The sequence below is a fragment of the Lampetra fluviatilis genome, chromosome 2, assembly GCF_964198595.1.
Source record: "Lampetra fluviatilis chromosome 2, kcLamFluv1.1, whole genome shotgun sequence".
In the NCBI taxonomy this organism is placed as follows: Eukaryota; Metazoa; Chordata; class Hyperoartia; order Petromyzontiformes; family Petromyzontidae; genus Lampetra; species Lampetra fluviatilis.
In genome coordinates this window covers 17,094,148-17,238,326 of record NC_136276.1, presented here as the reverse complement: position 1 = coordinate 17,238,326, position 144,179 = coordinate 17,094,148, and the positions used below count along the sequence as shown (strand labels likewise).

At 42.2% G+C, this 144,179-nt stretch overlaps 1 protein-coding gene across 4 annotated transcripts; it reads right to left on the bottom strand.

Annotated features, from left to right (window-relative positions):
* Positions 1-53,563: 53,563 nt before the first annotated feature.
* Positions 53,564-134,877, bottom strand: LOC144943680 (rho GTPase-activating protein 15-like). Of its 4 annotated transcripts, none has more exons than XM_078871404.1 (18): positions 134,534-134,877; positions 127,542-128,141; positions 92,983-93,225; positions 86,869-87,009; positions 82,109-82,186; positions 80,601-81,065; positions 77,717-77,797; positions 76,137-76,198; positions 73,487-73,574; positions 69,653-69,754; positions 68,836-68,937; positions 67,083-67,230; positions 66,443-66,562; positions 66,202-66,300; positions 62,748-62,825; positions 61,516-61,650; positions 58,972-59,077; positions 53,564-58,752 (listed from the first exon to the last, which is right to left on the bottom strand). In XM_078871404.1, the coding sequence occupies exons 2-18, from the start codon at positions 128,013-128,015 to the stop codon at positions 58,578-58,580; spliced, it is 2,697 nt and encodes an 898-aa protein (XP_078727530.1). In that variant the 5' UTR covers positions 128,016-128,141; positions 134,534-134,877; the 3' UTR covers positions 53,564-58,577. The 4 variants fall into 4 exon arrangements, with proteins under 4 accessions (XP_078727530.1, XP_078727540.1, XP_078727559.1 ...); XM_078871414.1 differs by having other exon boundaries at positions 66,443-66,559; XM_078871433.1 differs by lacking the exon at positions 127,542-128,141.
* Between the last annotated feature and the right edge of the window lie 9,302 nt (positions 134,878-144,179).

Below are 144,179 nucleotides of genomic sequence, written 5' to 3'. Positions count from 1 at the left end.
ATGCACTAACTATAACCATAATGCACTAACTGTAACCCTAATACACTCACCCTAACCCAAATGTACAAACCCTAACTAAAATACACGAACACTAACCCTAATGTACTAATCCGAATGCACAAACTCAAATGTACTAACCAAAATGCACTAACCCTCAGTGATTTTTTTCAACAATAAATTTGTCAACATAAGCAACTCGCAAATTTCCAAAGCCATTTATTATTTGAGCATTGGTTGTCACCTCCTTAGAATTCATGCTGTTTTATATACAGTGCATATATTATTCACGTGGTGCTTATGTATATATTAAAAGACCACCCATCTCGAGTATTCCTGAACATTTTACGTGAAGACACTTCACTCCCTTGTGCATCCAGTGTCTCCCCTAGACCTAATTAATAATTATTGTGGCTGCTTTTTTTTAAAATTTAATCCACCTTACTTAATCCTTTGCCTTAATGGTTAATTCAGATGCTAAAAGTTTGATATCACAAAGTAGGCTTCCGCTGGTTTTTCTTGTAGTGCTTATGTGAGATGGGCAACTCATTCAATGCAAATATTCTTAACGGAAGGGGAATAATAGTGTTCAACTAAATGTACGACTGCAGAAATGATCTACCAGCATGGGAACAAAAAAAAATCACAATTAGATGAGCAAGATGTAAAATAATGTACTTAGTGGTTTGTATTTACGTCAAACATTAGCATATTGTTTAATCATCAGCCATGTTATATAAATTGCTGGATGAAGGCCGCCTCATTCCGTCGCCATCACTCCCGTTCCTCCGATGCCCTGATCCATCTCACCCTCGAACTTAAACTTCTCAAGGTCCCATCTCTGTAATGTTGCCTCTCAGGTGCTTTTCCTTTCCTCCACCAGTCTTGCCTACTTTCATATTTAGATTGTTGTACTTCCCCTGCACCTCTGATAAGCATGGTTGGCTGCGTATGGTGTAAAATAAGTTCAACATACATCATCCATCTGTTGCACACTCGAAATGAAGGACGTGGGCAGGTGCTCCAAATCGAGGGCAAACACATTTATTGTGGTCAATCTGTAAGATGCAACGGCACGTGTGTCACACACGGCAATCCTCAACCGAGTCGCCATTAACCACGTGACTGGTGTACAAGTCCGGTTAATCAATAACCCTGCCAGCCACCCATAGGCCCAACTCAGTTATCGCATGCTGGTGTACACACGTGCATTGATGTACTGCACACCACACTTTACTCCCTTGCTGCACGAGGATACAATTAAAATAGTGGGCCATTCCGAATGTGCCACACATCTCGAGAGATATGTTCTGCCAGGAAGCCTCCTTATTTGTCTTTATTGTTCATATTTTGTTTACAGTTTGTGTTTGTTCTCGTATTTCGCAGCTTGAGCCAATCTTGGTTTTCTTAGCATACTGTTCAGCTTTTGTTAAATTTTCTTTGTCAGTGTCTATGTTTTTTTATTCAAATGAATGAATCGGTAATGAGTATGGATTGAACGCTTTCTTGTTCAAGAACATGTTGCATGTTGTTTTCGTGATCAAACGCAGTTTTGCAAAAGCACTGATCCTGATTTTTTTTTCACCTCCTTGTAAATCTGAGCCCAATCTTCAATCATCTCACATACTGCTTGCTATACAGCAATCCCTCGCCAAACCACGGGGGTTAGGTTCCTGAAAACCACCGTCGTTGGCAAAATCCGTGGTTGGCGATAGATTGCTATAACTCGGTAGACTTTGAGCTGGATTCATGCCTTGGTCATTTGCCCGAAATGTCCTTTCTTGGCGATTCTTGTATTCCCCCCCCCCATTGGTGGTGACAGAGACAGTGGAAAACGTTTTTGACGAAAGATATGACACAACGAGAATGTCGCCAGCATGCGATACAGACCCGTTGTGTTTGCCTATAAAAGTGGACGGATATCAGTAACTCATATTTGTCCGTGGGACCAATAGGGGTGGTCTGCAGGAACTTCTATTATCTGCTCCCCTATTCTAATTATCCACAATTATCCGCAGATAAGCGGAGTAAATTCGTGCATAACATTGCAGATGATAGCATTTACGATGTTCACCCCCCCCCGCCCCCATATTTCCGCAGATATGAAGGCTTTTTACTGTCAAAGCAAGGATGGAAGGATATTTATTCCATTAATGACATCAACATGTGTACTTTTTTCCAATATCAGTCTTCAATATGTTCCTAACGACATGAGCAAGCACTGCCTATTAAACTAACGTCTACCCAGTGGTTCCTTAATATGCGCATACGTACATTTCTCGAGCACTGCCCGTTCACAATCGAACCTGCTTCGCGAGAGCCAACAAGAGAGACTCCCTTGGGTGTCTGGGGCGAGCTTTGTACTCAAGAAATTCTACAAAGACGCTCGTGACGTGCACACGATGCAGTCGAGAGCCACGCCGTGCGTACACGCGCGCTCACTCGCGGCTTCTATTCATCACCTTGAAAATATAACATCACCTTAAATTATGAATCAAGAGACGTGCTATGATGTTCATCGGTAAGCGAAACCTCTTACGTTTCAATGATCTCTGTTAAAGCATGCACACAAGGGCAGCGACTGGGTGCACGTGGTATACGTCAGCTGCCCCCACCGCTCCCCTGCTGTAGTATTTTGTCTCATTGATGTGCTTTAGTTCAGCCCTCCAAGGCCCCTTGTACACATATTAGAACAGAGCCGTGTGTGATGGATGCGCAGGGGTTCTGCAGGGCCGTGGTAAACAGATTTGTCTGCTTCTTACGGAGATCCCATATCTTGGCTACGGCACCCTTATTACCATTCGTAGGATAGATTCACTGTTGGTTGAAGTTGAAGTGGTTGTGCTGTAGTTTATTTTACATATTCTTTGGGTCTTTCGGTAAAGCCACGTAGATAGAAAAAAATACAAAATAATAATTATTATTTTTCTATCTACGTGGCTTTACCGAAAGACCCAAAGAATATGAATTCCTGCAGTCACGAAAGCTTTAAGTCAAGTTTATTTTACATTTACGTAACATTTGTCATTCATACACATGTATTACAACCTTCGTGCATTAGTGTGTGGTTTAACATTATATTGCCATTAGGTTAACATCATCATTAGTCATGATCCATCCCCTGCTGGATGAAGACTTTCCTGTGACTTTACCATCACTCAGCAAGGCGACAATCTATCTCGTTCCTGCACGTGAGCTGATCACATTGATGGTATCAACCTGCTTCTTGATTAATGCACTAAACCAATGATTACATTTATTTTGTCTCACTTACTGTAGAGATGTAGAACATCGGTTGCACAAGTTACGAAATATTTGCTAAATTTAGGAACAAATGTACAGAAATCCATTTAACAATGCATTTCAGACAGATGCATATTAATTATTACGTGGCTGAGAGTATTGTTTTGCCTTGTGACGACGGTGCTTTTAAAAGAAGATGTTGAAAAAAACTGCTGTACTGTCATTTCACCTTGTGAATAATGTCAGGAATAATCCTTGTCAAAAAGTATATGTTCTTCACACTCACACAGTTGTCTCAATGATTATAGAATATATTGCACATTATTGACCACATTCTTCTTCATTTGTATGGCTGATGTAGATGCAGAGCAACAACTACCATTTCACATTTAGGTGGTCAAGCCAGATAACATTGATTACATTAACAGATGTCATTACATCACTATTCCCTTATTAAATTAATAAGGGATTACACAAAAGATAAAACTCTTAAATAGTGGAGAGTAACTTTAGCCACGTGCACCGACTAAGCTAAGTGACCGGCATCGTTATCAATGATTACACTGGTCAACAGACTTTTTCTGGCATAAAGTATTCCAACGGTTTAAGGTAATTTTGGGGGGTCACATCAGGTTTTTGAGATATAAAATATTGCATTTTCAATAAAAACTGCAGAAGAAAAATATTAAATAATTGTGGATATCTACATAACATGATATTATAAACACACTATCCTAAAAATACAGCACCATATTTTAACACTAAAGCAGTCACTGACTCGCAACAACTTGCAATCATAAGTGACAGAGTTAATTTCTGGTAAAATCAATGAAAATGGGGTATGCCGATAGCATAAAAATGAGATGTGATAGAGCAAATCTGAGATCAGATTTGGAATCAGCACCCTGAAATTAGTGTAAAACAGCTGCAAAAGTCCAGGCCAGAATTTTTTTTTGTTGACCAGTGTTATCAACCACGTGATAATGGAGACCTACTCAGGGCAATGTTGGCCCCTTGGCACCCCTTCCCCAGAAGACTTCGCAGTCATCCAAGCAGCCCCCGCAGTCCCTCCCAAACCAACGCCGGTGCCCTCCCGATGCCCCTCTGTGCTTTGACGAGTGGCTATGCCAGCAGGCGTGGGCACAACAATTCAATTGCACGTGTAAGTAAGACCATAGTCGCACGTACAAAATATAACAAAAACATACGACGTAAAATCCAAGTCGCCCTCGCCATAACTTCCTGCGCTCGCATTTGCAGCAACGTCACGAGAGTGCATGATGGCTTTTGCTGGATGTCTTCCCATACACTTTACCTTGATTGTCGCGGTTTCTAGGCTTGGCTGTGTCTCAACTTGTATCTGTGTGTGTGTGTCTGTTCACTCGCAATGCGTATTTGTGTTGATGTATATAAATATATAAAACTCACATCTATGAATATGAATGGTAATGGAAGTTCTACCTGCATCCCTCTTCGGAGAACGGTTTAAATTTGCATGTCCTCATAAGAAGTGGGGTTGTAAAAACACTATCACGCATCCCAGGTTTACACCCATGGGGCCCAGGAGTTCGTTCCCTTCCCCACTTTATTCCTTCCTAGGCACACGACACTCGCCTGGCAACTCACGCCCCATATTTTATGCTGGCTGAATGGACTACCATTATTAAGCATGCACCGGTTTGCTCAGACTTTGTCAAAGAAATATCTGTTGAACATTAGTATCAATATTTAACGCAGAACACAATTTTAAATCCCCCGTACTTGGGTTGATACACAGTATATGGCAAAGGGCCGGCTAGTGCGCATTTTGAGAACATTTTGACTGGGTGCCTTGTCCACCCACATTCAATGTTTCACATAGCCACTGAAATTCACAAGTAAACATGCACTGTAGTTTATAGCCATGGATGACAAAAAAGTGTCCTGCAATGTGTCAGACCAAATGTCTGCCCCATTTCTAATGCAGAGATAGAGGGCAATGGAAATTGGAAATGATGAAATACTTAGCTTGGCTAGGCATCCCAATAGGTCTAGTTTTCCCAAGTGCACATGATTACAGTTTTACTGAATTAGAATTACACAATAACACCTACCATATGCCATAGCAGATCAAATTCTGAAACAAAAGCAGAAAACAAATTATTTCATAAATTGCCTGAGTGTACGTGTAATACGATTATGGTGCATGTAAGAAAAGCTGGCTTATGACGCAGAAAATTGCGCGAGTAATTCTTTCTAAACTTCCATAATATCGAGATAAAATAAACATTTACTTTTCTTTCTTCAATGAAGTTGAGCTTTAAATGAGCCCAGTAAACTTCAGAGGCACCACTAAAATAAATCAGTGAAGGTTATATCGAAATTAAACACATGTACTTGCATTACGTTTGACGAATACATTTTTTATATATATTTTTTTAAAAAGACTTTATTCTGCGCAAGTGAGACAAGATCAACATTGTACTCGGTCAATGGTAAAATAATTCCGATCGCAGCAAACACCCACATTTTCTTCACGGGACATTTGGCTCATGGGGATAACCAGTGGCGTCTGTTTGCACACAACACGCAATTATAAGCACCTGTGCATAATGAAATTAGATATGGCAAATAAAGTGGTAGACTATAACCGGCCTTTCCCCCCCTCTTGCACACAAAACCCGTCTTCCATACAGCCCTCCCTTCGGCCTCTGCCCTAACCAACATCATGCGCATTACGTTACGCACAATTGCTTTATGCGCTGGCGAGGTAATGGGATGATTGATGTGGCTGGTAACGAGCTGCAGGTGTGCCCACACAAACAGCTGGTCAAGCAGACCAAGCCATAACACCCGTATGCTGGACAGGCTTTGAATGTTTGGTAAGTCAGCTTTGTGGCACTGCTCAAACAGACCGAGCCAAGACTTCTCTTTTAAATGGTTTGAGTTTGTGCGTGTGTGTGTGTGTTTGTCCTTGTGTTTGTCCTTGTGTGATAGTCAGTTGGGTGGAGCGGTAGCGTCCTGTGGAGTGGTAGTGTAGCGGTTAGCCCATTGTGCCACGGACCTGGTGTCCTGAGTCTAATTTCCACTAAATGGCCAACATCATTGACCACCATCTGAACCAGTCCTAGGCCTCTCCTGGGTTAACTGAACGTTGAATGAGCACCTGGTGTAATGTGTAAACATCAGTAAGTGTGTGCTTCCGGCTACACCACTCCCTCACGTGCCTTTATCGGTGTTCTTCCAACAGAATTTCCTCCAATCTGTATGGCTGCAGTGGGTCCATCTTCTTTTGTTATTTAATAAGTCGTGGGCAGAGTAGTCGGTGCATTGTGTTATGAACCCAGCGAACTTAGTTTGATTTCTGGCCACAGCTAACATCAGTTAATGGCGGCACTTGCCCTGGATAACCCTTAGGTTGACTCAGCCTTAATTGACTACTCCATGTGGTATCTGTCTAGCAGCTGGGCATGGTGCTGGCCACGTGGCCCCCTGCTCCCCCTCCATGTGCCCTGTCAGCCTGAATAGGTGCTCGCCAACAGCGCTTGTCCCAAGAGTCCGTGTGGCTACACTGGAAATCTCTGTCTTATTTGTGCGCACGCATGCACCTAAATGTGTGTTCTTATGTGAAAAGTATTTTTGTATGAAAAACAAATGCATACGGAGTTGAGTGGATCTAACTTAAAATTATTACTGGAGCCATCTTTATTTTTCTAAATGTTCTAAGAGATGAATGTGTTTGTAAAAGGTAAATGGCATTTTGTAATTGCCACGGATTTGCTTTCCGTCCTCGTCGAGAGTCGTCATGTGCTTCTCATTCTCAAGCTGCTCGGTTCATTTTTTGCGGTGGCGCTCATGCCAGATCCGTGTCGTGTTGCCCAACAACTTAAATTGCTCTGCCGAGCCTGACACTGGCGGTCTTTGAAAAAAAAAACATTGAAAGTGACCCACGGTATTTGCATCCCCAGGACACCCTGAACGTTTTTTTTGTTGTAATTAAATTACCTTCAGATGCCAAATGTGTTTATACATCATTGGCGAGTGACTCTACAGCATCCCCTTTTCTTTTTGAATGAAACAACTGTGTTTTCTAGACTCATTTTTTCAGTTATGAAGACCATCAGGAGTTCTATTTTTCTGGCCACAAAAGCAGTTTATAACTCGTTGTCTTCGAAAGATAAATACAACGAATGAAGTGGAGTGCCGGTGTGACAAGTCATATTTCACCGGGGAAGTGAAAACGTTGAACGTGTACCAGACGCGCTAAACATTGCTCAAGGAAAAAAAATAACAACCAAAGTGTTTGTTTAATCATCACATCATCACAAGTGATGTATTATCATGGGTGCAGTGTGAACTGAAGCATTGTCTTTGAAACTGGTTGGCCTACACCAGAGACAGACTTGTTATGGCCTCGTCTCACCGGTGTTAAACCAGAGAACGCCAAAAGGCAGACCGTTACAAATACAATGCAAGTATCAGAACACAGGCATGCAACTCTCCTTGAATCTTTGTACACTTTTCAGATTGCTCCATTTTGGATACTGGCAAAACGGTCCCATAGATACAAACATGTTGTTTGTTGCGTATGTGTCCATAGCCACAGCATATCTTTAAAAGTTTGCATATAGAAAAAATCCAGTGTACTAAAGGAAAAAAAAAACACATTGCCATGCAGGGCTACTCAAAAACCTAGCAAGGCGGGCTATTTAAATGTGTAAACAGTTTCTGATTTATTGGATAAACAGACCAAATTTGCAGCAGATGCACTTCTACAGCAGGGGTGTAAATCTTAATGTTCTCCAACCACAAATGTGCACCAAAGCACTTTTAGTCATTTGGGTTTATTGGCATCAGTTTAAGATACACACCCCTTTTTGATTAAAATATAATGTAATTGACTCCATTTTACCAAATGTATTATAGTGTATTGCTCTTTGTCTTATAAATGTGAGTTTTTGTCAAGTGTTTTACTGCTGTTATCGCATGCTACATGTGTGTAATATTTTAATGTCGTTTTTTTTTGCCCTGAGTCACAATCATCATCAGCAGCCGTTGACATATCCCAGGGGTCGGCAACCTCCTGGCTCCTTGAGTACTGCTCTGTGACGTTCGTTTATTCAGCACCGTCTCGTATTCACGTGCATTGCGGCTCTTGAAATGTTGAGGGGGGGAGGGGGTTCATACCGAATTCGAAAAAAATGGCTCATCTTGTTATTTTGGTTGCCGGCTCATGGTCCTTCCACTACTGAAATTAAGCCTCCCCAAGTCTTTGCCATCCCTGACAGTCCAGCCCTACCAATCTATCTTGCTTCTGCATTCAAACTCAAATCATTCATCCATCTCTGCATTGGTCATCCTCTCAGGCACATGGCTTCTCGTGACTGACATTCCTTAGTTTGCTTTGACCATCAGCCATTATTCTTTCAAGTCCACTCGCTTTCATGAGCAGTCAACATGATGTCTCTAATTTTCATTTTTTTTTATCAAGGTCTCGACTTTCTGGCACTCCATATAAATATAAATACACACAGGCATGCACCTCTCCACGCTTCTTTTCACACTTTTCAGATTGCTCCATATTCTCTGTCAGTGTCAATGTGTCTAATCCGTTTGTAAAAATAATAATATGCTGTACACTGATTGAAAACTCGTACAGCATATACTGTACTACGTACATTTAAAGTTGCATATATAATGTGAAATGTTTAATTTTAACAGAGAATAAATATGCATTCTGAATTCAATCCTCTGTGTGTGTGGTCATTTGTTTAGCCGTACGTACACAGCATATGAACCGACTGCAATATACTATATTTAACGTGCCACGTAATCTAAATATATGCAGACCGAACGTACTGAACGCGCGCGCATGTGTGTGTACAGGATCAGTGATCAATGTAAACTAAAGCAAGTCTCTGAAAGCTCTTGAATACTCCCCGTCCATGCAGTAATGCTGAGCTATCAAGTTGGGAGATGCACCATTGCATGACAATGCCCAGAGGGGGTCCATGGGATTGGCCAGTCTTCATGCGAGAGACAGTTCAACAGACTTTAGCCTGTGGAACTGCATTTCATTCATTTTAACAACTGGGAAAATAGAGAACTGTAAAGTTCCTAGGGCGTTCCGCAGTGCTCTTGCGATCCTAAAAATGCGCGTGATTTGCTCGCGACGGTGAAAAATGCTTCCGAATGTGCGATTCTCACATCAAGTCTCACTGTGGCAGGGCCGATACTGTTCACACCGCGTGGATGTGGCTAAGGAAATGCAACGGGGCGATAAAGATTGGTTCTGTATGTCACGCTCAGACCTGATCGCAACATAGAATGGGAATAGAAGGCGTAGCAAGACAATATGTGTGCGTGTATCCGTGCGGAGGAAACAGCAGTTCAGCAGTTTGCGCACAGCATTTGCCAGCCCCCGGTGACCAGTGTTCGATACCAAGCCACGGATGGCATGAGTTGCTAGTGGTATCAGCAACTGCTGTGTGCCTCCCACTATAGTCGACTCAATCTCAAGAGAGTTCATAATGCGGTGTGAAAAAGAAACGCTCAAGAGACAAGAGGCAGCTTTGCATGGTGCTGGCCACATCATCCTTTGCCACGCACTCTCTCGACCTTAACATTGTAAGGTATTCGCTAACAAAACGTGACTTAACAAGCCAACATCATTACATGTGTATATGTGGATTCTAGTTAATACGTACTAGTTAAGTTGGAAAAAAAGTTACGATTAGCAGATTATTAAAATTATAAGTTCAGCCCACTGCTTTGATTAAGTTACCACGATTAATAATGACCTTGTTTCAAATATTTGTTGCACTTAAGCTCATACTAATTTAGAAGATTTTAATATATACTGTAGTTTGAGCATACGTATATTTATAGTTTGTATGGGACATTAAAGCTGTTTTTGGTTGTACTTTAAACGACCACGTGACTTCATTATTGGAGCACTTGGCTGTGCCATATGCCAAGGTGATGCTCCCGTGCCCATTCTGCCGTAATTTTGCACAAATTAAGTTCTGTAATAATTACTCTTTGGTTTTTTCGGTGAAGTCACGTAGGTATCAAATAAATCAAATCACGACGTTCCGGGCGCAACACAAGCGTCCGTCATCAGGTGGGACAACAACATCAAGAAACAATTGCTGAAGTGGGCAAAAGGGGCTGCTGCAACAAGGGGCCATATAGGCAAGAGAAGGGGGGGAGGAGCCAGGGAGGAGAGACGGGGAGGGTGGGGGTGTGGGGTAGGGGGAGTGGAGACTACAAGTAAGACGCAAGCACGGCAGAAAATGCTGGGGTGGGGAGGGGAAGTAGGTGGGGTGGGGAGGGTGTAGTGGGCGGGGCTGGGAGTGGGAGGGTTAGGAAACTGGAGATGCGGATATGAAGGCAGGCCAAAAGCAGTTATGGTTTTACCTGGTTAATAACATTCTTCCAATGATTGCTCAATCTGTATCCATCTTCCCGGTTGAAGTTATGTCTATTTTTATATATCTGGATGGCTTCATGAACATACCTTTGATAGTAGCCCGAAGGTTTGCAGAGCACCTTGGTCTCGGAAAAAACAATATCATGAGAGCCCACAGCGTTATAGCAATGGTCAGCCTGTATTATTGCCCGTGCCATGCTGGCAAAATATGTAATGAATCTCAGTCCGCTCTACCTGAATTAACTTTAGGACATGCAATCATGTCATTACCATGCAAATAAATCATACGGCACAGCACAACCGTAGAAATGTACGGATTAATGGTACCTATTTTAATGACCCCCCTCCCACCCGATATGGATGATGGGCTGAGTTGACCCACGGTTTGAAATTGCGACTTTCTGTTTTGTAAGTGGAATGAATGTGGACTGACATCGTCGATATCTTCTCAGTCAAATATTTCAACTTCCCTCTATCTGCTGCAAGTAAGGCCGTTAAGCCAAGACATCAACCTACCTATATGCGGATGGTTAAAATGAAGTATTAATAATAGTGGTGATGGTAAAGATCCGTGTTTCTGTTATTGTTGTTGATCTTCGTTAGACAGGAGCAGGTTGTCCCGGCTTCACCACGCACCATGGTCCCCTACGCACTCTGCATGCTCTGTTGGCGGGGTAGCTGCTCCACATCCATGGGCTGTGGTGGCGTGGCCCAGCCGTCGCTTGCCACGGGAGGTTCACGGTTCGATTTCGGCGGCCGCCATGACTAATCATGCGAGTGCATTAAACCGCAAAAAGACGCGCCGTTCTGCTTCAGGGGTGGACGTTAAAGATCCCGCGACGTCATTCGCAAGAGTGTGTGCCGGGATCGCAGTCCAAATTTGTTAAATTCGAAGAAAAATAACCGCAAATTGCTCAATTGGCCCGATTGGGATTATATGTAACAATCATCAACCCCTGATGGGAAAATTTGACAGGAGCCTCCTAAAGAAGAGTCACGGGGATCAAGTAAGGTTTCCTGGGGTGAACACGAATAATATTGTCAATATAAACTCGTCCACGGAATGAAACAGCTGGGGTGGCTGTGCGTGTGTGAGTTGCGAGCAGGGATGGAAGGGACCAGGAGGAGGAGACCAGGTGGATAGGATAGGGTGGAGCGGACTTGGTTAAGCGGACTACGTGGAGTGGACTGGGTTGAATGGACTCAGTTGAGTTGACAGGGTGGTGCGAACTGGGTGGAGTTGATGGGGTGGAGCAGACTGGATGGAGCGGGCAGGGTGGACCGGACTGGGTGGAGTTGATGGGGTGGAGCGGACTGGGTGGAGCGGACAGAGTGGAGCGAACTGGGTGGAGTTAATGGGGTGGAGAGGACGAGGTGGAGCAGACAGGGTGGAGAGGCCGAGGTGGAGCGGACTTGGTGGCGCGGACTGGGTTGAATGGACTCGGTTGAGCGGACAGGTTGGAGCGGACTAGGTGGATGGAGCCGGGTGGAGCAGACTAGGTGGAGCGAACTGTGTGGAGCGGCCTGAGTGGAGGGGACTGGGTGGTGGTGACGTTCTGAAGCAGCGAGGTGCAAACATCATCCATGCTGCGCCGCGTGAGATAGCGGCAGGCCCCGGCTGTTACGGTAATTATACGTGTCAGCACTAAGCCGATTTGACAGGTTACAATAGGCAGCGTGTCTCCCTCCGGCCGGTAATGTTCGGGGGATTATGTCGCTGGTAAATAATTCAACCGGTCAAACGGGCCTTTCCATTAATGTATTTATGCCCACGTGGAGATTTTCACCCTCGGCAGAGTAGAGCTACGGGGTTTTGACATGTGGGCAACATTATAAATGCATCATCAAGAAAGAGCCATTAAGTTGACCATCAATGCGCAGATCTGCTCTACTCGGTTGAACTTGACATGGGGTCCCCACAGCGTGCATGGATGACTCCTGCATATATCGTCAGGCAACCCGGTGCCATTTGCTTAATGGGACACACCCTGACACCCTGCTGAGGAGATGGAGGGAAGATGACGACGATTCAGAGTTTGCGTTGTTTAAACAAATACATCTGTGAAAAAAATGTTCCTTCTTAAGACATTGCAGTCGGCTCTAGTTATTGGTGCGAAGATCGAGACAAAGTTCTTTATACCTTTTTTTCTAGAAAAATAATATCTCAAACTTAATGCGGCCCTTTTAAAAGTTTGTGGTAGCCTACAACCAGTTGCTCAGTGCTGCTCTGTTTAGGATTTTTCAACCTGCATTTTGTGTATTGTATCTTACAAAAAATCTACAGTTCAAACATTCCAAATAATATTTTGGTTATTAATTTCAAATGAGTATCCAGAGTAAACGTGCCTCAATATGTGGTATTCAATACATTTTTGTTGATCATAAGGTAAAACGTGTTTACACTTCTTAGACTTGAGTCCTTGCAATTCACAAAGCTATGTTGGTAAAACAAACACCAATGCCAATTTTGTTTTACCGTCTTCCATAAAAATACACAACTGTGACTTTTTAAACGCCACGATACGTAAAGCATTGCAAGCACTGCATTAAACTTACCACACCAAAGAACATGAACCCCTTTCAATTAGTATTTAGCTCCCTCTACTGTAAACATGTCAAATTGCACATCATTAAAACACGATCCACCGTACACTACAACTACATCGTTTTGCAAGATTGAGATCATGAAAAGTCGCAGGCTGAATTGATGCCACTTACAACAAACAAACAATGAAGGCAGCAGTGGATATTTCAAAGCATTACACAATGACACGGAGCAGCTGCTAGCTTTTGCGGTCTATTATTCTTTCCCAGCTGTGCCAAACTTCACCTTATTTTTCTCTCTGTCAGTTCCTCCTGCATGCTGTTCACTCCGGATATTCACGTTTTCACGTGCGCCACCTTGGAAGGGTTCCACTAAATTTCCCTCACAGACCCCACTACAAAGGGACCACATCAAAACTCAGCTGATTTCCTTTCAGCCCCCCAAAAAGCAGCTGGGAGATCACACTGAGCAGTACGGAAAACTTCTGCTGCCAATAGCGCAACACGTCCGACCGTGATGGGGAGGAGATTAAAATAGACCTGACATTCTGCTCAGTTACACATACTTGAAACAATTCGTATACAGCAATTATATATGCATTTTTTTAAATGGCAAAAAAACATCTATAATAAAAAGAATGCTCACAAAATAAATTGTAAATTGTAGGGTTAAATATTGAATCGATTTTCATTTTTAATTTGGTGTACGAGTACACGCTCGCAACGCTAAAGAGCAGATGCAGCAAACACATCGATTTCTGATGGTACCAAGTGATGAAGGAGATATGTACGGTGTACTTACCCTCAATAAAAAATATATCATTGCTATTGTGAATTTTAATCATTCTGAATTCACGCAGATATGCAGGCATTGATGTTCTTAAAACATGCTAGTCACATGAATTCAAATTCAATACACAAAACATACTTATTCCTGGCAGGGCATTATCATAACTCATTATTATAATGATTGCTGAAGGCACATTTCTTAATTGGACCAAACAAATAGGATGAATTAAATAAGCCACTGCATATTGTGCATGTCTCCAATTGGTATTAGGGGCACTTAAGCCTGTCAGGTCACTGCCCTTACATTGACTCTGTGCCAAATGCCAGTTTGCTAAAACTTAATCCTTTCACATATGATCGCTTTTAATATGGTATGAGATGAAATTTTGACAGGGCTCCATATGGTTTGCAAACTTGTTTTGTGCATTGTACCACTGCCTTGTCAATTCATCTCAATGGGGAGCTTTTGCTTTCTGAGTCTGAAGCCTTGGGCTTATGTACACTTTTCTCCACAAGCAAGGCGTGTGGGAATTAACAAAGACCATACAAGAAGACAGCTGCACCACAGAGCAAAAGTGCAATGTTATGCAAACTGCTGAAAACGTTTTCATATTAGCTTCACGGTCAATCGAACAAACAGGTGCAAGCAGTTGTTTTATGAAGACACAAATCCGCCAATCTGAGAACGGCAATCAATAGAAACATCTAGCATTGAAATGTCGATAGCATTAGAATAAATACACACGTCTTACCATGGCAAATTAAGCTGCGTGTACACCACAGCAACTGTCACAAGTTCCGCTGCAACAGCAGGCCACAAACAGATGCAGGTATGTGTCTGTGGTTGGAGGAAAGTTACATCACACCATGGGTTGAGGATCCACCAGGGGAAGAAGGGGTGTTTGGGTAAAGAGAGACAGAGGCCTCGCATTGATTGCTTTCTGCGAAAGCGATCAAATCAGTCGAATGAAGCACAGCAACTGGACGCAAACCATAGTTTGCAGTGCATCAGTACCACTGTCATGGAGGACGTAAACTCAAGCACCGAAGTAACAACTGAGGTGGAACCAACAACAGGAGTGGAACTCACCCAGCCTCCGAGACCTGCAATCGAGAGGAGACTACCAGGGCACAGACCGTATGTGAAGTGGCCTGGCGCCAGTGACAAGAAGTTGTGGGAAACAGTGAATACTGACCTTACCTTGACCCTCGAGAAACTTCGAGGCACAGTGGAGAAGAAGTTGGAGAGGATGGGGGACATCATCTATGAGTACGGGGCAGAAAGCTTTGGAGTGCAAGAGGCAAAAGGCGGGAGAAAGGTTCCAACCCCACCAGTTTCCAGGAGGCAACAAGAAATCAAGCGCCTCGTTCAAGAAAGGAGACAGCTTAAGAAACAGTGGAAGAAAGCATCGGAAGTGGAAAAGGAGGGCATAGAGGCACTTCAGGCTGACATCAAAACCCGGTTGGCATCCCTCCGTAGAGCAGAGAACCTACGGAAGCGCAGAAGGAAGAAAGAACAAACTAGAACTCGATTCTATAAAGATCCCTTCAAGTTCCTTAAAAGTCTCTTCACCAAGGAAAAAAGTGGAGTTCTAAAAACAACAAAGAAAAACCTAGAAGAGCACCTGAGAGCAACAAACTTTGACTCAAAGCGACATGAACATCTGGCCATCCCATCAGATATCCCACCCATTGAACCCCCGGAACATCATATTGAGACCAGCCCTCCGACATGGAAAGAGGTGGAAAACACAGTTCGAAGGGCAAGAACAGCATCAGCCCCGGGGCCAAATGGAGTCCCGTACAAAGTGTATAAGAACGCACCAGACGTCCTGAGGTTCCTCTGGAGGCTTATGAGAACAGCTTGGCAAAAGAAGATAATACCCAAAGTGTGGCGTAGGGCAGGTGGGGTCCTGATCCCTAAGGAGAAGGATGCAGTGAACATCAGCCAATTCCGCCCAATCTCCTTACTGAATGTCGAGGGTAAAATCTTCTTTAGGATCATTGCCCAGAGGATGGCCGAGTACCTGCAAAGGAATGCGTACGTCGATACATCTGTACAGAAGGCAAGAATATCAGGGTTCTCTGGCTGCTTGGAACATTCCAGCATGATCTGGCACCAGATCCAAATGGCCAAGGTGGAGAAAAGGGACCTCCATGTAGTCTTCCTCGACCTCGCCAATGCATTTGGCTCTGTGCCCCATGAACTCCTGTGGTCTGCCTTCAGATTTTTCCACATACCGGACACCATCACAACCCTGGTGAAGTCGTACTTTCAGGATCTGCAGTTCTGCTTCACCACCTCAGAGTTCACCACCTCATGGCAATGCCTGAATGTAGGTATAATGGCGGGATGTACCATTTCTCCATTGGCATTCATAATGGCAATGGAGGTTATCATCAGATCCTCAAAATGGGTTGCTGGTGGACAGCGAGTCGACTCTGGTTTTCGCCTCCCTCCACTCAGAGCCTACATGGACGACATTACAACATTGACCACCACTGTCCCATGCACCAGGAGACTGCTCAGAAAACTCGAGGAGAACATCAGCTGGGCCCGTATGAAGATTAAACCATCCAAGTCACGCAGCATCTCGATTGTGAAGGGAGTACTCTGTGACCTGAAATTCTTCATCGGAGATGACCAAATCCCAACAGTGTCTGAGCAGCCGGTAAAAAGCCTTGGAAGGTGGTATGATGCAAGCCTGAAGGACAAAGACCAGGTGCAACAGCTGCGCAAAGACATCAGTAGTAGCCTACATTCCATCGACAACACCGAGCTACCTGGAAAGTTAAAGGCCTGGTGTCTGCAGTTTGGTCTCCTACCCCGGGTGTTGTGGCCCCTAGCAGTGTATGAGGTTCCAATCTCAACAGTGGAGAAGATGGAAAGAGGAGCCATGAGCTACTTAAAGAAGTGGCTCGGAGTTCCACGATGCCTTACCACCATAGGCCTCTATGGAGATGGTGTCCTCAAGCTGCCCCTCACCAGTCTAACCGAGGAATTCAAGTGTGCAAAAACCAGGCTCCAGATGACACTGAATGAATCTCGAGACCCAGTGGTGAGCAACAACGCGCCGACCTTGGCAACTGGGCGCAAATGGAGGCCAGGAAAAGCAGTCCAGGAGGCAACAGCAGCCCTCAGACATGCTGACATTGTGGGTCATGTTCAGCAAGGGAGAGGAGGCCTTGGGCTAACTAGCCGTGCTGCTTGGAGTAAGGCCACTGCACCAGAGCGGAGGAAGATGGTAGTGCAGGAAGTACGCCATCAGGAGGAGGCTGCAAGGTGGGCCAAGGCAGTCTCTCTTGCCAAACAAGGACAGTGGACTCGATGGGACAGTGTGGAGAAGAGGAAGATCAGCTGGAAGGATCTGTGGGCCATGGAAGCGAGGCGGTTGAGCTTTTCCATCAGAGCAACATATGACATCCTTCCAACACCAGTTAATCTTCACCAATGGTATGGTGAAGATCCGGACTGTGCCCTCTGTTCCATGCCAGCCAACCTCAGGCACATTCTCACAGGGTGTAAAACAAGCCTCACCCAAGGACGCTACACTTGGCGTCACAACCAAGTCCTTAAAAACCTTGCGTCCGCCCTGGAGGACAAGCGAGCTGCCACCAACTCCCTACCACCCCCAGCAGCATCACACCCCTTACGGACGACCTTTGTCCGCGAAGGGGCTAAACCACCGAAGAGCGGCTCTACACCAATAGAGCGAGACCAGCTGCGCTTGGCCCGCGACTGGAAAATGCTAGCTGACATTGGCCGGCAACTTGTGTTTCCTCCGGAGATCGCAACCACCACCCTAAGACCTGACATGGTGCTCTGGTCCCGTTCGCTCAAGAAGGTTTTCATCATTGAGCTCACAGTACCCTGGGAGGACTCAGTAGATGAGGCTTATGAGCGAAAACATCTGCGCTATGCCGATCTAGCTGCCGAAGCACGGCATCATGGGTGGAACACAGAAGTCCGACCAGTGGAGGTGGGCTGCAGAGGTTTTGTGGCAACATCTACAACCAGACTGCTTAGAGACCTGGGAATTAAGGGCCAGAGCCAGCGTTCGGCAATCAGAGCTGTATCGGAGGCGGCAGAAGGCAGCAGTCAGTGGCTCTGGATGAAGAGGAAAGACCCCAGCTGGGCCCCAAAGTGAGAGGGCCAGGAGGTATGCAGTCAACAATACTTGACTCAGGGAGGAGGACGCCCCTGCCATGCATAGTCCCATGGGATGCTGGCTATCAACAACAAGGCAACTCCTATGACTAATTGGGAATGGGACGCAAGCGTAGGATTGATCACCCTGTCGCTGGCCGCCTTTGGGGAGGGTGTATAGTATGAAAGGCCGAAACACCCTAGGAACCAAAGGGTCACTACTGACGATGCGCTCCCCAAATTTCACCAGGCTCACTGTTCATGAACTCTTGGAAGTGCTTGCACAAAGGATACTAACATCTCATCCTGTGTTCTTTGGAATATGCGTTGTGTGTATTCTATTTTGAACAGTACACAGTGGCTGTATTGTTAAATATAAAATAGCCCAGATCTGTGACTCTGTCATTGTGGATTAACGCGGCACGGATTGCTTGAAGTGCGTCACGTGACCGCGAGCAAGCAGCCAACCAGAGCTGCGCCCCTCCCAATCATGTACGCCCCCGGATTGGTTGAAGTGCGTCACGTGACCGCGAGCAAGCAGCCGGGTGAGTGAGACGGAGGAGACGGCTGAGTGAGAGTGAGGCAGAGCCGTGCTCTGTCCACTGCTGTCCTGAGGCAGAGCCGTGCTCTGTCCACTGCTGCCCTGAGGCAGAGCCGTACTCTCTCCACTGCTGCCCTGAGGCAGAGCCGTGCTCTGTCCACTGCTGCCCTGAGGGAGCCAGACGCGCTTTCTCCACTGCTGCCCTGAGGGAGAGCCGTGCTCTGTCCACTGCTGCCCTGAGGGAGAGCCGCGCTGTCTCCACTGCTGCCCTGAGGGAGCCAGACGCGCTCTCTCCACTGCTGCCCTGAGGCAGAGCCTTGCTCGGTCCGCTGCTGCCCTGAGGGAGACGGGTGAGTGACAGTGATGCAGAGCCGTGCTCCGTCCACTGCTGCCCTGAGGGACCCCCGTGCTCTCCACTGCTGGCCTGAGGGAGAGCCGCGCTATCTCTACTGCTGCCGTGAGGGAGCCAGACGCACTCTCTCCACTTCTGGCCAGAGGGAGAGTCGTGCTCTGTCCATTACATTAGTACTCGAGTTTTTTGTGTGCTTAAATCCACTGCTGGATGAAGGCTCACCGCACAATCCTAAGGATTTACTTGACCAGGCCATAGGCGCCCCCCAACAACCTAGTTGTTAAATAGCTTCCCAGCCCAAACTAGATATATTATGATAGCCCTTTGCACAGGCTCATAACAACAAAGACGTTGGTAATGCACCAGTTGTGGTGAACCACTCATTGCATTTACGTTACTCAAGTAACTACAATATAGTGCTTCACAGTTTACACAATCTTAAGAAAGTTAAGAGATTCAATGGGGGACACATCACAATAACTCATGGCACGGGTATTAATAAACTCATTTGCAAAACTGTTTTTATTTTTATTTTACCAGTTAAGGCCCGCTGAGCTATATAGCTCTTTATCAGAAGCGACCTGGCCACAAATGATAGCTCAACGAAGTGGCTTATTACGTGGAAATGTATAAGCAGCTAAATACTCTAAACGGATGTTTCTAAATATAGAGGGGAAAAAACTGGAGCACCAAGAAAAAAATCTACGCGACCACGGAGATAACATGCAAACTCCAAATATACAGGCGCCAGGGTCGGGTCCACGACCTCCTGCATATCAGGCGAGGTCGTAGAGCATCGCTTGACTTGTTGATTGTTGATTGCACAAACAATCGTTTTCATATAAATGTACGATAGCTTTGAGACTGGCGACAAATAAGTGACAACTGAGTGACTTGCGAGTGATCCAACAAATTAATTGCTTAGTGCCATTGCTTTCACTCTCTATGAGCCAGGCTTAAAGAAAGCACCCCAAAGCTGCCCACTGCTAGACAAGAGGCTAGCGGTAGCCAAAGCAATGTTGGTCTGGGGTACTGTGTCCACAGAGAACACAAAGGCACTTTGCATGAAACGAGAGTTTGAAAGTATAAGTGATGCAGGTGACAGCGAAGAGCACATTATTGAGTGGAAATACATCCGCTTTTCCTTACCAAATGAAAGTGTTTTCAATCGGTAACTCCGATATGCTCCACACGTGCATGCCCTTAAGTTTCATCCTGCCACGATTTCTATCTAATTTATGACTTCCTGAGACTCGGGAGCCCAACATTCTGTTCACTGCACACCCCATGCCCCTGCCCAGCTTGCATCTAGCCAAAGTTTGTGAACCATTATACAAAAATATAATTTAGGATGGGGGATTGGGGAGCAGTGATGGAATATGGACTCTTAAGAGCCCTGAAAGTCATTAATTTAACTATTTTCTACTTTTATATCAGAGGTTCTCCCCAATCTTCCTCTAGAGCTCGCATAGACCAAGAGCCAGACATGATCCACAGGAGATGTGCTTTGTCCCAGCAATTGCTTCCAAGCCATGAAGTATGCACCCCCTGTGCTTTTCTAATTGATCAAGACTGCACTCAGAGGAAGTGTTCCAGGATGGAACACTAGCAACTTTTTAATTATAAAATTATTGATGCAATTAGTAAAAGTTCCATTTGCACACACAGGCAGGAGTGCATGAATTATTTTACACATGGTATGGCGTCGTTTTGATAGTCTCATTAAAACAGGCTCCGGGCAATTGTTGGGAATCGCAGTGGGGACAAGTGACAATTAATACACTATACTTAATTCAAATATTTAAACATTTTAATTATTTAATGTGGCTTATTACATCTTCTACCGATCTTACTGGGTCACATGTCTGTTTGCTCAGACCTTGAAAAGTTAACATCTCAAAAAGTGCCGTAAAAATATTGAGCTGCAGATTATTATTGTTTTTAAAATATTGTAACCTCAAATTAGAGATAATATATCGCAATAAATAAAAAATCTTAGCATGAAATACGTGTCATTGAAAGCTCTCTAAATAAAGGACTTTATCAACGTTTACATTGTAAATCATTTGGCTGGAAACTAAATACTCCAGTTGCTAAACAACTTTAATGGTTTTGCCTTTAAATGCATGCCAATAATTTAGGCGCCTGGTCAGGGGAGGCAGCAATGAGTGCTGTCCTTTCCCGCACCTTCGATTTGCACGGTTGGTTACGTAGGGTGCGAAAGAAGTTCAACATGTGTACGCAAGCCGCATGCCATCCTAATTGTTGCCATTGTACCTCGGTGGACCTCGGTGGGGAGCAGGTGAGGCCTGAGCAGTCGTTGCCAACTTGTCGTGTGCAGGCCACTGATCAGAGTGGACACTTGCAAAACGCTGCTGCCCCAAGCGTACTTTTAAGTCAACTCCATGCTTCAAACACATATTGGCAGGTTATTTTTTTTCTATTGCCACTCTCGAGCCGTCCGTGGAAATTCCACATTGCAAAGGCAGATAAGTCTGTCTATTGGAACACTACAATTTGCCTCTTACAGTGTGATACTTATTTTATCTTGTATTAAGGGATGATGAGCCGAGTTGACTCCCAACTGAAATATTCACTCACAATCTTTGGCTTGTAGGTCATGTGCTCTGTCACAGCCCCACTTCACCATATGAGGATCCTCATCATCAGCCATGTCTATCAAACTGCTGGGTGAAAGCCTTTCCAATAACAATTATAATAATGTATTGCCATTCCTCAAGGATCTACAATAACACGATCCATCTCAATGTTGCAGATGAACCGATGCTGTTCAATCCTTGATCTCTGTCTAGCACGAATTATCTCTTTTCGGTGCACATTTTGTTATCACTTTCAGCCCTTCTGTAATATACCCACTCCGGACGATATCGTATTGTCTTGTCTTTATTCGTTCTTTTCCCCGTTCACAGCTCTCTCTCACACTGGGTTCCTTTTCCCGTTACTCCTGTTACTCCCTTCCGAGCGTGGCGTTCGCTCGCTTTCCTCGCCCCCTCACACCACTGGCTAACGGCGTTCGGGAGACAGCCTCCGGCTTGCCACGTGGCCGCTGGTGTGCCGGAGGCACAAGACGTAGTCTCTCCTTCAAGCTCTTCACACTGACCCCGAACTGTGTCTCTCCACCCCTTATGTCACCTGGCTCATGTGATGCCACGCAGCCAATCATAAGCCTCTCCCCTGGAACCTTCTCGATGTTGCTATACAGCCCCAGGGCTACGCCCTTGGCTCGACGTCCCATTGGCTGCGGGCTGAGGCCGGCAGAGCCTATCACCATCGCCCAGTTACCCCCGGGTGCATCCTCATATTACACTTCCATCAACCTTTGACCCTTCCAGTGATGTATCTGCCCAAGCCCACTTCACTTTTTTAGACCTTACATATGGCACCTCTGATTTGCGTCTGTGTCTTTATCTAGTGCGACTCCAAGCATACATCTTTATCCACACTTCTATGCAAACTTTTCAACGTTGGGTCCATTACATTCATCAGTTGTCCCCGTTACTGTTCCATAGATAATAATTGGTAATATGCACAGATTGAAACGTTTCTCTGCAGGCATAATGGAATGTTGGTTTCATTACCAAATTCACTTTTCAATAAACATTCGATACTCTCTGTCAGCTTTGCGTGGATTCTGGCGGTCGCCTGATGCGGCTCGTTGTCATTGCCGGCGTAACGTCGAACTCGAATTCTAAATGTGGATTTACTCTCCAACACACCGGTGTGCTGAACTGGTTACTACTTGGCATGCCATGTTTACGTGACAGACCTTACAAATTGGTTGTGTCAGGATGGTGGCGGGTTTAATGACACATTTATATTTACGCGATCTAACCTAAAAAAAAAACCTCTCGTATGGAAAATAAGACAACATGAAGGTGATTGAATAAGAACAAACAATGGGAGAATGCAGACACGAGAAAGCTGATTGCTTAACCACAAATTGTAGCTCTTATAAAGCAAGATAGAACTACAGCACATGATAGGAACAGAATCGTAAAACTAGTGAAACGATTTAATGTATATATGTGTAGAGGAGTAGTGGGATGACGTGATGTGATGACGTCATGTCATCGAGGCGGCGGGGTATTTAAGGGTGACCCCGGGACGAGGGCGGGGTCGCCATGGGGAGAGTGAAGATGGGAACGAGAGCCGCCGCCGAAGAAGGGCTAGTGATGTAGAGGCCTCACCTCGTCGCCGGGCGGTGATGGGTGATCCCCCGCCCGGGGCAGACGAGGGGGTAGGCATAAGGGAAGCCGTACCAGGGTGTAGATAGCTGAGGGATGTCCGCGTAAAGGAAAGAGTTCTGACGTCTGTAAGCATGGAGTATAGAGAGTGTAAACAGAGTGTATAAGAGTGTGAATAAACGGCAAGCAGCCCTATATAAGAATCCTCGTCTCTGTCTTCCTCTACAAGTCTCCTGGGTGTCAAGAGTTACTACACAACACATGTATAGTATAGCGAAACACAGTGCAGTATACACCCAGGTTATACCACAAGAGGAAAGGATCAAATGAGGAAGCTCCAGATGTCACACACGAAGAAGTAACCACTGTTCTTCACAATATGAAAAAAAATGAAACGTCCCTGAACCAGACGAAATATCTTTGTATGCAGTAATTTAAGCGGGGCCAGCATCAGGATAATATGACCCAAATAATACTCTAGTCCAATATCCATCACAATACTTTAATTGAACACAGCATGTTTATGAGTTGAGGATGGATAAATGTGTGAATTTGGAAATTCTGTAAACAATCTGATATTAACCATATTTTGGGATGCATTTTTTGTAAGCATAGCCATAGGTTCTTAACTTTACACTTGGTTTTCAAGCGTAAAAAAAGTATAATGTTACTAAATACATGAGTTTGATGAAACAAAGTAGTTGTACATATACATGCCCGTGCTTAATTTGTGTTTCAACGAGTTACCTTTAAAAAAATAAAATCTGGCCATGTCCCGCACCCCCAAAAAGGTCACTTCGCACCCTCAGGGGGTGCGTGCACCCCAGGTTAATAACCACTAGACTCTAGTGGCAAACCTTACTCATAAAATATGATGGAGAGAAGCATGTAGTTTAGCATATAAGATTCTGACGGAAACCAATAGGTTTATAAATACATCCCCAAGATAATCAAAACCATGATATAGCTTCGATCCCTTCTACCATAGTTAATAATAGTATTTACATGTGTTTGGAAGCTAATAGGTTAGTCAGTATTCAAATGAGTTTGTGAAAAATACAATGTTCAAATTATACGTATTTTGGACCGATATATGATTTTTTCTCTCTCAAATCAATGTTGCAATCAAATGAATAAACGATACCTATTTGAACAAAAAAGTGATTTTGAAATCCGGTAACTGGCATGTGTAGTGTACTAATTCAGATACACTAGTAGAAGGGACTCACTCTCTTGTTTATTCTGACCTTCACAGCCATAGGGGATAACTAAATACAGCCAACATGCTTCCAGACCCACAGCTCGAAGAGGCGAATACCATGACGACAGCAGCATGACGAGTTCCACTCCAGATGGCAGCAGCCCCGACTGTGAGTCGGAGCTCGCCTTTTATCCTCCCCAGTGTGGCCAGGCTCTGCCCTCGGCCACATACCCTTCTCTTCTGGATCCCCCAGACGGCTCTGGGCCTTGCCCACGTGTCCCACTGGTTAGACCGGGCTGCTCCCTATAATCCCGTTCTACCAGTCCCCAGCACTACGCGCTCCAGTGACTTATTTATGCCACTACACATGTACTGCATGTATTCCCTTTAGTAATTCACTATGTATACAAGACCGAGTTTTGTGTATGTGGAATGGCCTAGATGAGTATTCATAAGACTCTCATGTGTCCACACTTGTGCATTAGGACTCATGACTGGCTGCAGTGCACACTGCTTTAAAAAAAGGCTGTAGTTCCCACATTATCCAACTGCAAGCAATGTTCTGTCATATATATTTATCAATGCATCAATTCAAATAAATTAGTATGCCCACGATGCTTTCATATAATTCTGATAGCTCATTACAAGAATTGTTTGCTTCGAATTGCAAATGGTGTCGTTTATTAATTTGGCCCCTTTAAGCCCTCTGTCGGCACTTGAGAATTAACAATACCCCTGCATATCTTTAAGAATGAGTGGATTCTTGATTTGCTTTTACCCTCAATAATGACAAACGAATTGCGATTGCGTAGAGAATCGTTACTTCGATGGTGGAGTGCAGTTCCATCTATCGTTGGATGAACAGAGGCGATGTCAAATAAACTTGCTGAACGTTCTAACCCCTTTTAATGAGAATTACAATGGGGTTTAAGAGGCAATGTGCTGGCTTCTCGGGCAAATATGAATCTCAGGATATGGCTGCAGTTGAATCAAACACTTCCATCAACAAAAGAAGTTCAAACTCACACATGTGCTTATTTATGCAAGTGGAGTGTTGTTATAGTGACAGTGTAGCAAAACACAATCCTGGCCCCTTCACCAATAGAGAGGAAATTTAAGTTGAAAACCACAGAGAGCAGAGCTGACAAAAATATACATCTGGCGCCTTTTAAAAATAGTTGTTTCTGGCAGCGCCAGTGGTGTCTTCAACATAAAGCTGTCATAACAGCTGAGGTCAAGGCACACCTAGCATTTTACATCAATTTTTACCTTTTAATGTTGTATTCGTTTTCTTTGGATGGAAAAAAATATCCTAGAAAAGTAAGACAACTGGCAGCGTTCTCAACATAACAAATGGCAATAAAAGTATCTTACATTGCCTGAAAATCTAAACCATCAGCGTCTCTAACCTTTTATAATGCATTTTTTGGTTTACTTTGCAGAACACAGGCCACCCAAAAAGTTTGAAATATTTGTAAGTGGGCTTTATCCAACAAAAATAACATCCACGTTGTGTTAAATATATAAAATATTGTAAGTTACATTACGGCATTTTCAATACAGCGCTGTATTGTTTTTTGTTAATAAAATTTCGATGCCTTTTTGTGATGAGCTTAGCCATGGCCACTGAACAAAGTTTGTTCCCCTTTTCCAGTACTGTGATTAGCATGGAATTTCGCATACTATGTTAGTGGAATACATTTAAAGAATGAGTGGATTCTTGATTTGCTTTACCCTCAACAATGCTGTTTAACGTGAACAATCTTAAACAGACTGCCTCGAAACCCCCACTTCATGCACACATAGTTTATATGAGATGCTACGATGTTTCAATGATTGAATCAGCATCATTGGCAGCAGCGGCGGCAGCCATAGTCTATCCAGTGCTGTATTAATGCCTCTCCACACCATTGGCATCCCCACACAGTCCCACGGTGCCACAATCCGTGGCGCTGCTCTCTAGTTCACAGGCGCTGCAACTCGGGTGGAACGATTAATCGGTTCTGAATCGAGATCGATTAATCGATTTCAAATCGAAATCGCTATTTGAAACAATGCGATTAGCAAATCGCAAAGGCTGCAATTTTTTTTTAATTATAACTTTATTTATTTTACTTAACAATCATTCTATCTTCGTGATTTGATCCCATCTGTGAAGGATGTGATCCCTGACATGCAATACCCTGGTGTCTACAAACTAAGCTGTGTCTGCGGCAGCAGTTACATTGGGGAAACTAAGCGACATGTCTCGGACCGTGTTCGTGAACATAAGGCAGATCTGAAACACGGTAGGACCTATACATCAGCCGTGGCTGATAATTATTTTAACCCAGTCGGCACACATGAAATTGTTTTTGTCAAGACGAAGATACTCTGCAAACCCACTGGCCATCAGCAAAGATTCGTTCATGAAGCCATCTCCACACCATCACCACACCATCAGATCTATAAACACGGACACAATTTCAACCGAGAAGATTGGTACAAACTGAGCAATCACTGGAAGGACGTTATTAGCCAGTTTAGGTCGTAACTGGCTGTGATGTTTTTATTCTACCTACCTATGTTAGCAGTTATTTTCGACTCTCTGAGTTACATTCACTAACACAGCCAACCTTTAGGTGTGTAAGTAAATGGCGGCTTGCCACTAAGGTCGTCCTAGCCCTCGCCGAGCTTACATTTACAAGCAAATTTATATCTCCTACTCGCTCCTCAAATATCTAATACTCACTCATCAAAGTGGCGATGAACTGCATTAGCTGCCCCGCCCATCTCTAAACCTTTATAAACAGCCTGCCTCAGCAGATTTACCCGTCTTTTTCATCTGAAGACGATTGCTTGTGTTGCGATCGAAACGTCATGATTTTGATTTTATTATTTTTTCTATCTACGTGGCTTTACCGAAAGACTCAAAGAATAATCGTTCTATGTTTGATTGTTCTATTTCAATTAAAACATTTTAATAAATACATGTTGGAAACAATTCATATCTTTTAAGTTCATATTTTGATGGTATTGTGGTAATGCTCCATCACATGTTTTAAATCTATTACACAGTGAATACTGAACTGAAGCTTGACTTTAATTTTTTATCACAAATCAAATCGCAATATAATCTAGGATTGAAGCTTTCGTGACTGCAGAAATTATACTCATTGTTTTTTTTGGTAAAGTCACGTATGTAGAAATAAAGTAATATTTAAATAAATATAATTTAATTAAAATAAATCACGACGTTTCGAACGCAACACAAGTGCTCATCATCAGGTGGAAATGGGGTGAAACATATAGCGAGGGAACACACAGGGGGACACCACGTACACAGCACATAGATAACAGCAAACTGCACGTAAGCAAATGCAACAAGAAAATGGGAGACGAGAAACTCAACAGACCTTAGAAACATATTATGATGCCAACCAGTCGGCCAACAACACAGTTAGACACTAACCTGATTGACCACGCATTTCAAAAGACTGCTAAATCTCTCGTGTTCATCATCTGGGCTGAACATGCTAACGTAAAACAGAGGACAATGACTCGTGAACAGACACGAGGTACATACACAGAGAAGACGCACAGGGAAAGATATTTTTGGGCAGCCCAGAGGGACAACCAGAGCAACACCACACCAAGAGACATACACACATGCAGAGGCACACACAGAAAGACGCCTGGATGAATAACGTACGGGGACTTATATTGGGTGTAGCGGTGGGGGGAGGGGCGAAGCGAAAGCAACAAAACATGAGGGAGAACATGGTAAAACGGAAACGACGACATAGTAAACAAAATCGAAGCAAAATCGCAACACGTAGAGATACATACGCAGAGGAGAAAACCAAAACAAGGAAATATGTTTTGGACAGAATTGTAAGGACAACCTCCCCGTAGAGGTAGAATGATCTAGGATTAAAGTTTTCGTGACTGCAGAAATTATACTCATTGTTTTTTTCGGTAAAGTCACGTATGTAGAAATAGAATAAAATTTAAATATCGCAATATGTCAGAAAAATCTCAATCACATATTTTCTCCAAATCGTTCAGCTCTAGCTCCAACTACACCAGGGCCCACGTGCCGAAAGGGGGTCTTGGTGTTGTGGTTCTATGACGAGGAGGGTGTGGGGATAATATGAACAGGTGTACCATTTAATTCATTATACCATGGCGTGTGGTAACCACACTTACACAACTGGCCACAAACTGTCTCTCTGCTACACATGACTGACCTCATAACTGCATGTCCACGGTGCACATCCTCTTCCTCGTGTTTTCTCCCTTCGACTGTCATTCGATCACCAGCCTCATCCATCAGGCAGCATCCGTTCGAGTGATGTCTTCAGCCTGTGTGTGTGTCTCCGAGTGTTTACAAGTGTGTATTTGTTTGCTTGATTTTGTGAATGCAGTATATAAATGCAGTACACATGAAAACATTTCGTTCCAGTCATGTACTGTACATATTTAGTCTTAAATACGTCTTCTCCTCATGCTCTAAGGATGCGTAAAGCCCATGTTTTTGTACAGCATCTTGAGATGCATTCATATTCTACGCTTTACAAATCCAAATTGTGTTTCAATTAACGATACAAAAAATGTCCTATGCAGTATGGGCAAAAGAGGGTACATTGTACTTCCTGGCTCAGTTTAAACAGTTGTTGCTCGATCATGAGGCCCATTATGTTGCGACAAAAAATAATCTCCCTTAGAATACACACTCGGATCACCACGTCTGTATTTTTTCTCCGAGTCACACTTCCTTCAATGGGATACATTAAAACAGTAGCACTATCGTTCCAGTAGTTCTACCTTTCATTCATAATTCTGTAGAAAAGTTGACCGCCACAATATAGGCCACATTAGGATTGAGCGATCTTTTGCTTATACATATGTAGAGGAGTACCGCGAGTACCCAACGAGGGACGAGCATGGGAAGGGGGGCAAGCCAAGGGGGGAGTGGCAGAAGGTTGAGGCATGAGGGGAGGTCGAGAGAGACGTCTGCTAAAGGGAGAGCATGGTGGAAGGGAGGAGCCTGGGCAGAGGGGATGAAAGGGGACCTTGAGAGAAGGGAGGGGGTAGAAGAGAGAGAAAGAGCCGGAGTGAAGACGTCCCGAGCCAGCCGAGATAGGGGTCTACGTGTGGAGACGTAGGGGTAGCCTTGAGAGAGAGTTGGGAAAGGGGTAAGGGACGGATTGTAGCGAGCACCCGCCATGGGGCTAAGTGTGGTGTGAGGGAGCGTGAATAGAGTGGAGAAGTGCGAGTAAATAAACGACAATCAGCCCTGAGTAACAACCCTCGTCTCCGTCTGGTTCTACAATACTCCCTGGTGTTAAGAGTCTGTCAAAGTCGTCCCCTCGACACCCCCGGAGCCGGGGACCTCGGAGATGTGGGCCTCTGAGCTGCCGCTGCTGGCGCAGGAGGCGGCTGAAAGTGCTTTTCGGCCGCCACCACTAGAGGCCCACCAGGAGGTCTTCGGCCAGCTCGGGTAACTTGGCCAGCTGCTCGCATCGGCCACGCAGCTGGTCGCCCGGATGTCCATGGCGGGGCTCCAGCAGGACGCGGCCACCAGCTAGTTGGAGTGGCGGGTTCCCACTGCTTTTCCCGCGGCTGCACGGGTTTCCGCTATTTTTTCGACATCAGCAATTCTCCTTCCAGGCCGGTGCTTCCCACAAATGACGTCACGGATGCGACGCAGCACTTTGGCGCCATTTCTGCTGCCGATTGTCTACCGCCGACCACTGCACCAGCGCTGCTCGCGCCGGGCCTGCGCAGCGATTATTTTAAATATTGCTGCCTGCCCACCATCCGCCAATTCACCATGGCTGGAGGGGATTTGATGGCCTTTCAGAGTCGCTTCGAGGCGGCCTATCCTTCAGTGGGATGATCGACCGGGGAGGCGCTAAGGGCCCTGCCCACGACCTTAGATGACGACTGCCTGGCCGCATTCAATGCCATCCCGCCAGCTTTCTCAAGCGTGCACTCAAATGGCTGTGATTTTCGAGCCGCCATCTAGCGCGTGACGTAAGTTCCTGCTGCGGAGGCGGGGGGAGGCCGAGACACCTCTCGCCTTCCGCAGTTCACTGTTGGTGCTCGGTCGGGCGGCCTACCCCAAGATGGATGGGGCGGCGCTCGACTCCCTGACATTGGAGCGGCTTCTCTCGCTGGCACGGGAGTTGAGCGTCGTCCTGGCCATTGCGGAGGAGGCCGACCTATCTTCCCTCAAGGCCATCCAATGCATTCAGGCCCACCTCGGCCTAAGCTAGTGGCCTGCCGTCATGGCGTATGTGGCGGATCACGTGGAACCGACGGACTTTGCTTCGCTCGACAACAACCAGGCGTTCGCCTCCTTCACGCGCGGGAGGGGGGCTGCAGGACATTGACCAGGGGAACAGTGGCATGTGGGGCCCCCCCTGTGCAGTGGTTCTCGCCCACTGCTTGTTTCAAGTGCGGTCAGTGGGGTCACATCGCCAGGGGCTGCCGCAATGTTGTCGGAGCCTCTGCCTGGCCTGCATCATCCGCCACCTCAAGGTCGTCTTCTTTCGAGGGCCCACAGGCGAGTCGGTACACATCACACACTCGGCCGCTCCTTGCACCTCATGCATCTAGGGCTCATCCAAATCACACCGTCGACACTGCCCATGATAGGATGCATGCGCAGCGGACGAGGACAATGGCCAAATGGCCTAGGGGCATCTGACAATGGGATGTGCTAGCACACCGCGTTGTTGCGGCTGCGGTCGGGTCGGCTGCGGTAATTGGCCACATTCAGGGGGTCGAAGTACACATTTTGGTGGACACAGGCGTGTCGGCCACCATAATATCGGAGGATATTTTCAACCTCTTTGCACCTAAATGTACTCGTTTGAGCCTCGTAGAGGGTGCTTGCGTCACTGTAAATGGAGACAGACTTGGCATTATGGGCCAGATGATGGCCTCTTAAGGTTGGGGACACGGAACTAAGGGGGATAGTATTGGTTTTTAAAACGGTGGCCATGCCGTGTCTCCTGGGCACCGACTTTTTGGGCAGAATGCCCCTTAAAATCCTGATTGACCAGAGATATATAGAGATGCCATCAGGGCACCGCTTGAGATTTTTGGACTCCCCCACATAGTTGGCTTGTGGCCGCCAGTGTCCAGGCGTTACCGCGAGGCTCGGTGCGAATTCCGCCGGGCGCGCAGATGATGGTACCCTTATGCCTGCGGAAGCCCCTCGTTTTGTCAGTTCTCAAGGAAGGGATCTTGTTGATGCTCTCTAATTCTCTGGTGTGGAATCCATCCCTGATTGGGGCCCTGACTGTTGTTGCCACGGATCGGGAGCCCTTTCTGCAAGTTTTGAACACGGGTTCGGTGCATACGGTCATCCAGCTGGTCCTGTCCTGGAGCACGCATCCCCGGCTCATACTGAGGGGGACACCACGGCTGTTGCGGGAGCTGTTGCTGGCAGAGTGGAGGATTGCGGTTCGGCCAGCGCATGGATTGATGGGCTGTGTGTGGAGAACACAGATTTATTCCTGGAGGAGAGGGGTCGCCTCGAACACTTTTAAACGAATTCGCCGACATTTTTAGCAAAAGCAAATTTGATATTGGCCGTACTTCCTTGATTAATTACCACATTGACACGGGTAATTTGGCTCCAATTCGGCAACATGCTCACAGACTGAGCCCCAACGAAAAGGTCCATGGCCGTCTTGTCATTGATGAAATGCTTGCGGCTGATATAATCTCACCCTCTAACAGTCCGTGGGGAGCTCCCATCATTTTAGTAAAGAAATGCGATGACAGTCTCTGTTTTTGCGTTTATTTTAGTAAATTTTACAATTTCTGTCACAGATGGACGACTCGCTAGACGCTCTCTCGGGTGCGCGGTTCTTTTCAACTCTGGACTTGTAGTTGGGGTTCTGGCAGCTGCCATTGGATGAGGCTTCCAAGCCCAAAACTGCTTTCCCCACACCGCAAGGCCTTTTCCATTTTAACTGCCTCCCGATGGGTCTCCATTCCGCCCCGGCCACCTTTCAGCACCTTATGGAGATGGTTTTAGCGGGTCTTCAATGGGACTCATGCCTCATATACTTGGATGATGTCATCGTTTTCAGCCGGACGTTTGAGGAACACCTAAAATGGTTGCGGTCGGTTTTCATAAAGGTGCGGGCCGCTAACCTCAAATTTAAGCCACAAAAGTGCCATTTATTGCAATCCCCGGTTAGATATTTGGATCACGTCGTGAGCGCATTAGGGGTGGCTACTGATCCCGACAAAACTACTGCATGCGTGTATGGCCGACCCCTAAGTCTGTGGCTGAGGTTCGCAGTTTTGTCGGGTTTTCTTCCTACTACCGCCGATTCGTCCGCGACTTCACAAAAATTATGAAGCCACTCCATGCGCTGACCGACAAGGTACAAACATTTTATTAGGGTGCTGAAGAGGAAGCAGCGTTTATCGCAATCAAGGACTCTCTCGCTAACGCCCCCCCATTGGGGTACCCCTATTTTAGCTTGCCCTTTGTCCTGGACATGGATGCCAATGACATGGGGATTGGGGACGTTTTGTCCCAGAGGGTCAACGGCGTCGAAAGGGTTGTGGCTTACGGCAGCCGCGTATTGTCCCCCGCAGAGCAACATTACTGCATCATGCGTAGGGAGCTGCTGGCTATTGTCCCTTTTATGCAGCTGTGCAGGCCTTACTTGTATGTTGTCCGCACGGACCATGCCGCCTTGATTGATCAACCGTCGGGTCAGCTGTCCCACTGGCTCAAAGTATTGCAGAAATATTCTTTCGAGGTCATTCATAGGAAGAGCGCGCAGCACAGCCACGCTGACGCCTTTTCGCGGTTGCCGCGGGTGCGCATGCACATTGGGCATCAGTCGCTGCAGGCCCACTGCTGTAAATGCCCCCTATTTGGTGGCAGTGGCCAAAGCAACGCCCCCCAATGGGGCGCCGTTGCTGGCAGACTATGGGCTGGGCCTTACGCCCGATGAATTGTCCCGCCTGCAGATAGAGGACGCCTCTCTGCTTAAGCTGCAACACCGCGTTAAACCAGTTGACCAAAGAGCCTCTCTAGCGGGGGCCCTGATGGTGACCCTTCAGTGTGGCCTCCTCATGAGGTGGGACGCCCAATCCCAGAGGTATTGTGTCGTTGTCCCCATGGCCCTCCGAGGGAGGCTTACCCGGGTTGTTCACGAAAAGTGATGCACTTGGGGTTTTGGAAGACGTTGCTCACTATTAAACGAGACTACTATTGGCCAGGTATGTAGGATGACATGGCACTGTTTGTCAAAGGTTTCCAGGATTGTGCCTGCCGGAACCCACTGGTTCAGCAGGATCTGCCCCCGCTGCAATCCATCCAGGTTACACGGGTCAACGAGCTGGTGGCCCTCGACATCCTGGGCCCATTTCCGGTTTCAAAAAGGGGCCATACATATCTCCTGGTAGGGGTTGAGTACCTCACCCATTGGGCTATGGCGTGGCCCTTGCCAGATCAGTCGGCTGGGTCCATAGCCGATGCCTTTGTGCATGGCTATGTGTTGGACAAGGGGGCCCCCGAGCAATTCTTGACTGACCAGGGCCGAAATTTTCCCTCTAGGTTGCTCAAGGAGTTCTGCCATCTCCTGAGCACAAGGAAAATTAGGACGTTGCCCTACCACCCTCAAACTGATGGGATGGTAGTGCATTTGCATCACACCCTTGTCCGGAAAGGGATCCGCGGTGCCTACCCCCATGTGGGTGACACTTGACAGGTTGCTGGAGGCACACGAGGCTGCGGCAAGTAATTCAGCCAGCCGGCAAGCTGAAAATAAGAGGTTGACGGTGCACCGGGGGTCTGGAACTCCGTGGAGGGTTGGTGATAAAACCTAGCTGCATTGCCTGCAGGTGCCCCTGGGGACATCCCGTAAGTTATATTGGCCGTGGCAGGGTTTCGTGGAGGTTGTAGAGGTCCGGAGACCGCAGTGCGTGTGCATCCAATTCGGTCGGCGCCGTTGGATTGTTCACCCCTCTCGGTTGAAGAGGTATATGCCTTGTTCCGTTGATTCATCCCCAATCCCGGAGCGGCGGGTGTCTGATGTGTCCGACGAACCGGGTCGTGGGTGTCGAGAGGTGGTGCTTCAGGGTGCTTATCCTCCACCCACAGGATCACAGCACCTAGTTCCCGAGGAACCGCCTGCGCCCCTGCCAGGGGGAGAGCAGTCTCGAAGGACCGCATTGCCACCGCTCGATCAGGCTCCGACTCGAGGGAACGGACCAGCCTCAAGGACAAGGTCCTGGAGCGAGTTGTTCCGTTGAGCGCCCTTCCTGAACCCAACCACTCAACGTGGCATTGTTTGCGCAGGCAGAGGGGGCAGAAGAGAGAGGAAGAGCTGGAGTGAAGACGTCCCGGGCCGGCCCAGATAGGGGGACTACGTGTGGAGACGTAGGGGTAGCCTCGAGAGAGAGTTGGGAAAGGGGTAAGGGATGGGGTGTAGCGAGCACCCACCACGGGGCTAAGTGTGGGGTGAGGGAGCGTGAATAGAGTGGAGAAGTGCCAGTAAATAAACAGCAAGCAGCCCTGAATAACAACCCTCGTCTCTGTCTGGTTCTACAATCCTCCCTGGTGTCAAGAGTCCTATTCTACACATATAACCTCCCTCTTAACGACGGTAATTGGTTCCACGAAACCGGTCGTTAAGTAATTTGGTCATTAAGGGAGTATAGAAAATACATGTCAAATGCTTAATTCGTTCCGATACCATCGAAAGTTACCCTTTTCACCCAAAAATTTACCTTATAATATTTATACAATGGATATGAATACATAAAGTTACCAACAACATTATAAACACATAATGTTAAAACAAACATGGTTAATCAATACATAAATGAATATTTACTGTTCCTACAACAGCCCGTCGCTAACAGGGGAATGGTCAGTAAGCGAACACATTGGGCTCTATGGAGGCCCGTCGTTAAGCGATAGTCGTTAACAGGGGTAGTCGTTAAGAGGGGTTCTCCTCTACACTATACACTACACTATACACTGCTATACACTACACTATACACTACTATACACTACACGACTAGACACTACACTATACACTACATATCGGGCTCTATGGAGGTCCGTCGTGAAGCGATTAGTCGTTAACAGGGGTGGTCGTTAAGAGGGGTTCTACTCTATACACTACACTACTATACACTACACTACACACTACTATACACTACTATACACGACACTATACACTACTATACACTACACTATACACTACACACTTGGCTCTATGGAGGTCCGTCGTTAAGACATTAGTCGTTAACAGGGGTCGTCGTTAGGAGGGGTTCTACTTGATGTGACATGCCACAGAAATGAAATACCACACTTCGAGATTTTGGCCAAAACCCAACTCATCTTTCCATCAATATAATGCATGACCAAGATATTGAATGTTTAAAACGTGTTATGTCGCCTACACAGCTGTAGCCATGATATATGAAGAATGTCCATTGCCCATGACGTCGCCAATTGTATATTATTTATTTTGATGCGACTGCTGCCAATGCAGCAGCATCACCAAGTAATGCATTGCCACGGTAGCTGTGTGTGTTGTTCTACATTGAAGCTGCAAAGTTATGGGCAAAAAAAATTGCTTGTGATTCTCCAGCAATTATAATGCACCAGAAGACGCGCAGGCCACAGGTGTGAAACAATATATACAAAGTCGGTGACCCTCTCTTGCATGAACTTAAACAAAATAAACAAAATTAAACTTCTAGATTTGAAGCTTTCGTGACTGCAAGGATTCATACTCTTAGGTTTTTTCGGTAAAGTCACGTAGGTAAAAATTTAAATTAATAAAAGTAAAATAAAAAATCACGACGTTTCGGAGGCAACACAAGCTTCCGTCTTCAGGTGGAACCGTCACAGCACGATTGCTGTATCAAGTAAAGAGAAATTCCAAGAGACCTGACCTTGTATATATACTGGTTGAGGGGGGGAGGAGCCAGGGTAGGCCCCTGGATCGGAGTTTTTTATTATGGTAAGGTTGGTGCGGCTGAGGCTGCTGCTAGGACTGAGCCTTTGTTATGTAGACTGGTTGAGCTGGGAGGTGCCAGAGTTGTTAAGGTGCGGCTGCTGCTAATGGGACTCAGCCTTTGTTATGTAGATGGTAGAAGCAGAAAAGCAGGTCAGGGAGAAACAGCCCCTTGCTATGTTGCTGGGTGGGTACAACTTAAAGCAAGAAACCAGTGTGCGAAAAAAGAAGCTAAATATGATTAAACAAAACTGGCTGTCTATCAGTAAACTGTATGGTAACTAACAGTACGGTAACTGACTTGACAGGCACTATTCTTTAGTTACCGTACAGTTTACTGATAGACAGACAGTTTTGTTTTATCATGTTTAGCTTCTTTTTTCACACACTGCTTTAAGTTTTACCCACCCAGCAACATAGCAAGGGGCTGTTTCTTCCTGACCTGCTTTTCTGTTTCTACCATCTACATAACAAAGGCTCAGTCCCATTAGCAGCAGCCGCACTTTAACAACTCTGGCACCTCCCAGCTCAACCAGTCTACATAACAAAGGCTCAGTCCTAGCAGCAGCCTCAGCCGCACCAACCTTACCATAGTAATAAAAAACTCCGATCCAGGGGCCTACCCTGGCTCCTCCCCCCCTCAACCAGTATATATACAAGGTCGGGTCTCTTGGAATTTCTCTTTACTTGATACAGCAATCGTGCTGTGACGGTACCACCTGAAGACGGAAGCTTGTGTTGCCTCCGAAACGTCGTGATTATTTATTTTACTTTCATAAATTTTATGTTTTACCTACGTGACTTTACCGAAAAAATTAAACTTCACAAACCATCGCGCCGGACGTGCCCCATTAAACTAGTTCTCGCGAGGTGCAATGCATTTGTTTAAATTAGCACAATATACGGTTGTTATACGTTTATAAAATATATATTTATAAAATACAAAGTGTATTATATTCGCTGTCCGGACAAATTGCGGCACACAGTTGGGCGCATTTGTGTGAGGTGAAAAAAAAATTCTCAGTGTTTGTGGTGGAATATTTATCCCACGGAAACGCACGCGAGCCAGCGACTGCCACACACACGGGCGAAGTGACATGCCGCGGAGCCAGCAATTACCGAGCAAGGGTGCTTTGGAATCGCCCGGTCTGCTTTTAACGCCAATTATGGAGATGGCATTAACGGAACACTTGAGGCCCCATCAAGATAGCGCTTTACCGACAGCAAAAAAAACGGCCGCGAGTTTTTTCCCCCACTACTTTTTCTGTTCCCCCCTCCTCCTGTGTAATTAGCCAACGCGATCGCTGACCTTTCACGCTCTGATTGGCTGATGAGCCCAAGTTGGACTCTCCCGCGCATATTAAACACCCTTGGCCCATGCGCTTGCATTTTAAGGCAGTGTGGTTATCTTTGCTAAGAGCTTTCAGGAATGCAAATTTTTTAAAAACTATTTTTTTTGTTTCAAACAACCAGCATCACTTGCTCCCAAAACAGCCTCCCTCTGCCTTTTAATTAATCTTCACAGTCGTTGACTTTTCGCCTCCGAAAACAAGCCAGCAGTCAGGAATAGCAGCTGTTCGACATTAATTGCAAATGCTCCAAGACTTGCGCAATCGGATGCACGGCACAGTCGGGGTTTTTTTTTGGCATTCATTTGTGCTCTTTTTGTTCGGTGCTTCACAGAAGATGTGCAAAAATGCTTTCAAAATAAGTATTAAAATAAAATAATAACGTGGTAAAACAGAATTAAGTGGCATTTCTGTTATTTATTTACATTGTATTTGTATGCTCCCCCTAGTGGAGAAGTGGCAATTATAAAGAATTTCAAAAAAGATTTTGTTTTAATGTCCTTACCAAAAGTCACAACAAATAGCTTAAAAAGACTGTCAGTGATGTTTTGAAATATATAAATAAAACACTTTGAATTCCTTAGACGTTTGATAGGACGATTAATTGAATGAAATCAACAATTTAGTATTTAATAGTTAATTTTTTTATACTAACAGATACGCTGTCACTGCAAACTCTCCAGCTTTTCATTTGCATGAAAGCTGTCTGTCAAATCTATGATCTTAACAGCCATAAGTATCATTACAGTTTTACTTTATTAGTCATAGATTAGTTGTTTTCTAATTACATTATAATTGTTTATTTGCAATGAGCCTCTCTCAACTCATACCAAAACAGCATTCCTCCAGACTCGGTAAAAGCTGTCAGCTTAATGTAATTTTACAAAACGTGATTTTCAACTATCAGGGCTGGACTAGGCCAAATGAAATAAAAAACAATATTGAATATGACGAATCATCGATGCAATCATGGGTGACTGAGCTAAGACTATCGGCTAACTATACCTGAGAACCTACAATCAAACTCCCTTTATCCGAGTTTGTTTTATCTATGACTCCTATGAGCTGTGGCCCCTAAAATACAAGAAAGAGGCCCATCTGGATGTCGTCGTCACAGACGGCACGTTCAACCTATTGTCAATGGGTTCTAACGGACAATAGCAGTTACCTGAAAGTGGTTCCAAATTACATTTGTTGTCCACATTAATTTACAGATGATCATCCTATTATCAAGTGTAAATGCTTAATAATAGAATCCTCCAACAATGCCCCCGAAATCAACGTGAATGTATAACAATGCGCAGCAGCTCTCATTCAAACCCAACATCTCAGTGACACCACGTCACTGTTCTGACATTGACATTAGCCCCCGTGGCCTCTTGGCCACCTTACACAGATCTAGATTTAATGAAGATATGCAATAACTCCACTCTAATGTTCTTTATTTAGTTAGGTGAGAGTTCATTGACATCGTGTCTTTCTGTTACAAGATAATAAGGTTGCAAATAAACTATTTTGTAGTAAACTTACTTTAGCACTTTTTACTTAGTCCATCCTGTGTCACTGACCCATCAGGCAAACCCAATGCATTCACTGCTCATGGTCTTCATTTGGAGTTCTTGGCAAAAAAAAACACAAAAACTTAAACAAATTAAGATTTGAGTTTCCTGGTGGTGTCATTATCGCTGGGTTAAAACCACCGATCAGACTAGTTTGGTGTTTTAAACGTACCACAATAAAACAATGACATAGACCCTTACTATACATTTTGATATCCAGCGACGATGGGCCCAATTCATGAAGGGAGCGGCTTTGATTTTTATGGGATATTCTGCTAGTGGTCACTGCACTCCATTCACATGTGCATTTTGATACCGATTTTATTTTCAGGAGCAATGAACGCAGTTTGGAGTGGAACATTAGGATTCAACCACATTGTCATGACGTCATTGCACAATTACTGCCCACAGGCTGAGCCGATCAATCAGGCTTCACTTTGTCACGTAACGCAACTGAATCATTTTAATGGCGCCAGAAACTAATGCGGTCGTGGTGTGTGGCCTCACATCACGCCGAGGGGATTTGGAGAGCCACAGCATTGGAGCGCAGTTGTGCTCCTCTGAACTTGCAGTGTATATGGAGTGTTTCGCAAGGTTAAGGTGAATAGACAATCATGGGGAATGTAGGTGATGCTTCCACACATTTACATATTTTCTTCTGCCAAATTCCACAGCTGTTGCACAGGAGGCACCATCTGACTTCACATAATCCCATGGTCTCAGTAACCTGGTCACAGTAACCTGGTCTCAGTAACCTGGTGTCAGTAACCTGGTCTCAATCACCTGGTCTATCTCCCTCATATTGTCCATTCATCATAGCCTCTCCATTCCAATTACATCCGCAATGCTTTCAAGAAACATTCAATTCGGAATCTCTAAGCTGCATAACTCATCTTTTCCCTGTAATTACAGTAATATCTTGAATAATATTTATAATATCAAATTCTAAGATTCTTCTATTCTGTTGAGCAACAGGCATTATTACACCTTCGTTCACGTAAAGTTGGCCTCTAAATTCTCCCAAAGTGGTGTGTGTAGTCCGAGTTGGATGCATAACAACAATGTCGCAATACGCAGATGCTGCTGCTAAGATGAATCTGTGGTGTGAGCGCGTGGCAGAGTTTTCAGTGGAGAATGAGTCACCACAGCCACCCCACACTCGATCGACTGGCTGCTCTCCTCAGAGCGGGATGTCATGATGCCACCACTGATAGAAATGTGCCTCATTGAGAGAATTAAACTGAAACTAAACCATTTTGTTATTTTAGCAGGTAAGGCCCACTGAGCTATATAGCTCTTTTTCAGAAGCGACCTGAAGTGGCGTATCATGTGTAAATGTATAGCAACCAAATACTCTTAACGCATGTTTCTAAATGTGGAGGGGTAGACTGGAGGACCTGGAGAAAATGCCACACTACCACGGGGAGCACATGCAAACTCTAAATATACAGGTGTTAGGGTCGGGATCGAACCCTTGACCTCTGGTATACATGGCGAGGGAGTTAACATCTCTCTACCGTGGCACTCACTTTTTGTTATTCTATGGAATTATGAACACTGCATATCGATTGAAATCCACTGAAATGGAACTAAATATAAAGTAGAAACGGAATGTTAAGGAACAGAACATTATACAATTCAACCGTTTATTTTATTTTGTAACAATCCATTTCCAAGAAGTGAACAAAATGATGAGCATGTGCTGTGACTTTTAATCTTCTCCCACCACCCCTTGCCGAGTTTGGAGCCAAACTGGTCCGTTAGGCCCTTCTGCATCAAGGATTTTACAAAAACAAGATGTTTCACTCAAGCAGACGCAAGTCAAACGCACAGCAAGGGCCACGAACTCTGAATGCTGAAACCCCTGGAGTGGCGACTTAGCTTCCTAACTTCAAGCCACTGCAGAAAGGTCCACTCCATTAAAAAACATAAAAGATGATGCTGACAGTTTTGACGATTATGATCAAGGGTTATGATCACAATGACCATCTGCTTGTTGCTACTGTTGACGCTTTTACTGTTGATCTAATTAACGTACCCAGCAATACCTCACTCAGTCTAAAGATACTTAGGTAGTCATATGAGGATAACGCTCAACGGTTCAACAAAAGAGACTTCAAGAACCTACTTGCTGTACTGCCACCTGTTGACCACGTTCTAAGCCAGCAAGTTTGGGAACGTCACAAATCTCTGCGATCTACAAATCTGTGCCTCCAGTGTTGGATGACACACATGCACCAACGTGTCTGACTACAAGAGTTGCTGATGGTGTTTTTTGATGAGCAATGATGATTGTGAAGATAATGAAAATAAAAATGACAAGATGACAATAAACATGCCATTTCTATCACAACTGATGATCGTCATTATGCTGCCAATGAACCGTACAGGTTCTGAATTTGATTCAATAATAAGTAATTTTTCGTCTCATTTTTACTATCTTTCATTATTTCCTGTTCTGTCTCATTTGTAGTCTTGTTCATGCCCCATTAGCTTAAGTTAAAGATAACATTCGCATTTACTTAATGTATTCTAAAATGCAAGTTCAATATATGTATGATGAGCATAGAAATGAACTGTCATCTTCTAATTCACAAGGACATTCCTAGCTGGACGAATGATGGCTTATGGGATTTTTTAAATGTCACTGTAGAATGGCAAACAAAGCAGAGACATATTTTCATTTAGATTGGAAACTCATTTCTTTAGAACTACTTTTTATGTTCAGTTTGTTGTCCTTCCCCTGCACCTCCGATTAGCATGGTTGGCTACATACGGTGCAAAAGAAGTTCAACATACATCTGGAAGAATGGCCACTGGAGATGGATTGATGAAATCAGCTCATGGGCAGGGATGGGAAAGATTGTGAGTTTTTTAAACTGTGGGTCGTTTGAACATGCTTAGAAAAGTCTGGATTCAATTATTAATCTGTCATCAATCCATTATAAAATACATGCAAGAGTAAGAGAACATTTCAAAATGTCACTGGTGGACTTTCAGAATCCCAGAACGCTATTTATTCTCCCATGAATGCACAAGATGTGAAAGAGTGAGTGCCAATTCAAACTTAAGTATTCTTGTTAGCCATTCACAATGTAACATTGAAATATAGGGGGCACACACTAACATGTGTGTGCTTGGAATTACACCAAGAGACATAAAGAAGAACACATGGATCAGGGTGAAACCACACACCAAAGCTGCTAAGTTGACTGTTCATGGTAAGGCCGTAGCCATGGAGTCAACATTGGGGGGGACCAAATCTTCCAGGGGGTCTAGGGGTCCCCCCCCCAGAAATAAAATCTAAATTTGAAAACTAATTTCCTGCCTAAAATATTTAAAAATTCACTAACACATGGGATGGACTTTTTATCAATTTTTTACAATAATGTCTAGTAGTGTATTGTATTACATTGCTCTGTTTTTTTCTTTTTTACCTTTCTTGTTTCATTGTATGTAATAGCAGAGATTAATAAAGTACAACCATAACCACAATCATATGAACATACATCTATGCATTGTTATATGAAGACAAGTCCAGATATTGTGGCCAAAGTTTAGCAAATTGTTTTTATTTACATATTTACAATGTAAACTTGGGTAGGCAGCGGGAGCGTTTGCTCTGTTCTGCTGTCCACTCCTATCTCCTCCTCTCCCCTGGTCCTATATTCTCCTCTCTTCTCCAGTCATCTCTTTTCCTCTCCCCCATGCTCTTCTCCTTTCTTCTGCTCTCCTCTCCTCTCCTATCATCTCCTCTCCAGGCAATGACAAGTGTTTTGACTTGCCATTCTTCAAGCAAACGATCCAAAGGCCTATTTGCGCTTATCGTTGACACCGATAAAAAACTGGCATATTCCTTCAAGGTCCAGTCTGTCCAGTTTCTCCTGGTGCACGTGACACATGGCCACATTATTCAGCCTTGTTTGTCTCATTGAAGCCATGTCTTAAGCCTCTTCAGGGCACTAAATATCCTCTCAGCCTCTACAGAGGAGGCAGGGACAACCAGCAGAAGCCTTGCTAAAGCTTCCACCTGACTAAAGAGACCTCTCACCTCTGGCACCATTTCCCTAATAATGCTAGCAACATCTGAGCTCGTTTAATATGTGTAATTAGCCCCAGACATGGCCAGCTGCACCTGCAGTAGTCTTGAATTAAATTCAGGAGACTCGTCTACCACCTTGTCCATGTCTCCGCGTAGCAGCACATTTTCAAGCTGCTGCAGCTTGTGGAATCCAGCTTGATCAAACCTCTCTATGAATTGAGTGTTCACTGTGTCCAAGGCGTTGTACAAAGACTGGGCATCTGGATCGATATGGGCTGCAGCCTGACTGGTGTAACGCTTTGTAGGTTTGCGGATATGAGGCATCTAAATAGGTTGTCGGTCCAACTTTGTTGCCATAGCAGTTGCTTTTGCGAACAAGACATCAAAGTGCTCCTCTATTCGCTTGTCCTGCATGCTTGTTTTGACTTGGTCCACAGCCTCCACCCTGCCTGAAACAGTCTGTTTCCTAAGCTGCAGGGAGGTGTTCAGGCACTCCAAATCCCCCATCAGGTCTTCAGCCATGACAAGGCTGAGCACAGTGTTTCCTTTTACAAATGTTCCATGAAGACCACTGGCCTTAGTTGAAGTGTCAGATGAGCTGCATGATGCTATTTCTTCAAGGGCTGTCAGCACTGACTCATACTGGCTGAGAACTGAACGGATGGCAGGGGTGCGAACAGTCCACCTGATGGGACAGAGATGTTTCACCTTGAACTTGCCAGTTTGATTAAAAAGCCCCCCAATTCATGCACCAGACCCATTCATTGTCTTACTAGTGGAGAGGCTACACAGGCAGCCTGCGTAACTAAGTTCACGCAGTGTGGACCACAGTGACAATACCTAGCCAGTGGTTGTTCTTTCATTAAAATGGCTTGCACCCCCTGCAATCGTCCAGCCATATTTGCGGCATTGTCATAGGTTTTTCCTCGAAGTTGGGGCAGAGGAAGACCTAGACACATCATCACATCACATACCATATTGGCTATATTTTGCCCTATCGTTGATGACACTTTGTAGAGTCCCAGGAATTATTCCTTTGGTTGTAGATCTGCATCTACAAAGCGCAAACATATCGACTCAACTTCTGATATATGCTGGGTGCCATCAATGATAAGTGCGAACTGGACCACTGGCATTGATGTTATTTCCGACACAATTTCTTTGACAATTGTATTGCCCACCAGTTTTAAAAAAATTATTTTGCATTTGGGCACTGGTGAAATCAAAGTGACCTTTCAGCCAGGTGGTCAGCTCTGCATCGCCCTCTGCCTTGTACTTGAGAAGCTGACTAAAATTCCCACTCTCCTTATCAATGCCTCGAAAAGCCAGACCTTGCCGTGCCAAGTACTTCACACCCCCAACAATCTTCATAAGATTTATCCTGGCTTGTAGCTGCTGTATTTCAAACTCACGTGAAAGTTTCACATTAACAGGTTTTGGCTCCTGAATCCGAGTCATCACAGCTAATTTGTGACGCCGGCTGTCTTTATGCACACTAAATTTCTCCAGTGCCTTCTTCCAATTTTGAAAGCCAGTCTTGACAAAAGCTGACTCTGCTTTTGACGCAAGCTTCGACTTTTGTGTTGCAGTATTTAGCACAATAGAAACAGAGGACCCCCTTTAAGGATGGGCTGTAATGGAGCCAAGTATAACCATTTATCCTGAAAGTAGAGTGTCCTATTTGATAGGGTTTGACTAGGTATGACGTTAACATTTGGCTGATTTGGGCGAGGTCCAAGCTCTTCCCCTCCCTCTCCTGCACCTTCATCTTCGCTTGCCTGTCTGCTCTCTCTCTGCCATTGTCTCAAACTCACTCTCCCTGCTTGATTGTATTATCTGAAATACACGTGAGAAGCCATACTTAGAGGAATATCTCAGCTTCAATGAACAATCTTCATTTAAAGCTTTCGTGACTGCAGGAATTCATATTCTTTGGGTCTTTTGGTAAAGCCACGTAAATAGAATAATAAAAATATCACGACGTTTCGATCGCAACACAAGCAATCGTCATCAGGTGAAACATAGCGAGAGAGCTGCTGAGGCAGGATGTTATATAGGTTTGAGATGAATCTGGGTGGTCTAGCAGCAGAGGGTTTTAAGGAAAGCCGCTTGGTTGGTTGAATTAAGATGTCGAATCAGTGATGATATTGTTGGATTTCGGAACCAGGCAGTTGGTGGGATCTCTACTGATTTTGGCATAGCTACCATCCTTAAGTAGGTCCTGCATTTTGTTGTTGTATGTGCTTTTGTCCATGATGACAGTGGCATTGCCCTTGTCGGCTAAGAAGATGACTTTGTCATCTCTCTTTTTTAGTTGAGAAAGCTCAAAGTACGCATCCTTACTGCTGTTGCTAATAGGTGTCTTCGCGTTTTTGAGGATTGCAGTGATTTCCAATCTTGCCACGTCTACAGGAATGTGTCCCAAACCCTTAAGGGCTACGTCGACCTGGGCAATGATATCATCAATTGGGATGTGTTTAGGGGTGACTGCGAAATTCAACTCTTTAGATAGAGCCGATTTCAGGCTGTCAGAAATCGGGCTCTTACTCTGATTGATAGCAATCTTGTCATCGTCTAACTTTTTAAAGTGTGGATCTGGGTTCTTTTTGGACAGGAGGTTGAACTTGGCAATCAGGTTATCTTTGCATTTAGCTGACATTGAGGCGGCTGACGAGGCAGTCATGTTATCTACATGTTCCCAATCAGATGTAGACATTTTTTCTATCAATGTTAAGTGTGATTGCAAGATAGTCTTGTCTAAATTGTCGAGTTCAAATCGGAGCAATCTTATTCTCTCTGAGATCAGGGCTAGGCCAGCCCTAAAAAAGCTCCCTTTAGCATTAGGAGAAGTGACAGCAGCAGATGTCAGTGTAAAGGCGATCAGTATTACCTTAGTGTCGCGGCTGAAGAGATGCCGTGACACTAAGGTAATACCCTCATCTCAAACCTTTATAACATCCTGCCTCACCTGATGATGATTGCTTGTGTTGCGATCAAAACGTCGTGATATTTTTATTATTTTTTCTATCTACGTGGCTTTACCGAAAGAACCAAAGAATACTTAACCATCAATATCTTCTCCTTTTCTCACTCACCCCATGTCACGTGCTCTCCCTGCCCTGTCGGCATCCTCATGCTCTCTCTCTCTCCCTCTTTCTTTACTCTGAATGCACCAGAGTGAACATGAAAGAAATATTATCAGTAAACAAGCGGTGTTTCTTGCCATGATATTCAGGAATGGATTAATTACCATTTCTGATCTGAATGGCAATTATTATTATATCGAGAAACATTGACTCATCTCTTGTACAACTGTATACTTCTATCATCTGACTGGTACTCATTTTCTCACTGCTCTCAACTTACTTTTATTCTTTTCTGAGGCTGCCCAAAAAACTGACGAATGTCACTGCCACCCTTCCTCTTGCTCATGATGACACTGTGAATGACAGTTGACTATAATAAAACTGCTTGCACTTTAATCAAAGAAACACTATAATCCTATTAATCACAATCAAGTGCAGCTATACACTATACTAGACGATTATTTGAACTGGTCCTGGATCCTCCCCCAGGTCGACTCAGCCTCAAACGAGTAACTAGTGTGGTGTGTGAACATCGCCACTGGGGAGACAAAGGCGGCCAGGCGTGGTGAATCCAAGTCCCGGGCGAAGCCGGGTAGTAAAGCTCGTAATTTATAATTGACACACACACATGCACGCGAAGAAGCCTTGTCACTACAGCCGAGTACAGCAAGTACAGCAAGTACAGCATGCGGAACAAGCTGTCTGTGCAGCACACCCAATGCGCATTCTTATGAAGACCAATATCGCCTTGTGCCATTTTTTAATACGATAAGCGTATGCGACAAACTGGCTACACAGTGCACTCAGATTTCCCGGCCACTGGCCACCGACGTGTAAATAATGGAATCAACGTTAAGAGAACCTTCCACTCCGGGCAAGCCTGACATGCTGTGCACGAGTGCCAGGAACGCTGCGTTCCGGCGCCGTAGCACTGCACGGCAATACCAAACGTCGCCTTGAGTCCAGCAGGAACGTTGAAAGAGTGGCGGTAGGCAAAGGGGCGTCAGGTTTAGTGGGCGTGTTACACCTCTCCCTCACCGTGGTGCCCCCCCCCCCCCAGGCTTGGGTGACGAAGTTGATGTGTCGTGACCTATGAGAGGGCCTTGAGTGGAAAAACAACCAAGATCTTCAGCTTGATTCACTGCCTGTCAGCTGAGATGTTCACTTAGTTGTTCAAGTCTTACAAGATGATGATCCCAGCCCAGTAACCCATGACTGTAAAAATGACGTGAATTTGTGTTTTTTACTTTAGATATTTTTTAAACTTATAATTTTGCTTGGATTGTATAGTTTTGCTTGAGAGAGAGGAAACCCACGCTCTTTCGAATGTGAAGGTGTAATGCGACTTGTTTAAATTCACTATAAATTAAAAACATAACCCTTTGTCAATCTACTGCTTCATTAAGTTCTCCCCAGGCTGTCAGTCATGAGGATCGTTTGACCATACTTCACCACATTGGTCAGTGCACGTTGGTGAAAAGGAAGCTGGGTGGGGAGGGTGGCTCAGGGATGATATTAGCTGTGGCTGGGAGTTGAACTCAGATTACCAGGTTCACAGTGCAGTTTCCCCCACTAACCACTGCACCAACATAAGTTTGGATCTCTTTTTATCTGGATATCTCCAGATTGAGTAACTAATTAAATGGAGGACAGATGAAACATGTTTAACTGCTGAATGTTTTTCATCACTGAGGTGGAAAAAAAAATCAGGAGCAACAATAAACGTACCTGCATTAAATAGTTAAAATTTAAGTTAGGTTAAATTAGATTTAACCAATTATTTTAAGATCAATATTATACAACATCACGTTGTCGAGTATTCAGCAATTAACATTACAACGTTTTGGTCAAATATTTTGATGATAATTGTTTTAATACTGAAATAAAAAACTGTGAGAAGCAAGAACAATGATGTACCCCCATCGCATCCGAATGCTGCCTTAACTGGTGAGGTAAAATTAACATTTCTTCTTTCTTACGGATGGATTTTGCATAGCAATTATACATCGATGTCTAAGTTTGAAGTCCAGCTCATGGCTTCATGAGAGAGTGAATGTATTCTAGGCAGTCTTCCTGATTCAGTTGGGCACGTGTTTACCACGTGATGGATTGTTTGCTTGGGTGCTCCGCAGTCACAAGTTGAGATATTCTTTCATCTTCCATTTAAGGAGTAGGTGCCTTAATGTTTCTGCGGATTGTGTGGATGTGGTTCATTTCATATGATAGCCGATACAATTCTCTTAACTTTGACTAAAACTACAAGGTAGCTTTGATCATCTATAATGATGATACCTTTCTGAAACCGGTAGAACTGACACCTATTGAGTTTTAGTTAAATAATATAAAGTGCTGTAAGTAAAAAATAACATATTCTTTGGGTCTTTCGATAAAGTCACGTAGAACAAAAAATTGTACAAAAAACTACGACGTTTCGATCGCAACACAAGCAATCGAGGGGGAAAGCTGCTGAGGCAGGCTATTTTAAAGGTTTGAAATGGGTGTAGCCCAAGGGTCATAAACGAAGTGGGCGGGGCTAGTGATGTGAAAGTGAGAAATTTGCATGTCAATGTAAGATCGGAGAGATTAGCATGTCAATGTAAGATCTCAGAGCCGCCGACAACAAATTTAGTAAAATTATCGTGTTGTCAAACTTCCTAATTCTCTCTCTAAATTTCTCCTTGCTTGTCTGTTCCACACTTAACTTCTAATTTAGCAATCTTTGGAAAAACATATTCTTAGGTTTTTTCGGTAAAGTCACATAGGTAAAAAATTCAAAATAATAAAAATAAAATAAAAATCACGACGTTTCGGAGGCAACACAAGCTTCCGTCTTCAGGTGGAACCGTCACAGCACGATAGCTGTATCAAGTGAGAGAAATTTCTCTCACGATAGCTGTATCAAGTGAGAGAAATTTCTCTAGGCTCATTCAGACGCTGTCTTTCCGACAGACCTGTTCTTCACCTGAGGACGGCTGCTTGCGTTGTGGCCGAAACGTCGTGAGAATTGTATTTTATTATGTTTAATTTTTATTATTTTATTATTTCCCTTCTACGTGACTTTACCGAAAGAACCAAGAAGATGAATCCCTGCAGTCACGAAAGCTTTAAATCGAAATTTGCTTTCTCAAACTTTCGATTTTCTTGCTCTAAACCATTGTCTCTCCTCCGGCCACTGTGGTCCGAAATTCCACACTGCTCCCTCCTTGTCCCCTCGTTTGTTCTGCTGGTCCCCTCGTTTATCCGCCTCCCCGGTCCTCTCTCTGCCCCGGCCCCTCCCCCTTCTCTTTATTTAAGGCCTGTTTGTCTTGGTGTGTGTTGGTGTGGGTTGCTTGTGTTGCAATCGAATTGTCGTATTCTATTATTATTTTATTTTCTACGTGACTTTACAGAAAGAACCAAAGAGTAATTCCTGCAGTCACGAAAGCTTCGAATCTGATTTGTGTCTTATTCGTTACTTTTTGCAGATGCGACTTCCCTTCGCGATTCACATTTCTCCACCATGTGGCAAAGAGCATGTGGCACGTCTATATAAAGCCCTTCTAAAGAGGATACTGGGGCATATACACATATTTTAGAGGATTATGTTTACACTGGAAACCCACAGGACCCTACGCGTTAATGTCACAGTTCAAATACAACGTGATGTTTATATATATGCAACACTTTATCCTTACACATTATTATCATTATAATACCCATAGTCCAACCGTCTTCAAATGTGCTCATGTATCATAGGCTCAGTTCAAAATAAACGATTCGAGGCAGAATCTATTATACATCCCTTAATTACACAAAGGACAGATTTCACCATTGTAAAACTCGACACCTTTAGAAGTCCCACAAGAAATAGCGGGTAAAAAAATATATATGCTGAACAAGTTTTTTTGTGCATTAAAAGTCAACTTTTCCTGTGCATGCATGCGTTAGCACTGTTTTTTTTCCCTGCTCTTGATTCTGATAACAAGAGGCAACAGCACCGCGTAGTATTGCCAGAAAATATTTACAGCTATGCACAGTGTTAAAGATGCTGTCTAGTCAGCTTTGGAGCATTTCCCATTTTGCTGTTAAAAGGAAACATGTTAATTTTTATCTACTAGTAAGAATTTACGAAGAATAAAACTTTTGAAGGACTGCTAAAAAAGATCTCGTAACATTACTTTTATTTTATTACTTAGCAAAGCCCGAGTCTCAAGATTTGTTTGCAAAATTATCCTGCTCTATCTAGGATATGCTATCTAGGATGTGGATTCGATCCCACCCCTGACGCCTGTATATTTGGAGTTCTCTTGGTCCTCCGGGTTTGCCCCTCCACAATGAGAAATATGCGGCAAGAGTATTGGGCTGCTATGAATTTCCACACGATAAGCCACTTCGTTGAGCCATCATTTGTCGACAGGTCGCTTCTGAAAAAGAGCTGTATAGCTCAGTGGGCCTAACGTAGTAAAATATATAAATACAAGTTTTGTTTAAATAGTTTAGTTTAGCAAAAACAGGGGTGTGCATGCAGCGATTTCACTCAGAATAGATAGACAGATTACAAAATCGCCTTGTCCTGGCGAGGAGGCGTCTGATGCAGACCCATCCATTTGCGTTCCTTCGACTCTACATTGAAAGTCTTAAAAGTAATTTATCACCAAATCCAGAATTTCTGAGTTTTCCCCAAAAATTCAATGTGTGCCTTACAAACAAGGACTCATGCAAAGCCCTTCAACGCGACACACTCCGCGACTGTGCAATGCACTCGGATAACGCACTGTAAAACACGATCAAAACCAGTGCGTTCAAGAGTCTGGAGGTAACACATCCAAACGCCGGTCCCCGCTTGCATGAAAAATGCGGGCTTGAAACGGTGTTTTTTTTCACCCAGCCTCCGCGCGTCATTGTAGCACCACCTGGCGTCCGTTCATCATCAATGCAACCCTGGCAGAGAGCGTCGTGCACCAAGGCACCTTGCATTCTCGAGGTCCTAAAAAAATGGTTTACAATGGATTCTAAAGTTATATAACGTTAGAATGTTACAGTGCAATTAGCCAGTCACATTAGGCAACCTTGCATTACGCAGTTATGCTGGGACGCACGTGGGTATTTTATTACAAAACTTAATTATTTTGTATACCTCCTAGGATGCTACGAGTAGCACGGTCATAGAATGATAAATTATAAACATACACATTGTAACTTGTCTAGTTTCAGAACAGAACTGCTTCTCTTCAATTGCCATTATTGATGTGGTGCACTGCGTTCAATGCATTGCTTTTTTACAGTAGCGTACTCGACAATGAGTGTTGTGTAATTGAATTGGATCCTTCCACGACACCACGCGACACCACGTGACACCGTAGATGGTTTATTTAATGGGGCGCGGACATCAGCTGCAGAACTTCCCACCTTCCGTCGGACAGAGCTGGAATTTAGACAAATTAAGTGCCGAACAAACTTTAGTGAGAGGGAAGGAGGTTTGTGTAGTCGTTCATTTTATCATGGGACCTCCCTTGCCAGTATCAAAATATAAGAATAGGTTTTACCCTTTTTGGCAATAAAACAGGTGTTAAGATGTTAAAAAGTCAAACTGAAACCTTTTGCAATAAATCATGTATACATTAACCACAAATACCGGAACTTGTGGAGAGCATACAAACAAAACACATGCTCTGGTAGTATATGCATTGTCTTAATACTAAATGGTCCACACATGACAGGTTTCTTTAGAGCCTAGTCTCAAACAGTGTTAGACCCGAGGAAGCCAAAAGGCGAACAGCACACAGAAAATTAACTATCAGGACATTGAGAGCTCGGGGTGCAGACATGATTCTTTGCAATAGGTTTCAGTTTGGTGTTTTCACATGTTAACACCTGTTTTATTGCCAGAAAAGGTAAACCCTATTGTTATATCATGGATTTTACTTCGTTAGTATTTTTTATTTTACCAGGTAAGGCCCACTGAGCTATATAGCAATTTTTCATCAGTGACCTGGCCACAAATTTTAGCTCAACGAAGTGGCTTATCACGTGGAAATTTATATCAGCCAAACACTGGAAACGCATGTTTCCAAATGTGGAGGGAAACCCCAGAGAAAATCGACGCGACCACGGGGAGAACATGCAAACTCCAAATATTAGAATGTTCAGAGGGGGGCAACTTTCGCCCGTAAGACATCAGTGTGAGGGCCGCCACACATTTGAAACCATTCAATTTTACAGCATGATGAGATGTTTTCCCATTTGTGTACTGTCGAGGGCCGCACGTCAGGGGCCACACTCAAGGCCACCAGGAGCCACCAATGGCCCACGGTCCTTGCAATGAAGAACTCTGCCTCCGAGGCCCATTCGTGTTTTGTGATGCCGCAGGCTGGGTTAAAAAGAGCACATCGGCCAAATGTGACCCACGAGCCATATTTTGAACAGTTCTGGCGTCCACTGCTGATATGCAGCTTGTCGAAATAGTACGTGTATAGTACACGTTCATTCATAGTGCTGTGGACTTTGTTTAAAATGTTTACAATAATCCCTTTCCCAACCTTCTCTGCGATTCAACTAATTCCCATGATTTGACTGTCGTGATTCGAATTGTTGACATTATTGTGAGCATAGCACCTCTGGTTGCGGCATGGCTCACATGACCCAATTGCATGCAACATAGACGGTATGAAAAAAAAGGACGATTGTTCACACGCTCCATTACATGCACGTATCATGAGCATAACTGTTTTTTTTAATCACTGAATCGACACATCGTTGCATGTGCAGTGATCAGACGATGCATTGCCTTGAAACGTTCTTTCACGAGGCAGCCTTTTAATGTGTAACCTTATTCGCACCGTATGTAGCCAACCGTGCTAATTGGAGATGTGGGGGAAGGACAAGAAACTAATCACAAAAAGCAGTTCTAAAGCGATGAGTTTCAGTCTAGATTTAAAGTGCATATATCGTGGCCTCATATCAGGAAGAGCGTTCCAGACGGCCACAGACGCGCACATGCCTGGGCTCAAGTATATGCTGAGCTGCCACTGCACTATTGACTTACCTTCTGCCACACATCCTGTAGGGAACACATATAAGCCCCTACTACCTTTATTTAGGAATAACAATGACACCACGAAAAAGTCAAGATTTAAATAGTTACATTTTATTTCTATCGTAGCAGTTTTCTGTACAGCGCTGATAAACTTTATGAAAACAAACACAAATGTTTCCTTTACACCATTGCTAAAAGATGACCCCAAAACAGATCATTAGGACACTGTACACATTAATCCAGAATATAATTACAAGGCCATACACATAAAAAAAATACACACGCAGAGTGTTAGGCGGTTAACAAAAGTAAATGGTAGGGAAACCAAATTGGTATGCGTTTTTGTGAAAGATTATGTATTATGTAGATCCTACGCGTATTACAAACACACAATTACATTGCTAATGTTTTGACACAGTTCAATGGATGTGTAATTATGAAGACGATACTGCATTCACATTGATTAGTACTGTTGGCTTTAATGCAGTGTAGTGTGCAAGTCTTTTTTTATTACGAGGTGCATGCAAAACAAACAAAAATTGCTAAGACAGACAAATTGTTGGTCCGTACGTGGCACCAACGCATTTATCCAGCACAAAACGACACCAACGTGGAAATAACATCTCCCGACAGATTGATTCAGGCATTTTCTCAAAGACATTCACCAACAAGCAAATCAAGGGTGGCTCCAGTGTTCACGTGTCCTGACAAATTCCGACATAAAGTGCATACAGATTCAAAATGTAAAGTGTGGTTGGGCTGTTTTGTTGGCAACTTGCTGGCCCTTCACACCTCCCAGCGCACATGCCAGATTGATTTGGAATTGTTGGATTCAGAAAACAAAGAAGGATTTCGAGTTTAGTGCATTGGCTCCTTTTAATGCTGTGGTCAAAACAATAAATTCGAGTTGCTTCAAACAGCTGCGAAAGATGATAAAAAACTAACAATAAAAAAAATTACACGATGACGTTTTTCTTTCCTCTCTGCAATGGAAATATTCTGAAGTCTAAGTAGGTTGCCTTTTGTCAAGATTGGACATCTTGTTTCGTGATAATCATATACCCATTGTGCTATGTGCATTAAGCCATAAAGCGAAGTATGTTGCATTTGTGTACCTTCTACCAACGACAAAGCCACTCATCATATGGAAAACAAAGAACTTAGCATTAACACCGGCGGCCTTTGCCCGACATGTTTCTTGGGTCTATTTTATACAACCACAAAGATGCACACACATCAGCTATGCAAAATATAAAGCAGTTCACTCGGTGCATGTGCAAAGCTATCGTCACATCTGAAGTACAAAACCAAACATGTGTATGTTGATTATAAAGCATAATGATTGACAGCAGACGATGCCGAGACCACGAAATTCAATGTGCATGAGAATGTGCTTCAAACTCAAGTTGAAGGCTGGGTTTCGAATCCAGGATCTCACTCGTACTGGACCAGTAGCCGGACTTAAGAATAGCATTATCTAATGAACCATGCAACTACCTTTTCCCAGTAAAAGACCAGGGGACTGTGCTTGTATGCCTACACCAATTATATAAGGCCGTCTTTGTCATTAACATGGCCTGAAATCAGGAAAAGACATGACTGGCCAACGTTTTGGGCAATAGCCTTACTTCAGAGCATTCAAGGACAAAAAGATCGACTTATTATCGTTGGTACCTTGAAAAAACTACCAAATATGAAGATTACATACAAAAAGTGTTAGTAGACACATTCAAGGATTTTCATTCGCAGACATTAAGTATTAATTTCCGTTTAATCTGATATTGGCAAAATATTTAAATTTTAATTCAAAACATGCGATCTCACAACTTTACCACATCGAGGTATTTTTTTTATTTGGCTGCTCTGAAGCCCCAATACCTGTAATATTAATATATTGAATATATATTTGTCATTGTTGTAAAGCAGTGTCAACATGATGTTGATTTATGTTAAACTGTACCTTTTAAAAATAAAATTATAAGCTTGCACAAATACGAATCTCAAGCTTGGATGAAAGCTTATCAACATTTCAAAATTAATAAAGCTTGTGGTTCATTTTACTTTTAAATTAGCGTAGGTGTTTTTTCTCTCTCATTTTGTTCCATTACTGTATATCATAGGTGAAGAGTAAGACATGGCCATTGTGTTCCAAACAATGGCTCACCTGGCAGGATCCAACTTTATTTGACAATCAAACAATTAGTGCACTTTTTTGCGTAAACGTGCCCCCTCCCCCCCTCTCCCTGTCAACTTGTATTGACTGTGGAACGTTTGTAACGTGTTATGGGTTCACTATGCATGGCTTAAAAACAAACTGGCTTGGGCCCTACTAGATTCTCCCAGTGCCTGTTTTCACAGGTCAGAATATCGAATTATATTGGAGGAATCCGATGAGCTATGAAGCTCTTTTTGACATGTCCAGTCGGGGCGGGTAAGAACGTTACAAGATCAGGGAGTGTAGCAAGACAACTTCATATTCACAACTCTCGACAAACCACAGCCTACAATTCATGGACACAGGCAACAACCACATAAATATCTCATGACAGGAAAACGTTTGCATGTGCCAACACCTCATACTTTCTTGTGCTTTGAAGCTGTATGTTCAACTTACGCTCTGTGATATGGCAAGTGCCAATGTATAGTCTTTTATTTCAGCACTTAATGTAGGCAGTGTCAGGCAAGAACATTTTTAAGCTATGATACAAAACAATGCTGGCACCTGAGCGACTGTTTAAAGAGAGATGGGAAAGTGCAGTGGCTGAAAAACATATTTTTGGCCACCAATATCATTTAGAATTGATTCAATAAAGATATGAGTATTGGAGAGCTCCCAATAGATAATAGTAATCTGCTAAGTGCCTGGTAGGCAACATTAACAGAAAAATCGAAAATTGGTTACAATGTATTTTAAGTTGAATAATTGTACATTTCAATACATCAAAATACAAACATGATGATGATAATGACGATAATAAACACAATATTAACAAATTACACAAATGGCTCTTTTAAAAACAAGAGAAACCTCGACAACACTCAAAACAATTACTCGTCAAACTTTGTTCGTTGAAAAATCAACCGCATGATAAAAGGTCAGTAGTTGATAGACTGCATCGCAAGTCCTTTTGGCAAGAATACAGACAAGTGGCATACACAGCACCCTTCTCTACACCTCCACAGTTACGGAGGCATGCCTGCATTGATACATTTCCTACACTAACTTGTCAAAGTGGCCTCACACAGGGGTTTTTGGTAACATATTTCACAGCACACCAACCTAGGCTCACCTAACAAGCCCTCTACAATGATTGAGAAGCAATGGTTTTAATGACCCTTTATCCACCTTCTGAGCAAGCCTATTTCACAGAATATTACTTTAACATAAACAAGATTGTCATTTTTTTTTACAATTGCTCAAAAAGTGAACAAATCGTTCAAGGGTATTTAATGCTCCCGTATATCCTAGGTTGTTAACGTTTATATAGTAATGACCATAATCAGTTATATACGAGCACACAAGTTTAAACAAAACTCAGACACCACACTGAAGACTCTCTGAATGACACCAACATAAGGGCACAAACACACACACACACCTACTTCTAAACACTGACACCTCAACGCAAACCGTTTCACCTACACAGAAGGGGTGACCTACTGCCACGAGAAGTACAGCAAAGCAGAAGTGAAAACTGAACAATATCCACATTGGTGTAATCCAACAGCAACACATACAGCTCACATATCACAACTCACCAGTCCCCTCATTTTGGCATGTAAGTGCATTGAAAGCTGCAACCTCCAAACAGAAAGTTAAAGTAAAAACTGTACGATCGCAAATAAAACCCCAAGTGTTTCTCCTGTCAGACCGTATTCAATCCAAAAGCACACGTACTTAAATTATAGCCTCTTTGACACCCATGCATTAAGATACGATGTTCGATGGTCATCATGAACAAACTTGGAACAGTACTGTGGCTTGTAAACACTAATGGGTCCATTTGTATGTTCGACAATTTCATGCACTTTGAAAATGTAGAGATAAAATGCACCGCAAACCTTTTAAGTGTTTTAACAATATCCAGTTCAAAATACAAGTTCGTCGGGTCTTACAAGAAGTTATTTTGTGTCGAAGAATCCCAAAGCATAAACACTGATCCAGAAAAATAGTTCCATGTGCCTTTTATCTATGGCAAGCCACTTTCAGGTACACAAGATGCATATATACAAATGTATCAATGATCAGGCATGTTGCAGTGTTGATAACTCGTACATTTTTAAGTTTTTCTGATTTCTAAATTTACATGCTCAGGACATATTTCAGAATGTCATTTAATACGTCGGGAACTGTCAGATTTCAAAAAGAAAACCTAAGCGATTTAAAATGTTGAGTATCTCGGGTCATGGATTTTAATCGCATTTAACACTTGAAGGACGTTTAGTTTCTTTAGAGTTATATACAATTGAGCCACAATCGCTTTAAATTTGTATACATCGGACGAGCAGTTTTATTGAAACACGAGAGCTCGACGTGATTTTGCGTGGCACTGACGAAACGCGGTTTGGCTTCATAACGCGCTCTCGCAATTACTCACAAACATATCACCAGTGAAGCATGGCACCGTTATGAAAATATTTGTTTAGACATGGCGCTGACCAAGTTTTTTTTTTCTTCAGAATACAAAATAAATAGGCCAAATATTTGCTACGGTGTCAATCACACACCTTGAATATTCCTGCGGAACTGCACTGCAAGTCGTTATACCACAGACAATAGGTCCTTTTAACAAAATATAAAAAAATTATTTCTCGTTTAAACGAAATTTGTTCAAACGTGATTTTTTTTTAACAGAAGCACTAAATTTACCACTCATTAATGTGAAAAGGCCAGGATTGTAAAGATGAAGCGTGTGATGAAGCTACAATGCTTATGCAATATGCAGGCCCTGTTGACCCATTTTTTTACATTCAGCTTTACCTGGAACTCACCTTGTGGACACTTACAGGAGAAGACATCTAATGGCTACAATATAAAATTGAGCAGGTAGTTACATCAGTGGCGCTGCGCCTTGACAGATAAGTAGTGCAAACAGTCGAGGGTTACAAGCCAAAGATAGTGGTGAACTCGGACAGTATGAACTCCACGATCTGGTTCTGGTAGACAAGGTGGAAGGCCATGCTGCTGCTCTCATTCTCGGGCCGCAGGAGTGTGGGCCCGAACACGATGGCCACGCTCTGCGTCGTCATTCGATTCGCTTCGCCGCACGCGATCACCCTGGAGGCACAAAAAATACGGCCAGGGCGCACTCAGGAAACACCATCAAGAAGGAGGCAGCTCTCGAGCTGAAATCGGAACCTGCGCCGTACCCATCGGAATGCAACGTCAAAAAACCCACTTCAAAGAGCTAAAGAGCTGGTGGTGGTGCCTGTACCATCGGTGCTTTGATGGGTTATCGTTATCATGTAGGCACGTGAATAAACACGCACAACTTACTTTTTCAGGTGCTCAAACAGGGCTTTCATGGTGTCTTTATTTGGCTTGGGGAGTTTTTGCACTTGCTCCTTAATCTTGGTCAACTTCTCCCTGCTGTCTTGGTTCTCTGGGGGATAAACAAAGGAAAAAAAAGAAAGACGAGTGGGATTATGCAATGCCCATGTCAGAACGAGCCAGTATCGGTTAGTCCCTAGGTTATAATTCACAGACCTCTAGCATGAAAAAAACAGGGTTATTTTTGCATAGCGAGTTTGTCTCAGCCCCATAAGAATACACATGTTTGTATACATTCGACTTTGCACTGCAACTTAAGTACTTTTGTGGTCGTGACAGGAGGGTAATTCTAAAGTCATTGATATAATCCTTGTTATTTAATTTGAACCTATCTACGTGACTTTACCGAAAACCCAAAAGAATAGAATAGAATCCTTGTCCCCGATGTTATTTGGTTGTTTTTTTTCAGAAATCATGTTACAATAACGAACAACCTTTTGTCAACCCACAATTCCATTCAGGCCTCCCCTAACCATGTGAGTCATGGTGTTATATGTTTAGTCATACTGCATCATGCTGGTTAGTGTAGGTAGGTAAAGGAAGAGGACCAGGACTGGTTAATATATAATTCGCCACTTATGTTAGCCAGGGACCAAACGCAGGCCAGCTGGGTTCATAAGTAAAGTGTACTAACAACTGCCTGACCACTCCAACCCCTGATATTCATAAAAGGTATATATACACAATGTTTATAGAATTTCAGTGATATCTTATGTCATAATATTGTGTTATGAAGGTCCATTTTCCCAAACCGTTGCCTGTTACATATGTATTATTTTAAGGCAGGATTATTGTCATGTCATTATGCAAGGGCACAGCTCAATATATTCTGACATTTGTAGTTCATAAAATGGTTTGTTTGATGGCATGTTGAAGAGTATGAATATATTGTTGCTTTTGACACTGAGACTTTTTCCAGTAGACTACCTTAGAGTGAGCATTTTATGCTTCAAGTGACATACAATTTTCAACAGGAAAATGCAAGAGTCAACAAAGTACCCGTTGGCTCTGCCAATTACTAAACACGAATCCCGGTTTGGAGTAACAACTATGTAAACTCATTCAGGCATGCATTTTACGCAGTGGCAAGCATTGAAGAATCTCATTTCCAAATAGCTTCAACTTGTTGAAGCTTCTGATAAATTACGGGTCTGAATATTTATCAACAAGCTTAGCTAGTTTCATTTTTTTTGTTTCTTGTAATATGTATTAGAGGAAATATGTTGTACATTTTGGGGATTGGCAGGTTTCAAATAGTTATTGATTAAGCTGAATAGAGTAAAACGTCATGAAGTCAGACTGAAACCAGAATTTGATATGAGCCAGAAAGGTTAAATAAATAAATACAGTACATGCAAACTTGATTTTTTTCCAATTACCACCAAAACAGTTGACGTGCTAATTAAGCAGCATGTGGTAGGAGACGGTGGAAAGCTCGATGCTAATCTTGTGTAGAAAGCTCTAGATGCACTTATTATATGGTGAGTAAGTCTACGATGCTACTACTGACCGTTGTAAGAAATACAATTGATGTGAATGTGCACTACCAATTCTAAGCCTCCAATATTTACTTAACTGTTGTATGTAATTCATTAAACCCATGCAGTTGGATGTGTTCTCTCTATAGCAGTCGGTGCCCTCTCATTTATTTTACAAAAAACTGAAGAACATTTCCAAGCTCATCAGAAAATGTCACCAGCCTTCCACTTCCGATGACCTGAGCTCTTCACGTCCGCTTCACTTCATGGTGATGGTAAGCGACTCGAATGAAACAATAATTTAATAATGATTTACTTATTTTTTGGGTCTGTCGGTAAAGTCACGTAGATAGAACAATAAAATAATAAAAATTAAAATGAAAAGAATGAAAATAATAATAAATCATAAAAATATCACGACGCTTCAACACAATCAATCGTCACCTGATGACCTGATGACGATTGCTTGTGTTGCAATCGAAACGTCGTGATATTTTTTATAATTTTTTTTAATTCACTTTATTTTCCTGCATGAAGGATATGATGATGATTATATTGTTATTATAAAGGATATGATTATGTATGTATGTTGAACTTCTTTCGCACCATATATAGCCAACCGTGCTAATCGGAGGTGCGGGGGAAGGACAACAAACTTATTAAAGTACACAGCTCCAGTGGTTTCCTAACATGGGAAGGAAGAGCATTCCAGACGGCCACATAAGTGCATCTGAAAGCACACGATGCGGTGACCGTCTTTGTTCAAAAGTTAGCCAAAAGCCGCTACTGCGAGAATGACCGGAGTTTGCGTGATGGTTTATGCTCGTTGACGAGATCAACAAGGCAAGGTGCATTTGTGGCGAGCACTTTGCGTGTAATGAATGCAACCTTCGGAGATGCTTTTGAAAATGGAAATATGACCAGCAGTTAAAATTAGTTGAAAGGCCGGGAATGACGTATTTTTTTCGGGAGGTGGTAATTGTAATGAACGTGCAGGTGCCGTGTCACATACTTATGGCACTAATGAAGAGATCAAACTGGTTGAATGGGAAGAGGGGCTCAGGAAGCTCCCGGAAGAACATCTTGAGGGCTCCGGTGATGACGTGGATGTCTTCCCAGTGGCTCTCATCCAAGCTCACCTTCTCTTCTGCACAGCACAAGAACAGAGAATGGCTTGGAACTTGGCACATAACACTCTGGTCACTTTGGGGGAATGCAGTGGAGAGGAGCTAAGCGAGCATTTGGTCACGAACCTAAGTTTACCACCAGTGATGGACTGGCACAAAAAAATCAACCCAGGCATTTGCAAACACACCAGCCCAAATTGCCATGGGATCTCATTGGTCCATTTGGGTTGGCCCAAAAAACAAATGGACCGGTAAGGAAGAATTTCTTGGGCTGCCGAATAGTGCAATATATTTTACACAGACCTGCCCATCAGCACTCGGAATGAATAGGCCCACTGAACAATTGCGCTGACTGCCCTATGTCCAGTCCGGGCCTGCTCACCGCCAACCACCATGAGAAGCGCCTGACAGTATTGCTAAGCGGACTCCCCACATCATATATGCACCTCCCTGCTCACCAATAAATCTTGCATTTAAAAAACAACGCCGCTTTTAAAGAATGTCCTTCGCAAAAGCTGAATTGGTTATTAATCATACGTTCATATTGTATGGCATTTGCAGGCTATGGGGAACACACATTATTAAAAAAGCAGGGTGAACTAAATATAAACAAGACTTTTCAGATTAGAGTCAATTTACATGACTAATAAAGCCCATGCTTATTTTCTTCTGTAATGTTTTCATAACGTAAGTAGATCAGTCACTGGATTTAATATCTGTAATGGTGCATTGTTGCACGACAGATATTCCAATATATTACACGGAACATTTATAAAACTAAATATATTGAGCTTTGCAATTAATTAAATGTTTTATTCATCATTATTTTGCAGGCACTTACCGCAGCTGACATTAAAAAGCCTTTTGTGTAATCCAGTGGCAAAACAGCTTTATGTGCAAATAAAATGACTTCATACACAGCTGATACAATCACTATTAACTGCAACAGGCAACTTCTTAAACCTGGAACGATTTGTGACCCAGTTACATAGGTCTGTAATCCGCATTGTTAATTTCCTTGTATATTATCACGAAAGGCCGTTCAGGATTGATTTAAAGGTTTACCCTCGTGTGGCATGTCATTTGCGAATTGGCATCACCATCTTTCATCCCTTACCATGATCCACAAGGAAGCGCAGCTTCTGTATCGTGGCCAAGTTCCCGCTAACCCGGTAGATTCCATCTATGCAGAGTCCTGAAAAGAAAGAAAAAAACACAGAAATGTCGAAAGCTTTCAAATTGCATTGTACGGCGATGGTTATTGAACATCAGCCACCACTACACTATAATACGGCACTTGAAAACTTTTTGTATTTTTTTTACTAGGTAAGGGCTGCTCAGGTATATAGCTCTTTTTCAGAAGAGACTTGGCCACAAATGATTGCTAAATGAAGTGGCTTGTCACGTGGAAAGTTAAGGCAGCCGAATACTCTCAATGCATGTTTCAAAATGGAGAGAAAAACTGGAGGACTCGGAGAAAAATCTGCGCAACTGCAGGGAGAACATGCAAACTCAAAATATACAAGTGTCAGGGTAAAGTTCTAGATTTGAAGCTTTCGTGACTGCAAGGATTCATACTCTTAGTTCTTTCGGTAAAGTCACGTAGGTAAAAAATTGAAATTAAAATTAATAAAAATAAAACAATAAAAATCACGACGTTTCGGAGGCAACGGAAGCTTGTGTTGCCTCCGAAACGTCGTGATTTTTTATTATTTTATTTTTATTAATTAAAAAAATGAAATAAAAATTCATAAAAATAAAACAATAAAAATCACGTTTCGGAGGCAACACAAGCTTCCGTTGCCTCCGAAACGTCGTGATTTTTATTGTTTTATTTTTATTAATTTTTATTTCATTTTTTTACCTACGTGACTTTACCGAAAGAACTAAGAGTATGTCAGGGTCAAGATAGAACCCACGACCTCCTGTATACTAGAAGAGGTAGTAAACATCTCGCCACTGTGGGGAGAAGTTTTCTTCGGATTGCACCGGTGAATAGGAGATGAACACACTATGCATCTGCGTTTCCACCATTGAAAGGATGCAATACTACACTGTGACCGATTCCATTGGTTCTGCTGTGTAAATGATGCCGATTTTCTAATAATTCGGGTTACCAATTCATTTTTTGTGTGAAAAAGATTTATTTGAATAAAAAAATAGTAAAATCAGATGAAAATCAGATGAAAATGTAGAGGGTTTTTAAAAATACTTAGCCTACTTGTGAAAAGGATAAACACATGTGTATGTCTTCTTGGTTCTTTCGGTAAAGTCACGTAGAAGGGAAGTAATAAAATAATAAAAATAAAACATAATAAAATAATTCTCACGACGTTTCGGCCACTACGCAAGCAGCCGTCCTCAGGTGAAACCAGGTCTGTCGAGGCGACAGCGTCTGAACTTCAGGTGAAACCAGGTCTGTCGAGGCGACAGCGTCTGAACTTCAGACACTGTCGCCTCAGACGCTGTCGCCTCGACAGACCTGGTTTCACCTGAGGACGGCTGCTTGCGTTGTGGCCGAAACGTCGTGAGAATTATTTTATTATGTTTTACTTTTATTATTTTATTACTTCCCTTCTACGTGACTTTACCGAAAGAACCAAGAAGATGAATCCCTGCAGTCACGAAAGCTTTAAATCGAAACATGTGTATATCCTTTATATTTTGGCAAATGAATGTATTTATGACACCGTCAATATTTTCCAGTGAAAATAAGCTACATGTCAGATTGCGTACGATCTACAGGTTACGACTAAAATAATGGGAAAATCCTGGTGACTGTCAACGATAAACAATTGTGTAGTGGAAAATGATAAGTTGCCCAATCCATGCAAATACTTTACTTTTGGAAAAAGTCAAGATCGTTAATCCTACTTTCTAATTGGAAACTCAGTGACACACAATGCATAAAGCTGCCTTCATCATTGATTAATGGAAAAACATGTGTTGCAGCATAATTTGACGTGCCAAAATGACTACCGCATTCCTGTAATTTATATACAATTTCTAAAGCACATCAAAGATTAAGTGTGTGTTAAACGTAATGGGCATTTCATACGTCAATAATATTTATTTATTTATTTCCACATACATTTGAGGCTGAACTTGAGCCTTCATATAACGCACAAATGCAAAGTAATTTCCATCAGGAAATATTTCAATGACTTGAATATACTAAATAACTGCAACATAATAAGCTGCAACATGCAGATGTACCAGTCACAAGTGTGGTCTATTATATCCACTTTCTATAGGTGTTCATGGCACAGATTAGTGTGAAGAAAACAATCAAAATACGCAGTTCGATGCGTACTGACTTGCACCGCTGATTGGTGATGTCAAAAGAAGTTAAAACATTTCAGAATGTGCACATTGGCAGTCTGATAACTTGCACTGGGTCCATAAACAGTCCTGACAGAACTGGTTTAGCAACCATCAACAAAGGGTTTGTCTGTTACCCAGTGGCTAAAATTAGTTCACGATATGCCGAGATAAAAACTAGTCATCAGAATTAGTTTTTATGCGATTCTCATCTGGTCTCTCTATTTAAGCACTATGAAGAAGGCCCATTTGCTAAAAATGTCACCTGTTGTTTTTTCTTAAGGCAATGGTGTTAGTGAAGAATGTGTTGAGTGCTTTGTTAATTGTGCTTGTGCACCACTGGCGATGCAACATCACCAAATAAATCACCAAAAGTTGTGTGACTAAACAGAACGTAGCAATTGTTTAACCAATGCATCACAATAAAACACTATACAAGTCATTTAAGTGTAAGCTATTTTCATTCTGTTACGAAAAAAACAAAAAGCAAGTCACCACGCAAGACTTAAACACACACTTATTGACCCTTGGGAGAAGTAAGTGAAGTTCTTAAAAGCGTACATAGGGGGCGCTATTAAACTGTGGAATTACACAGCAATCACCCAAAGAAGTGGTTCAATCATAATTTTGGAGCTTTCGTGACTGCAGGAATTATTCTTTGGTTCTTTCGGTAAAGTCATGTATAAAGATAAAATAATAAATTAAATAATAGCATACGACGTTTCGATTGCAACACAAGCAATCATCATCAGGTATAAATGATATAGCAACAAAAAATCTAACCAGAAAACTATAGACAGATATATAAGCAGACAGATATCACCAAGATACATAGAGAGAGTAACACAGGTACAGAGAGGGGGATCGTCTCTGTGGGGTGGCCTTAAATAGACAGAGGGGGGCGGAGGCAGAGAGAGGGAGGGGTTAGAGAAAAAATTAACATGTAAATTTTGAATTAAAAGTGGCTGAAATCCCAGCATAAACATACATTGTACCAAACAATTTAATCTTGCATTAATTCGATTCTCTTTATATTCTTTGGGTCTTTGGGTAAAGTAACGTGACTTTACCGAAAGACCCAAAGAATGTGAATTCCTGCAGTCACGAAAGCTTTAAGTCGAGATCTATTCTCTTTGTTTTAAATAACATAATGACCAATTACACATCAGTATGGAACTCTTGAAATACATAAGGTGCACATTCAGGAAGAGTATTTTTAAAAAAAGGTCAGGCGGTCAAACACTGTTTACCTCTTTTGTCAACAGTCTCGATGCTGAGTTGGACAAACTTGGGCACGGCGGTGTTTTCCCGTTCACACAGCATTGCCAATGGACAGCCAAACACTTGCTCTGCGTCAAAAGAGAAACCAAGCAGCAAAACCATTAACGATGTCACCTTGCCAATTGACCTCGGCCATCACACAGTGACGGATGTGGCGGCTGCGATGTGACAACGCTTGCATCTCATAGGGCCCGGCGACGGAACTCTCACCTTTGATGAGGCCTTTGTCTCTCAGTGACTGGATTGGTGGCCTCTTCGGAAAGAATTTCATCAATTTCCTTTTGGCTTTCTTTTTGTCCGTGCTTTCCACCACTGCTGGTTTACTGACTGCTAGTGAACAAAGGAGAGGGAAAAAAACGGGTATATTCGAAATAAAATTAGTCATTATCATCATTTATTCACTGCAGGATGACGACCTCCCCATGTCATCGTCATGTCCCATGCTCCTGCATGCGCTGATTTAATCGCGCCATTTACACGCTAGTCATCCCTCTTGAGCAAAACTATACTTTGGCTGAAATTCCACGGCCAAACTCATCCACTGTCCAACATTCAATTCTTAACGGTCAATGCGATGTCTCTGAATAAAAGTAGACAAGTGAACAATGCAATTGCTCGAGGCAGATGTAAGAGTAAAGTGTAGTATCTCTTGTCGTCCTCTTATCACCTCACCTATTATTTAGGGGAAAGGCAATATTTCTTGTTATCTGCAGTCCAGGTGATTCACAATGAATGAACAGATTATTAACAGGATTGAAATACAGATATTCATTGGGACCATATGATAGTGCCACAACACCCAGTAGGCAGAGAGAGGCAATATTAGGGTTATAACGAGCACAGCACTAACCCCAATGCTTCTTGGAATCCTTGGACTTTTCCCGCAAAGGTGACTCGCTGCTCTCCTCTTCTCCGCCACTGCCATCGACCTCGTCAAAGTTTCCACCAAATTTCACCACACTGAGAAACACCTCATCCCGGTTTCCTGGCTCACTGCTCTGGAGTGACACGTGCAACAGTCGTTTATAAGACATGGTCAGTAAAGTTAATGAGCTTTTAATTTGAAGTCTCCATGAATGAGCTGTGTTCAACGACACATTAAGCCATTATTAAGCCATTATATAAGGGAATGTCCCTTCGGTAAAGCTGAATGGTGGTGACACAAAACTAGGATTTCAATGACACTGCCATGCAGAAAAATTGGTGGCCACCACCTCACACATTTCACAAATGAGGAGTGTCTTGGAAAAAAACTTGGCAATCCACATATATATGCAAACATTATATAGGTGAGCCATGCTGACAATCCACTTTTGATAGTTGTTTTTGTAGTATTACCCTACAGATGGCCAAACAATGACTGCATTCATTCATTTACTTTGGCCATTTAATCCATCTACTCTCAACATAACACTACTTTCTGGACAATGAGCTCTTGTGTGCTACAAAGTCTCTCCAGAACACTCCTCAAATGATATCACTGCATGACATAATTTCCAATGCAATGATGCAATCGCTCAAACATATTGGTTGTAAATATTGTTAAACTGAAACTGGTGTAGGTAGAATCATGTAGTGATAATGACAAAGTACAAGGTCTTTCTCATAACAAGCTTACCTCAGGTAAACACTATCATACACTGATGTCAATACACAGCGTTGTGAAAACCTGTAACACTGCCCAATCCGAGCCGAGTATGTGTGTGTATGCAATGGCACCCTATGCAGCTCTACAACACTGAAATTGTGATCTTTTAAATATTAATTGATTAGAAGTGTATACATGTGAGGTGTCCACGTTATTTCAAGGGGTCAGAGCGTTAAACAAGCACTGCTGAGATTCTACATTAAAATCTCAGCAGCGCCCCGTAAATAGACCAAAGCTGGAAGAACCCGATGAGCTATCAAGCTCTCCTTCATCGGTGTCGAGCCCAAGATGGAGCCCAAGATGGGGTCAGCTGTATGTATGTATGCATGTTTCACACCGTACGTAGCCAACCGCGCTAATCGCCAAGTAAAATTAGTTGGTCTGAGCCTGGTTAATAATCGATGAGCAAAAAATACAAAGCAAAAAGACAAAATTTTGGTTTGACAATATGGTCAAATTTCGGCTGTCAAAAAACAATGGTTTTACCAACATTTAATACATACTCTGCGAAGATTATAATTAAACGGTGTGCCTTTTGTGAGATTCTCTGTCACAGGGTGACGCATTCCTATGCTGTTCATAGAACTGTTCAATACCGTGTGGCCCTCAGTTGTACATGTTTTTTTACCTTGCATTGCACATGGCAAGTAAACAATGTCAATAGAAAATATGGGAAGGGTATTATTACAGGTCTTCTGCATTGCTGATAGACCTTCAAAGCAAGTGCTGTATCAATAACAATAATAAGTATATGCTTTGGTGGCAACAGCATCAGCAACATAACTAATATTTGTCGAATGATGCAAAGGAGGATGTTGAGGAGCATTGGTTTGAGAAAATCAGGACACGAAGAGATCTGTGTAGAGAACACTCGGCATTTCTGCAACTACATTTCAATGTAATCAATGACATAAAATGAATGCAAGTGGCCAAGTGGCAGGCTGTGGGCACTGACCAGTTTTTGTATGACGCTCCTTATGGCTTGAAACCACTCATTGATAATGGCATCATTATCCGATTGCAGAAGGAACTCATGATATCCCGTCCCCGCTTGGATCTATGGAAAACCATAACAAGAGAACAAGAGAATTGCTGAATTTTTATTTAAAGCTTTCGTGACTGCAGGGATTCATATTATTGGTTCTTTCGGTAAAGTCACGTAGAAGGGAAATAATAAAATAATAAAAATATCAAACAACTAAATTATCACGACGTTTCGATTGCAACACAAGTAATCATCACCAGGTGTGAAAACCACAGCAAGAAAATTAGAAAAAAGTGGCCACTTTTTTCAAATTTACTTTTTGCTTTGTATTTTTGAAATGATGATGATTGCTTGTGTTGCAATCTAAACGTCATGAGAATTGTATTGTTTTATATTTTTATTATTTTATTGTTTCCCTTCTACGTGAATTTACCGAAAGAACTAATAATAAGATAATTGCTGGTTTACGGCAATACGAGCTATGAAGTGTCACAACACCAACATAACAATCAAAGTTTGCAGCAAAATTTCAAAACCGGACACGAAGCGCCATTTGTTCCGTAAAGACCCGGCCTCGTTTCTTTCTTTCCGTGAAGCCAGTTGCCATTGCTGCATCAGGATGCGACCAAGAGCACGAGATGCACAGTCAATAAGGTGACCCCCCCCACCCCACGTGTAACGTCACCAAGCTGGGTGGGGTGCAGCACCAAGCCAGCTGTCGCGAAACCCCGATGGCTATTTTGTGCCCGAGGCTCAGCTCGATGGCAACGAGGTTCCGCCTACAAACCTGAAAGACATTCTTCTTGCTCGACTTGTCCCGGGCCCACTCCACGTGGGCTCCACGTAGCTCCACCGAGCCCTCGGGCTTGCTCTGTGCCGAGCCCGGTTTCTGGAATACAGAAATGGTCCACGACGCGCGTTACGGGCGGCAGTGCGGTAATACAAAACATAATGTTGCGCGTAGTTAAATGATCCTATGAAGTTGTTATATGCTATCTGCCCTTGATTATACCCCTCGTAACGGATTATGATTCTGTTGTTAAGTGGCACACAATGTCCAAGATGATTATTAATATTCCCAAGCGACACACGCTTATTATCACTTAAGGAAGTATACCTAGCAGAGTAAAATAAAGTTTATTGATATTATTTCATTATTTTGACCGAGATACATCGATGTTCAAACATTATTAAGGTAACAACAATTGGCCAATGTTATATATTTATTTTACAAATAGTTACAGGTATTTTAGGTGGTTATAGTGATTTTCATAAGGGTGGACAAGACCGAGTTTTATTTACCAAGTATGCGGAGAACAATGCATTAAAGAGAAGCGCACACATTTACCATGAGTATCAAGTTGCCTCGCATGAGCAATAGGCAACACTAACGGTAACAGGGATGTAAATCCACATTTATGGGAGAGGCAACAGGGTTAATATCGCTGCAGTCAATTAAAATTAAATGCACATATCCACACTTGCCAGGTTTGAACTACATCCGCTTTAATGTGCACAGGGTTCATTAAATTTGTGAGCATGGTCGTATATCCAATTATAAACGCAGAATAAAACTCAAGGTGTGTGGGAGTCACATTTATTTAATTCAATAACAATGCTCTCGGGTAAAAAAAACTACGTTGGTAATTACAAACTTTCACGTCATACGTCGCAGTCTCAAAAGCAAAATCTCTACATATAGTTTATGTAAACTATATGTAATATGTAATAATTGCAATTACTTCTCAATTAGCATAACGTGCATGTTCAGCTGCAAACCATTGACACCAGCTAGATGCATGTTGATGCTAAAGATTAATTGATTCACCGTGAACTTGACAAAACTGCACTCTCAGTAGTATTATGCACACTCTTTAAGCTGTTTAATGCAAGCATGTTACTTGTGAAAATAAACCATCAGAGCAATATTAAAAATGTTACAATTCACAAAAAGGTGCAGGATGGTTTACTTCCATTTGCAGGGTCCTACATTGAGGCGTAGCCAATATTGTCTCAGCGTACACATACACACCTACACCACATTGACACTGCACCTCAAGCAGATGCCTGTGATTCTTCATCAGGATGCAATGCATGATGACAACTGGATATTGCCAGTGACCCCATACGTCACGTGATGCAGCCACACTAAATTTTCCATTGAGTCAAACAGAAGCAAGGCTGCATTTTTGCTTCAATCTTGCAATTTATCCACAGTAGAGATGTTGTATATTTGTGGCACAAAAACATGTTTAAAGGCATTCCTTTCAATGGAAAGGATCCACACCAAGGGATAGACTGCCATCTTTTGCAAGAGATCGGCATCAGAGATGATACACTCTGCATGGCCAATTAATACATATCCCACGGATTCAAAGATGCCAAAGGAATCAGCCTCAGGTTTTGCAGTCGTGTTTATGATGGTAATTCGGCAATTAGTCACCAATCATGTGCACAGACGACAGTTCAACCACACAGAACATCGTGTAAAAGTGCACTTCACGCGCGCCAGTTATACAATTATTTTCATTAACTTTCAGTGGGAGAATTGTCGGCATTCTGTAAGCAAGACACATTGCTATGCATTAACGCGACATCACAACCTTGCATTATCGGCCTCTTTTGAAAGTGCAAATTGTGCTCGAGTGTGCAATGTTTTAAACAAAACAAAAAAATGTGTTCCTAGGCACAATGTTTAGAGAAGAAAAATTATACTCAAGAGGAAGAATATAAAACAAGCATCAATGTGTACATTCGCTTGCGCATGTTTGTACGTTGTGTTATGTTTTAATAATGATAGAGCTGAATGTGGCTTGCTGCTACAGTGCAAAATTCAAAATCTTGACAATGAGGATGAGCCGATGAAGGATCTAAAACACACATGAGAGTAAAGAAAAGACATGAAGCCCATAATACACTGTTTTAAAAAACTCTGTAATTGTGCATCATACACTTCAAAACATCTCCTTTTACAGCAGCATCTGTGGCCAGTATAGATAACATTAGAAAAAAAATGCTGTACACGATGGTATGGAACGCACCGATTTTTCGATGTCTGTTTTTTGTTGTTATGTTTCACGTGCATTGTTTATATTCTTATGGCGTTCATTCTATCTGCGTCATGAGGAGTTAATTCTCATCGGCTTCTGGAAAATTGTTTGTTTAACTGCCTTAAATGTTGTTGTGCCTAGTCCATTTGGGTCCTCTGAGCTGACATGGCTCGTTTTCCACATAACTGCCCCTCAGTGCAATGCAGCAGGACAAAACTATCCGTGATACAACACTGAAGCGATTACAATAGTGATACCAATATAGAAGCGCTCAGTTGTTTGGCGTTTACTCAAAATACTTGTCACAGTTATAGCTGCATGTGCCGGTGTTCTATTACGGGTGACATACAGATGCACAAACAAAAGAGGCCGATATCAAGTAGTAAGCGGAGCAGCATAGGCAGCCAACAACACTGGCCGATTGTATGTACGTTAGTAAGATAATAGAAATAGTTTACGATTAAACACGTTTGAAAGGTTAACAGATCCTATTCAACAGTGCCCAGCCACACGGTATGGATGGCGAAGCGAGTGAAAACGCGAGTCTATGTTTTACACGCGTGACAGCTCGGTGAATCTTTGTCGAGCCCTTCCAAGCGGCGACCAGGCTCAGTAGCATGTTGGACACCACACTCTGCCGGGTAGAGAGATCGAGACCAATAGAGGATGGGAGTAAGGTTACAGTAGAAGATGCAGATAGAATAGCGGATTGTGGAATAAACCGGTTCGCTAGATTTCATCGTTCAAAATAAATTAATTCGACTGCACGTTATAGATGTGTCGGCAAGGCTTTTAAGTGAAGAGTTTACAAAGCTGTTATTCCTCATTAACTTCACATCACATGGTGGGAGGAGAGAAATGCTGCTCTAAATTCCTCCAAAGCACCTTTACCACACACACCCTATCACCTTCCATTTACCACACAGACCCTATCACCTCCCTCCCTTAACCACACACATCCAATCCCCTCCCTGAAACGGCACCACGTGCATACATTTACATATGTTCCAGAGAAAGTAAAACAGAGGTCCTTCTTTTAAAACTTTTGAAAGAAGAGGTTGAAAATCATATGCATTTGCGGTCACAAAAATATTTTCCTGCTGCATAGCAGGGCATTTGAATAAGATGAAACATAAACGGGGCCAAAACCGAACGGCAGTCGGGTTTGTGAGCACAGGAGGGAGCTGTTCATGTAAACAAAGGGATTATGCAAATTTTCAAAAGCAGAACCATTATTTTCGCTGTTGAAATGCTGTGTTTTTAGATATGTGATTTGGATAATGATCATGTCACCACCAGACCTAATTAAAAGCCTGCTCCCAGACAGAAATACTATCTGTTCAATCCAAACAATAACTTTCAGCGAAGGAAAAAGAAAAACATATCTGCTAAAAATGGAGATCAGGTTTATTCTCATGTTTCCCCAACATGTTTCACTAACCTACTTTTGAAAGTCACTCTGGTCTTGACACTCAAATCCTTAGGCTTGGTTTATTGAATTGAAAACGCCCGTCCCTGAGAGAACGCTAAAATAAAATTGTGCCCGATGATCAGTCGGCGATAAGACTTACCCAGCTGGCAGCAGTTTGTGCTTTTGGCTCCTTGTGGAAAACCAGACTGCTTCCACTCAGCACCACCCATGAGGGAGCCCAATTCTTCCTGAAAAATCACATTTATGGTCACTGTCAGTACAGTAGCATTCAGTATTGAGTACAGTTGGATTGCGAGCATAATTCGTTCCGGATACATGTTTGTAATCCAAAGCACTCGTATATCAGTTGTGATCACGTGACTCTCGGCAGACAAAGCGTATACGTACTACTCGTATTGCAAGACCTCGCTCGTTTATCAAATTCATATTTATTTAAAAAAAATTTGCTCGTCTTGCAAAACACTTGCAGACCAAGTTACTCGCAATCCAAGGTTTTACTGTACATCATAGCATTGCACTAGTCAAGAATTTGCCCCCACGAATGTACTTGTTGACGTAAACATTATACATCTCCACATAAGCCCGTACATATCAGATTATTATTCATTATCAGAAACTATTTATCCTGGAGAAATCTGATAGGCTATGAAGTTATTGTTTACAGATGTCCAGGAGGTACGGGTCAGAAAGTTACAATAACAAACAATACAAAAAAAACGATAGGATTGCAAAGTATAGGAAAGGTAAGCAAATCACTAAATATAAACAGATGAAAACTAACTTATTTTTAATTTTACCAGGGAAAGCCCACTGAGCTATTAGTTATTTTTCAGAAGCGTCCTGGCCACAAATGATAGTTCAACGAAGTGGCTTATCACGTGATCATTTATATCAACCAAATAATAAAATATATACATATTCTTGGTTCTTTCGGTGAAGTCACGTAGAAGGGGAAACAATAAAATAATAATAAAAATATAAAACAATAAAATTCTCACGACGTTTTTTTTTCTTGCTGTGGGTTTCACACCTGATGACGATTGCTTGTGTTGCAATCGAAACGTCGTGAGAATTTGATTGTTTTAAATGTTTTTTATTTTGTTTCCCTTCTATGTGACTTTACCGAAAGAACCAAGAATATGAATCCCTGCAGTCACGAAAGCTTTAAATCAAAATTCAAATCTATACAGTTAAGGCACCAGCCATTGACTGGTGTCACCTCTGATATCAGAATCCATAACGAAAATGACAGTTTATTAACATTTCATGCCATGTGATAATAATGTTGAGTTGAACCACAGTAATTTCATACAAATCGTCAAGCAGCATAGTACAATAAGAGCTATTGATAAGTAATGCTAACAATCCATTCCATACACATCTTTCTGACAAAATAATGAGATCCACGTGTTTCATAAGATTTTTGCAATTAAATTCACAATTGCAACATTCACTGTGTTCATGTCAGTAATTTTTTATTTACTGATTTAAAGCATGAAGTGCCTGAATATGGAGTAGTTTTTTAATAGAACACTGGAGGTGGTAGTGCCAATCGTGTTTCAGGCAAGGGGTTGACCTTAGCAAAAACCTAATGAAGTTGCTTTAATTACTTTCAGGGACATGCCACAATTGAAAAAGAAGACATAGCTCTGCATATAAGTTTTAGAGTTCAAACATTTGCTCATCTGTTGTTGAAACCAGTTATTATGCTCAAGAAGGATTTCACGCTAACAGCAGACATGACTCAAAGAAATCGGTATGTCTGTTTGTTTAGACACAACAGTTAGGTAAAACGCTCAAAAAATGTTTGTGTATTATGAAATTATTATATATGTGCATTCAAATGAGTGAGTGGTTTTTGGAAGAGACATTACATCAAAAGTCTGAAACCTCAAATTCAGGTGCCGCAGTAATGCGATGCAGAGAACCCTTGCTCTACACATGAGAATTTTACCTTTTCTTCGTTATGTAAAACAAATTACATAAGCGACTTACCTAAAATACCGATTAAAACAATCACATTAACTAATGCAAAATACAGAAAAAAGCAGCGTCTCCGTGCTCACTCATGTGTTCATAATTACTTTTCTTTGTTGGCAGTCTACAGCAAGTGGTGAAAAACTGACATTCCTCTGGCATGGTACAGTCCATCCAAAGGCAACCACAGCTGGCTCAAAGGTGCTCATTTTACCCACCCTGCCACATTTAAAATGTGTCCATGGATGGAGCAGTGCTGCAGCGGTTAGCGCACTGCGCTATTAACCCACCCCGATTCCCAGCCGCAACTGACAACAGTAGCAATTGGTATCCGAGCCAACCCATGCTGTCCAAGTGTGGTGAAGTATGACCCATAAACCCCCTATGACCGACATGGCATAGGGAGGCCTTTATCCAACAGTGGATTCACAAAGAGCTGTTAATTATTATTAAAATGTAACTATAAATGTTCTTCATTAAGGCCTGCAGTGTGTCAGCATTTGTCTTATGCCCATGTATCTACCAATTGAGATGTTCTAGTATTTAACATGCAGTGGATAGTATAGTCCAATCAAAACACCGAATACATATTTCATTTGGTTCATTATTCATCTATTCTGAGATGAAACACTCAGTCAATCAACCAAAGGCACCCGAATCTGTTCCCTGACCTACCAGTGAGCCTTCAACACTTCACAGGGCCTCAAAATACACTTAGTTGTTGTTGTACGAACTTCACAATACATACGAATAATTCACAGCTCACAAGCTATTGTGTCAGCAAGAATCAAGTGTAACAACCCAGTACGAACCTGAGCTTCTTGCCAGCCTCCATTATCTTGGTCTTGTTGAGCATTCCAGCTTTGTCCAGGGGCTGTAAGATCACAACAACTTGGTAATTATGATTGAAACAACAAGTAGATAACTTACATATTAATTGAATTTACGTATAAAAAAGTAATATTCCAATGAAACAAAACACAATATAATGGACCTCTTAAAAAGTGTGATTCTTTATTAACACTGCATAAATATGGAAATAAAGTTTGGAAATATTCTCAGCTGTAGTAATCCACAACATTTATTCATTAATGTACACCTTTCTTTGTAATTGAAAATAAAAGGACCACATTAACACTCTCTATGCAAATATATTGCATGCAAATGCTGGACATGTTATTTTTTCCACATCATCTTAAAAATCCTACATGATTAACACAGAAACCACTGCTGGAGAAAAGTGACTCATCTATTTAAAAACCAGACATTTCTATGTTTGAAAAAACTTTGCTTCAAATTGCCAAAGAGGCAGCTGAGAGAATAGCATCCCATTGCACCAGAGGCATGCAAACCAGGCCTGTTTAGGAAAATAAATCCTCCGATGGTTGACGGTCTTGGGTAACTTCACAGTACACCAAACACGAGATGTTGTTCTTTGGGTAAACCAGCATTTGAGGCCGATTCACTTTTAAAATGCATACATTCACTGGGTCGGTCATAGGATTTTGTGTGAAGTCAATTAATTACGTCATTTGTTTGAGGCCCTGGCCAATGAATAGATACTTTTAAAAATACCACATTTATTTTGTAATCAATAAAAGAAAGCACAGAAAATGTTGGTGGTGCTAGAAATGCAATCGTTTTCATACGAGAGCAAGATTTTAGTTTGAGGTCTTTTGGTTGCAGAGTCCATTGAGATAGAGGCATACAAAGTCTCGACCAACGCTTAACAGGTGTACACCTGTGAAGGAGAAACTAAATGCTTACGAAATGTAGATGCTGCATGAAACAAAAACGCATTTATTTTTTACAAACACAATGGGCATGTGATGGAGGCGGCAGCTTGCAATACACTCTTCATAATAAACGTTTTTGGGTTAAATCGCGTTATTTATAAATGTGTTGTAACCCTCCACCACCCGACAAGGCCAATCAGCAAAACAAGTGTCACGTTGACAAAAGACAAATAGTTCACTACTTTAGCCCACCGGTGTGTTGAAGAGTGAATCCACAACATTTACATTTTTTGAGTACGACGTTTCATTGGTAATTACATCCAGCATCATCGGGCAGTTCGCCAGAATGGTGACACTTTTTTTGCCGATTGGCCGTGTCGGTCGTGAAAGCCTACATGTTAAACTGCAATACACTCTCTCTAACGTAACAATAGTATGAACACAAAGTGAACCTGAGCTTCAAATAAAACATGGGAGAATATAATGATAACAATCAAACGGCACTGCATTTCAATTTATGGAAAGCCAAACTAATTTAACTTACTTTTCAGGTTGAAGCGGTTTCAGAGAATGATAAAGCAAGGTGCACTTTCTCTACTTTGACAAATGCTATTCCTCAATTGGTTATGCAAGACTCTCCATATAGTGGCTCTTACTGGTGACAGTGGATTTACAGTTGCTGGTGCAGCCTTGTCCGACAAGTCGTGATCTGAAAGTGTCCTTTTGTGCGGTGTAATCTGCAAAAACACAAATACAAACACAAGGATCCCCTCTGTTTTAGCCTTACAGACCAGAGGGCAGAGTTAAGCTGACAACAACAGCTGCCATTCGCCACTAAGTGGCGGTGACGTCACCACAGTAATTGTGCCAGGCTAGGTGCACTTTGAGTTCCACGGGAAGTGTTGAAGGCTCACTGACTGGAGGTCACGGGACAGACCCAGGTGCCGTGGATTGACTGACCAAGATGACTGGCAGATGAACCATCTGTGCTCCCTACTGTGCCAACAGTTGGCACGGCAGTTGGAAAGGCTGACATCAGATACAAGTGCGCGCGCACAGACGCACACAGACACGAGCGGGTGGGCCTGGTTAACACCATACGCGTCTGTGCTTGTCTCGACAGCGCAGATGTTCACTCAATGCAAAAAGCATTCATTTCAGGCCAAGTCAATCTAGAGGAAGCCCAGGACCGGTTCACATACCATTATTATTACTGGTGTTGTGCAAGGTAAAGAATCACCTAAGGGTGGAGGAATTGTATGGCACTGGATGAACCATTACCCTTCATCGTCCTCCCAAACATAATAGAAACAACCCCCCCTCTCTCTCTCTCTTCCGTATCGTCATACAGATCATTGCAGATTGTTGCGGCAAGTGCTTTCAAGCAAGCACCTTTTAAAACAGGCACATCGTACAACAGGGTGTTGTGGCTAGCAGCACGCCTGGTAGCATTTATCTCCCCTAGTGCTGTTTTTTTTTTATAGAACACAAGATAATAGTTTTGGGCTGAATCAACCAAGAGGAGGCCCAGGACCAGTTCATACATCACAACTCACTGATGTAAGCCATGGTGCGGAATCAAACTCAGATTGCTGGATTCATAGCACAGTGGCACCAATGACTTGCGCCACAGATCCCCCACACACACACATGATAATACATTTTCCACTCAATATCTTTCTGGTGCCATTCAACTATTACGTCATGTTTTTAAAATTGTGTTTTATTGCAATACTTTGAAATTAAATTAGTTACCACTCATTGCATCGGAAATTATCATTGGCACTGATTCAATTACAGTACTTAAATGAAAACGCCCTTCAAATCATGTTTATTGTGTTGCACGAGTATGTGACACCTTAAACACATTACATTTACAGTTTGCTTTCCCCCCATGAATAAATGCTGCATCAGTTCCATCATATATCAAGTGAGATCAGTGCGTATAGCAAGATGCATCATTTTTGTAGCATATTTCCCTCCGCTTTTACACTTTGCTTGGTAAAATGGTCTTTAAATCAGCAGCATGGACACGCTGGCAGGAAATGTGGCAGTTACTCTCAAACTGACATGAAGGTCAAGGAGATTTAGGAGGCTCCAACGATTCTGGATAACTGATGAATTTTAAACAGTTTTGAAGTGGTTACACGCTGTGGAGAAATGCATAAACCAACGCTGTCATTTAAAAAGCAATAAGGGGGCTGTTCAATAAAACAAGAGTTCACAAAATATATACCTAGCTATGCTTGTTAAACAATATTACATGCCCTTTTCCACCTGAACAGCTTGGACTCTTTATAGTTATTGAATAATTATTTGTTATGCCCTGCTTGCTCCTGCGAGAGAAAACAAAACCAACTGTGACTGTATTCTTGTTTCTTTCGGTAAAAATAAAAAAAATGTAGCCGTGTTTTTTCACACCTGTAGATGATTGCTTGTGTTGCAGTCGAAACGTCGTGAGAATTTTATTGTTTTATATTTTTATTATTTGATTGTTTCCCTTCTACGTGACTTTACCGAAAGAATCAAGACTATGAATCGCTGCGGTCACGAAAGCTTTAAATAAAAATTCAGCTGTGGCTGGTGAAACTATATTCATTGAAAGCCACTGCATAATGTGCATCACACATTAAAAGTGCACTGTTCAGTTAATCAGTTCACTACTCATTTGGTTAGCTTTATTACACGTCTCGTTTGAAGGTTTGGGCATGGCATTTATGAAGTGCTTTTAGCTTGTCACAAACATTATCAAACATTCAGCAGAGCAACAGATACATTTTCATGATCACTGGCTGGGAACTGTTCCGTGTGACTGGATTTTGGCCACCTTTGCAATGGAAATAAGTTGATCATTTTTAAGCATCACTCCAAAAGATGCATGTGGCTCAGTTAGGATTTTTTAATATTTATATCTGAAAAATTCCAATGGCCAATGCATTCTCACAAAGGTTAATACAATAGTAAAATAACTTGGCTTAATATGTGGGGATAATGTAGCATTTGTATGATATTTAATCATAGAACAGCACATAAAATTCCTACACCAACAGATCGAGCCATGAGTCAATTCAGCCCAAAATCTACCCTCTGGGATTGGTAAAATAAGAACCACTTCGTAGGAAGTCAACAATGGTTACCCTCTCGATAGTACTGTTAGTTGAGATGAGCATCAGCTAATTTTCACTCGAGTAAAAGGGACACATCAACTTTACAATATATTGTAGACAGCAATTTAACATTAGTGATGAACACTTGAAATCCTTTGCTTCAGTGACTATTATTGAGAGACATATTAACCTCCTTGCATTTACTTTGGATTGTGAGTCAAGAGTCTACCAGTGTGGGCTACAGCTCATAAAATTCGACTGTAAATTCATGAAAAAATTATTAATCAACTTAGAACATTTAATTAAATGAATATTTATTTTTTAATAATACAAGAGTCACGTGTCTCCCAGAATTAGCCATTGCCAAGTTCAAGAAAGCGCTTCTCACAACTCTGCACAACTCAGAACAGCGTGCCCATGCTCCCCCACATACCTTTGGTTCATCTGGAATGAACACCGACTTGGCTAGGATGGCCCTGTCCAGACCGCTTTGCCGCACGCGCCAGTTGACTGCCGTCACCGTGCCCTGCTCTGTCAGCACGAGCTGAGGCTTGTCAGGCCCGCCGGGCCGTAGTGTCGCCACCAGAGAAGTCGCGGCCAACGCCGAGGTGGTGCTGCCGATGCCGCTGCTGCTGCTGCTGCTGCCGCCGGCTCCGGTGCCAAACTGCCTGTCGGACGAGCCGACAGAGGCGCGTGGTAGCGTGGCCATGCCAAAGCTGCTGAGTGCGGGTTTCACATCCTGCGTCATGGCTGCAGACGACGAGGATAAGAAGGAGGAGGACGATGAGGTGCCCGTGCCGCGGGGGAGCGTGCTGCTGTGGAGGGACCGCTCCGAGGGGTGCGATGCACGAGGGAGGGTTCCGGCCCTGGGCTCTTCGGGGGGAGGGGGAGACTCCAGCTGTTTGTGGCCGAGCGGGAGGAATGGGGGGAGATGACAATTAAAAGTATAAAAAACAAATCACATTCGTTGGAAGCACATGTGAACTTTAGTGCTGAATATATCCGTCAACAAAGTTCAGTCACCGGTGACATCATGAGTGTATGAAAAATTATCAAGCGTGACGACGTCTACTACAAATAATCAAATTAACTTGTCTGAATGAAGACCCAAACTAATTTACTTTAACGTTATTAGAGACAGCATTGCCCTGAGGAAGACCAAGAAAAACTCCAGTGGACAGCGGAATTGATGTAGAAAAGTGGTATTTGGCCAAATGTGTACATAAAATATTTACCGAGTTCGCCGATTGGCTCACCAGATAATATTGTGGTGGGGTGGAGGAGGGGGCAATTGTGCACCCCTTACACCAACATTCAATAACTGAGAGTAGATTAAATGATTGACCTCTTTATTCCACTAGACTAAGAGAATTACAACATGAAATCTGTGTATGAAGACTTAACTAATATTCCACAGGTTTTCATTGACTAGGCTAAGACTATGACTCAAAAATATAAAAAAAAATGCTGGCTACACTAACAATGGTTTGAAGCAGCTGGGTGGCCCAGGCAGCCTATGTTACACTTGTACCAAGGCACTCGGTCAGTCCCGCTGCCCGATTGTGAGTCAATTGCTCAGCCATGCTGTCACCCAGCCAAATAAAATTCCTACTGCTACCGTGATGTTTATTCAAAGACACCAGAAATTACTGTTTGAGTCAATTCACCAAAACAAGCTAGTGCAAACCATTGTCAAATCCCCATTTTAAATATATATTTACATAAATTCATAATAATAATACATAAGGCCTACTTTCGGTTATTGGGGTCACTTGACCATACTTCACAATGTGGATTGGGGCACAGAACTTGTTCAGATATAACTCATCACTGATGTGAGCCACGGTTGTTATTCTGATTCTAACTTCCAAGTATAAAGGGAATCACACTTCTGTTAAACAAGTGGCATCAATCAATCAAGATATTAACACCACGAATCACCTTTGGAAGCTCCCAGACACTGTCCCCCTTGCTCGTGTAGAAGTACACCTTGCCATTTTCATCCATCAACCTCTTCCACTGCACACAAAGTAAACAACAGTCACGCGATTAAATCCAATGGTCCTGGGCCTCACCAGGGTTGAATCAGCCTCAAATGAGTACCTCGATCGGCGTCTAAAAACATCACCAATGGGGAGACAAAGGTGGCCGGGTGTGGTGCTGGCCGTGCCGGCCTTCATAGATGCTCGCTAACAGCACTTGCCCCAACAGTCTGTTAAAGCTATATGAGGGATCTTTGTCTTTTTGTGTGTTTGTGAGTCGTGCGAGATCGAACTCCAGTGTTACCACTCTACCGCAGAGCCCCTTTCCAGGAACCGGACAAGAATAATTTCACGAGAGTTTCCACCTAATTGCGGTAGAGCACATGCAACAGATATCCCTTTTTAATAGCGTCAAAGGCATAGCCACGCTCGCTCAACAGACACATTCGGGGGCCACGTCTTCCAACTCCATTCTAGCCCCACCACCCACTCCAGTCTCATCCACTGTGCAGATTGCCGCACAGCAGAACGTGGTCCTCTAGCGGTGGAGGGAACGCTTGCAAAGTTACAAATCTAGATGACCGGGCACAGCGAGCTGAAAATCCATACATAATGGGGTGGGACGATGGGCATAAACCAATAATGAATTGTGCCCTTTCTCTGTTCTTTCATTCCAGCTTCAAGAAGTGACATGAATCGATGACCAATCCACATGGTAAACTTGCTTCATTACAGTGCATCGGCATTTTTCCACTATGAAGAGGAATTTTCTCATCAAAATTCCTAGCCCATTTTGAAATAACCAATACAGCACAGTGTACCACATGGCTTTGTTGGGATTGTTAGCATGTATTAATACTGCAATACAACTATTTAATGAAAGGCACACCGTGTTGGCAGCAACGTCCGTGCAGATGTATTCCGTTTATTGCTGCATGCACTATAACTGTGCAGTTTCGTCTCCCAATTGATTCTCCGTGAAGGTTGTCCTCTTCTGCTGCCATTTTATTGTTTTCTTGTTTTAATGACTCCTTCCTTCCAGTGACTTGTTCTGCTAAATCCCAATGTATTTTCTGAAGTAAATGTGATGTTTTAGATGGACTAGTGGTCTCTGACGTAATTGTCTGCGTTAATGAGAAAATTCGAACATTTCCAAAATTTTTGTTTGCAGGTGTTTCAGCTGTTCTTCCGGATTTATCATTCGTTAAAACATTCTTCATCTCCATCGCATGGAATGTGCAGAAGAACGTTCAAATTGCCCTCTTTGCGACGGTTCAGTTTTCCTTAACCATTGCATTCTTCCGCGGTCTCTATTTTCTCAATACTCACGTCCAATATTCATGAAAAATTCATCATGGCTCAGAACTCTTTATTTTTTTCAAGAGGACACCATTTAGGATAATAATTAATTGTGCTACTAATTATTTATATTTTGGAGATAACCCACACATATCAAGGGCTTGCAATTAAAAATACATACAGGTAGGTCACAGAAACATACATCACCGTGAGATACTGCCCACCTCATATCTTCTCCACACGTTGGAGTATCACACACGTGACGATCTTTGCTATGCACAGACCTAATTACATTTCAAGTAAGTTTTTCACCACAATGCTTGGCGATGTCATCTGTTTGGCTTGAAGTCTTAGAGCACATTTGGCTGCCACCCACAGGACAATATAACGAGGGCTTCGGTGACACACAATACTCTACCACTGCTATGCGTCATATTGGGCATTGTTACCACAACATCAAAATAAGAACACTGGAACCTTTAGTAAACCAGGGCCACTTTACTTGAGCCGAAGTTTGCAAATAAATTATCTTAATAAGGCCCATCTCTCTGTATTTTCACAGTGCTTCTTGTATATGGCCAATATAAAACATTAATGGAATGGAAATTCTGTGTAAGAATACCAATGTTTTCATGACACCGGATCAAATGGCAAGGAGTCAGCTTTTGTTGATATTTTTGGTTCCACCCACAGGAAAATATCTTCTATAATTAGTTGCAAACAATCAGATGAAAAAAGTCCACCGCTACACGTATGCAGAGAATATTTTTAGTCTATGAGCCTTGATCTTTAACACCAATACCAATATTTTACAGCATAATTTGTTTAAGCAGACCGAGGCTGTACAATATTTTAGTTTCACAGTCCGATCAGCAGGCATGCTTGTTTTGTAAGGTTTTTTTTTACCGGTTGCAGGTGCTGTGTGATATATTTATGCACCATATGAATATAGGGGTGACCATAACTGGTTCAGATATTTGTCACCACTCATGTTAGTCATAACTGGGTATCAAACTCAGGTTACCGGTTACCTAGTGCAGTGAACTAAAAAAATGATTGACAGCATATAAGTGTATCCTTATGTGGACATCCCATGCTCCTCCTGTACTCAAACGGCTTGCAAAGCAATGCTGGACTTGTGGTGTCCCCACGCTGCACAAAAACTTACATGCCAGGCAGTCCCAATTTAGTACACATACTGTACAAAACTACCGTAGCGTTGGATTGCGAGTTCCAGAATTGGCTGTGTATATTTTCAGGGGTGTTTTTGTTACCTTTCTTTTAGATTTCCTTTCATGTTTTTAATCACATAAATGGGCAATGTAAACAACATTAAAAGCTGTCGATTGGTGAATCGATATAAGAGAAGATGCTAATTGTTTTTGTTTTGAAACAAACAAAACCCCTGGGGTAATTGTCAGAAAAAACGCTCATAAATCCAATGGAGCCATACATTCGTGATGATCACTGTACGAGTTGCCATGAACCTGTATTGTTCGCAATGTCCATATGTAGAGCTTTGATGTAAATAATACGTCTTATTTTACATGTGTTTAACGTTATGAATGAACGATGATTAAGAGAGGACGCAACACAAACAATTTAATAACTCTTATATATTATACATACTCTTTGGTTCTTTCGGTAAAGTCACGTAGGTATAAAATAAAATAAATCACGACGTTTCGGGCACAACACAAGCGTCCGTCATCAGCTTCAAATCAACATTCTTAAATATTACATAAACATAGACCTGGGTTGTGTGCCCATGTGTGTGTTTATATAATAATAGGCAATGTGTACCAAACTCGTTATTAACAAGTTCAGTGGCATGTGACTTTAAGAAGCACCATCATCGGCACGCTCAAGTAAAGGCACTTGAAGCGGGGGACTTGCAGCACCCATTGCACACAGTCGTGACTCAGCCAGGGCACACAGCATGCGGCCGTGTGCATGCCAAGCACCAGCGACGACAAAGCCAGCTGATGTCAGCGTGAACCACGCAACTTCAAACCCGTGATTAGTGGCACTCTGTTCACGGGCAGATTAGAAGGGGGTTTCCCGAGGTGCAACAACAACAGCTGTTTATTTGTAGACCTCAAGGCTGCCACGTTGCCGCTGACGGAAGGTGATATGGTCAAAAATACAAAAAACATTTGTTTTTTGGATGTCATCTTTCTTGTAATGAGGCCAACTTCTTTGAAAATAAATTACGTAATCATTGTGTTTATGAGACGACTTCAACCATTTACACTTCAGTGTATTGACGCATCAGGGAAGTAAAGTAAACAATCATACCAGTTTCAGATCATGATCATTTGAATGGTTGTGCATAGTAAACGTGATTCTTTTACTTATTTCAGTGGGACTTGGACATAACTTCCAGTTTCAATGCGGACTGCACACAGTTGTGCCACCTTAATTTAGTCATTGTTGCCCGATTGATCTGTTTACCTTTGCTATAGGTGGCTAACAAGAAGTCGTGACCATAGTAACGTGCGCTGCTAACACATGCTTCACACGAATAACAAATACTGTTAAGCCACACAATGAGAACCATTTCAATCTAGAGAGAACCATTTCATTCAGATACATAATTTGGATGGACGGATTTACTCTCCCACCTGTCATCGAAACAGAATTGATAACAAATAATTGATGAATGTATCCAGAGAATTAAAATAAATAGAAATTGATTACATCGATGCATCGTTACATGTCTATATATACTTCTGTCAAATATCACACCACCAGATATTCGGCGGGATGCTGCAACACTCCGTCAACCGAACCATTCACAAGCTGACCAAACCTGCCAATATGTATTTCTTTCGTACGGCTGATGTAGATGCAGAGCAACAATTACAATTTCACATTTAGGTAGTGAAGCCAGATAACCACGTCAGGAGCAGCAGAGTGCATCGCTGTGATGTCTCCTTCGTATTTGTGGAACCTGCCAATCAACGATGATCTGAACAAATTCCTCATTCCACAACAAAAAAAAATGTCTGGGTAAAGCAAACTTCAGCATCAAAACAGCGTGGATCGATTCGTGGGCTTCAAGCAATGTGCTCAACAAACACCTGGCCAGTGAGTCCACCACGACCACACTGGCGGCTTCCACCTTCCATGGAAACAATCGACAGTAGTATTGCAGCCTGCGGTCGAGGAGGTTTTGTTCATATGGCTTGGATTACAATATAAATAGTTCCCAAATGTGCATGAGAGAAATAGGCCACACGCGTAAAATATATCCTAGAATTCCTGAGTTTTGGAAACCTTTCTTTATGCAAGCAAGCACAAACTGCTAATAATAAGTCTTCTCATGCCAACATTTCACCCTCCTTTAACACAAGTAATTATGATTATAACCGCCTCCATAACTTTGAATGTTTTGGACTGGTAGGAATGGAGAGTCACCTTGTCAGGGCTGGCCAGGTGGGTGAAGCTGATCTCTCCCTTCGCGTCCATCTCCTCTTGCCAGCCAGGTGGCAGGATGGCCTGGGGCGCCGCTGCGAGGCTCGACTGTGACGGGCTGTAGTCTGGCGGGGGCGTCGGAGGCTGCAGAACAGCAGAAAGAAATCAACACACATTAAGCAACGCAGGGCAGTACATTTCATCATCACCACCACCATCATCGAGTCATTATTAATTCACCGCCGGATGCATGCCTCCTCAGAAATCCATTTAGCGCCTGAACAAGAGCTTGTGTCGTTGCTCCATCTCTACGGTGGACATCCTCTCAGGTGCTCCTTTGGCTACCATTCTGAAGGTTAGCTTGGACCACCAGACATCATCTCTTCTTTTGACGCATCCGAACCTAGTGATCAAACTAATGTTATCCACATTATTGTCTGCCTTTTAATTTTAATGGGTCTGCATACAACCATTTTGCTGCTTAAAAATACACATTATGAAGAAATTATGAGTCACAAATTAAAGTTTCCCTATTGCAATGAAGATTGTGCCTATATGAATAAAAAAACACAGCATTTACATATTCACCAAATGACTCAAAGCCACAGATTGCAATTTAAAATCCAATTTTGCCACTGGTTATCAGATCTATTAATGTTAATGTTCTATTCAGCTCCTTCCCACAAAGATCTAAACCACAGTCGTATTTAATTCCAATTCCTCTCTTCTACATGCCACGTTAAACAGGTGTAATCTACTCCCATCTCAGGCTCCCTCTCCCTTACCCCCATACAGACACCAGGGTGCACAGACGTTTACTAATTTGTCTGGTATACTGGAGGTCATGGATTCGATCCTGACCCTGACGCCTATATATATATTTTGGGTTTGCATGTTCTCCCCGTGGTCGCGTGGATTTTTCTCTGGATCCTCTGGTTTTTCCATCCACATTCAGAAACACGCGTATAGAGTACTTGGCTGCTGCTATAAAGTTCCACGTGATAAGCCACTTCGTTGAGCTATCATTCTTGGCCAGGTCGCTTCTGAAAAAAAACTATAAAGCTCAGTGGGCCTTGCCTGGTAAAATAAAAAAAGTTTAGTTTAAACAGTGTATAGTTCACTCGTCATGCAATAAATCTCTTTGCTAATCAATTTGGATCTATTGTAATTACATGGTCCTATCAGTTTACGTCTTGTTCGATATACACTTCTAAACATGTGTGTACCATACTGCATATGCTTGGTTTTGAATCACATGAACCAAATCTTTCCTATTTTTTTACAGCCCTCTGTCAAGCCACTGCTGGATGAAGGCCTATGCATGCTTTTGTCAGTCACAGGGGGTTCGACCATATTTCACCACACTAGTCACTGCGGGTGGGTGTAGGGGGCTCAGTTCAGATATCACTCACCAATGATGTTAGCCATGACCAGGAATCAAACTTAAGTGGCCGGACTGCACCACCGCTGTACCCCACTCCTATATTTTTATGCACTCGTTATTGTGCTTGGTTTACATTTCGTTTGTGTTGCTATTACTGTTTATCTGCAAATAATTTCCAGCCTCAATTTGCATGCTTAATTCGACCAAATCAAGAGTGCGAGTGTCCTCGTTCAAACCAGTACGGGGCAGTGTTTATACGCATTTCTTGCCCATACAATTGGGGCCAGTTTCTCCATAAGCCAACTACTGCACATCGCATCAACTGTAAAGAGATAAAACCTGAGTTGACAACCCCACCTGTCAATCGTAAGACACGCACTCTACTAAAAGCATTACATGGCTCAATATAGTTTGACAAAGTACTTCCAGCATTGTCATTGCAGATTGTTATACATGTGAAAAAAAATTTCCGTCAAATGTCCTGTCAAAAACGAATAGGATATTCCTGAAATCATGATCAGATGTGTCAAGTGGGTAATATTGTTATCAGAGCAATGAGCCAGCACCACCAAGAGGCTAAGTTCAACTCTGGGTGCAGGTGCCCGTGATGAAAACGGGTTCTCAAGTGTAGTGAATAAATGGTCCGATTACCCTGACTTGAGCTGAAATTGCACCGAACCTCTGAACAAAACCCCATTCATTCACTAGACACAGCAGCAAAAAGGCATACTCCGCAAAATCAGTTTTATTCTGTAGGGAGCCCACTACCTTTAACGCAATCGTTTTCAGCCCGTAAATGTAACCGCTCTCACCCGTAAAGCTCTTAGGATTTCTCCAGAGAGTATACATCCTCCAACAAATCACCACGTCTGCTTCCCGCTATTTTCCCACACGTTAACAATGCCCCCCAACCGCCACGGAGGAGGAGGTGCCTCATCGGCGCATTTGAGTTTTCATAGATGCCCCAGATGGGCCGACAGACGCGGGCGCAATGCGCACTTTCACGTCATTTAAAAAACAAAAAAGCCGGAGGTGGGTGGGGGGGGGCATCAGGGAGGGATGGGGGGGGAGCAAGGAAAGCTGGGGAGAGGGAGGCCTAAAAAATGCACCCCTTCTCCTTGCGTTTCCTCTGCCTGAGTTCCTGCCATTGTTACCAGCCAAGGCTTTGGAGCAGACGCAGAGCGGCTGGTCGGCCAATTGAATTGATGTGCCACAATGGAACGTGCAGCACGCGGTCATGTGGACAAAAATAATGACCCTCAACCGTTGAGTTGAGAAGAAAAACCGAGGATTTCAGTGACAGTTCTAAACACTGTAATAATAATGATAACAATAAAACACGTTACGGTTTTCAATGTAAAAAAAATACCAATTGTGTTGATTTGAAGCTTTCCCGCCTGCAGGAATCCATACTATTTGGTTCTTTCGGTAAAGTCACGTAGGTATAAAATACAATAAATCACGACATTTCGGGCGCAACACAAGCGTCCGTCATCAGGTGGGAAAGTATGGTCTGCTGCTGAGGCAGACTGTTTTTAAAAGGTTTGAAATGGGTGTAGCCCAAGGGTCATAAAGAAGTGGCCGGGGCTAGTGATGTTAATGTGAAAAATTAGCATGTAACTGTAAGATAGGAGAGCGGCCTCGACGAGGACAACCTTCTGAGGACCCAACCAAAACCACCACTTTAACATACATAGCAGGGGGTTACCAAAGAGATTTCCAAAATCTTAAACAAACACAAGATCCAGGTTCGTTTCAACACATTACACAAAATCCGTATTTACTTAGCGCATAAGAGGGATGTGTTGTGGATTTTATGATTATTCTGAATATTTAGCGTAAAAATTAAATTTCGGATGATCCAAATTTTTTGTTAGCTTTGGATTGAACCCAAAAAACGATGCCACTTCCGTGCTCTTCCAGGCAAAAGTAATCAGCGTGATGTCTCCATTCTTAGTATGCATACGTATAGAAATTAGTGCACATTATAAATGATTTTAAACATTTAAAAAAGCATTGTCAAATTGTCCTTAGAAACCCGATGTTCTTTGAATCCAATGGTCATCCCTAGTGCCTATAAAATGAACACGTAATTATTTTATTAGGTAATACTATGTATTCAACAACAGTTGCCTAAAGAGCAGCACACAATGCAATTGATGTAAAATGTTAGCACGGCACTATCATGTCTATTGTTCCTTCGGAGCGCACACGTAGCGACCTCTGAGGGACATTGAGTGAGTCGACATTAGATTAGCATTGTAACTATGCAACCTTCTGATTGTGAATAGGGCACCCTTGCCATTGCAGATGATAAATGAGTAAAAGCATGTACGCACGTGACTTTGAATGGCACCACGTAAATGATTGCAACAGCTAAATGTCTCCGAGATTAATAGATACACATATCTCTGGGTCAAACTGTCAGAAGCCAACGTAGTACTGGGGGTTTTGAATGCCACCATGCCATTCATTGTCGAATTTCATTCATTACTGTATCATACAATTTGCACACACATGTATATTCGTGTTTGCTTTGGTAGAATCTAATCAATATGAATGCATGCGCATATATGACACAATAAATCCTCTGCGAAAGTGCATACCTCGAGTGATCCTCAATGCTCCTTAGGAGAAAACAACGTCCTAATTTTGGTATTAACAATAAATCTTTCATAATCGTCGGTAACCAAAACAGGAAACATTGGTGGTTGTTTAACATGCACATATATGAATGTTTCAATTGCAGTTCAAAAGTCAAAGTTTCTAACTGCTCAAACATGCAATGGGGTTGGTGGTGCCCATGTGTTGATGGCCCAAAGCCAAGAGTGAAAATAGCAGTTCCATTATGAAGGCCATTCTCCCTCTCTCTCTAACTCCCTTTGCACAGGAAGACAACCGCTGTTGACTTCCCACCAAGTGGGGGGCTTATTTGTTTTTCAGCACAGTGGAATATGTTAGGCTGCAGCCCAGCAAGTCAATGCATTGTTGCAATTCAAGGATGAGATTTGATTCGAGGATCAATATTTTCATCGCCTTTACCGTCTATATAAAATCTTGTTAAGATAAGAATGTGAGATCATTGTCATTCAGTTTAATAAGAAAAATCTTAATCCCTACAGAAACTTGTAATTATGTGCACGTATCACGAGCCTTAACATTGGTATTAATCAATTAACTGATGTATGCTGCAGCCATAGTTATTAGCGCCACATTATTCTCAAAACTAGCTTTGCATGTGCATTATACGCAATGCTGATCAACGTATATTTATGTATACTCGGCATCGTAACAGTATGCAGCACAAGTGATTAAAACACAATGATATAATTACATGTTAAGAGCACATCTTTGCCAACATGCTCATTATACTGTTCACTGCTGAAATGTGGCCAAAACAAAATGGAGTGCAGCAACACAAATGGCACATAATTAGTGCCTTGAGGAAATAAGCAGAGATGAAATCCAAACACAAAACATCTTCGAATGATCATCTTCAGGGTTTGTTTGGCAGTAACGCAATTTCACTGCTGTTTGAAGTCAACAGAAGTCTCATTTTTATTCTTGGTTCTTTCGGTAAAGTCACGTAGAAGGGAAACAATAAAATCATAAAAATATAAAACAATCAAATTATCACGACGTTTCGATTGCAACACAAGCAATCATCAGGTGTGAAAAGCACAGCTAGAAAATTTGTGGTTTTCACACCTGATGATGATTGCTTGTGTTGCAATCTAAACGTCGTGATAATTTTATTGTTTGATATTTGTATTATTTTATTGTTTCCCTTCTACGTGACTTTACTAAAAGAACCAAGAATATGAATCCCTGCAGTCACGAAAGCTTAAAATAAAAAAAATAGAAGTCTCATTGTTCAACGAATTAATGAATTATATCAAACGGTTACAATTAAATTTGTCAAAAGTTCAATTGCCACGCATTAAACAAGAATATTTTAACAGCAATCACATGCTTGTACAGTACTCGTAATTATAATCGGCATTTGCAGGGATGAATATTTTAAGCAGACTATAAAGCCAAGCTCAAATACTCCTGTGACCCCAGGTGGTCTCAAAAGTTCTCACTGTGAAGCCACGCACTCTTCTCTCAACACCACCGCTAAACACCTCCCTCCCCTCAGCAATAGAACGACATTTCATCTGCGTTCCGGCTTTTTTTCCATTAAAAAAAAACATTTTGTAAACGTTAAAATAATCAACTGTAAATTACTGTCACTTAGCGGGTAATTATCGGGTAATTCCACTACAAATGGTCTAATTCTACATCTTTATTTTTTGCAAAAAAACCCATCAAACTTGCAGATTTTATGAAAGTTCTGCCATCTGTATAAAATACCATGGCAATATTATTATTTATATGTAGATAATTTGGAGGGATGTGTGTGTGCATGCACACACTTTCTAACAGCATTTGCTGTGACAGTCTGCGAGGCTAAACAGTGAGATATCTGCGTGTACCATGTGGAATTATGTCCAAGTCACAGTCAGAGTTCTTAATACTCAAAAGAGCAATAGGCAAACACTTGTCTGCAATGGTCACCCTTATTCTGCATTTGCAGATATTCTGCATTTGCAGAATACGGCCACCAGTGTCTCTACAGCAATACAAATGCGCCATAGGCTGGACACGTATTAGTACGCTACAGCCAACAAATGCTATAAACGATGGGATATCCTCCTTCAGCTTTGTGTGCGTGGGTTTCCATATCTCACCCTGGCTCGTCGAGGGGGTTTCCAGCTCATCTCGCCGGAGAGCAAGTTCCGGTAGAAGAAGCGATTGGAGCTCTCGTCCAGATGAGTCTCCCATGAATCCTCGGAGGTGACGATGGGTTCCCCCGTTGGCGTGGGTGGGAAATCGGTGCCCTGGACCTGCTTCAGCTCCTCCAGGTTGGTGTAGACGGGCGAGGAGGAGCGTGCTGTCATGGCCAGCGGGGAAATGGGAAGCGGGGATGGGGACTGCAGGTACAGGAGGGAAGTACATGGCACAGAGTTAGAGCAACATGGCCTACTGGAAGAGGAGACTCATTGTGAATCACGATGTAAAGTGTGTAATGTGTGTGCTATGGGTGCTGTGATATACATTGGTGTGATTAGGTACTTCATAAAATGACAATGGTAAGGATTATTTAAATGAATGTTTCACCGTGAATTGTGTTTAATATATTTTATTTCAGGTGAGTGTCCAATTATATAGAATTACTCTTATTTCATGTGATAACAGAATGCCAGGTATAAGGCACAAATAACACTCACGTCACTCACGTACTAGATATTCAAAAGTCTCTCTTGGCCCGAGAATAACTCAAATCATCCTGAATTTACCCAGATCTTTCTCACATCTCATAAACTAAGCTGTGTTTAGTCTACTTCGTACTTGGATGAGGGATTGGCTTGAAATCCTAGCTGTTGTAGAGGCTTGAGCTGTGTGTTTCCAGTACAGCAAATAAATGTTCAACCTATCTGTACAGAGCTGTGAGTGTTATGCCTTCATATGCGTAGTAGATTTTAGTTTCCGCCTAGATGCCTAACAGTCATTTAGAGCATTGGCCATACTTGCTGAAACATTTATTTTGAGAGTTAGTGAGGCTTTCTCGAGTAAGTAATTGCATTAATATTAGAGGAACAATGGTGCAATGGTTAGCACATTGCGCGATGAACTCAGAGACCTACGTTCAATTCCAAGCCACGGCTAACATCAGCAACGAATGATGTTTGAAACGGCCCTGGGCCCCCTGTTCACCAACCCACACTGACCAACCTAGTGAAGTAAGGTAAAACAACTCTGATGATTAACAGCTTGTGGAGGCCCTTATCCAGCAATGGATTGACAAAGAGCTGTAAATCATTATTATTAGAAAGAGATCATGGCTCTGACCCAGCACTCAATACATCAATAAAGAACATTTAATTTAATTATGCTGTTCAGCCTTCAGTGGCTCCTTTTGTGCAAATAGTTCACTTTGGTCATTCTCCCAGCATTACTGGGCAGCTGCACGAGTTGAGTCATCCACCACGTGCAAAGTGTTGGATGTCAAGTAGGGGTGTAGCGATTCACTCCCTCATAGCCGTGATTCAAATCATGAACCAATTATTTTTTAAAATATATATTGTGATGACTGTGAAGGACTCAAGTAACTGGAGGGATCATGACATGACCCCTGTAGCCATTAGAGGTATGCATCATTGGCTAAATAATGTATATTAAAACAGATGAATGGACATTATCGTTACAAACCTCAAGATAAGTGCAATAAACATTACGCTATCCAATCAGGCTGTGAATTTCTGTTTTGCTGTGCAATGTGAAGCACATCTCTTGCACTTCACCATTTGTTAATATAGACTGCATCCCCGCTTTTCAACCATTATTTGATTTATTTAAGCATTATTATTGTTATATTTCACAACAAATGTTGTCTTATGGCTCAATATTAATTGGTTTAGGTGAGCAGATTGTGCTTTCCGCAATGGAGGTAGCAATCCAACCTCTGTCTTTATCCCCTCATTTGCTTTCAGCTTTTTATTTAGTACATCAACCACCCCTCTTGACTCTGGCTTCAACAATCACCTGTGGTCTTATGTGAAAGGTGCACATTTTTTAAAGCAGAATGCTTCCCAGGCAGGTAGTGATATTTAATTGCGCAAATTGTTTTAAATACATGACCATCAACCAGTGTATATGGCCTGCCACTATACGTGCAAGAAAAAAAAAACATATGGAGCAAAAAAAACACTCAAAAGCACGCAACAATGAATGGGGAGATGGATGCTCGGAATTACATTGAGAGATAGAAAGAGGAACACGTGGATTAAGAAACAAATATCAGACATCACATTGACTGCTGAGTAAAGCGGAATTGGGCAGGAAACATCGCTAGAAGCACTGATGGCCAATGGATGAGACTTGTATAAGAATGGCAGCCAACGGAAAAAAAAAATCCTGACGGAATGCACCTCAAGAGGATGACCACTGCAGAGATGGCATGATGAGTTCAGTTCCTATACAGGGGCGACGTGGTTTCTAGCATCGCAGGATAATGTGATTTGGCAAATGTGTAGGGAGGCCTTCATCCATGGCTGATGGTGATGACAAAAAAAATATCGATTGCCCAGACACTTTTTATTTACTGCACACAGCCACTGTATACTGTGTTTCAATCCACACTTTCTGCATTTATTGTATACAACATACTCTGCACATTCTAAATCAGACATGAGCAACGTTAGACCCCTAAGAGAGGATTCAAATTTTCCATGTTATTACTGGCAAGCATTGATATATATATGCGGACTATAAACATCTTTTGATAGAAAAATAATCCAAACAAATAGCATATTACTTCTGTCTGTATAGTTTTTAAAGCAGTGTTGAATTGTCATGGTTTGTGTGATCAAAAGACAACAGGTAACGTAAAACACCCCATTTGTCACCAGAATAAAACAATATTTTCACATTCTTGCCATTAAAAAAAAAACATTTTAATACGTACATAAAATCCGCTTATATTCTTAATGCGAAACGCATAAATACAAATTTGACATTTGGCCTTACTTTTAAAACATTGCATAGAAAGGAGGTTTGTGTATCCCTCACTATCACTGTGATCGTCAACTGCTGATTATATTCATGTGGTCTATACATTAAAAGGATTATCCAAAATGCCCTTGTCAGTTTCATCTTCACCCAAATTAATGAGACCTCATTACCACCAAAAATGTTTCTTCCCACTGGCTTCCAATACAATCGCGGTTCAATTTCAAAATCGCAATCTTCTTTAAGATCACCTATGGACTTCTGGCCCACCTACATTCTTCTCTCTCATCTCACATTACCCCTTGATTGACGGACCCTCTGCTGAAAGTCTACCTTTGCTCAGCGCGAGGTCAATCATTCTCCTCTGCTGCCCTCGCGCACCCGGCACGTTCCTTCCATCTGCCATCCATGCCGTTAACTCTCTGCCCCTTTCCGTTCAAGCTCAAGACCTTCTGTTTTTTTCTTCTGTTTATGGGGGTGCCACGGTGGCGAAATGTTAACTACCTCGAATGGTATACAAGAAGTCATGGGTTCAATCCTGAAGCCTGTATATTTGGAGTTTTCATAAAACATGGTACCGTTTAAAAAAATAAAAAATACCAATTGTGTTACCTGCGATGCACTAATGAACTGCATAATATAATGCAAAAAGTTAACATTATTGTATGTATAAATGATATCCAGAATACACACTATAGAAAAAACTCGGTTTGGCATAAATGACACGACTGCATTCATTAACATGGCTGCATTCCTGGATGTCCCTTGTTCATTAAAAATAAATTGTAAATTAATGCTAAACTGACGTAAGGAGCTAATGTATACTACACCCTCGCACCAACTGTACAGACTGTCCACAAAGTCCAAATACACTTTACATTGGATAACACTCCTCTGATTGGGCCGTCATGGTGGCGAGATGTTAACTATGTCGCTAGGTATACAGGAGGTCGTGTGTTCGATCCCGATCCCGACCCCGACGCCTGTATATTTAGAGTTTGCGAATCTCTCTCCCCATGGTTGCGTGGATTTTCTCCGCGTCGTCCGGTTTTTCCCTCGATATTTAGAAGCATCTGTTTAAAGTATTCGGCTGCGAGACATTTCCACGTGATAAGCCACTTCGCTGAGCTATCATTTGTGGCCAGGCCACTTCTGAAAAAAGGCTAACATAGCCCAGTGGGCCTGACCTGGTAAAAAAAAATGTTTGCTAGTTTAGTAGGTTTAATAAAATAAATATTCCCACGGTTCATGCAATTGGAGCAATTAGAGTTCCTGTTCCTTGTGAAGGTCACAATGTGAACAGATTCTGTTACCATAACACAGCACTGGAATCTTCAAAACAAGCAAAGGCAGGAGGATACTCAGGATGGGGAGACACCTGCCTTATAATGCAGCCACATTTCTCAAATTCCACTCCAAAACAGCCTTATTTTACATAGTTCATCAAGGATTGAGTATTATCACTGCGGTGTTTGTCAATTATTTTGTTTATCCATTTAAAAGCTTAGATACATACTTATGGTGCAACCTATACACCATCATCAATTAATTTAGATATGGCAGTGTTTTCAGACAGTAACATTTCCTTTAAGAATTGTTATTGCTCTCATTGATAAACTTTTTTTTAATCAGGTATGATAACATCTTTAAATCCTGTAACGTACATTAAAACATCAATACGAGTATTGTAAAGCAGCCTTAATTGAATATCTACGGCACTACTTCAACACACACGGTCCCATACAGGAAGCATAGCTGTGTAAAAAGTAGTTACGCATTTAAACCTTAGCTCGTGGCATGACTGCCAGATACAAACAAAATCCACGTACAAGACTTAAGACAGCAGCCTACATCATACTCATCATTGTTACATCGATTTCCATGAACAAACATCTTGTCACCACCAAAGTTCCCGGGTCTCTTAAACCGATACGAATAATTTAAAAGCGATATTTCTCCTGAAAGAGAATAATAACTTTTACATAAAGAAACTGCTCACAGCCAAAAGTAGTTGTGCAGTGTCGCCCGGGCGTTCTGGCAGGAACAAGTTACGGAACCGACAGGTGAGCCAGCATTTAGCGTCGGCAGTAATGCACGTCACAGCAATTCATGTCACGTCGTCAGGAAAGACTCCTCCCCCTCAGATTTTACCAAGAAGGGCATATAATGTTACGAGCGTAATCTTAACCATCTGCGCTCTATTATTGTTGTCTGTATTATCATCATTATTCAGGTGGTTGCATCGGCTAATTGTGAGCACTCTCTACAATGAGTAGAATGCACACAGAGTGGATGGTTCAAGTCCCGGATTATGCAGGAGTTTGTGGGTCCAATCCCAACACTGACACCTGCATATTTAGAGTTTGCATTATCTCCCCGTGGCCACGTGGATTTTTCTCCGCGTACTCCGGTTTTTCACTACACATTTAGAAGCATGTGCTTTGAGTATTTTGCTGCAATAAATTTCCACATTCTAAGCCTTTTTCTAACCAGGTCGCCTCTGAAAAAGTGGCTATATAGCTCAGTGGGCCTTGTCTCATAAAATAAAAATAGATTATAGCTTATACTGGAAAATATTGCAGTAGATTGTCTGAAAAGTGCATGTTAAGGATATTTTGGCATTATTTATTTCACAATTATTTGACGGTGTCACTGCTGACAGTAAAACATCATGGTTCGAATACGAATGAACCTGCAGATACATTATTCAATAAATAACTGATTCTACAATAGATACGCGCAGTTTTCCAGACCTCCCTTGTAAATGGGACAATATAGTTGCCTCTCAAGAGGGTTATACATTTTAACAAATTTAAGTATATTCAAATGTGGCTGATACTCCTGATAGATTGACTATGACAATTCCTTTTTAAAATGCCTCGTGAAAAGAAGATCTGGATGCCCACATGCAAGTTAAAGTTGTGTTCATGCAGAGATTACGATTCAATGGAATTTTAACGAATATCAGCATACAAAGTAGTACATATATGCAAACTAAATGCACAGCATTATACGGCAGTCTGAGGTGGTCAATAAATGGCACAAAAGATGATTACTTAATTTTTTTTTTACAAAAAATTCGAGTTTGAGTTTATTTGATTTGTTACACAAATGATTCAGCTTAGTCAGTTGGCCGGCTAATAAACAAGCAAGGGACCTTCAACAACAACACATTGACTAACAAATGCTTGGGCTGTCAGGTGCGGCTCCAAATTAGGTTGGAGTAACATTTTTGGCTACAGTACATATTTTACAACAGAATTAAAATGACGTGATAAAATCTCGTAACTAATGTGTGTGGTACACGCATTTCAATATGTGGCACAGCAACACTTATTCAACCATTACTGTCACTTGGGTGAATCGTTTTGCTTTAGTTTGACACATTTATTTTTTATCACGAGAAGAAGAGAAGCAAAACTCTTCTGCAAGCTAATTCATTCATGCTCATTAACCTTTATGTCCAGCGCATAACTGCTCCATATTTACAGAACCTTATGTTGTTGAATGTTATACTGTTTATAGTCACGTGATTTTTTTAATATATTTCGCTAATCTATTTAAAACGGGCACCTGAACGATCGCACTTGATGACCTTACCCTGTGTGTCAATCTGTTGTAAGACATTTTCAAGCATTCCACATTTTTCGCAACTCCGATTAGCATGGTTCACTATGTATGGTGCGAAAGAAGTTCAACATACATACTTTTAAGTGTATGCTTAAGTTATGCACGTTCAATACTGATAATGCAATGATACAAAATACACAGAAATTACTTGACTTTGACACAGGAAAAATACCTTTAAGGTTTTATTTTTAAATAACATGGGAGCTGAACATGAATGTAGGGGAAATACACTGATCTGGGAGACACTCAAAGTAATTCCTTATTTATCAAAGCATGTATGCCTCTTAGCCAAATAAGTGTGGGTATTTGTACATATTAGGATTGACATTTACAACACCTCTGGGTGACTCCTCTTATCCATTCTTGAGCAGACACTCAGATGAATGATGCATTTCCAGGAGGTCACATCTGACTCAATTTGGTGAGGTCGAATCCACGGATACGTTTTCCATAACTGGCAGGTTACTCTTCCCCATGATTTTGCATGGTAAATTGGAATTAAAAGACACGTCAGTCGTGAAAAGTTTAGCAGATTAATTCCAGGGATGTTCATAATAGGAAGAGCGGTTAACAGGAAGGCAAATAGGAGACGTTTCATTGCATTCTGATTAGCCAAACGAAAATGGGCCACATTGATTGAGTCTCCAATCGGAGTGGCCCATGGATAGTCATGTTGGTTATCCATCGCAGGACTTGTGGGACTATTTGAGTTGCAATTAATGCCACAAAAATGGAAACACCACGTCTATCCATTGGATATAACACCATTCATCAGCCGCAACCCACATGCACACCGGTACATTCAATTTTGCTCTACACTGCAGCAAAAAAAAAAGCCCAGACAAACGTGACGTTCGTTTGCTGGCTTGATAGTACTTGTGACAGCACATCAGTCAATATACGTTTTTAGCCTCTGCATCTTAACACCTCGTAAAAAGTCAACATTCACAATTCTGTCCATCCCTTTCTGACAAACACAAGTAAATACTCTAGGTTAAATCCCAAGCTGAAGCATTAAGATCTAAGAATTAAAATGTTCGATATTATTGCCAATAAATGTATGAATAACTATACTATAATAAAGTTAGCCAATTCTCCATGGAACCTTTCCATGTACAATGTCTTAAATGCTTAATATGGAATTGTACTTACAAGTACTTACAAGTATTCCATATTTTAAATTAAACCTCCTTATCACCATAACATGTATTGCCAAAATAATTGTAAAAATAACTACATCATTGACCACAACATGCACTGTGTGCTAGGCTAAACATTCATACGTCTTGCTGGTTTGTTTAACTTAATAAGATAATTGATGCTGATATAACGAATATTTTTAATACCGACTAATATTAGCATTCTAGGACGCAACCACATTTCATATTCAGTCAGTAAATTAGTCTATTCATATTTCATTAAATGCCAATTTTTAAATGCAAAGTGTGCACAGATGCATTCAAAAAGGTGTGGAGATGTGCACGCCGGGAATTAACACTGATCGCCAGAAAGAGGAACACGTTGATACAGATAACAAATGAAGTAAGTACACTTGGGAAGATGACATATCACTGGAAAGGATGATGGCCGATGGACGGGACAGGTGACGAAAAGGCAGGCAAAGAAGAGAGCAGGCCAGAGAAGATGGCAACACAGAGGTGGATCAATGAGACCAGTTCATATACGTAAGCGAGATGAATCCTGGCCTCAGTTTACAAGATTGTGAGGGATTTGCGACGATGTAGGATGCCTTCATCCAGCTGCTTACAACGATGATACACAAATGAAGCCTTTAAACGCAAGCATGTTGGTCGGCAAGTACTGGTGTATACAAGTTCGGGTGATGCCAAAATAGGCTTCAACGTTACCGGCTGTAAACCTGTACGCCTGCATTCTAAGCATACTTGTTTTGGGAAGGTGATTTTACAAGATACTTCCTTTGTACGCCACAAAATGAGCTTCAAAAATATTGTGCGTAAATAATACGCTTGATATTAATCTGCCATGATCATGTTCTCGGTGTCTTTCTGTGAGTGCAACGTAACTGTTAATGGCTATGAGAGTACAATATAGGCAGTCACGTCATCGAAAGACCTTTGCCAATCCACTGTAAGATGAAGACCTCCCTGCACCGTTTTGTTCATGGTAGTTGTTTCGGTTACTGGAGGTTTCCAGAGCCGGTTCACATATCACTCATCACTTACGTTAGCCATGGCCAAGAATCAAACTTAGGTAGACGGGTCCACAACACGATGTGCTAACTACTGCACGACGTCAGTGCTGACCAGATACAGGCCTACACTGCAGTGTAGGTGTTTGATGGCACAAATACGCGACTTTATATAGTACTAGCGGAAAGTACCCGGAAATAGTACAAATGAATTACCGCATTGAGAATGCAATAACCTGTTTTGAGTGTGTTAATCATCTGCCCCGTGAAAAGATCACAGGTCAACCTGCAAATCTAAGCCACAGTCGCCCACCAAGCCAACCAAACGAGAAAAGGATTCACATTTTTTTGTGTTTGCAAAATACAGCAACCTCTGAAAAAATTCCTATTAATAATTTGATGGATTTGTTCACCCTTAGCTACACACAAATTCCACCGGGTTCATGAATTTCCAGAGGTATTTACAATCATCAAATAACAACATTCCCCAAGCAAGAAGATGAACTATGAAAACGAACTTTAATTTTCCCTCGCCATCACCAGCAATATACCACAAACTTGGGAGGACAGTCTTCATATGAAACTGCCGTAGGAGTGGCCAGCTATTCGTCAGCAGCCTTTCAGGAACCTTATGACAGGGTTAATAAACTGAAATCTTCAATACATCAGTAGAATGCTTGAGGACTTAAAGTTTGCCAAGGCAATTGGCAATGAAAGTATGTCCATGCGCATTATCATCAACTAGGTCGTCACTGGAACACGAACGGACGTGTATTGGCACAGCAGAGAACACAGCAAGGTTCATGACCTCCCACAGCGCTGGTGATTTGCAACAGAGTCCTCGTAGCAAGGGTCAGGCTTCTTTTAACGGCCCCCCTTTGTTATGATACAGCTGTGGGTCGACCTTTCCGTTCCACTAACACAATCCCACTTTGTCAGCGATCGTCTGTAAAGGCCGCCACTTTTATAGCATTCCACCGGGGCCACAACAAGATGCGCTATATTGAACTCTGCCAGAGCATTTTCATTCGCAGCCTAAAGCAATCTGTGTAAAAATACCATGGGACTCAAGGGGTAACAACTACTCGTCCGTGACATCAGAAAGCTACTTTATATGTAATAAAGGACTGTAATTTAAAGGGGTGGAGCAGAGGTGTAGTGATTAGCATATTGTGCTAAAAAAACACACAGCAACCAAAGTTATATTCCTGGGCACAGCTTAGATCAGTCACTTATGACATCTGAGATTGATCCTGGACCACTTTTCTTCCAATCCACACTGACTAACCTGGTGAAGTATGGTCAAACAACTGCCATTAACAAAACACCATGAAGAGGCTTTGATACAGCAATGGGTGGATAAAGGGCTGTACATTCATGTGTTATCAATTAAAATTACTGTCGTAGTACTATCCAATTGACAATATCCTGTATATAATCCCTTGGTGTTCACATGGAATAGTATTGCTGAGAAACTGCATGTGAACATCATCATCATTATCCATGCACAGATCGCCCGTAGGTGTTTACTGCACAAATGACAATCAACATGGCTATCTTCAGACAGAAGTTCTAGCAGGTTTTATCACGGAGGACAAAACCAATCTTGACTATGGTTAAAGGTCACCAAACACAGGAGTAGCTTATGGCGCTATAAACTTCAACATGTACTGTGTCGACATTACACTGTAACTTCCTTTAAATATATCACAAAAGCAAACATCATTACTAGATTATTATCTTTTATATATTTTTTTATTTCATTCCCAATTTGTATTTTTTTTAAATCAGCGAATCGCTTGTTTCTAGGTCCAGGATCCATGGGTTTGACCCCAACACCAAAATCTCTTAATAATGTCACGTGGATATTGTCGTGGAAGAAAAAAACTAATTTCGGAAGGTTTAGTACTATATAACAATACACATTGCCAAACAAATGGAGCCAGTGTGTTGCAGCAGTTTCAATCACAATTGCTTCATAACTAACTGCAAATTATATGTTGCTTTGTTAAACATGTTCTGAGTGAAAATTACCTGTTTATGATCCCAAATAGAATGCAAACTGCTACAAAACAATGTTTTGTGGATGAATAATACTATCACAACTACCATTATACACATTCCAGGTTCATGTACACGAGTATTGAATACATTAGCTGTGAGATATATCACTCATGCCCTGAGCTTGCACCTCCAATAACCTTTAATCAAGTTCTAGATAACATGATTAAGTGTTTGTAAAAAAAAATGTTTTTCGTTGGTTTTAAAGTTATCATGAGCATCAGTCTTAGCAGTCACTAACCGTTCACTGACTAGAAGAAACAGGAAGACCCGTATGGTATGTTAGGTGATACAATATAGTGGACGTTCTATTATCGACCAGAAATAATAACAATTCAATTGATGAAGATCGCTTGTGTTGTAATCGAAACATCGTGGGTTTCTTGCTTTTATTATTTTCTATTTATTTTTTATTTTCATTTAATTTTACCATTTTTTTTATTGTGGGTGTTGTTGCTTTTATTAGTTTCAAATTTTTTTTTTAATTATTAAAAAAAAATTCTTATCCATGTGACTTTACCGAAAGAACCAAGAATATAAATCATGACTAGATGAATTACTGCAGCATGAACATTGAGACATTTCTCAGTTTAACACGTCAGCTTTTGCTAGCAATATCATCCGAGAGAGGTTTTTTAGGTTAGAAAGCATAAATATAAATGTGTCGTTAATCCCTTTATCCCTCTATTTAAGAACGAAACTGGAGGATTTCTCCACAAATCCGGCTGTCGTCTTGAGGCTAGTTGTAATTATGCACGAAACGTCGTATTCGAATTGTAAATGTTGTGTGGGTTTACTCTCCAACATTACGGTGTGCTGTACTAGTAAGGAATTGGCATGTTTTGTTTACGTGACAAACCTTACTAATTGGCTGTGTTGGGTGGTGGCGGGTTTAACGACACATTTATATTTACACGATCTAACCCAAAAAAAATATTTTAGAATTTTCTCAGTTTTTTTTATTGCAGTGCTTTATTTATCATGTGTTACAATAAAAATGTAAGAATGAAATAAGTACAAGTTGAAAAGAAATACATACATTTTAGTAAGTTTTAAATAAATGTAACTCTTTGATAACCACTGTACAGGAAATTTCTGCCACAGGTAAACTGCTAGCTACTTATGCGCAGATGTCAATATAAAATTACAAGGGAAATGCTTCTTTCATGCTAATTATATACAATTTATCGCAAGTGAATTATGTTGCAAATAGAAATTCCCTGGTCGTATATTTTGTGAAACTATGTTTTAATGCAGCACTTTCTACATATAAAATATTATAGTAAAACCTCTCAAAGACACTAACTTGGGGGGGGTGGGAGCCATTCTGGTTATGGGGGATGTCTGACAACCTTCATTTTCCAAAATAATTAAATAACACTCCGTCACGATATCAGAAATCCAATCATTTGGAATGCAATAATCCAATACAGTGATTTACAGATTATTTGCCGTTCGTGACTTCTCCCATAATCCTTGGCACACCGCAGCGAATTGGAAACGCTTCTACGGACCACAAAGAGTGACCACGAGAAGTGCCCAGGGCGAACGCAGAGATGCAGGAGCAGGGAAACCCAGAACTACAACTTTTATTGTTTTCTTTTATTCAGAAATGTTTATACTTTGGTTTTTGATCAGAGCTAGTCTATACGGATATAATTTTAGATATTAACTCTTGGTACATTTAAAAAAAATTTAAAACGTATTAACATGCACATAAATACGTACTATTTAATGATGAGAAATAAATCGAGCATATTCGGTAGCGTTTATTCCGGGTAACTTACTCTGACCATGAAGCAGAGGTGGAAGGCTGAAGAAATTTTTTTCTACCTACGTGACTTTACCGAAAAAACCAAAGATTATGGATCCCTGCAGTCACGAAAACTTCAAATCTAGATTGAACCGCCTCTACGGGGAGGGTTTCCACACATCTGTTAGAGCTTTTCAGCAATTGTTTCTTGCTGTGGTTGTCCCAGCTGATGGCAGACGCTTGTGTTGTGTCCGAAACGTCGTGATTTTATTTAATGTATTTTCTACCTACGTGACTTTACCGAAAGAACCAAAGAGTATTGATCCCTGCAGTCACGAAAACTTCAAATCTAGATTGATTAGGCTGAAGAGATTTTCTGATGGGCACATTTTTTGTTAATTTGTCAAATAAATGTATAATACTGTAAACTAGCAACTCTTTACCCATGGCACATGGGGAGTAGAGTCAAGGGTGTAATGGATGGAAAGAACCAAATCGAACGGGAATGTGTAGAAGATGAAGAACGGGGAAATGAGGGGAAGAGGATGGAAACGGAACCAAAGGGTCAAGAAAGATGTTAGTAGGAAGGAAGAGGCGACATCAGGGCCGCAACACTTCACAGAGCAGCATCTGTTTTTACAGGGGCAGCGGGGAGAGTGGGGGGTGACCACACATAATTCACAAGAATTACGGGAAGCTTGAGCTTATTTAGATACAAACATGTAAAAAAATGACAGAGCACCTAGCAGAATATGTGGGGCCCAAGCGAATGGTTGCAGCTAATTACATATAACAGAGAAGTATATCATGTGCATATCGCTCTATAATTGCTAATGCACATAAGCACACTACATCTCTTACCATCTGCAGCCTAATTAGCTGCAGATGTTAGCCTTCTGGCTAACCACAAATTGTGGCTTTACTCAAATCCGGCTTTGAGATGTTTTGCTGTAAATGAAAATACTGCATGTTGTTAAAAGTTGTGTTCAAATTCAGGTACAACAATGAGTAAAAACCACATTTCCTAAATATTTATTTTAAACTGTGACGATGACCAATGCTGTATACAATATCGTATTCTACACGTTGTTTTTAGAAAATATCATATGCATTTACATGTTAAACAATGTGTCTGATATGTGCAACTGTGGATACATACAATATATATAACAAATACAGTTCAAAACAAGAATTAAGAAAAAAGGTCAATAAACTAATCTTTCAAGAGTATGGAATGTCCAAATATAGCTAACCATTAAAAGTGACATTTTCTAAAGCTGGTAACTGCAATGCTGGAATTTTTGTGACAAGGGAAGTGCGCTCCCAAGGACATGAGCTGCCCTTCCCAAGACACGCAACACAGAGATGGGTCCTTGTAATAGCCATGCGGTATGTATTCCTAAGACAATCAACGATTCCATCAACGATACAAATCACAGAGCAACTCTACCGCCCCTGTCTTCCACACACTCCTTTGCACCTTGCAGTCAATTCAGATTTGCTTGCTCTGGTTTTATCAACGCAGCCAGTGGGACTTTTATGTGTTGGGAAATCGATTGCATTGCCACACACTGCACTGATGTGCCTGGCTCTGCGACGATTATTGAACGTGCTTAACTCAAAGATCACACTAAGATGTGATAGTGTCACAAACCATTCTGATTTTCCATTGCAATAACGGTTGCTGCAGGAAATGGAAGGTCAACATTCTTTCATAACATTCACGTCAAAACTTTCATTCAAACTTCAATTGCAGAAGATACATTATGTGTATGTATTCTGTTTTCAGGAAATTATGATGCAATTCTAACGCTATTGTTATCAGATTTTCAGATATGTGCTTGCAACACAATTGCTTGTGGTGCATGGACAGCCTACAATATGAAAGGTAATAAATCCTGAATGCAGTAATGACCAAATATTGTTCCTATAAGCAGTCGTATCCATTTGTACTAAACGTTTTTATTAACTTGGTAAAAAAAAATGCTAAGGATTTTCAACACATCGTTTCAATACAACAAAAATTTAAACATTAGTTACAGTACAGTATGGTATTGGGATGGTGTACATTTTTTTTAAACGATAACATTGTTTTGTGAAAATGTCATTCTTTAAAAATATTAAAAGCAAACAGTTGTCTAGCCAAGATAAAATAGGTTAACTGTATAAATGTTAATTTGCACTGCTTCTAATGTTTTTTACAGCATAACTAACTTTTCGATATAGGCTGCAACAATTACTCTAACTGCATTTAATGATTTGATCTCATAACGTAATCAGTCTTAATAACTGTTTGCCGGAAAATATCCTACAAAGAATGGTCCTTAATCTAAAATCTGCCCAAAATAACAGCCAAACCACCTTTGCAGATAAGCCACAATTGCCATTTCCCGCTTGTAGAATTGGCCGAGTAGATTGTAACACTGAAACTAACAGACAACTCTCTGCTAAAACGTTGCAATAATTGCCACTAACTCCTGCAATTACAAAAATGATGATGGATTTCTGTAAACAAGTACTTGGTTCTGTAGTTTATGAAACACACAAATAGTCTTACAAAAATTCGACAAACTCTACAGTGTTTAAAATGTGTTTTGACTTTTTGCCATTCAAGAGTCTACATTGCAAGGTGTTACCAAACCAGAACAGCTGATGCTCTACTGCTTTGCCTGTTTTACAGGTTTTATTTGGTTTGCTTCACCAAAGTACAATTTACATTTTCACGATTATACAGTACAGAACTGTATATCCTATCATTTGGCATAATTGAGTGGAGCAGTGGTAAGTGATTCAAGCACAATACTAAGTACCCGGCTGGGCGAATTACATTCTGGGCCAAGCCTAACATCAATGGCGAGTGATGGTAAAATCAATGCTGGGCCCATCCCCTTCATGCCAACCTGCTCTGACCATTATGGTGAAGGGTAATCAAGCAATCTCCATTACCAACATGGTCTAGGGAGGCTTTCATCCAGCAGTGCATTGGCAAAGGCTTGCAAATTGCTGCAAATTATATTTAATTTGATTTGATTACATAATCATTTATTTTATGTCACCTTAGTACATTCCAAATGGGACTCCTCATCTGGAATTGTGAGTCTTTTGCTTTAAAATAATCCGATCCCTAATGGGATCAAAATCACATAATCGTGGGAGTGGCTGGGCTACATGGAGCTTGATGTGGCCTTCAGGCAAGAAAGGAGGGCCCACGGGGACAGGCTGACCGAATGAAAGTGGCAATAAAATGTGACCAATGCAAAATATGTTTAAATGTTTATTTTTGTCAAAACTGGCCACCGGCTGGAACAATCAGGCATCCCACTAACCCGAGCAAGACTCTGCAGTCCCACCTGGGACCGCCAAAGTTGTATCTTTCCCACAGACCAAACGCAGACATTTTTTTTGCCTCTGTATATCAAAGGTCTGCAGTATACTACAGGCTGTTCCAGATATATTGTAACCTTCCAATTAATTGGCCCCTAACATGTTTTTCCTTTGCATAATAATTTCAGTTCGAAATAAACCTTTCTTTAAAAAAATCTTTATTTTTAGAGAATAAAATGGGTGTCACAAGACATGAAGTTCAACATATATCCACCAGATTTTAGTTCAAATAAACTCCTGCCAGCTGAATACAGATGCCAATTCCTGGCCCGTACAGGTCAAACCCAGACAGGTGGCAACCCAAATGTGATGCATTTGCAATGTCATGTAATCATTACAGACTAATCCATCTCGAAACAAGTATTACAATATAATACTGCTCCCCCATCAGTACTTTCACATTTGTCATCATTGCACACTAATTCTCAAGTAGGGACTTGTGTGCATCGTGATGAATGAATATTTACTGGTAAAATCTTTACATTTTGACAGTATAATCGTGTGTCACATAAGCAAACGGCAGTTTATAAAATGTAGTACAATGCTAGTCCCCTTATCAACGGTCAAGTGGAGGGCACTGCACTATTGGCAAATAAGCAACACCACAGATGAGTGAAATTCTCTTCGGGTTAACAACAAAAACTTCCAAGAAAATTATATTGTGGATAAATACGGACAACATTAAGAGTTTGGTACGACTCCTCTTATCCGTGGAAAAATAATGGATAATGGAAGGCCTTCTGTCAAGTGACCCACTGGATCTTCTAAAATGAGACCCACCCATGACCTTGGAGTCAGGATTTGCTGGCACCACTTCACCAGCCTAGACTACGCTGACGTTGCAGGCTTGTTTGTTGCGAAGCCTGAAACATGGCAGAAAACAAATGTTTAAATTTGGGCTCCGGACCTACAGAAGCACCCTGCATAATTAACAGCAATGCTTTGGAAGCAGTGGAGGAATTTCTCTACCTGGGATCTATACAAACCACTGATGGACGATGTAGACCTGATGTCATGCCAGATCGGCCTGGTTTTAGGAATAAATTAATGGTCTGGACAGCATTTGGTTGCAGAAACGTTTAAGTCTAGGCACCAAATTGAGTCTACCAGTGCTGTGTATTGTCAGTTTTGTTGTATGGTGCGGAGAGGCCTGGACATTGCTTCAAGCTGATTTTGATTGGGTGAAGTCCTTCAACATGCCAAAAAGACACCTTCTTGGTATCCGATGGTTTGACTTCTACAGAAATGTCACCATTGCATCTGCGAGTGGCCACCTAGCGATTGAGAGCTGAGTTACAGTGTCGCCCCCGTCTTGATGAGCAAACTCCAACAAATTGCGCACTTCAGTTGGCGGTTGACGTTCGAAGTGGTCTGCGACCCTCAAAGGAATGGCACCGCCCCTGTGGTCACCCCCGTGATATGTGGATCAAGCAAATTACGAGACACAGATATGGCAGCAAATTCAGTTTATGCGAATACTGTCACAAGAGGTCACACGTTTGGCGCAATGGTCCTTCGCTGACTATGCAAAATGAATGAAGGCTTTCCTGTTCTTTCTGGTCAGATATCAACATTGTATATTTCCACCATGTTCATCCATCATCATTCCATGCATCCCCATCAAGATTGTATCTACCAAAGTAATCATTATTCAATACGAAAATCCACTAATATTTTCTTTCTCACCATTACCATTTTCAAGACCATCAGAAAAGCAGTATCAGCAGGAAAGCAAGCAGATATGCCAGAGTGAGCAAGGAGCATGCATGTGGGGGAGTTATTGTGTATGCATCACAGCAAGCGAGTGCTTGCGAGGGAGTGAGTGGCATGAACATAAGAGATGGAGCAGACAAACATAGTCCATAAGTCAGTGGAGAAACCGGTACCACTCTTAAAAGTAACAAAACTTTAAGTCATGTAATGTATTTATTTACGAGAGCTGTGGTGGCGAGATGTTGACTACCTCGCCTGGTATTCAGGAGGTCGTGGGTTCTATCCTGACCCTGTTACATCTATATTTGGCGTTTGCATGTTCTCCCTGTGGTCGCGTGAATTTTTTCGGATCCTCCACATTTAGAAACATACGATTAGAGTATTTGGCTGCAATAAATATCCACATAAGCCACTTCGTTGAGCAATCATGTGGCCAGGTTGATAATGAAAAACGGCTAGATATCTCAGTGGGCCTTACCTGGTAAAATATAAATTGTTTAGTTCAATGAGAACAAACTGTTTGATAACGCCACTATGTTAAATGATTATCATATAATTCACCGATGTTAACCAGAATAACAAACATTGGAACGCCTACTGTTATACCACATAAGACGGCACCGACAAATGAAATATCTGGTCTCCTTGGCTCATGGCCTAATGGAGGAGAGCAAGCAAGCTGGCCACCAGCAGAGAGAAGGGAACGTGCGGAAGAGCGAGGATAAAAGCACGTGCGGGAAGGCAAGCTAGTGAGAGAGAGGGTGCAAGAAAGTTAGTGAGAGAGCATGTACGGGTCTTCTTTCAATTTACTCTTGTAAGGCCACTGATATACATTCAGTTGTAAGTGATTTTTCCATTTGATAGCTTTGTCTGAGTTAGTGAAATGCAGATACACCCACTCACTCGCCTACACACACACCCACCACCATATCACATGCATATATATTTTTACAGTGAGAAATTATATGGTCCAAGGTCTCGAATTTGTAGCCGCAGTTGCACACAGGAGATTTCTTTGGATTTCCACTTGTGCATTAGGTATTAACATCTTCTGTGGTTTGTGCAGATCCGGTTAAGTGCAGCCCATTAGAAGATAGAGCTGGGCATATTCTTAGGTTTTTTCGGTAAAGTCACGTAGGTAAAAAATTAAAATTAATTAAAGTACTTGATACAGCAAGCGTGCTGTGACGGTTTCACCTGAAGACGGAAGCTTGTGTTGCCTCCGAAACGTCGTGATTTTTATTTATATTTTTATTTTTATTTAATTTTACTTTCATTAATTGTAATTTTTTACCTACGTGACTTTACCGAAAAAACCTAAGAATATGAAGATAGAGCTGGGCAGCCTGGTGTTGTGTTGGGCATGCTGCTTGAAGACCGAGAGCCATACAAATTATTGACGATCTAAAAGCACATTTTTGAAGATCCAAAGAATAGCAGGAAAAACATCCCAAGACATACTGCTTGGCCCCTTGTTATTTGTGTGAAATGCACAGAAAAGTACCCACAGTTCTGGCGTATGGCAGGCATGTAGCTGTGTGGGCCGATGCCAAGGTCACATCACACACACTGCATAAACATTTTACAAATTCCATCTATGAAACACCAGCATTTGAACACGATCAAACACACCATCAAACAAACATACATTGCTCAATGCACCCTAATGATATCAATGGTTAATGATATTAATGGTCTACTTTAAAATTACGGATTGGTGAATGTGCACCATCCATAACAATTGTTGAAGGCGACCTGAACAAACTGAATAAATAAAACAAACTGGGTTTTGGCGGGAGGCATCTAGGAGGTTATCAGGTTAATATAACCTCCCCCGAATAAATATGTAACCATAAACATCAGCATCTTACACTGGAAATAAAAGGTTAATATTTGAATATGAATTGTAAAATATTAAAGAGCTTTTGGATTGTCACACAAAAGCAGAACACATGTGACTAAATGGGTCTTGACGAGTGATCGGGCAACACTGTGCAAGGAGACCACCATGGTATTAAGGATTAGGCTTTGGGCTACACACACACTGCATGATTTTGCATGCAGCTTCATCTCATTGGTATGCCAGAGCCATGTGCAGGTCACAGTGCGCTGGCCACTGTTTGTTAACCTTGTTCGCGTAGAATGACGGATGTGAAACCACATTAGTAGAGGATGCACCTGCTCCGAATGGGCTCCATATGTGCAACTATGGAAATATGACGAATCCATCAACCATTACTGCAAATGCTCTTACATTTACCTGTTTGAACTATCAAAAGGTTGCTCCTCCTATAACCTCCGTTTGACATTGCCCAGTGTTAATCATAAGCTCTTACCAAAAAGACAGGGTGCAGCCAACAAGCAGGCAATCAATCTGCACAATCAATTTCAGAATGCCAAGAGCTTTTGCACATGCATCCAGTATAGACAACCAAAATGTATCATACACAGAAGCCTGTTTGTTTCATCCACTCTGTCGAGTGCTATTTGTTAAGGTGCCTCCATTTAGGCAATATGAGCATGTTTACCGTATTATCAGAATAGCATTTTATTGTTATTTATAGTGCTGTTCTGTTGTGATTCATTACAATGCAGGACATGTATAAATGTGTCATTAAATGTGGTCTTGCATTTTATATAGTACTGTAGTTAGACATTGCAATTCATTAAAATATTTAAATAGTTTTACACAACAACCGCTAAAGCCAGGTGGCTTTAGCGGCCCTGAAATCCTGGACAGCGGATAATAAGGTGTAAGCATCATCTCCACAAGAACTTCATAAAAAATAAATTTGATACATTAAGAGTCGCGCGTAATTTAGTTCATCCCAAACTTGTGCACCATTTTAAGACAGATGGAGCATTACACTGAAGGTGGCACCTCCATTAATGCCCAGACTGCCCTGGGACCCATTAGTGATGACGTCTGGCCCAGCTGGCCCTCGAAAGACTTCTCTGAGATACATTGGTGGAGGCCCCCAGCCCTTTCGAGAACGCCCTGAGACTTGTTGGTGTCGTTCTGGCTGCCCCGGCTTTCCCTGGGCTTGTCACCAAGACTGTGCCCCGTTTGCTTTGTCCAGGGCCGTGATGCAGTGTTGCCATCTCTCCTCTCTGCCATGCCCCGAGCCTGCCTCCATCCCGCTTTATTTCCTCACATGCGTGTACGTTGAACTTCTTTCGCACCGCACGTAGCCAACCGTGCTATTATTAACCGTGCTAATACAATAATGTAGCATCTCACTTTTGTAAAGCAACTACGGTTTCGTTGACGCTTTTATAAATTCAAACTATTGTTGAATAAAATGAGGTTCAATGGAGGAATACCTTTAGATTTGTGGTTCCTAGGTATTTGCTATGAAGTTATTGTCCAATGTGACATGTGGCTGTGCAAGGAGTGTTTACATGATGGATGAGCACGTCAGAGCTGTTCCCCAGCTTTGCCACGAGCTAAACTGGGAAATGCAGTACAATTATTTAATTGTTGACAAAACACCAATGCTGCACATGAAAATAAAATCACGGAGCACAAATACATACGTACGTGTTTATTTACTAATATATTTTTCCCCCCTCCACATTATTTATTACAACATACTTAATGTGCTAATGCAAGTACGGTATACGTGTGTAGGTGTGTACAGACGTTTACATCGTTTTAGGTTTTTTTTAGGTGTGTTTGTGGGTAAATATATTTCGGTCGCGTAAAGTTTAGTTTCATTGCATGCAGTCAGAGCGCTCGCCAGTGTGCGTGAACTATTTCGCACATCTATTTCGCAAGCCCCGGTGTGAATACAATAATGCATTTACAAACATGTGCGTGTGCCATTTGTACATTTAACTGTGCAGTTGCGTGCACAGGTGTAAAACAGAATGGCCAGCGTGCTGATATAAACCATTGCACACAAACCCTTGCAACTGCACGTCAGTGTGGCGAGTTTTATTGAGGCTTTTTTTGTCCAAACAGCGGGGCTCTTCCGAATTATCTCCAGTGTATTCTCAGTCAATTCTGTTCATCATCCATCAACATGATGGACTTAGCCGCTCACTTAGCCACTGATTGCGAATCATTCCCACTCGTTTTACGAGCGCTTCCTTCAAACTATACATAATTAATGCAATTGCATAAAAGCGCTACACATGGCTGATGTGCACTTTTCAGTGACGTCCAAACAAAGTGTGGTAATTTGAAAAATAAACACCAAATATATAAAAAGTATGTTTTTAAAAAACAAACCAGTATGTAAACATGCAAACGTTGGTCCGTCTTTTTTTTGTTACTGGGTAGAAGGCAAACTGATTGGATGCATGTCCTTTCAAAGTTGTCATCAAGATACATGTATTCAGATCAACGAAAGTACTGTACATGCTCGCATTGGAAGCAACCAAAACGCTCACAGATTTTACCGATGTGAAATTTTCCAAAAAAAACCAGACCACGGCGTATTTTTTAGAAAATTAGATCTCGCAAACTACGATAATGTGAATCGATGCATCTTCAGGCAAATACATTCACAGTGGGAACATATCCCAGGGTACAACAACTCCATGAAGCATAAACATTTGTGGACTATTGTGTCACGTTACTGTTTAAATGCACGTCGTAATTGTTACGCAATATATTTGCCAATCGTAAAGCCAATGCAAACCACACAATATAGTTCTTCACACAGCAACTACTTTTCATGATCTCATCCCTGTAAGACTCGGTGGAATGTGGCTGCAAGACAACATGCCGTAAAGTGTAAACGTCAATGAGAGGAAACTAGTGCTATACTGCAGCCAAAAGAGTTAAGGGGTTATATTTTATGCGCACCGATCAAACACGTCCCCTCAAGTCAAAGGAAAAGAACAAAAGTTCTGGGGAGCAGATGACCGGATGTGCTACACACCCACATGCGTCAGTCTTTCCTATCCTAAAGCATAGTTCGGTTGACAAAGCTCACAGAGGGCATACAGTGCTTGTATTTTTGTTTGTGTAAATCAATGAGTTATATAATCATCAAGACACGAGTGTCGCACCTCCGGCTCCAGGGGAGGGAGGGAGGGAAGGCGAACACAAATAACTCAAATGTTTGATTAACATGCAATTGTGTTCGTCGTGACATTTGTGAATATTGGATGGCATTCTCACGCAAACACAATACAGCTCGTGTTCCGAAACTTTACATGTTAGACCAGTTATAACCAACCCGTGTGGTACGCGTATGGGGCCGTCCATAAATGACGTCAAGCGATTTTGGACGATTTTTGACCCCCCCCCCCCCTTCGTCACACGGCGTCACAAAAAGTCAGACCCCCCCCCCTCAAATATGACGTCACAAAGGTCTGCCCCCCCCCAAATGTTTTTAACATGCTTCAAATCGCTATAAACTATTGTCATTGTAGTGCGTATTTAATGTGGCACTGCACTCTGATGTTGTAGGAGAAAACATTTATTAAAAAGTATATTTAATGAAGTAGAACGTGTTGTCTATATTTGTTTAAAGTTGCGCATTATGATGTGACGTCACAATTCTCAACCCCCCCTCCCCCCATCGTCACACATCGTCACAAATGTCTGAACCCCCCCCCTAGGTGCGTGACATCATATATGGACGGCCCCAATCTCTGGTCGGGGGGGGGGTCTCTCTCTGGGGTACGCGAGACAATTCACAGAAACGGAGGTTGGTCAATTGGGATGTGATGATGCGGTGTTACTAAGCAGTGGTGCATCGTGTGCGCACTCGCAATTCTAAGTCAATATACTTATCCACTGTTTGGAATTCGGCAAAAACCTCGTGCAATGTGGATGCCTCGGGCTTTCACGTATTCTGCTCGTGCCCTCTGCCTCTCGTTTATCACATTTATTTTAGCATTTATATTACAAATACACAAAAAAATCCTTCAAGCCCGTGAGAAAATCTCTCCAGCCTTCAACATCTAGTGAACCTCACCCTCTGGTTCATGTGATGCCAAATGACTCTGGGAAGAAAAACTATTAAATTGTAAATTAATTCAAAATGTTATGAGCACGTAGTGAGTGATATTTGTGTATTTTTTATGATTATAATTATTTGCAATCCCGTATGTATGTTGAACTTATTTCACACCACGGTTAGGTCTGGTAATCGGTACACAACAAGGACATCGTTGGGAACCAATGCATTGGATTTAGCAGGCACAAACTAAATTAGGCAACCGAGTCGTTAATATGCTCTTCTTAGGTAGCGACGTTACACTTGCAGTGCTGCCCTTCATTATTTAGCACAGTACAGTATTGAAATAAGCAGTGGAATTAACATGGTGGTGAGACCCCAAGTAATATATAGTGGTCTGGTTATAAATGGCCTTCAGTGGAAGGAACTGCTACTGCATGGTAAACAAGCTCTGTGCAATGTTAAATACAGTACGGTACTTTTGTCTCCGTTGGGTTTACTACCTGACAATTGCCAGAGTAAAATGTGATCAGCCTGTGCTTCAGGCTGTGTTTACCAGCGCCCCAATTATAACAACGTCAAGCTTCCGGCTCCCTCAACGAGCAGCACTTGTGTGTGAAATCTGATCATCAAGGGCTTCACTGTGGTGGATTTATTAGCATCCTGGCCTGCCTTAACCATGACCGTAGCCTGACTGAATGCTCTTTAGGTCTGCCCCGTAGCTCCCCAAGTCTCGCAGTGCAGCTCCGTCAAAATCCACAATTCTTTTTTTTCTCAAATTCGTCCCTGTGAAGCCCAGACGTTCAAGGAATAAAAAGACAGCATAAACCGAAGCCGCCACAAACGGCGTGTTGTGACCCATAAAAGAATGTAACGAGCCTAAAGAACACCGTATAAAGGGGCACTTATAACGCGGCGCGTACTTAAGAGCTCGCGAACAAGTGCAACCTTGTTGCAGAAAACTGCTCTTCTTAGGTAGCGACGTTACACTTGCAGTGCTGCCCTTCATTATTTAGCACAGTACAGTATTGGAATAAGCAGTGGAATTAACATGGTGGTGAGATCCCAAGTAATATATTCAGGCTGTAATTATACATTGATTCATTGATGCATGCCAACGCTAATGATAAACGATGGAGGCATGCAATCACGTGGTTGGGTTGTTTTAAAAAAAACACTTAATATGTTGTATGGAATGGGATTGTATAACCCTCCTCCAGCCAATCAGAGGGCCATTACACATGCAATGTTAATAAAACTATATCCAACATTCCTGTTATCCGCTGACCTATGACCCGTGACTATTATCCAACACAGCTGCAGGATCCGCACAAACTCCTATTATTCGCGACCCTATTTCTTCCTATTATACGCGGTTGTCCACATTTTTACCCATAATGAATTGTGAAGCAGCTTCCTAATACTTGCGCATATAAAAGTTATCACGTATAGTTGAATCAAATCGCTACCAAAAATCGTGACAATTCAATCGTTCCATCCCAACCGTGTACAGCCGCAATAACAGCTTTTTTTCCCCAAACAGAACCATCTTGGCAACTACTGCACTGTAGTACTGAATATGAATTCGGTTATATGCACACCACGGTACGTTGTATAAATCACCAACATCATGTCGAGCCCAAAGCTAAGAGGCCACCAAATCTCTCATCTAAAACATAACGGGCGCAGTCGTTTCAACATATCCACATTCAACATTCTAGACAAAAAAAACGCTCTTGACAGTATACATTTCCTTACAATGATTGCCATTCTGAAGGTCTGTTGTTTTCTCATACCACTGGGCATTTTCCAGCCCGAGACAAACAACTGTTATAATCAACATCTCATGAACAAAGGGGGGGCATGAATACAGTACAACAAAAACAGGAAGTGTACGCCGGTGTTGGCTCACAATGAGCAGCTGCCTAACACTCTCAGGGAGCAACTAAGATGGCTATGCATGGACCCGAGCACCCAGACAATAGAGACCACCACCATCAAACTGTTGCGTACGGTGCGAGCGGGTTCAACAACGTTGGGCTCATTACCACCAAGCACTGTACACTTCCACACTAAACAAGCCTGGGACTCGCATTATAACCACATGTGCACACATCACCATGTGTTTCACAGTGCCCTTTACCTGGTGAACGTAGTTGAAAATAACTCACAAACACCTCGTGAAATAGCCAATGCAGGAGATGCCTGGTTTTGATCTTCCACAAAGCTCATGGTCCACCCCCTGAACAGCATCCACTGCACAAACCGTGGCAGTAGATTCGCATACCTGATGCACAAATGGAAACTTTAAACTCTCCAATATGCGACTGTGGTCATCCAGAACAGACCGTACAACATATAATGACGCAATGCCTAATCCACAAATAAGAAGGAGACATTACAGCGATACCACTTCGCTGCTCCTGACGCGGTTATCTGGCTTGACCACCTGAATGTGAAATTGTAGTTGTTACACTGCATCTACATCAGCCATATGGAAGAAGACTGTACAGGTAACAGCTTCCACCCATAGCATGAACTGTACAAGTATGTGCATGGCATCTTGCTAGGTGCCCAAAAAACACCGAACACACGGACAAAATGCAGTGCAAGACGCCATACGCGTTCTCCAACAATGCAGAGGACATTTTACACGTGGCAACGTTCTATAAAAAAAAACACAAAAAAGGTATGTTAACTTGTACAACTTTTTACGATGCAACGTGACATTGGTCGACAATATATCGCCACAGCATAGTTTGGATGCAGAGAGCTCAACTCGCATTCAGAAGCCCAAATCGTGGTCATGGATGAAAGAGACCATCATTCGTCCACGAGTTAATGCAATAAGTACCATTTCATTGTAAGTCAACTTTGGTGGTTTCATGGAGAGTCAACCACAGGAATGTGGAATTTCCATTCCAGTACTTAGCGCAAGGGCACCAACACACGAGCACAGCCCCCCCCCCCATGCCTGTTTGAGCACGGAGACCTTCACGTTTTACTTTGATTTGACAAATTTATTGTGCACTGCTTTGTGAAAATGTTGAACATACCAAGCCGTGCTTTTAGAACCAAAAATGCCCAAGTTGAAAACAAAAACGCAACGGCGTTCACTCGTTTGGATGACACCGACGATGACTTTCCGTCCCCAAACCCAACAGTTAGAATCGTCGAGGACCAGTGTCAATGCAAGCTGACATGTGCTCTCAAGGTGGTAACATATCAGCGTGTTCTAATGCAATGCACGCAAAGTTTATTTCGTTGTGACACGGATGATCCCGATAAGCCGGATATTTTGCAAAGAGAGATCCATGGTGCTGCGTAAGCGCAGCAGGGGGAGGCAAAACTAAAATCATCAGAAATATTACAGGGAACGACTAGACCGGGTCCTTGGGGAATATTGCACAAATAACAAAAGGAGGTATCTGAAGATCACACGCAAATTAACAAAAATGTGTAAATATAACGGGAGCAGGAGGCGCTAGAAAAAGTTCGGTATAAGTGCAAGTAAGCTGTGTTTTGATTAAATAGGGACATGGCAAGAGTGTGATAGTAAAGAACACATTCTCGGAGACACACATTTTTTGTATTGTTATTTCACACTCACAAGAATAACGCTATTAAAATGCTCGGCCGTACATCGCACAAGTGTTCACCGCATTTACTGCCCTTGATATATGAAGTGTTTCACGAGTCGTCTACAGTCGTTCATCGATCCACTGCTGAATGAAGGCATCCGCACAATGTGATGGTTGCTTGCCAACACTTTAACGCGCTGGCTCACTTGCCACCGATGTCAGCCATGGGTGGGAATTGAACTCAGGTCGCCGGATTCAGAGCGCAGAGCGAAGGTGGCGCATCTGCCAGTCATCTCAGGCGGTCCAGCCCATGGCACCTAGGTCTGTCCCATGACCTCCTGCACCTAGCCTTGCACATCAAGCCAACCCATAAGCCCCTGTGCCTGTCCAGTGACCTCCTGCCAGCGGCAAGCCTTCCACACTTGAACGTGACCTCAAATTGCACAGAGCCTGGCACAAGCGCCTTGGTGACATCACCGCCACTCACAGTTGTTGTTGATGTTGACTCGAAACGTGCGGTGACCGGGCTCTTCACGACGTGAAATGCTCTGCCGGACGAACTCGACAACAACACGAGGAGGTGGAGGGGGGGGGATTTCAACCATCTCATCACTCACCTCGCGTAACGACAGCGCGCCGTGTTTAAAGTGGACTCCACGTGTTGTCACTCACGGTTTAAATCACCCCCCGCGTGGGTGAGACACTGCCGTGCGAAACATCGCGCCGCGTGTTAAAGAATCGCTTCTTCCGCCACGACAACACGCGGTTCGGGGTACAGTGACAATGCCAACCTGGGGTTATTTACCTGCCAAACCCGTTCCATGCCGCGTGGGTGACTGGACTCTGCTCGCAAGGCTGACCTCACACCAAGGGTCCTGCGTGTGTGTGGTGGTGGTGGGGGGGGTTCTCGTGCTCAAGTGTCTCGTTCACGTTTGCTTGGGTGGTTACTTTACTGCGACCGACTTAGTGGTCGGTGATTTTACAGACGCGGTAATTGTTTGTGGTGTAAGCTGATAAGAGTGTTGGCGTTTTTGCAACGGAATTCAAATGCGGGTGGGGTTTTTGTGTGTTGTTGTTATCTAAACACTGAAAACCATTCAGGAGGTACTCGCATCAACCAAGACATTTTTTTTTAAAGGTGGGGAAATATAAATAGACTCCTCCACATTAGCCAAATGTTGGACAGTAACACGGGCGGGGCAAAAGGGTGGCAACTACCTGGGCGATAGGCAGGAATGGCTCAGGACTAGCTTAAACTAAATCAACTTTTTATATTATCAGTTAAGGTCCACTGTTTTTAGAAGCGACCTGGCCACGAACGATAGCTCAACGAAGGAGATGTATAGCAGCCAAATACTCTTAAACACGTGATGTTCATTCTAAATGTGGAGGGGGAAACCGGTTAGCACGGTTGGTTGCGTGCCGATGCTAAATAATAGCCAGTTAAAGATAGTTCAGAATATAGCCAACAAACACAAACCACCGTTGCCTTCTAAAAACACTAAATGCAGAAAATGTTGAGTGAGCCACATTACATTTGTCGATTCCTTTCCCTAAATGCCGTTTCTAATTATGGTTATTTAGAACGTCTTGATCCAATTCCACGCAGAATTGTTTGTACTTTCGACTTCACATCAGATGGCAGAACCAACCACATACTTTTCTACAATACAGTGCATTACTGATGGAATTATAATGGACGTAAATACAATGTACAGTTCCCGTACTTGCAGCCAAAACTGATGGTTGACACACCAAAAGCCTTCATTGAGTGTGAATAAGTAAAACATAATTCACGGCACACTGTGAATCCACTGCTGGATTAAGGCCTCCACATGCTGCGTCAGTTATGAGGTTGATTGACCATACTTCACCACATTGATTGGTGAAGGGAGGGGGGTGAAGAAGATGATATTCATGGAACAACTAAGTCACTCCAATAAGCCTCTCATATCCAACACCAAGTTATGGATTTATACACTGTGAAGCACCGTATGGTGATAACATGACAAACCACACGGGTTAGTGCTGGAATGTGCCAAAATTATGAGCCAAACCAAAACAAAGTACAGTGTTGTATTATGTTCTGCATTCATCTGTGACCGGGCTGAGACCATCAACTCCATCAACTCGCAACACTTGAGAATCACCAGGCCACTGCCCAGATTCAAACTCCGTCTCTTCTTCCGTTTCAAATGTTTAAAAGCAGTGCACCTCAGTTGTATAGAACAATAATACAAAGCCAAAGCCAACGCCAGCCACCTTCGTATGGGTGACATCAAACACCACCTCATTACCCAAACACCCGATGCTGCTCCAGCAAATTCCTTTCAATAGCCTGCCTTACATGCTGGGCCTGCTACACTCTGCAGACTGAAAGGAGGCAAGTTCGAAATACAGCCTCAACTGCTGCTAGAGGGACCCAGCCAGCCCCTTGTAAAGACGATAGAATTCCATATTATTTTAAAACAGTGCTTTCACTGCATAACCTTGAAGCGGCTTTTATTAAGTCAGGGACGTGCTTGTACTGTAGTTATCTCTGGAACGTCCTACGATTTGTACAGCAGGGATGTTTTAGTGTCCAACGCTGCCCCGTTAGCCACCTATCTTCCGCTACTAAAGAATAACAACATGCGTTTGTCATAGCACTGCACAAGGATATGCATGCACTACAAGGTGAAAAATACGTGGCAATAAAACAATGTTATTTCGATAAGTAAGCTTATAGAAATGGTTACCAAACAGGTGCATACGAGTTGACGTACACATATAAATGTTTCATATGCAAAGCTAAGCATGTAAATGAAATATCTGTATGCAGTGCACATTCACAATATCTAAATCGTGGCCTAAATAAATACAACAGCACAGCAGACTTCGCATGTGGCAGAGATTGTTCACAGCATTCAGTGAAATAGCCCCAAAAACCCCAATGCAGGATGACAATTTCACAAAGGGCAATTTTTTTTATAATGTCCTGCCCCACTTTATACCAATTGCGCTATCAGTGCATTGTCATGGCTAAAACATCCATTCAGATATCTCGGAGTGCAATGCATCATCCGTGTGTTAGAAAAGTGCTGCAAAAAGGATGTTTCATTGGACAACTGAAACATCCTGCAAGGAGCCGTATATAATTTACACGGGAGGGGGGGTTGCCAATTTCCACACACTCTGCTGTGAGATTGTTTGTCATGCGACAACGAAACCATTATTTAAATAGGTTTTTTATGGCATGCAGTCGTTGGTGAACAGGCTAAGACTATCATTAACTCGCTACGCGAGAGAACCCGGTTATATCACGGTGTCTCAAACGCTAATTTGAACCTAGGATCTCGGGTGGTTCACTCTGGGAGGCTCAACGCTCTGATCTTTGAGCCACCCCAGCCACCTCCCATGCAAAGGGCACTCCCAAAATGTGTGGTCATCTGACCTAGTCAGTATTTTTGTACCAGAGGACAATATTATAAATAGCTGGGTCACATTAACAATGAAACAGTTTGCATGCTAAGGTACAATTCCAAGTAAAGTCCTCCTACAACGCGCGTTTTCATGATGCGAATTGGATATAACACGATGAACGTATTAGGGAACACCTTTTTTACAACGCGGATGCGAATTGAATATAACGCCACCGAGTGAACAGAGCTACGTCGTAAGAGTAGAAATAAGCAGTTGTACGGCTGCCTCGACCTCGCATCACACAAGGCGAGATGCTGCTGGATGCTTCTAGATGCTACCCACGTCTTGGTTCAGCCTGCATACGCATCATCTCACGTGTTCGTGCGGACTGTGTTTTACCCAATATTATATATTCTTTATTATAACGTGATTTTTCCATAACTCGGTGTTCTTCATCAACGCAATTACTGCGTTTTAGGAGAACTTTTGAGAAAATATCAAACATTTTATGCTGCAAGGTTGTTTTGTTTTACCTTCACACTGCATACAATTATGGTAATTGCCTGCCAGTGACTCATGAATTTAAATGGGACATGTTTATCAAGAGCATTGGTTTAGAATAGGGTGTGTGGTTTGGTGTTTATTTTATATATATGATCACGTGACCCAAATCATATTTTTAAAAATGACACTTCAAAGAATGCCGATTAAATTTATCAGAATCGGTGAGTCGATCTGACTTGGCAGAGTTCAGTATTGCAATTGCATTTCTATTCTAAAAGTTGATCACATTATGAAACCATTAAAAGTTCTGCAAATTAAAACTAGTAATCTCCTGATAAAAACATATCTAAAGCACAGTATAAATGTATTTTAAAACATATTAATCATTACCTAATACATAGTAATGTAAACCTTCAACACACTGCATAATGAAAGCTACTGGAGGAGACTGCAGTTAAAGGTAAACATGCAATATTGTAATGTCTTGTTCATACCACTCCTGATAGAAGGGTCTCCACTGGAGGCAGCTCTATAAACCCTCTATAGGGGATTTTGGCTCACTTTTGCATGCTGGTCAGATGTTTTGGAAGAACTGGGAGTACAGTAGCCACATTTTTCCTCATCACACACAACCTGCCAATCGACTGGTGAACTGTGCAGTCGGCTTGGATCAAAGCATTCACTCTAATCAAATCCAGAGATTGTGCATACATAGAATCCAGTTTGTGAGAATGTATTCGTTTTATTCCCTACTGGTTACATATAAATTATACATTTAGGCAACTGAAAAGAAGCAGAAGGAAGCAAAAAGGAGAATTATTAGACAAGTCAAACCGACACAAATCATTTCTAAATTGACTCATGATCCAAATTGTGCCAAATTATTAAATCGTGGGTTGTAGTTGCAAGTTTAAAGTCCCTTATAAGTCTAAAACATCTGAGTTTCTGTGTTCTACAAGTCAGGAAAAGGTAGTAAAAATGTTCTACTCTGTATTGGCTGTTTATTATTGTTTATTTTTCACTTAGATTTTAATTACCATATTAACACAGACATTTGTTTTCAATGTTTAATATGATTTCATATTATTGTATGTGTGACCTGCAGCCGCTCAATGTATATTGTACAGTTGTTTAACGTTCTACGATTGTATAATACATTACAGAAATACGAGTTTGTATGTTTAATATAAATCATAATCTAATGCAGCGATTGTTCCATTCTAATACTTTATATCTGTGGCAATGTTAAGCCAACGTCCAGAACAGACAGACCAGATAGCTAAGAGAAGGTAACATTTCTCATTATGATCCAATATGATGGTCCATCCATAGTTCAGAATATCGCATAGTTGCCTTTTGCTTTTAGTAAAACGAAGATTCTGAATTTTTTTTTAGCTAAAATGCTGATTTGCAGAGTTATGCTTACGCAAGTTATTTTCATTCAACAATACAAGGACTGAATAAAATTACCATGATAAACAATTGAATTGCCTTTATACATATCAGCGGCGCTAGCTCAGGAAAGCATCTATTTTGCATCTTCTGAGGCGTGCATGTTTTTCTTCACGTAATAACTCGACAAAATTGACTGTATACTGCGGTATTTGTATTTCCATGTGTTAAGTGAGACAAATTTACACTGTTTCAGTAAATGAATAATTAATGTCAGGTTATTTTAGCCTGCTTTGGCAGAAAAAATGCCTATTATAAAACAGTACATTTATATTTCTGGTCACATAATTGCGGTGCAAAACATTTTTGGTATGGTCGCCTCCGCCCAGTCAAGACCACTGCTCCCGGTGCTGCCCCATTATGAGGGCCATAATACAAAGAGAGATCCACATCTCTAGTCAACGTGCTATTTGTAAGGCAGTTGTTTAATGCTGCGGTATGAGTGTGTTTTCTCTAAATTCTCCTGTATGGCATCCTTGCCACAGAGCCTGCTCTTCCCCCTTGAAAGGCTTTTGTGGAGGCGATCCCACGATTTAAGAACTGCTGATATAAAGAGTAGCGGTGATAAATTCGAAGCTTCGTCAGAGGATCTAGGCCTTAAATCAGTCTATTCCTCAATGTATTGCATGTCTGCAAGTAACCATAGTGGTGAAATCATTGAGCTACGTGTTAATTATTAAACATAGAATGTGATTTATACAGCAAAATGTTATGCTATCAGATAATTACATATATTCCTGATAGCACTGTTCACATGTTTAATTGCATATTTTTTTTACAAAAGCCGGTTACAGACATTCAGCAACCAAACAGCTCTCAGCTCATAGCAATTATCCCTTCAAAAGGCTCCCTGAAATAAATGTTTAATCGTGTTTTACCCTGATAGCAGTAAAGCATGTGTTTGACTCAAAGAGCCAATGCCCTTGTCATCTTCAATTATGTACAATTCCTAAAACAGTAGTCAAAAAGAGTTGAAAGTGATTTTCAGTTCAAATTCGCATTGAGATGATGGCTCATCTCCTGTTTACAGCCTTGAGCCAGTGGTAAAAACTCCTCATACCTATGTCAGGGGCAAGTCTATCCATAGGACAACCAATGTAAACTTGCCCATAAAGTGACCCCATAGGGATAATTGGCCGAGTCAACCCCCAACCACAATTTGAATTAGCCACCTTCACAGCGTAAGCTGCTCGCTCTACCCTTGAGCCACCTGGTCAGATTACCCCCCCCCCCCCCCGACTAAAAACGCAATATTATGGTCTGGAAATGAAAACACAATACTCTACTTCAAACACATCGATATTCCTGAATGCATTACACCACGAGCGGTAGAATTATAAAACGCATGAGAATATTTTCCTGTGCTTTAGTTTCGTAACTTTTTGCTACCAGATCCAAGCCAAAAAATCTTCTTCAGAAAGGTTTCCCTGAGATGTTTAGCTCCTTCCTTGTTATTCTATCTGTGGGGGGAATCTGGAGGCCCAAGTTGAAAATCACAAATATTAAAAAGAGAAATATCAAATATGAGAAGAGGTTTTCCCCTTTTTTCTGGCAACAAAACAGGCGTTAAGATGTGAAAACACCAAAGTTAAATATTTAACAAGGAATCATGTCTGCATTAACCACAATACTTGTGGTCAGAATGCAAACAAAAAAACATACGACTTTTGGCGTCCTCTGGTCTAACACCGTTTGCGACGAGGCACAAAAGAAAGCTCTCTCTGGTGTGGACCAATCAGTTTCAAAGACAATGCATATATTATGGGTGTTTTTTTGTTTGCATTCTGACCACAAGTATTGTGGTTAATGCAGACATGATTCCTTGTAAAAGGTTTCAGTTTGGTGTTTCAACATCTCAACACCTATTTTGTTGCCAGAAAAAAGGGGAAAACCTTTTCTCATATTTTGGTACTGGCAAAGGCGGCCCCATGAAATACCAAATATGTAAATAGGCCAGCAATCTACTTTCTATACTGCCATCTATTGACCACCTTATATCCATGCATGATAGGTGTCTCACTCGCGTAACAATGCCTGCCTGATCTATAACAAGCATAATAGATGAACCATAAACTTGTTGACGTGAAGTGCTTAAGTGAGTGAATTGTTTGTAAGGAACACAAATCCAGTATAAAACGTTGACGATGACGACGACTTGTAGTGATGCGCTCACCTGTGAGGATCCTGTGGACAGGTGTGTCGTCTCCTCCTCCTTGAAGGTAATTTCGGCATATTCCGAGTCATCCTGCATCAAGACGGAGCCCCTAAAGCCCTCATAGGGGTTGAGAGGCAGTGAAATTGTTGCAACGATCTTGCTCTTGGGCGACGTTGGCTGGTCTGTGCTTCCATTGCGCAGGCCTGAGCCACCACCATTGAATGACGCCATCTTGCCAAACGTCTTGAGCACAGGCGACTGCTCTATGGGCTTCTCCTCTACGTATGTCGCTGGTACGTATATGGGCTTGCTCTCCGTGGGCCGTTTCACTTGCCACCAGTCCTCATTGGCCTTTTTGAGAAGAAAAAACTCTTCACCCTCGGTCATCTTGATGACTCTTCCATCCGAGCTAATATACTCGTAGCCATAGAGGGCTCGGACCTTTGGGTGTGGTGCGCTTGGGATGCCGCTTGCAGATTGCACCCCTGACATGGTGTCTGATAATATGCACTTTTATTCTCGTTACCTTAAATGTTCATTTTTTTATATTATAACCAACCAGTCCACTTGCTGTCTCTCAAATAGAAGTGTCCATAGATCGCAGTTAAATATTTCAATCTGCAAAAAGGAAAAAAACCCACATAATTGGTGAAAATGAATACGTTGTAGTCACTGGACTGCAAATATGGAATAATTATTCCATTTGTTATCAGTCAATATCACTTTAAAAAAAGATTACAGGCATGCACAGAACAAAACACAAAAATACAACTCAAATGAAACAATAATATGTAAAATTGCCTTGCAATTTGGCAGTAATGTTACTGGATCATTACTGGTTATTATGCAATTATTTTTTTTATGACTTTTCCACCATGGTTTGCACACATGTAACCCCAAACGGTATGGTCCAGTGAACAAAAGCACAACTGTCCACATATACTGAAGGCTGGCAGGCTTCCCAAGTGGCCTTTGGGTTCACAGATGTCACTATGGAAAATGCAGTGTGTTCACCCAGAACAGCACTGTAAAATGACTCGCATCTCACACAACAATCGTTGGAAAATTGCAAATTGATTTTTTTTCTGCATTCATATATGAAACTGTACAAAAAACGATGCATTTGTGTCGTTTAATCACATTGCAAAAACACTATGCTTGGGGCAGTGGAATATAATGAAACAAATTTGGCACATTCAGAAATGAAATTAACATTATGGTAAGATTATTATTTTTCTCGAGCGGAGAAATGGATAAATGCTTTCCATGTATGCAATAACACACAATTGTGAGAACATTTATGTCTAAAACGAGAAGCACAAAGCAACGCACATTTAACGTTGCGTTGACTGCAAACCTGGAATCAACAAAACTGCAGTGACATATGCAAATGTTTAATACAATTGCTTCCACTGCCATCGTGTGCTAAAATTGCCCTCAAATGAAGACGCTTTACTATCCGTTAGGAAAAGCTCTGACAATGAATTCACAACAAGATCAATGTGTACCCTCAGGTCAGGGGGGCCTTATTCAGTGACAGCACCAGATGGCATTGCTGAAAAATACATTTATAATTTATGCAGCGTGTATACGTGACTACAATAGAATGAGCAAACATCCACACAAAAAAACGTGTAAAACGTAATTATTTATTACAGTAATTGTTTGTCCAAAATGTCATGGATGTCAAAATTAGTTGCTGGCACAGCCAGGCACTGCTGGAGATCGTCGTGCTTATTTACAGACTAAAGCTCAGACAATCATAATAATAATTATAACAAACACGATTTATAATGCGGACATATTTCTGGGATCGGACGCAATGTTCGATCAAGAACTCGGAGGCGTAGAGCTAAAGCTCAAAGTTCTTCATATCCAATGGTTGCCAGTCACCCTTTACATGTCCTCAGCAAATGGCAAGATAACTGTATTAATCAGTGAAATGACAACTGATCCACCAAGCCAAATACATCTCAAATAAAACTCACAAATCCAACCACGGCTAATGTAATTACATGACCGTAATCAGAAAGCAATACAGTAATAAACACATGTCATTAATTGGATTTGGTTGCACAATATTATGATTCCTCTTGCTTACTCCTCCACCCTTTTCAAAATTACTCTTGTAATTTATATTTCCGCGACCAGTTGTGGCATGCAAAAAAGAGGAATGTTTTTTTGCGTCATCAAGTCTACTTGTTATTGTATCAGGGAGTGGGGTCAACTCAACCCATCGTCCCTCATGAGGGTGATTCAATTATCACCACTTGAGTACCAGGATAGCCCTCCTTCCATGGGCATGTGTATTTTCCACCTCTGGACGCCAATGAAGATAAATATTGCCCCACTGCTCGTTCGAGGAGGGATTGACTCGTAATTTTAATCATTTGAAATAACACAGCTTTAAAAACGCATGTGGAGGTTTGGCGAACACACCTGCTTGAGAAGCATGCCGGAGCTTGCCCATGCAAGTATTCCAACCTTAAAATGTTGAAACGTATAACAGTACTGTATTTACAGGTCTTCGTGAACTGAAAGGTTTGACTATGCCATGCTTTCACGCTATTCAATAAATGCAACAACTATTTGCGCCAACTACCGGAATTAAATACAGTACAGTTGTGCAGTTACGTGCAATTCTGACAACAAAACAAACACATTTTAGAGGAGTAACTTGCAAACAGAGGTCAGGTATTGCGTTTTAACTTATGCAACCAACCGGTTCTACCAGTTATGTTGCAGAAAAAAAACATCAAAAGAATGTGGTGTATACCCCACGCTTCTACAAGAAGATTCTTCTAAGTAACATTCTTCCAAATACTCATGTAATTAATCCCTGGAAATTCTCATAAGGGTTCTAAAATTCGGCTCTGTTTGCTTAGCTCAATGATGTTCAGCCGAAATAATGCAATTGTTTTCATTAATCCCTCAACGCACTTAAAGAAAACATTTGTTACACATTTGCAGAATCCTAGCCTTTTTGTTTACTACGAATAAATCCCAAAAAAATGTATTTAAAGTAGATGTAAATATCGGCTCAACTACACGGTGCGATTAGCTTAATTAAGCAAGCACTGCCTGGCACCTCAGAATAAAAGCCATGTTGACAGGGCTCATGCAACAAACAAAAACACAAAGGTGCACGCGTATTAGAGTGGGGTCTCTACAAAATCTCAGCTGCTGACAACAGCTTTGGGAATTACTCGGTGCAAATGTGATTGCACGCTGCCTCTGCGGGGTTACTGATCTTTTGGTAAAACAGACCTAATAACGACGTCACAATGCACGTGGCCACACACACACTGGAGTCCAGTCTAACCCTGTAGAGTGCACTCCAAGCACACCGCTGCTCTGCGTGTTGAGCAACTTGATGCATCATGGGACCTCCTTTGCCAGTACCAAAATATGAGAATAGGGTTTCCCCCTTTTTTCTGGCAACAAAACAGGTGTTAAGATGTTAAAACACCAAACTGAAACCTTTTACGAGGAATCATGTCTGCATTAAGCACAATACTTGTGGTCAGAATGCAAACAAAAAACACACTCTGATATTATATACAACTTGATGCAGGCACTGTAGGAGGAGGAGGTGCTGAGTTAGCCTGGGGCACCTGTGCCAGACTTCTGCTTGCTTTGCTTGCTGCTCGTGGTGGAGTCGTGATGCGTTGTGGGTGGCGGGAAGGGCAAGAAACAGGGCGTGGGGGGTGCCCGATTGTGGGTGCAGCCTTAAAACACAACTATTGGGGTTGGCCGTGTCAAGATGTATCACGCTGTCGGCATGCAGCGCCAGCAGGTACATCTCGGGCACGTTCGAGCAACCAGAAAGGAATTCGTAAATGGAGATGTTGTTCTTCACCCTCGTCGTCGCAAGCGTCCAGAGTGTTGCAGGTGTGGATTCTCCTCAAGCCGAAGGAGACATTTCATGTTGACATGCGGTGAATTTGCAGCAGCCCTTTTGCAGATGTGAATTCTGCACTTGCTGAAGACAGTGGGTTTATTGCTGCCAAATATGCTGCTTCGTGCATTGCAATCCCCAGAGGAGTACCCCCCCCTCATCCCTCCCCCTTGTGTCTCCACCACCCACTGCCGTTAAATTTCACTGTTGAGAGCCCCCAGGAGGCAAGAAGCACTTTGAGGACGTTGCCTTCTGCTGCGAAGCATTGTATACACTCACATACATACACACGAACGCGCACACACACGCACCACAAGCACCACTGCTGCACTCTCATTAGGCCTGCTTCATTTGGTCCAATGCTCGACAGCATTGGCCCAAATGAAGGAGATAAACAATGGCCCAAATGAAGGAGATAAACAATGGCCCAATGTAGGCATGTTTAGAGGGCCGTTTCCTGTGCACACTCGTGCACAGACGAAGTGCACATGTAACCCCACACAATGTATTTTTTTTTATCACAAGCACAATATTCCGTACATGTTTGTTTCAAGAAGACAAATATAGGCACACACCCCACCAATCGCATACAACTATTAAAAATAGATAAAACACCTAATGTTATTTTGTTTTTATCTTGTGAGAGCTAAGCGTTGTTCAGCCTGCTTTGAAATATCAGGTAATGTAAATTAGGGCTGTATGGTGACCAAGAATATGGCAATATACCAGCAGGCCCTTCAATACAGTATCTCATGGCAGAGTGTTGGACATTATCCTCTTGCATACGTGGGTTTTCCCAGGATACTCTGATTTCCTCCCACATGGAGCCACAAACAATCATGAGTGGAAATGGACAAACATCCCAATGTTAGGACCATCCTGAATAAATAAAAAAAACTGGCCTTCCTAGGTAAATAAATGGCCTTATCATTGTCATTCAATTACATAAAAGAAAGAGTACGTCCAATTTCTAGCGTTTGTAGAATGCGAGTAGCTGACACAAGGCGAAGTAACATGAGACAAAGTACACAAGCACACATTTAAATGGCAAGCCACACGCGCCTTTAAAAAAAGGCAACGTGTACATACGGTATAGACATTTAACAAAGCACGCACACACAGACATTTAAAATACAGCACAGATGCGTGTACAACATAAAACAAAGTGCGCATTTTAGACGGAATGCACGTACACAATAAAGCATACTGCACGATGTACTCATTTGAGATGCAACCACACACGTGTGGTTTATCGGCAGACTGTTATGAAGAACCTGTCACTGATCTAGTTTGTTTTGGTTCGATTCCCAGCGAATTTCTCAAAGGAATGTCCAGCTGATGCTTAAGCCAACACCATCTGCAGTGAAGTGGGTGTTAGGCAGGATCCTGTCGCATCAATGGGTTATCGCATGTAATTCTAATATAGACGACATCTAAAATGCGTAAAACTACCCGCTTTTGCATTAAAAACACACCGTCTACCGACAACGCATTCGTACACACATCGTCATTCCACGTAAACACAACAGAGACCCATCACACAGCACGATGCATCCACAACTCACGCTACACACTCGCACATACCATTGCGCTAACCTACACAACACAATCGGTGCGTACGTCCACAAAACATCCACAGCCTCTCCCCTGTACGCAGCCACGCAGCACACTTCACAGAGCCTACCTCGCATACCAATGCGTACTTCTACGAAACGTACACATACACATTTAACACGCGGATATGCACTTAAAAAAAAGTCCAAGTAAACGAACAGAGTACACGTACATACATTTAAAAAGGCCACATACATATACGAATACAAAGTGAAAATGCCGTATAGACATTTAACCAAGCACACACATATTACACATTTAAAAGGCTGCACACGTGGGGGTATGCAAATGTCCCCACGGGCACATAAAGACATAACGGACAAAGACAATTGTCCCCCTTAAGTCTATTGGATCAAATGTCACCCAGTCGCAATGTTTACACACCGCACCAGGTACTCATTTGAGTTCGAATTGACCTCGGGGAGGGGCCAGGACCAGTTCAGACCATCGTCGCTTGTGTTGGTGGCCGTGAACGGGGGGGAATCGAACTCGGGTGGTCGGGTTCGTAGTGCAACGCGCTAACAACTACATTACCGCTCCCCGCAACCAACACACACATGGACAACGCAGGGAGGGCGTCGCTGACACGCCACTACCTCTCTCTCTCTATGGCCCTCTCACTCTACGTGCTGTTAAGAAGGGCCATCGAACGAAACGTTGGCAATTATATACTTTTTTGGGGGGGTTTGTTACCGACGAATTTCTTTTTTTTAAAGACTCCACGAAGCACAAACACCAATTGGCAGGTGGGAGCAAAAAAAACCCAGGCCACCCAGTGAAACAGCAATGCGACCCATGCCTTGCAATTAGGCAACCTCGGCCGGGGATGCCGAAAGCGAGCGGGGCACGGATTGGCTTTCGACAAACAACCACGATTACTCTGGGTTCTTTCGCTAAAGTCACGTAGAAGGGAAATGATAAAACAATACAATTCTCACGACGTTTCGATTGCAACACAAGCAATCATCATCAGGTGTGAAAAAGAACCAAGAATATGAATCCCTACAGGCACGAAAGCTTTAAATCGAAATTTAACCACGATTACCTTCCCTGGCCGAGCACCCTTTCCATTTCACGTTCTAGCAATCTCCCAACCCCGGGGGACACCCCTAACCCTCCTCTCCCACAGATCATTAAGAGGGCTTCCTCTCCGTATGGGTTAGGGGTTAGGGTTTAGGTTACAGATGGAGATCTAGGCTGGCTGGTGGAAAGGAACGAAAACAAACAAGGCAAGCCAAGGGGACGAAACGGGAAGCTGCTGTAGCCAGAAACGGACTGGCAAACAGTTACAGAAGAAAAAAAATCAATACGGCAAAAAAAAACCCCAAAAAACTGTCCAGATGGAGTAACAACAGCGCAGATTTGCGGACCGGGGAGGGATGAGTTATGATGGAGAAGACGCACAACTCTCGCGGAGCATCATTCATTCTCACCACATCAACACACACACAGGAGGAGCACACGGGAACCCGCTTTGTATTCCGGACACTCAACTCACCCCGCGGTACCCCGATCTGGATCGTCGAAACAGCAGGACGCGTCGAGACGTGGTCGCTCCCTCTCCGTCTGCCGAGTTAAACCCGGCCCCCGTGGGGGACACGCCACGGAGCTGCTGATGCTGCTGATGCTGCTCCTCCTCCTCCACCCATCACCATGATCACACCAGCACCATCGTCACCTTCGCCAGCATCGCTATCATCACACGCGACCACGCCGCACGCACGCAACGCTACACCACCATCACCATCGCGCCGTGTTGGGTAATATTATCACAGAGGGACCCTGCCGCGAGTGGCAGAGGGGAGAGCGAGCTTCTGAGTCAGGAGCCGCCGTGACATTCTTATCTTTATTATTTATTTCGCGCGCCTGTGTGTGTGTGGATTTGCCCGTGTGTGTTTTTCCCCTCGCTCATTGGTCAGTGCCTCCCTTGTTACGTCACCACGCCGTGCGCGTTGAAGTCACCGAGGAGGAGGATGAGGAGTGCCGCACCCCTCCATCCCCTCACCCCTCCCCCTCCATCCCCGCACCCCTCCCCCTTCATCCCCCGCACCCCCCTCCATCCCCGCACCCCTCCCCCTCCATCCCCTCACCCCTCCCCCTCCATCCCCCGCACCCCCCTCCATCCCCGCACCCCTCCCCCTTCATCCCCCGCACCCCCACTCCAACCATCTCCTTCCTACGTACCCCTCCCCCTTCATCCCCTGCACCCCCCTCCATCCCCCGCACCCCTCCCCCTTCATTCCCCGCACCCCCTCCATTCCCGGCACCCCCACCCCACCCACCTTCCCCCCGAAGCTCTCCTCCCACGAGCAAGCGAAGCAGCAGCCGGGTTCCATTGCGCTCCGTGTTTGACCCGGGCAACAACACAACCAACAGTCTTTGCGAGTCGCAGTCATTGATGTGTGCGACAATTGCCGTTTGAACGCTGGAACCGCCGGAGCCCGGAGCTCTCGTTGATGGAATTTAGTTTTGAAACATCCTCAAAATGTAAAGGTATATTTTGGAGGATGGATTTGTTGTTGGAATAATCCTGGCTATTTGTGGTGAGCACTGATCCCGACTGGACATCTGTGAAAAAGAGCTTCGTACGTCATCAGATTCCTCCAGTATTAATATTGTGATTATGAAATATTCTGAGGAGTAGTGGCACGGCGGTTAGCACACTGACATTATAAAAGAGTCCCAATGCTGCCAATGGCTATTACTACATCAGTGGCGAGTGGTATTTCGACCTGTCCTGCAACTCCCCACCACTGCCCTGAAATATACTGTGCCCCTCTTGCATCCATAACTTAAATAATAACCAAACATGGTTTTGGTCGAATGTGAATTTAGGCTGAAATGTCCACAAATCATAGCAGTCCACCACTGTGGACATGATACATAAGAGGCATAGATGGTCAAATAACCCCCACAAGTGACAAGACACGTGGATGCCTTCATCCAACAGTGTATTCATGAGGCCTTCACAGTTTTGAGCACCTTTCTACCGAGCATTTTATATTCCATTAAATGTATTGTTTGGATTTTGCTGATGGGTCAGATGTGTGCACATTAACCAATGAATGTATGTATAGTATCCTTTTAACTAACATTATACGTGTGGATTTTGATTTAAGACTTTTGTGACTGTAGTAATTCATATTCTTTGGTTCTTTCGGTAAAGTCACATAGATAGAAAATACAAAATCAGGCGCCTGATGACAACTGCTTGTGTTGCGATCGAAACGTCGTGAGTTTTTGGTTTTAATCAAATTAGGAATTTTTATTATTTAATTATTTTGTTTAAAAAAACTTTTTTTTCTATCTACGTGACTTTACCGAAAGAACCAAATAATATTATACTTGTGCTTATATGAGTGATTTGCACTTAGCGATGGCGATGCATGTCACAATACTGGTTTAGGAAAAAAAATACCAAAATGAGAAAAACGTGGGTCATGAAGTTGCAGGAGCCGTGACATTGGATACTGAGTGTACCATGTGCCCCCAATTAATTGATGCTCATGCGCCATTTTAGGCTTTGGGACATATGTTCTTTATTCAACCAGGTGAGATCCCATTGAGTTTATGGGGTTATTGTGAACACAGTAATACCTTGCAATGTAACTAGCTGTAGAGTAACAGTTATAATTGATCGTGGTTGTTAAACAATAACTCGTACATCAGTAACCATTTTCATAATTCGAAAATCAGGAACCAATAATCGATTTTGGTACAATTTTAGTACAATAGCGATTGCAATGATTGGCACGTGCGAACTAATACCTGGAGTAAAGACATTCCTATTAGGCGATTACACTAAAAAACCTGCATTGATAACTTCTTTTGAAAATAAAAGCATTTAGCAATGAAACATTAGAGAGGATTGTTTCTCAATTGTTCCAAGACAGTTGTTAAAATATCCACTGGTACATTAGCTCAATGTGGGAAGCAGAGCTCTTGCATTCGCATACAGGTATCTATAAAAACCTCCTGACTGCAATTTTTTGTAATGTTGCCTTTGTGCCTAAAGATTGGTGTCTTACACATGATGATATGTGTTCCATCCACCAAACTCATCTCCAAAGTACAGGCATGTGCCACAATATCTAACCAAGGGTTCTCCTTACGTACAGCTAGTGGGGCCTTTTTTAAATACAACACGCGTTGTAAAAAAAAAGGCCTTGACCTTACAGTGCTGACGTCGTATGTGATTCAAAGGAATTGGAATGACAGGATCTTTTTGTTGAAACTTGTGCGTTTTTGGGGAGGTGCCATTTGACATTTTCTGAAATCGTCTAAGTAGTTACCATGAGGTCATATGCTGCTCGACAACAACCACTTGCATTACCACATGAGTACTGATTTGTCTGTTTTGCAAACAGCTTTGATGATCGAGGGAAATTATGGAATTAGCCTCAAAATGATTGCTAGACAATGTCACCCGTGAATCCAGCAGTACATTATATTTAGCTGCAATATCTAAATGTGTACAGCGCGGTTGGTCACATTACACACCCTTCCCTACAGCACGAGGGACTGACTCATTCAGACATGCATCATATAACCTACTCCCTTTCTATAAATACACCATACCTAAATGTCATTTGCATGAAAATCTAATGTTCCACTGTTCAATGCATTTTGATTAGGGCTACCTTTGCTGAAATTGAAACATTGCTCATCATAGGTGAATGCAATGAATGTAACTTAGTGGGGACATTTTGATATCCATATCATTGGGGCACTATGCCAGCATTGCTAAAAAGTTGGCATTGGCTTTCACATGAGAGAAAGCCTAGTTCTCAGCAACAGTACACAAGAAGCCATAACTTGAATCGTGTATTGCACTTAATATTAAACCAACCTCTATAGCAATGTAAAGCAAGCGTAGACTTACTGTAACACATAATTTAAAAAGATGTTTGCAATTCATCACGCAAGTTTCAAGGAAATCTATTTTAAGCCCCAATGCATGAATAAGCCTCAATGTATGAATGGCACCTGTATATGTGTCCGTAATCATGCCACACAGCGTTACTGTATTTTCATTTTCAAAACCAAATGTAGTGGTAAAGGGTCAAAATAAAATGTATTTATAGAATCAGGAACCTCTCACCGGTGAAGCACAGATTTAAAAATATATCATTACCTGTCAACCGACCACAGGAGCAAGCAGGAAAATCAGTTAGTGGTGCTTCTTGTGGTTCACATCCATGGAAAAAAATGTAATTGAAATTGCAGTCTAAAACATACTCTATGCAGCAGCTGGCGTTAAATTAACCAATTTCCACTTACATTAATTAAAACTTGCTATAGTGTAACATTGTATATTTTCTCATAATTCAAGCCAAACATTTATTTTAATCTTATTGTTTCTCTCAATTAAAGATCCCGAATTAGAAATAAATTGCAATCATTTGTCAATCCACTTTTGGACGAAGGACCCCGCATGCCTTGGTGGTCGTTTGATAAAATCACACTGGTCAGATGAGGGGGTCACAAAGCCGGTAAAAAATATCAATCACCATCGATCTTAGCCATGGCTGGAAATCAAACTCAAATGGCGGTGTTCATCGCGCAGTCCACTATCCATCGTCTCAAATGTATATAAATATTTGCAAGACGTTGAAAGCAGCGGTTTGGCTAATGTAATGCACGTACTGTATATTCACTTGTGTCTTGCAAGAACTGATATTGACAACAGAGACACAGCATCTTCTTGGTTCTTTCGGTAAAGTCACGTGACTTTACCGAAAGAGCCAAGAAGATGAATCCCTGCAGTCACGAAAGCTTTAAATAGAGACACAGCAGGTACAGCATTCACGTCTGGCTGGATTGGCTTAGGGCAGGCCCAGCTGTGGCTCATGCAAACACTAATTGGCCAGAAATTAAATCCAGGTCTACAGATGTGTCCACAAAATGCAAGGCTAATTCAGGGATGTTTTGCCCTTGTATATCTGTTTTTTTATCCCACGAAGACCATGTTTTGCCCATTTAAATAGCTTGTAAAGTTGTTTATACTGTATGGCTGTTCGTATATATTATTTCAAATTTGTATATGATGTAAACTAATGGCAATGAAAGTCACGAGATAATTCTGAAATCACAAGCATAGTATCAACCTGGGTCTGTCTGACGTGTGATGTTTTTTTCCCAGCATGGACAGGCCGACGAACAAGTCACCATTGCTTTGTTCACTATTCAAGTTTTCAAGCTTTGGCAGTATTATTTTATTTCCCCCCCAGGTTTTTTCAATTTATAGAGGTGCCAAAACATATGAATGTAAAGTGGGACTTGGTATACCACCCACATTATTTCAAGGGCACACCCTACTTACAGTACTGTGTGTTGACCAATACACTGGTCTAAATACCAATATGCATAATGTACAGGCAGTGGCATTATAAACATATTCTGAGTTCTTACGCATGACACACGCTGTGTAAGAACTGTGATGCTGTGTATGGGTATCTGGGCTGATCTGATTTTCATCACACATACTACCTATTTTTAGACTATCCATAGAAATCTGGGTAAAACTAGACAGGTGGTAACCCCAAACACAGGTGGAAAATAATTAAATGTTACATGCAACACACCTGTTAATCGGTATACATATTAACCTTTACCAAGAGTGAACAATTTATCTGGTTAGACTGTACTGCATTGGTCGTGGTGCACAAGTACATATAACAAAAATAAACACGTGAGTCAATAATACTGTGGCCTTAATCAGGAAATATATAATAAGTGACATTTCAGGTAATGGGACTTATTCATAGCACAGCTATTTGATTTTCTATGATGCGTTGCAAAAAAACATGACCTATTGATATGTATTTCCTTTTATGACCACAATATTATTGACGAATGTGTTGAAGTTTTTTTTTAGCCAAACGTGGTTGGAGAATTTGAGCTTTTAAATACCAGTTGAAAGAAGATGCTTCAAAGAGATGATAATAGTCAAGACATTTGCTTCCAAAATAAAATGTATATACAGTTAGTTGTCGGGACCATGCATAAATTCCACATTTAGAGTGATCAAATGCCAGTAATTCAAGTCATTTTTCAGAAATGCATGTAGATAGGAAACATTGTGAAAATGCATTGGTATATGGCCGACTAAATGATGGGCATGAAAAAGCTCATGAAACCGCCATTGTAAGTATACATTTTTAGCTTAACTACGTATATTGTTGGCGATAAAAGTTCAGCTGTATTCAAACGTACAGTACAAACATCGGCCAAACATTAACCGGCAATGATCATTTCATGCATACCAAAAAGTTCGACTGCAAACTGTGTACATTCCTAAAATTCCAACTTCCTAGAATCCTGATGAACACTGATGAAAGCCAAAGGCAGTGGTGACTCCACGCTGATCTTTTTGGCAGCCCTGTGTTTGTCATTACAAATCCATATTCCTAGGCAGAGGCCAGTCTCTTTATAGGAAAATCACCTTGTCTTTCTTACAGAATGGGAGATATAAAAAAAACTATAACCGAAGTGAGAATGGGCTAGGTCAGGGGTCGCCAAGCAATAGATAATTTTTTTATCGAATTCGGTAAAAAAAATAGATATTTCAAGAGCCGCAATGTATGTGAATACGAGACAGTGGCCCTTAAAGAGCTGCACGAAGCCCACGAGCGGCAGGTTGCCGACCCCTGGGCTAAGTGAACCACTGATCATGATTTTAACTGAAAAGCTGATTACAAATTGGGCATTGAGCCACAGCGCCACCTGACTAGATCTGTACCGCACAACTCGCATCAGAAATATCATTCATACTGGTAGGAACCTCTTGGTTACACCAGCCCACAGGGGATTATTGTGTCCGTCGTGCAGGGAGGGGCTGGGTGGGGAGGGAGGGGAGGGGCTGGGTGGGGAGGGGCTGGGTGGGGGGTGGGAGGGGTGGGGCTGGGTGGGGTGGGGCTGGTCACCCCGTGGTGCCCTTATAAAACTCAACGTTTAACCAACTCACGCCGGCTTGTGCCCGCCCTCACAGTCGGGCATATTTGCGGAATACACCACGCCGCCGTTGACCCTGGCCATTGACCGAGCAACCCAACGTTTTTACCAGCTCTCTCCGCAGGAATGTGTTCCGTTATTGTCCATCCCCTTCTGGGTGAAGGTCTCCCCATAGACCCGAGACAATCCCCTCACCCATCCTGCGATACCACAATGCATCTCACACCAACATGTGAGCTCGTCTCATCGCTACCTCTCCTTGGAGGATGTAACCTCGTGTTGATTGGAACACCTACTATCTATCATCACCCACGAAAGGTCCTTGATTCTCGTAACGTCACTCCACATCGACCAGCCCCCCTCATTAATATTCATGAGCAGGTGACGTCCTCCAAATGAACACCCCTCCTCATTAATAATAATGAACGGGTGACTTAACTCAATATGGAGTACTCCCCCCCTCACTAATAATCATGAGCAAGTGACGTCACTCCACATCGAACAGCCCCCCTCATTAATAATCATTAACAGGTGACGTCCTCCACATGGACCTCCCCCCCTTCTGTATAATTAGCGTCTGACGTCACTCCACATGGTGGAGGGGGCGAGGCGTCTCCTCCCCCCTCCTCGGCGTCAACTCACTACAAAGGCAGAACCCTCACGTCACGTGATCTCCATGACGCTATTGAGACATCAAAGTAAAAAGGACGTCATGATGAACAATGGATTATAACCTTTAAATGAAATAGGTCTGTGTCACCGCGCCCTTACAAATTGCACACGAATTGATGCAATGAATATCACGTCGCAGTCTGCTTTTCGCTTGCAAGTTTCAGATTTACTGCAATACACCCGTCCTTGGATGGGCAAAAGGTTAGTTTATAATTATAATAAAAGAGAGCGTCACAAGCACCAGCATACTACATCCATTTCCCATTTTATTACTGTAACACTGAAGTGAAAATCTTGCAATATAATGCAAGAGGAGTTTGAAGTCCAGTACAGTATGTGTAATGTTGTGAATGACATTATGAAAACTGTTTACAAGCTACGTTGCAAAGTACAAATGTGTTTTGGCTGAGACAATATTATGACTTGTTTGAAAAAATTTAAAGAAAACACGTGTTTCTCATGATACAGTGTTGTTCGATGCAATTAGCATGAATGACGATATATAAAATAAATGTATTAAGCTGAGGTAAATGAGTGATATTATTTCATGATTAAGAAAATTGCAGAAGAAAGTGCATGATTGCACTGGTTCTGACCCTGTGTCTTACATAAGGCAGCATGACATTGTACGTAATATTGTACATCATGCATATTCTATAGCAACAGAACAGAGATATTCGGTACAGGACTTTTTAAATCATCAGCACCCATGATCTGTCCACGCTGGATGGACCCATCAAGCCTTCACCATCTCTCAGTCTTGCAATGCAACAATAATTGAGCATGTAGTCTCCTTTGACCGCCACTCTGCAGTGGGTACTGCGGTGGTGAGATGTTCACTACCTCGCATGGTATAGAGGAGGTCGTGGGTTCGATCCCGATCCCGATCCCGACCCTGACGCCTCTATTTTGCACATGATAAGCCACTTCGGTGAGCTATCATTTGTGGCCAGGTCGCTTCTGAAAATTAGCTGTATAGCTCAGCGGGCCTTACCTGGTAAATAAAAAAAGATATCCATAATCACTGGCAATCATCACTTCTAGCAACTTATTCTGCCCGGGTCCACTGTGTTCTTTCATCCACGTGTCCTATTTCTGTCTCTCGGAGTAATTCCAATTCATGTACAATGGCATGATTTTATTCCACACTCTTAATGTATACTGTAATAAAGCTACTTTTTGTGTTTAGGTTGCAGTCCTTACCACCGCACCTCCGATTAACACGGTTGACTACGTACGGTGCGAAAGAGGTTCAACATACACCCAATATATCTGTTACACAAATTAAACTTCTTATTTGGCTTTTCACATCTTTCTTATTTTCAGCCAGGATAACTGTTGTCTTAGAAAAATAAAAAAAAATTGCAACTTAATTTCCTCTGCTTTACACTGATTCTGTGAAAAACTGTTCAGAATTCATGTAAATCACCACATCAGCATTTGACATTGAATGTAGTGCATTTAACTTTGCAAGTCAAAGGTGCACATATTTGTCCATGCTGCTTCGTCAAAATTCCACTTTTTGGACATCATGGCTTTTGTTATATATTTTATACATGTGTCTTAACGTTTTAACAATCAGAAGAGCATACTAATACGAGGCACTTGAAGCACTCCTCATTCAGGAATGTGCGAGCAGAAATGCATATCAGTAATGCCATTTGGACCTGAACAAAAACGGATGCAAATGCATCTCCCACCTCAAAAAAAGAGAAAAAGTCATCATCCGAGTAGTCAATGGAGACGTGTCTATTTATAGCAGAGGTACTGTATTATGGTAGGTTAATCAGCTGTTGCGGATTTAGTTAGGTACTAAAGTCATCGGGCATTAAGCGGATTAGTTGAATACATAGCTGCTGAACAATTGAGCGCATTGTACATATGCCAGACAAATTCAATCTGTGCAGCCGTAGGCCTTTGACTTCGGAGGATGTATACTCACCTCTCATTGAACAATTAATCTGCATTTAATTTATTTGTAATGCCTCCGTTTTATTGTTGATGCAACACACAATCCCCCCACATGGTTTCTTTCTGGAAAAGGAAGATATGGAATCCCACCGTGCCATCTACCACTGCGTCGCTCTATTACGCAGTCGACAATTAACTCCTTATGTGGAATTTAACGTGAACTAAAATATCTATCTTCTTGGTTCTTTCGGTAAAGTCACGTAGAAGGGAAATAATAAAATAATAAAATAATACAAATAAAACATAATAAAATAATTCTCACGACGTTTCTGCCACAACGCAAGCAGCCGTCCTCAGGTGAAGACCAGGTCTGTCGGGGAGACAGCGTAAATATACACGTAGATATACACGTAGAACGTCGCGAGTAAAGTGGCTTGTGCAGTGGAAGGCCGTGTTATGGGGGTGGTAGTAAAGTGTGAATAAAAAGAACCTTGGCAAGAATGCAGAATGCTGGTTCTCATTACCGACACCTGGGTTGCTTCATAAAGACGAATGTTGCAAGCGCAGCCACAGCACAGCTGTAATTAATGATTAAGACGCATTCCGCC

Coding starts and splice junctions, on each gene's coding strand:
- LOC144943680 (XM_078871404.1), bottom strand. CDS start 128,015: ATGTCAGGGGTGCAATCTGCAAGCGGCATCCCAAGCGCACCACACCCA. Junction 66,301..66,442: donor AGACAAAGGCCTCATCAAAG/GTGAGAGTTCCG, acceptor CTTTTGACGCAG/AGCAAGTGTTTGGCTGTCCA. Junction 62,826..66,201: donor CGAGACTGTTGACAAAAGAG/GTAAACAGTGTT, acceptor CTTTCTTTTCAG/GACTCTGCATAGATGGAATC.